This window comes from Callithrix jacchus, chromosome 3 (assembly GCF_049354715.1).
Source record: "Callithrix jacchus isolate 240 chromosome 3, calJac240_pri, whole genome shotgun sequence".
NCBI classification, from domain to species: domain Eukaryota; kingdom Metazoa; phylum Chordata; class Mammalia; order Primates; family Cebidae; genus Callithrix; species Callithrix jacchus.
This window is the reverse complement of record NC_133504.1, coordinates 114,121,250-114,243,402: the sequence shown is the minus strand read 5'-3', so window position 1 is coordinate 114,243,402 and position 122,153 is coordinate 114,121,250. Positions and strand designations below refer to the sequence as shown.

The 122,153-nt window shown below is 40.5% G+C and overlaps 1 protein-coding gene, 1 long non-coding RNA gene and 2 other non-coding genes across 4 annotated transcripts; 2 read left to right on the top strand and 2 right to left on the bottom strand.

Annotated features, from left to right (window-relative positions):
• The first annotated feature begins 1,098 nt into the window (after positions 1-1,098).
• On the top strand, positions 1,099-72,039 carry GPAT3 (glycerol-3-phosphate acyltransferase 3). Its single transcript, XM_002745641.6, has 12 exons — positions 1,099-1,745; positions 9,952-10,018; positions 48,525-48,795; positions 53,182-53,256; positions 54,096-54,185; positions 56,576-56,669; positions 60,768-60,883; positions 63,081-63,136; positions 63,638-63,723; positions 64,268-64,396; positions 64,858-64,937; positions 70,814-72,039. The coding sequence occupies exons 1-12, from the start codon at positions 1,605-1,607 to the stop codon at positions 70,911-70,913; spliced, it is 1,305 nt and encodes a 434-aa protein (XP_002745687.1). The 5' UTR covers positions 1,099-1,604; the 3' UTR covers positions 70,914-72,039.
• A 4,445-nt stretch (positions 72,040-76,484) lies between these two features.
• Positions 76,485-76,624, top strand: LOC118152451 (U4 spliceosomal RNA). The gene has a single exon (XR_004741215.1). It is a non-coding gene; the product is annotated as a U4 spliceosomal RNA (small nuclear RNA).
• Positions 76,625-84,297: 7,673 nt separating this feature from the next.
• LOC103791965 (uncharacterized) lies at positions 84,298-89,978 on the bottom strand. The gene is made up of 2 exons (XR_004740808.2): positions 89,841-89,978; positions 84,298-84,378 (listed from the first exon to the last, which is right to left on the bottom strand). It is a non-coding gene; the product is annotated as an uncharacterized LOC103791965 (long non-coding RNA).
• A 10,961-nt stretch (positions 89,979-100,939) lies between these two features.
• Positions 100,940-101,046, bottom strand: LOC118152459 (U6 spliceosomal RNA). The gene has a single exon (XR_004741221.1). It is a non-coding gene; the product is annotated as a U6 spliceosomal RNA (small nuclear RNA).
• Positions 101,047-122,153: the final 21,107 nt, after the last annotated feature.

The window sequence follows — 122,153 nt, the reverse complement described above, 5'->3', positions numbered from 1 at the left end:
CACCTGGGTTTAATTAAACAAGTTATATTTGTTTCTTTTCTTAATGTGGGAAGAGACTTGTGACATCTACCTGGCATTAACTGCAGAAGGCAAAAATCTACATTCTTTACAGAGGGGCTTCTCACTTCCGTGGCTACCCACTTTCTCCACACCCTGGGCAGGGACCATTTTCTCTGCACTATTTGCTATCAACACTGTTTCAATTCAGTTTGCCGGCCCTCCCAGTTTTTCCAGCTTGAAACAACACCTGAAAAGTACCTGTAAGAGATTTTGGTCGAATTCAGAGGCGATTTGGAAACCCTACGTAGGCAGCCTGTTCTTACCTATTGCAGTTCTCAAAATCCCTTCTGTTCATTCTTAAAAATAGTTCAAGTCTCTAAGACAACTGCAATGGAGTAGATAACATACAGGGTTTTGCCCTTTGTTTCTTTAATAAGGGCTGCCGCGGTAGAGGCGAGGAGCCTGAACCCCCAGGAGGCGCTTGTCAGCTTGGTGAATGAAGGCTTGTGCCGGCCAGGCATTTCTGCTACGCCTAAGCGCGGACAGTATTGGCTGAAAGGCAGGGGAAGGTGTGGTTGGAATCTTCCCCCAGCAAGGGAGTGACAGATACTCAGCCGCAGGGTTTCTGTGCCTGGGAGATGGCGGCTGAATGGGTTAGGCGACCCGTGGAGATAGCTTCCTACTCTCGGCATAAGCAAGATTGAGCCCCAAAACTGTAGGCCGTCCGGGAAGGAGGTGTGGGAGCGTGAAGTGGCGCCCACGGCTGCTGGGTGCGCGCTGCATTTTCCAGTCCTTGGACGCCCCTCCCAAGAGGTCGTTTTACACCCACACAAACAAGACCTTCTCAAGCGTCCCAATACGTCAGCAGTTCATTCTGCTGGTGAAGAAAATATTAACATTTTGCAGATGAAAACTCTCCTCCTGAAAGGACCTTTGCTGAGTGCTGGGGGAGGCGGGGCGTCGGGAAGTAGGGAGGCCTCCCAGGAGGCTGCGGCGCTCCGGGTCCAAGTCCTGCCACGGAGCTTCCCCGTTGGGTGACGGAGGAGGCGGGGCGAGGGCAGCGCGCAGAAATAGGGCGCTAGGCGCCCGAGCGCAGCCAGCCTCCAGCACCGCCCGCGGCCCGGTGCCAGCTCAGCTGGCTACCGGTGTGCCAAAGTGCGGTGCTCCCGCAGGGATCCTGGCTCGGGAAGGGCCTCCGTGAGTCATCTGCTGAGTTGTCGCAATCGCCACCCAGAGGAAATCAGGCACCGGCTGGGGCGCGTTCCTGGCTGTGCCCGCGCGCTCTACCCGCGCTGCGGTGTCCCTCCGCTCCACCAGAGCTCCGGCCTCTCGCTAGCGCTTCCTAGGTCTGCGGCGGCTTCAGCCCAGACCAGGGCCGCCAGCGGAGAAAGAGTTAACCCGCAGGGGCGAGGAGGAGCCCTGGGAGGAAGGAAGGATTTTGCCGTAATCCTGAAAGTTTTTTTCCTTCCTCTCTTCCCCTCTGCGAGGTGAGTGCCGAGCTCAGCGCTCTGTTCCCAGAGCTCCCGCGGGACTACCTGAGGACAGGGACTGCTGTGGCGCTCGGCCCTCCACTGCGGACCTCTGCTGAGTGGGTGCGCCGAGCCATGGAGGGAGCAGAGCTGGCCGGGAAGATTCTTTCCACCTGGCTGACGCTGGTTCTAGGCTTCATCCTTCTGCCTTCGGTCTTCGGAGTGTCTCTGGGCATCTCCGAGATCTATATGAAGATCCTGGTCAAAACTTTAGAGGTGAGTGCCGGGAGGGATGCGGCCAGCCACACACCACTAGGGGCTGAGAACGCGGGGGTCCAGTTCTCAAGGTCGGTGGTCGCGGGTCAGGGGTGTGTGTGCGCGCCTGTGCATGCGCGCGTGAATTTCGGTTCCTTGTCCGCAGTAGTGGAAAAAGCAGCATCTCGGCTTTCGCGGAGCTAGAGGGATCTAGGCTGAAACCACTGGACCACCCTGTTGTTCCTCTGGTTGAAGGCAAAAAATCACTCCACTCTCGGAGCATCATTATTATTTTACTGATTAGAATAACAATGCAACCAACTTTTTGTATCAGGATTTGCTTGTATCCATTATGCGGTGCTGTTGCAGTGTCACCCTCTAGTTTTTACAGCCCCAGGTTTCAGAGGTCCTTTTGTGTACTCAGGCATCCTGTTGAGAAAGTCATCATGTTCTTTATGCCCAAGATAAGAGACCAATTGCTGGATGGCAGAAAGAAATCTGATTTTATTTTAGTGGAGTCGTGGAAATTTTATCTAACCAACAGTACTTGAACTGCCATTGAAAAAGTATATATTCTTTGACTTCAGGTCTCCCTACACTCCTGTTTCCAAATTCTGCAAAGAAAAATGTTAGATGGAAGTGGGCCTAGCAGAGAACAACTGGAGCTTACTCTTAGGGTTTTATTAAGTGTCAAAAGGCTGGGTAGGGTGGGGGGGGCAAGAGCTATCCCCCTTTTACAGACAGAGAAACTGAAAGCCAGAGTTCAGTCGTTTGTTTGAATTAAGTGTTACAAACAGGAGTATTTAAAAGAATTTTTAATAATATATATATATATATATTTTTTTTTACATAAGAGACAGGGTTTTGCTATCTTGGCCAGGCTGGTCCTGAACTCCTGCCCTCAAGCAATCTTCTTGCCTTCCCCTCCCAAAGTGCTGATTACAGGTGTGAGCCCCATGCCTGGCCTGAAACAGGCGTCTTAACTGAGAGGGAGGCCCTGCAGCCTAGTGGTTAGGAGTAGAGACCCTGCATACAGGTTTGCTTAGATTTGGCACCAAAATTGCAGCTCTGTTTCTTAAAATGTGACCTATCGGAGGTCATCTACTCTTGTGCCTCATTTTCTTCATCTATAAAATAGGAGTAACAATAACTCCTATTTCCAGAGGGTAGTCCAAGTGAGTTAAAATGTGTCAAGCACCTTAGAAGGCTGTCTGCACCTGCTATATGAATGTTTGCTGCTATTCAAAGAATAATATGATTACTGAGATTCTAGCATTCACAGTGCCTTCTAGTAAGTTTGATTCTCATTTTTGTGACCTTATTTTCTCTCTGCCCTCAGGACATGGCTTTATCTGCTCTTCTACCTCAGCTAATTGGGTGGTTCCCAGGTATACATCTCTAACTCACTGGACACTGTCTTGGACCTGCTAACCTCCTCTATTGCCCTAGACCCTTGTTTGTGGCTGTTCCTTTGCGTGGTCTTTGAAGTTATATGTGATTCTTCATCCTCAGCCCTCATGTTTTTAAAATTATATTGTTTCTACTTGGGAGCTATTTTTTTTTTTTGAGACAGGGCCTTGCTCTGCCACCCAGGCTGGAGAGCAGTGGCACCATCTTGGCTCACTGAAACTTCCACCTCCTGCCTCAGCCTCCCATATAGCTGGGACTACGGGCGCATACCACCACACTCGGCTAAGTTTTGTATTTGTAGTAGAGATGGGGTTTCACCATGTTGGCCAGGCTGGTCTTGAACTCCTGACCTCGTGATCTGCCTGCCTCAGCCTCCCAAAGTGCTGGGATTATAGGCATGAGCCGCTGCACCCAGCTATTTCTCAGTTTTAAACTCTTCTGACTTTACATTCTGAGCTTGGTCACATTATGCTGTGAATTTCTTAGCTGCCTCCTTCTATTAGACCTTCTTCAGAATCCTCTCCCATAGACGATGATCCTCTTTAACTGGTGTTCCCTCTTTCTCTGCACTCTGAAATGATTGAAATGTTCTCCCATGCAGCAATGTCTTTTGGAATTTATACCCTGTGTGAGATTGGTATAAAGGTAAATCACACCCACTGGCTTCCAGGGGCTCACTCCGGTCTGTTTTGCTTTAGTAACTCAAGGAACAGCTAAGGAGGGAGGCCAGCTAGTTACTCTCAGCTGGCAAATTATTGTAACTGATAGGATGATCTCTAGTCCAGGATCTGACTTTCAGTTTGACAGGGCCACAGGTTTTAATTTTTGTCCTTCTGGACAACTCTAGAGCTGAACTTCTTGTCAGTCAAACTGTCAAGAATGCCAGTTTTCTAATTCTGGTGGGAGAAACAAGATAGCTTGGAAACCAGGTAGGTGGCACATAAGGAACCACCCTGTCTGCTGAGACTAAGTTATTAGGTCAGAGAGATGCTTGCTGTACTTGGAATTTGAATATAGATTCACTGTGTGAGCCAGCTCTGATTTGTTGGTTGCGGCTGCCTGGAACTCTTATGTTTGGGAGCATCTGAACTCATCAGGAAAGAGAACTATGATCTCATAGTGATTTCTGCTTTAGGTGCAGGAGAAGGAAACAGTAACCCAGTATCTTCCATCCTTAACTAGAACAATGTTAGATGTTTCAAAGACATTTTTTTAGACTCGGGTTAATATGGTGGATTGTTTTTCTCAACTATAGAACTAATTCCTCAAAGTTATGCTGATGTTTAGTATTAGAACATCTTCAGTGCTGGACAAATACCCTGCCTTTCTGTAGATTCCATTCAAGGCCCAGCCCTTGTATCACTTCTTGGTAAATACTAATTGATTTAGCTGTTTCTTTCTTTACATTTCATTCCCAAGAATATTCTTTGGGCTCTGATCATAATTGTATATTTCTCAAGTTTCTTTGGTTATAATTTATGTATCATTTAAAAAGATCATTTAGTTTTGTCCATGATATGTTTATTTTGTCAAGTTTTACTGTCAATGGGTGACTTGCTCATGACCACAAACTCAAATTCTAGAAGTTGGAATGAGTGTAGGGTACCTTCTAAATTGGTGATTTTGGTAATTGTTATTTGTTAACTCACTGAGCTTTATGCTCTTCTCTGACCCCTTCTTAACTCACTGGTTCAAGTAATAATCATTTATTGAGTGCTTACTTCATACTTTCTTCTGCATTGCTGAGTATCTCTAGGTGTATGCCTAAGTTACTGATACACCAAGATACTTGAGGGTGAGCCTTGAATACTTAGCTTAGAATAAGTTTAGTGGTTCTCCAAGCCAGTGATTTTCAAGGGATATATAATAATTTGTTGGGTATGTATGTTAATATTATGCTTTATATTTAATAAAATTGTTTTAGGAATACAAATTATGAAAAGTAAAACTTGGCTGGATCACGCCTGTAATCCCAGCACTTTGGGAAGCTGAGGCAGGCAGATCACCTGAGATCAGGAATTTGAGACCGGCCTGGCCAACATGGTGAAACCCTGTCTCTACTAAAAATACAAAAATTAGCTGAGCGTGGTGGTGCGCACCTGTAATCACAGCTACTCAGGAGGCTGAGGCAGGAGAATCGCTTGAACCCGGGAGGCAGAAGCTACAGTGAGCCGAGATCACGCCACTGCACTCCAACCTGGGCGACAGAGAAAGACTCAGTCTCAAAAAAATAAAAAAAGTTAGACTTAAAGCCATTTCTTTTTGGTGAATTTTGGACAGCTGCCTTTTTCCCTCTAAGAGGATTTGGAAATTCAGGTGGAAAGAGAACTTGATTCATAAGTGTCTTTCTACTTTCCCCATAGGGCAGAGAGTGAGGGTTGTTAGAAGCCACTTTGTACTTTAGGACCCTTTTGCTGACAGAGCTGTCTCTTTTGTGATGCCTTGAGGCAGATGTGTTCTGAGATACCCCTGGAAGAGATTCAGAACCTCAAGAAGAGATATTCTGTCTTTGTATTTGGGTTGGTCTGATTGACTAGAGAAGCTGGCATGGTGAAAGAGAAATAGCAATTTATAGGGAGGAGCATTGACAGAATGGAAAAAACTGGCCATTTTGGTGGTCTAAAATGTAGACCATAGGGAGGAGGAGGTGACTTTGTGGCCTATTGTGCTGGAGGCAGCAGCTTCATTGCTTCCTTCAGCCTTTATAGCCACCCTTGATATTGTCCTTGTTTTATTTTTATTTTATTTCTTTTTATGTGAGACAGAGCCTTGCTGTGTCACCCAGCCTGGAATGCAGTGGCACAATCAGCTCACTGCAACCTCCCCCTCCTAGATTCAAGCAATACTCCTGCCTCAGCCTCCTGAGTAGCTGGGATTACAGGCACGGGCCACCATGGCTGGCTAAGTTTTGTATTTTCTTACAGATGGGGTTTCACTGTGTTGGCCAGGCTGGTCTCCAAGTCTTGCCCTCAAGTGATCTGCCCGCCTCGGCCTCCCAAAGTGTTGAGATTACTGGCATGAGCCACCATGCCTGGCCTTGTCCCTGTTTTAGAGATGATGAAATGGATGCCCCAAGACGTTAAAGTCTCTTGTCTGAGATGGTTACTAAAGTCAGGAATTGGCAGAACTGCAATTCAAATGTGTATCTATCTAGCTGCAAGGCACAGGCATGTTTTTACGTTCACTGGAGAGTTAACCTATGGAAGAAAAGGGTTTTCTAGTGCAAATTCCCTCAGGCATTAAATGTCTGCTTCTTCAACCTTAACATTTGCGTATCTTTTTTTTTTTTTTGAGGCAGGGTCTCCCTGTCACCCATCCTGGAGTGCAGTGGCATGATCACAGGTCACTGGAGCCTTGACCTCCTGGGCTCAAACAATCCTCCCGCCTCAGCCTCCTGAGCAGCTGGGACCACAGATGTGTACCACCAGGCCCAGCTAGTTTTAAACATATATTTTGTAGAGACAAGGTTTCACACTGATGCCCAGGTTGGTCTCTAACTCCTGGGCTCAAGTGATCTTCTTGCCTTGGCCTCACAAAGTATTGGGATTATAGGCATGAGCCACTGTGCCTGGCCTAAAATTTGCTTGTCTTAACACAGTGATTGTGCTATGTAGGATAGGTCTTTAGAGCTATCATTTCAGGAGAAATGCGTTCTGAAACTTGTCTGGTGCCAAAACATGGAGTGCATTTGAGCACATCATGGTATTTGAGGAATGTCACTGTATTAGTTTGCTAGAGTTACCATAACAAAGTACCACAGTCTGGTGGCCTAAACAAAAGAAATTTATTTTCTCAGTTCTGGAAGGTACAGGTTCAAGATCTAGGTGTCGGCAGGTTTAGCGTAATTCTGAGGACTCTCTCCTAGGCTTGCATGTGGCTATCTTCTAGTAAGAAGGTGTAGTGTCCTCACAAGGCCCTTTCTGTGCTCTCATCCTATGTGTCTATTTGTGTGTCCAAGTTTTCTCTTCTTACAAGGACATCAGTCAGATAGGATTAGGGCCCACCCTAAGGGCTTTATTTTAACTTAGTCACCCATTAAAGACCCTGTCTGCAAATATAGTCACATTCTGAGGTTCTAGGGGTTAGAGCTTCAATATATGAATTTTGGAGGGACATAGTTCAGCCCACAACAGGCACAGAATACCAGCATTTTTTATTACGTGAGCATGGAATAATAGTTCTAATCTAGGTAACTACCATTTGTATAAAATATAAACTCACCCACCCACAAGGAAAAAAGGTGAGTCTGAGATTAACCATGATTGATTGTTTACAAAATTTTATTTTAATCATATCTTGGGTGGATTACTTACAAATAATAATAGGCCCTAAAGCTTTAAATAAGAAACTATGGAAACAAACAGTTACCTCAGTTGAGCAAAGCTGAGTGGTATTAGTCCAGAGTTTGAGAACTCCTGCACTAAATCTGCAAAAGATAGCAGGATGCAATCAGATCAAGACTGAGTCTTATTATTTAGTCACTTGTCACTGGAAGCTGGAAAGATTGGCCTCTATTTATAGGCTGTTCTCTAAGTGCAAATGGCATGTTCTTGTTTGGCTCTGTGGGTTGTTTTGCAGGGGTTCTGACGTAGTCAGATATCACGCGTTATTTCCTGACCTCCATGTACCTGTTAGGTTATTTATTCTCTGTCAGTTATGTTCTTATTTGTTTGAAAAAAATTTTAACCTCTCCAGTCAACAAACTCTTTTGAGTCTAGTAATAACTAAGGTTTTTGACTTGGCATATTAATAAATCTGTCTCTGGGCCAGGTGTGCTGGGTCATACCTGTAATCCTAGCACTTTGGGAGACTGAGGAGGGTGAATTACCTGAGGTCAGGAGTAGCCAGGCATGGTGGTAGATGCCTGTTGTCCCAGCTACTTGGGAGGCTGAGGCAGGAGAATTGCTTGAACCCAGGAGGCAGAGGTTGCAGTGAGCCAAGATCACACCATTGTACTCCAGCCTGGGCAACAAGAGCAAAACTACCTCTCAAAAAAAAAAAATAAATAAAATAAAAAAATAAAAATAAATAAATTTGTCTCTGGCTGAACATGGTGGCTCATACCTGTAATCCCAGCACTTTGGGAGGCTGAGGCCAGTGGATTGTTTGAGCTCAGGAGTTTGAGTACAGTCTTGTTGACAAGGTGAAACCTGGTTTGTACCAAAAATCCTAAAATTAGCTGGGAGTGGTGATGTGGGCCTATGATCCCAGCTACTCAGGAGGCTGAGGTAGGAGGATTGCTTGAGGCCAGGAGGTCAAGGCTGCAGCAAGACCCTGTCTCCAAAAAAAAAAAAAAAAAATTGGCCTCTGCCTCTTCAAGGATACTTATATTCAATTATAATTATTACAATACTTTTTACCTCATATTTTGCTCTTTTTCCCTCATCCTAAATTAGTCAGTTTAGACATTGATAACTTTTGAAATTGTAATCCTCTAGATATCATATTAATTGCTTCTTTTCTTTTCTTTTTTTTAAATTTTTAAATTCTTTTTTAAAGACGGGGTTTCATCATGTTGGTCAAGCTGGTCTTAAACTCCCGACCTCAGGTGATCTGCCAGCCTTGGCCTCCAAAGTGCTTGGATTACAGGAGTGAGCCACCATGCCCGGCCTACTTGCTTATTTTCTAAGGAGAATAAGAGCCCTTGGGAATCTCTAGAATGATGACTTGAAAAGTTCACTAATAGTTTTCGAACTATGATGTTAATAATAAATAATTTGGGAAATGTGTAAAACCCGTATAGAGAAAAGAAAACATATCACATTTGGGTTCATTTCTTTATACTCCTAGGTACATTCAAAACAAAGTGAGAGTTGTTTTCAAGTTCTTAAATTTCCTCAAATCTGTAGATCTTCATAATCATAACATTTTCCCTATGCATCGTCATAAGTAACCATGTGGACAGATGATTTTCTGTAGTTAATGATTTCTTTTTCCTTCTTTTTGAGACACAGTCTCACTCTGTCGCCCAGGCCCGAGTGCAGGGGCCCTATCTCCACTCACTGCAACCTCTGCCTCCCAGGTTCAAGCAATTCTGCTTCAGCCTGCAGAGTAGCTAGGATTGTAGGCATGGATTACCATGCCTGGCTAATTTGTGTAGTTTTTAGTAGAGATGGGGTTTCGCCATGTTGGCCAGGCTAGTCTTGAACTCCTGACCTCAAGTGATCCGCCCGCCTTGGCATCCCAAAGTTCTGGGATTACAGGCGTGAGCCAATTGTGTTCTAGTTAATGATTTCATCGAGTCCTTTCCAGCTTTCCAAGTCTGTGCTGCCTCTTACTGCAGGCTTATTTCTGATGCATCTTTGAGTGTGCCTTAGTCCTGAATGTCTAATTTGTTGTGAAAATAATCATTACACTTTATGTCCTACAGTTAGGCCCTTACATGTGTCATCTCGTTTAATGTGATAGCAACCCTATGGGATAGGATCTATTATCCTGATTTTCCAATGAGGAAATGAAGGCCTATAGAGAAGAAGTAATTTCAAACCAGATGTTCTTGATGCCATAACCTGTACTCATGCCCCCATGCTTCACAGCCTTTTCAAGGAGTAATTTATTAAGAGACTGATGCGTGTGAGGTAGTTGAGAAAGGGTAAATATTGTCCTTTCCACATTTTATTAGGGTAGTATCAGTAACTGATAGAAAAGTATACTTGGGACTTGGAACACTGCTACATCAGCGATTCACTGGGGTATCTCTTTAGTTCAGATACTGCCAGAGCTTAATGTGTAATTTCACTTCTGTATAATCATGGTTGAAGTACTTTATGTTGTGTTTGTGGGACAGTTTAAATTAATGTTTCTTGTTTTTGAACAGTGGGCCACGATACGAATTGAAAAAGGAGCCCCAAAGGAGTTGACTCTTAAAAATTCTGCTTCTGTTGGTGAGTCTTCCTTTTCACAATGATTGTTACTGTATTCAAATTGGGTAGGTTTACATGTGATTCTCAGTGTATGTTCCTCAAAATACTCTTTTCTGCTGAAGGCTAATTGGTAATACACTAAATGAAACATAATTTTCTTGCAAAATAAGTTTAGGAATCATCACCGACTATACTTTCCTTTTGGAGAGTACTATTGCATACTAATAAAGGCTCAGAAAAGTCCTGCAATAAAGAAGCATGCTTGACCAGGTGCAGTGGCCCACGCCTGCAATCCCCGCACTTTGGGTGGCTGAGGCAGGCAGATTGCTTGGGCTTAGGAGTTCAAGACCAGCTTGGTCAACATGGCGAAATCCCGTCTCTACAGAAAATGCAAAAATTACCTGGACATGGTGGTTCAGGTGGGGCTAAGGTGGGAGTATCACTTGAACCCTGGAAGTTGAGACTGCAGTGAGCCATGATCATGCCACTGCACTCTGGCCTGGGCAATACAGTGAGACCCTATTTATAAAATAAAAGTCAAACTATTAAACACTTCATTAGAGGGAATTTATCTTCTGGAAGCTTTTCTAAAAGGAATTGTAGAAATTGTATTGTATAATGAGTTTTGGAAATAACAAAATATTAGACTGAAAACATTTGAGCATTTTTGTATAATTGGATTATGATTTTCTTTCTTTTCATTTTCTGAGATGGAGTCTCAGCTTACTGCAATCTCCACCTCCTGAGTTCAAGCGATTCTTCCTCAGCTTCCTGAATAGTTGGGATTACAGGTGTGTGCCACCATGCCTGGCTAATTTTTGTATTTTTAGTAGAGGGGGTTTTCGCCATGTTGACCAGGCTGGTCTGGAACTTCTGACCTTGTGATTTGCCCGCCTCAGCCTCCCAAAGTGCTGAGATTACAGGCATGAGTCACCGTGCCCGGCCACAGAGTGTTTCAATTTGGTAGGTGATGAGATTAAAAAAAAAATCACTAGATGAGAATGTCCAGTAGCAGCATGGATTTAGTTTTTTTTTTTTTTTTTTTTTTTAGCAAATGAAAACTTTTTGAGTATTTATACTTTTTTGATTACTATTTTTATTATAATTTTTGTCAAATGTCTGCTTTTCGTGTTTTTGATGTTTGTCTTTTCCATGGTGTCTCCAGGAAAGAATGGAAGTGAACAGGAGGAGAAAATATAAATCATAATATTTTAGAGTAAGGCTGATAACTGTAAAATTTGTCATGTTTAATGCAGAGTGTCTACCATTCCTTTTAGCCTGTGAAATTAGAAATTGACTCTCATAGTTATTGAACATCTGCAACACGTAGGGTTGACAAAGGATCCAAAGTTGATTAAATCATGGTCCCTGTGGGGAGAAAGGCATCAGACAGACCACTGTCATAAATACTGAAATAGGTGCATAAGCAAAGGACAGTGTGAGATCTAATTTCAGCTCTGATATGTACTACTTTCATCTCTGCTAATGTCACAGCTGTGCATGGTATGCAACTCTGCTCCTCTCCTGACTTTGTGCTTAGGTATCCAGGGGTACTTAATACCTGTGGGTATTAAGTAAGGAAGGGGTGTGTGCCCTGTTGCTACATACTAGTATATGGAGTCATTGGAGAAGCAGGGTCACAATCCTAGACAGACTAATAAGAGGGTGATGATGAAATATTTAGTACTTGTGTGCTTGGCTAGTGCAGGTTTTGGCCTTGGGAGCACCACATCTCTGTTCCAGCCAAAGTTTAGGCAAGGGTCACAGGCAGGCCAAGGACCCTAGGGGTGTGGGTACAAGTTTGAGATGTCTCTGAATGATACAGTCCTGAAAACAGATTTTGAGGAGCTGAGAGGGAGAGTTAGGCTTATTTTCTGCACTGAAAAACTTCCTTCTGCTGCTCTTTCAATTAGTGAAACACATTTTTTTTTGAAATGCATTTCAAGTCTCCCTTCCCAGTTGAATCCCTCTTTCACTGTATTTCTTCTGTGCTTTTTTTATTGAATAAGCCAGCTGAAAGCTGAGCCTAGGCAAATTATTATCTTTGTGGTTAAGTAATTCTCTTCTGTCTTTAGCCATAGTCTGCTGTGTCTTTTATTTAAAAGCTGTTTAATTTATTGAGCTTCAGATATGATTATGCATAAATCTCGTTAAGAAGCTCCATTATTGTACCTTCACCTTCCTCTTTTTCTTCTTTTGTTTGTTTTGTTTTGAGATGGGGTCTGGCTATATTGTGCCAAATTCCTGGCCTCAAGCAAGGTCTTCCTGCCTCAGCCTCCCAAAGTGCTAGGATTACAGCCATGAGCCATAGTGCCTGGCCATGCCTTACTCTTCTAAGCTTAAGGACTTTTCCTCATTGTTAACACAATGATAAAGGTAAATCTTTTTCCCCATTTCAGGTAACTCTGTTATTCTGAGCACTGAACTTCAGTGGAGAATATAGAGTTACCCTTTTACTCTAGTTTTGTCCTCTGAAAGCAGTAGTGCTAGAGCCACAGCATAGGTTAGGACAAGAAAATACAAGAAAAATGGCTCGTTTGCTTCTTTTTATCAGCTGTGCTTTTGTCACTCAAGCCATAGAACAAATGCATGTCCTTGGACCCTGGGACTTGGTCTGACTGGATATTAGCAATTTTTATTTTAGGCTGTTGTAAATATACAAAGGATTGTTTGACTTTTTTTTTCTTTCCAAATTCTTTGGGAAAGAAGATTGTTTGACATTTAAGAGGCATCAGCCTTACTTTTGGGCATCTGATTTCCAGGGATTATGATGCTGTTAGGTTTAAATTGGTTCGTAGTTTTGATAGTAATTGTGATTAATACTAGTAATTATGTAATTTTAGTGACTCAAGAAGAATTCTACTCTAATTGCCTTATGACACTAGGACATTTTAAATGATTACCAAGCAAAGTCAGCAAGCCTGAATAAAGGCCTGCATTTACCTGGGAGTGAGTCATAAACACGACAGATATGTAGAGGCGGAGGCTTGTCCTTTTGGCATTATTCCCTTAGAGGTTTGATGCTGGCATGACTCAGCATTGTTGGCCACAAAGTGCACGCAGCCATCGCAAGTCCTGCACCATGCCCTGCTCCAATAGCACCGCACATGAAGTCTATGATCTCATGGCCGGCTGTTGATTTAGCCCTGTGCTAAATTTCTCTCAGCTTTGTATCTCATGTCCCCAAGTCTCTGCCCCTTTGTCCACCTAAACACTCAAAACGGAAAAGGTGCTAAGGTGAAACTTCTGTTGCTATGCCTATTCAGAGAGAATTCAGGTTGCCTAATGTGGCCCTCTAATTTTACTTTGGGAATTTTTTTCTGTGAAGCAATTGAGTAGGCAGTTGAAATCCTGTGTATATTGGTTACATGAACATTAATAACATCTTATACATTCACAGAAAATATGGGATCATATTTTGTGACAGAAGTTTGAGAACTATAAAGTCAGGTGGGGCCATGCATGCCTATAGTCCCAGTTACTTGGGAAGCTGAAGTGGGAGGATCTCGAGTTTGAGCCTAGCCAGGGCAAAATAGTGAGACCCATTAAAAAAAAAAAGAAATTTGAGGTGTATTTTTATATACTTATTTTGTCTTGGGCAGGCTATTTTTGATAGTTTAAATTAGCTAACTCGATTTAATGGTGTAAACTCTGTGAATACAAACCAGTATGTGTTGCCCTCAAGAATATGAAGTACAATGCATTTAATGGGGTTATCTTATTGATAAAATACAGAAACTTGTCTAGCTACTTGTAGAGAGCAATAGAATCCAGTTATGTGGTTGGAAGGATTATAGATTGAGGCTTTCTTTTTTATTTTGCATGTGTGTGTATATATGTAATTATGTGTTAGTATATGAAATATATATTATTATTATTATTTTTGAGACGGAGTTTCGCTCTTGTTACCCAGGCTGGAGTGCAATGGCACAATCTCGGCTCACCACAACCTCCGCCTCCTGGGTTCAGGCAATTCTCCTGCCTCAACCTCCTGAGTAGCTGGGATTACAGGCACGCGCCACCATGCCCAGCTAATTTTTTTTTTTGTATTTTTAGTGGAGACAGGGTTTTACCATGTTGCCCAGGATGGTCTCGATCTCTTGACCTCGTGATCCACCCACCTTGGCCTCCCAAAGTATTAATTATTTTTATGATGAGGTCTCACTCTGTCACCCAGGCTAGAGTTCAGTGGTGTAATCTTGGCTCACTGCAACCTCTGCCTTCTGAGTTCCAGCAATTCTCCTGCCTCAGCCTCTTGCGTAGCTGAGATTACAGGGGTATACCACCATGCCCAGCTAATTTTTATATATATTTATTATTGTTATTATTGTTACTATTTGAGATGGAGTCTGGCTCTGTTGCCCAGGCTGAAGTGCAGTGGTGTGATTTTTAGTTAACTGCAACCTTCACCTCCCAGGTTCAAGCGATTCTCCTGCCTCAGCCTCCTAAGTATCTGGGATTACAGGCATGGAGCACCATGCCTGGCTAATTTTTGTATTTTTAGTGGAGATAGGGCTTCACCATGTTGGCCAGGCTGGTCTGAAACTCCTAACCTCAAATGATCTGTTTGCCTCGGCCTCCCAAAGTGTTGGGAGCCACCATGCCCAGCCCATTTTTTATTTTTAAATAGAGATGAGGTCTTACTATGTTGCCCAGAATGGTCTTGAACTCCTGGGCTTAAGTAATCCTCCTGCCTCAACAGGTGCTTGGATTATAGGTGCGAACCACTGTCAGAGTTTTTCTTCTTTATTAAAAAATATATTTTAAATAATTAAGAAAATATAGAGATAGGGTTTCATCATGTTGCTCTGGCTGGTCTTGAACTCCTGGGCTCAAGCAATCCATCTGCATCTGCCTCCCAAAGAGCTGGGATGACAGCCATGAGCCCCCACACCCAGCTGAGTTTTTCTTTAGCCTGGCCAAATGTCTCCCTGCTTGCATTGGTCTATCCCTGTTTATGAATATGGTGTCTGATGGTGATGATGATAATTTTCAAACATACACAAAAGTAGAGAAAATAGTAAATGAGCCCCATATCAGCAGATTCAGCATTTGTCAAGATTTTGCCATGCTTGATTCACTTATCAACCCTCTCCTTTTTTTGCTAAAGTTTTAAAATTTAAATACAAAATCTCATGTCTTTTAACGCATATTTAAAGGGCTTTTTCAAACAACCGCTATGCTATTATCCCTTTAACAAACAATAATTTCTTAATATCATGTAATATATTATTCATATTTAGATTTCCCTAACAGTTTCAAAATGTTATTATTATTGATTTGTTTGAATTGAGTTTCAGTCATGGTTCACAAAAACATTTATATTTTAATTTTTACAGTGTTTTAAGTTGGAAATGTGGAGGTTTTTGTGGATGTAGGGGTGCAGTTTTATTTCTTGGAATAAAAATTACTTAATAGCAAGTGATTCTGATAAAACTCACTAGAATACCATGCATTTTAATCTTTACATCTTAACATAGCTCTGTAGAAGGCTAAAGTTTGATTCTTTTGTTTGTAAACCAACAGGTTAGTCATCTGTATTTTTTTATGTACAATATAATATAAAGTTAGAGGCCGGTATGGTGGCTCACACCTATAGTCCCAGCACTTTGGGAGGCCAAGGCGGGTGGATCATGAGGTCAAGAGATCGAGACCATCCTGGTCAACATGGTGAAACCCCGTCTCTACGAAAAATACAAAAATTATCTGGGCATGATGGTGCACACCTGTAGTCCCAGTTACTTGGGAGGCTAAGGCAGGAGAATTGCTTGAACCCAGGAGGTGGAGGTTGCGGTGAGCCGAGATCATGCCATTGCACTCCAGCCTGGGTAACAAGAGCGAAACTCCGTCTCAAAAAAAAGAAAAGAAAAGAAAATTTACTTCAATCACGTTGGAGAGCAATTTGGCAATACCTAACAAAGTTAAAGACCAGAAAATTATGTGACGATCCCACAGTCGACTTCTCCTAAAATAACAAATGTACCCAGAATCTCAGCATGTTCGTATTAGGTGATATGTTACAAGTGTTTATAACTAATGAAAATGTGGAAACAATCCATCAGGAGGAAAGTTAATATGTGAGCTTCTTTATTTATACTGTGCAGCAGTTAAACTGAAGTAACTGGACTTATATGGAAAGAAAAAGGAGGTGGATTTCAAACCATGTTGAGAGAAAAGAAAATGTACAGCATAATAACATTTATTTAAAATTTAGAATCACGAGTAGACATTTATGTGAATATATGTAGATAAATATATATATGGACATGATATATACTATAGGACAGTAGTTATTTCTTTTTTAAAATTTATATATTTATTTTTTTTATTGTACTTTAAGTTCTGGGGTACATGTGTAGATCTTGCAGGATTGTTGTATAGGTATACATATGCCATGGTGGTTCACGGTCTTCATCCTCCCGTCATCTACATCAGGCATTTCTCCCAATGTTATCCCTCCCCAACCTTCCCACCCACCGCTGTCCCTCCCCTAGTCCCCCATTCCCCAACAGACCACAGTGTGTGATGTTCCCCTCCTTGTACCCAAGCATTCTCATTGTTCAACACCCACCTATGAGTGAGAACATATTGGTGTTTGGTTTTCTGTTCTTGTGTCAGTTTCCTGAGAATTATGGTTTCCAGATTCATCCATATCCCTACAAAGGACGTGAACTATTCCTTTGTTATGGCTGCATAGTATTCCATGGTATATATATGCCACATTTTCTTTATCCAGTCTATCATTGATGGGTATTTGGGTTGGTTCTGGGTCTTTTTTGTTATAAACATGCCACAATAAACATATGTGTGCATGTGTCTTTATAATAGAAAGATTTATAATCCTTTTGGTATATACCCAATAATGGGATTGCTGGGTCAAATGTAATTTCTATTTCTAGATCCTTGAGGAATCACCACACTATCTTCTACAATGGTTGAACTAATTTACACTCCCACCAACAGTGTAAAAGTGTTCCTATTTCTCCATATCCTCTCCAGCATCTGTTGTCTCCAGATTTTTTAATGATTGCCATTCTAACTGTCATGAGATGGTATCTCAATGTGGTTTTGATTTGCATTTCTCTAATGACCAGTGATGCTGAATATTTTTTCATGTTTTTGGCCTCATAAATGTCTTCTTTTGAAAAGTGTCTGTTCATATCCTTTGCCCACTTTTGAATGGGTTTATTTTTTTCTTTAGTTCTTTGCATATTCCAGATATTAGCCCTTTGTTAGATGGGTAGCTTGCAAACATTTCACATTCTGTTGGTTGCTGGTTCACTCTAATGATGTTTCTTTTGCTGTGCAGAAACTCTTAAATTTAGTTAGCTCTCATTTGTCCATTTTGGCTTTTATTGCCATTGCTTTTGGTGTTTTAGTGATGAAGTCCTTGCCTATGTCTATGTCCTGAATGGCATTGCCTAGATTTTCTTCTAGGGTTTTTATGGTGTTAGGTCTTATGTTTAAATCTTTAATTCATCTGGAGTTAATTTTAGCATAAGTTGTAAGGAAGGGGTCCAGTTTCAGCTTTCTCCACATGGCTAGCCAATTTTCCCAACACCATTTATTATGCAGGGAATCTTTTCCCCATTGTTTGTTTTTGTCAGATTTATTAAAGATAATATGGTTGTAGATGTGTGGTTGTAAATGGTTGTTCCTTCTGAAGCCTCTGTTCTGTTCCATTGGTCTATATCTCTGTTTTGGTACCGGTACCATGCTGTTTTGATTACTGTAGCCTTGTAGTATAGTTTGAAGTCAGGTAGTGTGATTCCTCTAGCTTTGTTCTTTTTACTTAAGATTGTTTTGGCTATGAGGGCTCTCTTTTTGTTCCATATGAAGTTTAAATATTTTTTTCCAGTAATGTGAAGAAGGTCAATGGTAGCTTGATGGGGATAGCATTGAATCTATAAATTATTTTGGGCAGTATGGCCATTTTCATGATAATGATTCTTCCTAACCTTGAGCATGGAATGTTTTCCATTTGTTTGTGTCCTCTCTTACTTCCTAGAGCAGTGGTTTGTAGTTCTCCTTGAAGAGGTCCTTTACATCCTTTGTTAGTGGTATTCCTAGGTATTTTATTCTCTTTGTAGCAATCGTGAATGGCAGTTCATTCTAGATTTGGCTCTCTTTAAGTTTGTTATTGGTGTATTGGAATGCTTGTGATTTTTGCACATTGATTTTGTATCCTGAGACTTTGCCGAAGTTGCTTATCATTTTCAGGAGATTTTGGGCTGAGATGATGGGGTCTTCTAAATATACAATCATGTCGTCTGCAAATAGAGACAATTTGACTTCCTCTTTTCCTATTTGAATACCCTCTTTTTCTTTCCTGATTGTTCTTGCTAGAAATTCCAATGCTATATTGACTAGGAGTGGTGAGAGAGGGCATCCTTGTCTAGTGCCAGTTTTCAAAGGGAATGCTTCTAGTTTTTGCCCATTCAGTATAATGTTGGCTGTGGGTGTGTCATAAATAGCTTTTGTTATTTTGAGATATGTTCCATCAATATCTAGTTTATTGAGAATTTTTAGCATAAAGGGCTGTAGAATTTTGTTGAAGGCCTTCTCTGTATCTATTGAGATGAATATGTGGTTTTTGTCTTCTGTTCTGTTTACGTGAGGGATTACATTTAAATTGCTGCCTCAACTTCAGACCTTGTTATTGGTCTATTCAGGGATTCAACATCTTCCTGGTTTAGTCTTGGGAGGGTGTAAGTGTCCAGGAGTTTATCCATTTCTTCCACATTTACTGGTTTATGTGCATAGAGTTGTTAGTAGTAATCTCTGATGATGGTTTGTATTTCTGTGAAATCAGTGGTGATATCCCCTTTATTATTGTTTATTACATCTATTTGATTCTTCTCTCTTTTCTTTTTTATTAGTCTGGCTAGCAGTCTATCTATTTTGTTGCTCTTTTCAAAAAACCAGCTCCTGGATTTACTGATATTTTTTTGAAGAGTTTTTTGTGTCTTTATCTCCTTCAGTTCTGCTCTGATCTTAGTTATTTCTTATCTTCTGCTAGCTTTTGAATTTTTTGATCTTGCTTTTCTAGCTCTTTCAATTTTGATGATAGGGTGTTGATTTTAGATCTTTCTTTGCTTCTCATGTGGGCATTTATTACTATAAATTTCCCTTTAGACACTGCTTTAAATGTGTCCCAGAGATTCGGGTACGTTGTGTCTTTGTTCTCATTGGTTTTGAAGAACATCTTTATTTCTGCCTTCGTTTCTTTGTTTATCCAGTTGTCATTCAGGAGCAACTTGTTCAGTTTCCATGTAGTTGTGTGGTTTTGAGTGAGTTTCTTAATCCCGAGTTCTAATTTGATTTCACTGTGGTCTGAGAGACTGTTTGTTATGATTTCCATTCTTTTGCATTTGCTGATGAGTGATTTACTTCCAATTATGTGGTCAATTTTAGAGTAAGTGTGATGTGGTGCTGAGAAGAATGTATATTCTGTGGATTTGGGGTAGAGAGTTCTGTAGATGTCTATTAGGTTTGCTTGGTCCAGATCTTCATTCAAGTCCTGGATATCCGTGTTGATTTTCTGTCTTGTTGATCTCATATTGACAGTGGAGAGTGTTAAAGTCTCCCACTATTATTGTGTGGGAGTCTAAGTCTCATTGTAGGTCATTAAGAACTTGTTTTATGTATCTGGGTGCTTCTGTATTGGGTGCATATATATTTAGGATAGTTAGCTATTCTTGTTGCATTGATCCTTTTATCATTACGTAATGCCCTTCTTTGTCTCTTTTGATCTTTGTTGTTTTAAAGTCTGTTTTATCAGAGACTAGGATTGCAACCCCTGATTTTTTTTTGCTCTCCATTTGCTTGGTAAATCTTCCATCCCTTTATTTTGAGTCTATGTGTGTCTTTGTACATGAGATGGGTCTCCTGAATACAGCATACTGATGGATCTTGACGTTTTATCCAGTTTGCCAGTCTGTGTCTTTTGATTGGTGCATTTAGGCCACTTACATTTAAGGTTAATATTGTTATGTTTGAATTTGATTCTGCCATTTTGATGCTAGCTGGATGTTTTGCCCGTTAGTCAATGCATTTTCTTCATTGTGTCGATGGTCTTTACCATTTGGTACATTTTTGCAGTGTCTGGTACTGGTTGTTCCTTTCCATGTTTAGTGCTTCTTTCAGGAGCTCTTGTAAGGCAGGTCTGGTGATGACAAAGTCTCTCACCAATTGCTTGTCTGTAAAGGATTTTATTTCTCCTTCACTTATGAAGCTTAGTTTGGCTGGATATGAGATTCTGGGTTGAAAGTTTTTTTCTTTAAGGATGTTGAATATTGGCCCCACTCTCTTCTGGCTTGTAGGGTTCCTGCTGAGAGATCTGCAGTGAGTCTGATGGGCTTCCCTTTGTGGGTGATCTGACCTTTCCCTCTGGCTGCCCTTAGCATTTTCTCCTTCATTTTAACCCTGGTGAATCTGATGATTATGTGCCTTGGGGTTGCTCTTCTTGAGGAGTATCTCTGTGGTGTTCTCTGTATTTCCTGGATTTGAATGTTGACCTGCCTTGCTAGGCTGGGGAATTTCTCCTGGATAATATCCTGAAGAGTGTCTTCCAGCTTGGATTCATTCTCCCGGTCACATTCATGTACACCAATAAAACGTAGATTAGGTCTTTTCATATAATCCCATATTTCTTGGAGGCTTTGTTCATTTCTTTTCACTTTTTTTTCTCTAATCTTGCCTTCTCATTTTATTTCATTGAGTTGATCTTCAATCTCTGATATCCTTTCTTCTGCTTGACTGATTCGGCTATTGAAACTTTTGTATGCTTCACAAAGTTCTTGTGCTGTGTTTTTCAGCTCCATCAAGTCATTTATATTCTTCCCTAAGCTGGTTATTCTAGTTAGCATTTTGTCTAGCCTTTTTTCAAGGTTTTTTGTTTCTTTGCATTGGGTTAGAACATGTTGCTTTAGGTCGGAGATGTTTGTCTGAAGTCTGCTTCTGTCAATTCATCTCCACCTCCATTCTGTTTTGTTGCCTTGCTGGTATGATCCCTTGGAGGAGGAGAGGCATTCTGATCTTTGATGATTTCATCCTTTTTGTGCTGGATTCTTACCATCTTCGTGATCTTTGAAGTTGGTGATTTTGGATGGTGTCTCTGAGTGGACATCCTTTCTGTTGATGTTGAAGCTATTTCTTTCTGTTTTTCAGTTTTCCTTCTAACAGTCAGTCCCTTTTGCTGTAGGATTGCTGGAGGTCCACTCCAGATCTTGCTTGCCTGGGGATCACCCGCAGGGGCTGCAGCATAGCAAGGATTGCTAACTGATCTTTCTTCTGGTAGCTTTGTCCCAGAGGGGTACCCACCAGTTGTCAGGCAGAGCTCTCCTGAATGTGGCATCTTTTTGGTTATTCAGGGTTCAGGGAGTCATTTGAGGAGGTGTTCTGGCTTGTAGGGTTCCCTTGTCTGCCTGCAGGGGTGCTGCTGGGTTGCCACGGGGTCAATCCAGCTGCTAGTGTAAGCTTCCTCTGGCTTTTGTTTACACAGGTAAGATCAGCTATGGCAGACACCCTTCCCCTCACTGAGCTCAATTGTCCTGGGTTGAGCTCAAACTGCTGTTCTGGATGCCAAACTCTTGAGAGAGAGGGCTTCAGTTTGCCGGTCTTTGTGGGGGTGGGACCTGCCAAGCCATATCACCTGTCTCTCTGCTTTTAGCTCCCCCTCTTTCTGGGGAGCAGGGAGTTCCGTCTGGCAGGCATGCTTTGCGCTGGTCCAAGACATCCGACCAGATCTGTGCTGACAACCTGCAGCGTGGCAGGCCGGAGCTGCCACTCAGATCTGTGCTAGTGACTCATGGCCCTTTTTAGCCTGTCGGGGATCTCCTTGTCTATGGGTTGCAAGGGTGATGTGGATGCGCAGTATCTGAACTGAAGTACTGAGGGGAAGAGTCCCTGATCCTTTGTCCAGTTGCACTTCCCGGTTGTGGCAGTGTCCCACCCTGCCTCAGTTTGCCCTTCTTGGGCTACACCCACTGTCCCACCAGTCCCATTGAAATGAACCTGGTACCTGGGTTGGAAATGTGGGGATCATTCGTCTTCTGCATTGCTCTAGCTGAGAACTGCACTCCGGAGCTGTTCCTATTTGGCCATCTTGGTGAAAATCCCTTAAATTTATTTTTTATTAAAACTTTTTTTTTTTTGGTCTGTTTTTTGGTAGAGCGTGCTCTTGCTGTGTTGCCCAGGCTGATGTCAAACTCCTGGTCAAAGTGATCCTCCTCTCTTGGCTTCCTAAAGTGCCGGGATTATCACCCTTGTCTGGGAGTGGTTATCTTTTGGAGGGAGGGCAACAGGTGGTGAGGAAGGGCTGTAACTGTATCTGTAATCTTTTTTTTCTTTAAAATAAATCTGGGCTGGGGCCTGGCACAGTGGCTCATGCCTGTAATCCTCACACTTTGGAAGGCTGAGGTGGGCAGATTACCGTAGGTCAGGAGTTTGAGACCAGCCTGACCAACATGGAGAAACCCCATTGTTACTGAAAATACAAAATTAGGTGGGCATGGTGGCACATGCCTGTCATCCCAGCTACTAGGGAGGCTGAGGCAGAAGAATTGCTTGAACCTGGGGGCAGAGGTTGTGGAGAGCCAAGATCGGGCCATTGCATTCCAGCCTGGGTAACAAGAGCAAAACTCTGTCTCAAACATACACACACACATTCACACACATACACACACACACACCCACCTCGGCTGCGAGTGGTGGCTCATGCCTGTAATCCCGGTACTTTGGAAGACTGAGATGGTGGGATCGTGAGGTCAAAAGATTGAGACCATCCTGGCCAACATGGTGACACTCTGTCTCTACTAAAAATTCCAAAAATTATCTACGTGTGGTGGCATGCACCTATAGTCCCAGCTACTCGGGAGGCTGAGGCAGGAGAATTGCTTGTACCTAGGAGGTGGAGTTTGCAGTGAGATTGTGCCACTACACTCTAGCCTGGTGACAGAGTGAGACTCAGTCTAAAAATAAAAATACAAATAAAAATGTATATATACCTGAAGCAAGTATGACAATGAGTATCTTTTTTCCTTTGTCAACTCATTTTTTGGGGGTTAAATTTATATTGTAATCATAAAAAATAGAAAACCCCAACCAAATAAAACATCAGTAATCATTCTGACAAGTAGAACTAGTTATATATAAATGGAAGATAGGTACCTTCTTGGGGTGTGATTTGATGGTTATCTGCTCCAAAACACATCTCCGTTCAGCCTGACCAGTGCCTGGAATTTCAGCTGAAACCTATGGAACAAAGGATTTTTTAATAAAAATACATGACCTCTTAGAGCTGGTTTTCTCACCCTCGGCACTACCGATACTTTGGATTGGGTAATTCTTTGTTGTGGGGAGCAGTCCTGTACAATGTGAGATGTTTAGCAGCATCTCTGGCTTCTACCCAGTAGATGACAGACCATAGCACACTCCCATTGTGACAACCAACAACGTGTGCACACTGCAGGTGTGCACTACCAAGGCTGGCTAATTGCGCACTACCCAAGCCTGGGTCTCACTACGTTGTTCAGACTTGTCTCGAAATCCCGGGTTCCAGTAATCCTTTAGGTTGGCCTCCCAAAGTGCTCGGATTAAAGACTAACTGTCTTATTTATTCAGGGAAGTTCTCTTCACCCTTGATAGGAGCAGACAAATGGTAGCTAGTATCTACCATCTTGAAAATCCAGCTTGTCCTTTTAGAAGTATTCCCAAAACCAGCCTCCCCACCCTCTGCATATCTCCTGGTATCTTTTTTTATGGAGACAGGGTTTCACTACATTGGTCAGGCTGGTCTTGAACTCCTGACCTCAAGTGATCCACCTGCCTTGGCCTCCCAAAGTGCTGGGGTTACAGGTGTGAGTCACTGCGCCCAACTCTCTCCTGGTATCTTTATCCCCCAGAGAAAAATCCCAATTAAAACTTCAAAGCTTTTTTATTTTGTTTCTGTATTTTAGGCAAGAACCTATCAATAATAACAATCATAATCACCACCATATGTTGAACATTGGCCCCACTGTGCCAAATTATTTATTATATATGAGGGGGTCTTGTTAATTGTCATTTTACTTGCTGTATATTGCATAGTCGGTCAAAGGCAACTTGAAAAGAATCAGTTTTTCTGTTCTACTCAAAAGTCCCTGTTACCTCTTCCTATTACTCTCTCTTTTTTTGACCTTCTGAAACTTCCTACCACTCTCTTACTATGCCATCCTTACTGGCTCCTGTGGTCCATACCTTCTGATTCTCCCTTTGAGGTTTAAGGTGACTCTTCTACAAATGGAATGAAAGCTCCTTTTTTTTTTTGAGACGGGGTCTTGCTGTTTCACCCAGGCTGGAGTGCAGTGGTGTGATCTCAGCTCACTGTAACCTGTGCCTCCCCAGGTCAAGGGATTCTCCTGCCTCAGCCTCCTGAGTAGCCAGGACTACAGGCATGTGCCACCATGCCCGGCTAATGTTTGTATTTTTAGTAGAAACTGGGTTTTGCCATGTTGGCCAGGCCAGTCTTGAACTCCTGAACTCTGGTGATCTACCCGCCTCGGCCTCCCAAAGTGCTGGGATTAGAGGTGTGAGTCACCATGCTCAACCTCCTTTTTTGAGAGTTGGCTTTGTCACTGTGACACAAGAAGAAATATGTATTGGATTTCTGTCCCCTCCCCCTTTCCTGGCACATAGATCCTAGAACCTTTGGTATTTCTGCAGTGATAAGCAATAGTGTCTTTGTGTATGCTGATGAGATGACTAGTGGCTGGGAGCTCCTCGAAAGCCTCAGGATGGTGGCTGATTGCCAGGTGAGCCAAACATGTGATTAGAGAGTTGGAACTTTCAGCTCCCCTCCACATTGCTCCCCAAAGGGCAGTGATTTAATCGATCATGCGATGTCATGAAGCCTCTATGAAAACTCAAAAAGACAGGGTTTAGAGAACTTCTAGGTTGTTGAACACATCCAGGTGCCTGGTGGGAGGTGCACCCCAGCTTCATGGGAACAGAGGCTTCTGTGCTACGGACCTTCTGCACCTTGTCATCTGTGCAATCTTCATCTGGCTGTTCATTTGTCTACTTTAAAATATCCTTTGTAATAAATCAGCACTAGTAAGTAAAGTGTTACACTGAATTCAGTGAGCCATTCTAGCAAATGACTGAACCTGAGGAAAGGGGCTGTGGGAACCCTCAATTTATAGCTGGTAGATCAGAAGTACCAAAGGCTTGGACTTGCGATTGACACCTGAAGTGGAGGCGGTCTTTTGAACTGAGTCCTTCATTTGTGGGATTTGACTCTAAATCCAGGTATCTAGTGCCAAAATTTAATTGAATTATGGGACATCTAGCTGGTGTTGGAGAATTATTTGGCGTGGGAGAAAACCCACACATCCGGGGTCACAAGAATGTTCTGTGTTGTGGTGAGAGTATAGCAGAAGAAAAGTCAATTTGTTTTTTTCTTATTAAATAGTCACTTACCACGACACTCATAACAGTTCATCCTCAAGTCATCAATGAAATTTTTGAAGTAACAAATCTATTAAGAATATTTAGCATTACAGGCCGGGTGTGGTGGCTCATGCCTGTAATCCCAGCACTTTGGTAGGCTGAGGTGGGCGGATCACGAGATCAGGAGATTGAGACCATCCTGGCCAACATGGTGAAACCCTGTCTCTACTAAAATACAAAAAATTAGCTGGGCGTGGTGGTGCACACCTTTAGTCCCAGCTACTTGGGAGGCTGAGGCAGGAGAATCACTTGAACCCAGGAGGCAGAGGTTGTGGTGAGCTGAGATCATGCCACTGCACTCCAGCCTGGCGACGGAGAGATACTCCGTCTCAAAAAAAAAAAAAAGATTATTTAACATTCCAATCAAAGATACCATACATAAATGACAAACCACAAGGCTGACATTTTAAGTGAATTGATGGTTCATTTGACAGTGGAGTTTTATGAATGCATCCCTGTTGTGGGATTTCTTGTTTAATCAAATTAACTGTTTCCAAATCAACAGAGATAATGTGGGTTGCCAGCCAAGATGTGGGTCAATAGTGTGTTGAGTGGGTTGTTAGGATGGTAGTTGTTGGCTAGTCATGGCGGCTCATGCCTGTAATCCCAGCACTTTGGGAGGCCAAGGCTGGTGGATCACAAGATCAGGAGTTCAAGAACAGCCTGGCCAACATAGTAAAACCTCATCTCTACTAAAAATACAAAAATTAGCCAGGTATGGTGATGTGCGCCTGTAATCCCAGCTACTCAGGAGGCTGAGGCAGGAGAATTGCTTGAACCTGGGAGGCTGAGGTTGCAGTGAGCTGAGATCTCACCACTGCACTCCAGTCTGGGTGACAGAGTGACTTTGTCTCAAAAAAAAAAAAAAAAAAAGATGTTAGTTGTTAAAATGGAACTCTGCTGAGACCATTCTGGCCAACATGGTGAAACTTCATCTTAACTAAAATACAGAAAAATAGGCATGGTGGCACACAGTTGTAATCCCAGCTACTGGGGAGACTGAGGCATAGGCATGAGAATCGCTTCAGCCCATGAGGTGGAGGTTGCAGTGAGTTGAGACTGCACCACTGCACCCCAACCTGGGTGACACAGTGAGACTCCAACTCAGAAAAAAAGAAAAAAGGAAAAAAAAAAACCACTAAAAAAAAAAAGGAACTTTGCCTGTTAGTCTCTCTCTTTTTTTTTTTTGGCTGTTATTCTCAACAGTTTTTTTTTTTTTTTCAGTGCTAACTAACAACAGGTTAGTGTCCACAGCTCCACCCCACCTCCATTTATGCATCAAAATTCACAGTTAATTATGTGGTTAATACTTATATTTGGGGTTAAAATTTCCCTATTTTATGATCAGCATTGATTATTTTGTAAGTTTTTGGAGAACTACTGGAATATGTAATGAAAAAAGAAATAGATTTCCTCATTTACCTTTCCCAAAAAAATGTTAATTTACTTCTTCTAGCTTAGTTTTTGTCTTAGTCCACTCAGGCTGCTGTAACAAAATACCATAGAGTGGGTGGCTTCTAAACAACAGACATGGAGTTTTCACAGTTCTGGAGGCTGGAAAGCCCAAGCCAAGGCCCAGCTTCTGGTTTGTACAGGGCTGTCCTTTTGCTGAAACCTCACATGATGGGAGGAGTGGGGATCTTTTTAGGACCTTTCTTTTTTTTTTTTTTTTTTTTTTTTTTGAGACGTAGTCTTGCTCTGTTGCCCAGACTGGAGCACAATGGCATGATTTTCGCTCACTGCAACCTCCACCTCCCAAGTTCAGGCGATTCTCCTGCCTCAGCCTCCTGGGTAACTGGGACTACCAGCTCATGCCACTACTCCCGGCTAGTTTTTTGTATTTGTAACAGACGGGGTTTCACCATGTTGGCCAGGATGGTCTCCATCTCTTGACCTCATGATCTGCCTGCTTTGACTTCCCAAAGTGTAGGGATTACAGGCATGAGCCATGGTACCCGGCAGGACCTTTTTATAAGGGCACTAGTCCCATTCATAAGGGCTTCACCCTCATGATCTATTTACCTCTCAGAGATCCCAGCTCCAAACACTCTCACATTGGGGATTAGGTTTCAACACATTAGTGTTGGGAGATGCAAACATTTAGTCTATGGCAGTACTTTTAACTTGGTTTTGATAACTGAGGGATGCTAGCAGAAAATTACTCAGTTATAAAAAAGGGGAGGGGTGCAAACTATTCTATTACGGACGTGAAACCATGTAGAAATGGGAATATTGAAGGTACCCTTATATGTAAAGCTTTTGATTCTATTATAATTCCAAATAACAGGGCCAGCAGATCCATTCTGCCTGTTTGCTTGCCATCATCCTGGTAGACATCACTGGTTGATGAAGTCTGTCTCTAACTCAGGGGTCTCCAGTATTGTGACTTCCCTGGGCCACAATGGAAGGAGAAGCATTGTTTTGGGCCACACATAAAATACACTAACACTAACAACAGCTGATGAACTTTAAAAAATTGCAAAAAAAAAATTCATAATGTTATGAGAAAGTTTATAAATTTGTGTTGGACCACATTCAAAGTGTCCACATGCAGCCCACAGGACATGGGTTGGACAAGCTTGCCCTAAACCATGATATGGCCTCAGAACTCCTCTTTCATGCAATCCAGCAGACGGCTACTCATGTCTCACTGTTTTGGAGTTGGCCTTTGCACCACCTCTGAGAATAGATAGGGGTTTTCACGCTGTGTACCAGAGAGGATCACTAACAGAGGTGGGAAACATGCTGAGTAGCTGGGTTTTTGCATGTATTTGGTTTTACTGTTTGAGATAGTATTGATGAATTTGACATAATGTAAAGGGCAGTGAAGTTGATTGGATGCTATTAAGAGTTTTAAACAATGTAGAAAACTGGAATAGAATTTAACATCATCTTGGCCAGGTGTGGTAGCACATGCCTATGATCCCAGCACTTTGGGAGGCTGAGATGGGTGGATCACCAGAGGTCAGGAGTTTGAGAGCAGCCTGGCCTACATGGTGAAATCCCCTCTCTACTAAAAATACAAAAATTTAGCCAGGCATGATAGTGCATGCCTGTAATCCCAGCTACTAGAGAGGCTGAAGCAGGAGAATTGCTTGAACTGGGGAGGCGGAGGTTGCAGTGAGCCCAGATCATGCCACTGCACTCCAGCCTGGGGGACAGATCCAGACTCCGTCTTAAAAAAAAAGAAAAGTCATCTTGGTAGTTTTGATGAATGAGCCATTAGAGAGTGGGACTGCTTTTAAGATTGTTTACCCAAAGTTGATGCTCTAAAGTGGGCTTAACAAAAACTAGGCTGGGTTATGTGATAAAGGCTTGCTACAGAATGGCGAAGGCAGAAGTTTAGACAACTGGACAGTGAAAAACAAGGCAAGACACAGAACCTAAAACAATGCCACAGTCCATAACAGAACCAGCATGTTGAACTACACGGCCATGACTGAACCCCTTCCCCTGGTTTCTGCCATGAACAATGCTTGCTGAGTGTCTTCTGTGTGCCTAGGTTATATGCTGAACTATGTGACACTGGGCACGCACTCAAGTAATGCTTAGCCTAGTTGAGGAGATACCACTAATATCCATGTGGTAATTGAGAACCAGGCCGTGTTTGTTATTAAATTCTGCAAACATATAAACATAATTACATTTAACATATAAGCATAATTAATTTGAGGAAGAAAATTCGTACATGCAGTATGAAAGGAGATCATTTTTGATGGGGGATATTAGAATATGTTTTTTGGTGGATATGTTGGTGCTGAGCCGGTCATGTGGAGATGGATTGGGATTACATAAAGTGAGAAGACTGTCTGAACTGGAGTGATGAGGGAATAGCTTAAGTAGCAGTGGGAATGTATTTAATTTATAGAAGGGACACAATGTAGAAATAAGGTTGTCAGAAGGCAAGATTAGGTTTTGGAGCTCCTAAAAGCAGTTTGGATTTCATATAAAAGCCTAGATAAGCCCAGGTTTACTGTTGATATTAAGGGTGATAAGGAGGAAATTCTGAAGCCTGAAAAATGTTAAAATAAATAAGAAATTAGCAGGTGTGGGCTGCCTGGGCACCATACCAGAGAAGCTTGAAGGCAAGGCCTGCCCACCCCAGGGAGAAACACTGAGGCTCAAACTGGTGAAAAGCAGGCTACATCGCAGATTGTAAATGAGTAAATGACATCTTTGAAGGCTGATTATTGAATTTAGAGAAAAACCAAGGGATGACTCATATTAAGTTGGTTAACTAAGTTGGAAAGAGGAAGAAACCCATGTTTTCTCAAATTCTTAAGAGATGGAACAAAAAGATTGGCTTAAATGGAAATAAAAGAATTATATATAAGAAAAAACTTCCTGTTAAAGAAAATCTATAAAAATTTTAAATATCTGTTTATTTTTAAATCCTCTTTAGAGATTGCCTATCTCTGTAACCGTGGGACTATCTCATGTGGATTACCTACTCTACAGGCAAAGAAAGCAGTAAAATTTCTTTTCTTTCTTTCTTTTTTTTTTTTTTGAGACAGTCTTGCTCTGTTGCTCAGGCTGGAGTGCAGTGGCCCAATAATCTGCTCACTGCAAGCTCCACTCCCAGGTTCAAGTGATTCTTCTGCCTCAGCCTCCTGAGTAGCTGGGATTACAGGCACATGCCACCACACCCAGCTAATGTTTTATATTTTAGTAGAGTTGGGGTTTCACTGTGTTGCCCAGGCTGGTTGTCAACTTCTGAGTTCTGGCAAATCCATCCATCTTGGCCTCCCAAAGTGCTGGGATTACAGGCGTGAGCCATCATGCTTGGCATCTCATTTCTTACTTATTTTTGTTTTTTGTTTCTTAAAAAAAATTTTTTTTTGTATTTAAGTGATGTCACAGCCATATGTACCTGCTTATTTTGCCTGAGAAATAGGAGTGAACACTGAAGCATGAGGATGCAGGGGATACTGAGGACAGATTTTGTGGGATATTTTGGCTCCTTTTACCTTTAAGTATCTGGGAAAATGCACTCTATGCAGAGGATAGCAACTTGGAGGAATAGTGGTGATACACTTTGGATGTGTGTCCTTGCCCAAATCTCATGTTGAAATATGATCCCCAGTGCTGAAGGTGGGGCCTGGAGGGAGGTGATTAGATCACAAGAGTGGGTTCTTATGAGTGGTTTAGCAATATCTCTGTGGTACTGTCCTCATGACAGTGAATGAGTTCTTACAATGTAAGATGTGGTTATTTAAGTGTGTGGCACCTCCCCTCCCTCTCTCTATCTTGCTCCTGCTCTGGCCATGTGATGTGCCTGTCCCCACTTTTGCCTTCTGCTATGATTGTAAGTTTCCTGAGGCCTCCCGAGGAGTAGATGCTGTCATACTTCCTGTACAGCCTGCAGACCCATGAGCCAATTAAACCTCTTTTCTTGTAAATTACCCAGTCTATGGTATTTCTTTATAGCAATGTGAGAACAGACTAATACAACTAGTATTTGTAAATAGTTATAAAAAGTTTTATAGAAAGTTTATAAAAAGTTAATATATTTTGGAGACAGTTTATACACATAGCAAATGACACCCTTATTCAAGTTATTAGAGAAAACAGCACTATGGGGGGTGATTTCTAGTATCCTTTTGCAACCAGCAGTATACTCTTGGTTTAAGGGGAGAGAAACTGATAATGAATTTCAGTGGCCATCATTTTGATAAAACAAAAACAAAACAGAATTTTGTTAAAAAAAGGAGATTAATGCCAGAAAGAGATTACAGGCTTTGGCTATGTGTAATCAATAACATGCTTGGTAGAATATGTAAAGTACTTAAAGTCTTTGCAAGATAAGCATGTCTTTTTTTTTTCAAGGTTTGCAGCTTTTTATTTATTAAGTTGGTATCTGTCAGTGTATCATTCATATCCCTTATAGAGAAATTTCATTATATAAATGCAAATAGTTCCATTTACGTGTAGTTCCTAACCTTTGCTGCTAAAAAAGGATGCTGAAGTAAATATATCTGTAACATGAAGTCTTAGCAATAGGATTGCTCTGTCAGAGAACATGTGTGATTTGGATTGGTAGTGTCAAACTGCTCTCCATAATGCCCTCTGTTGTGGAGGCTAGTGGGGCCATGAGTTCCCACTAGGAGTGTAGGCAATTGCCTGTCTTCCCATAGCTTCACCGATGTTGTAAATATGTCTAACTTTTGGATTTGTGCCAGTCTGAAAGACAGGAAGGGGAGACTCAGTTTAGCCTTAATTAGCATTTCTCTGATAAAGAATGTGCATTTGTACATGTTTTTATATTTAAGGGCCAGTTGCATTAATTATTCTGGGAATTATCTACTCATGTTTTTTGACCATTATTCTATCAGGCTATTCTGTTTCTTTGTTTTATAGGACCTTCTCATATGTTAAAATTAGTAGTGGGTGTGGTGGTTCATGCCCATAATCGTAGCACTTTGGGAGGCTGAGGAGGGAAGACAGCTAGAGCCTAGGAATTCAAGACCAGCCTGGACAATGTAGCAAGACCTTATCTCTACAAAATCTTAAAAAATTAGCCAGGTATGGTTGGTACATCCCTGTGGTCCCAGCTACTTGGGAGGCTGAGGTGGGAGGATCACATGAGCTCAGGTGGTTGTGGCTACAGTGAGCTGCAGTCACACCACTGAACTCTAGCCTGGGCAACAGAGCAAGACTCTGTCTCAAAAAAAGAAAAAAAAAAGGATTAGCTTTTATCTGTGGTGAAAGACAAATATTTGTTTCAGTTTGCAATTTGTGTTTTTACCTGTGCTTATCATACTTGTTACTGTGCAGACATTTTTTATTTTTATGTAGTCTAATTTATCAATATTTTCTTTTTCTAACATCTGGATTTTGAGATTTTAGTAGAAAGATTTTTTTTTCCTCTGCCAAGTTTTAACAGAATTCCCCAAAGTTTTCTTTGATTACTTTTAGGGTTTTATTTTTTTTATTTTTATTTTTTTTTTAAAGATGGTGTTTCACCATGATGGCCACGCTGGTCTTGAACTGGTGACCTCAGATGATCCACCAACCTTGGCCTCTCAAAGTGCTAGGATTACAGGCATGAGCCACCGTGCCCGGCCTAGTGTTTTATTTTTTTATGTTAAAATCTTTGATTCATTTATTCTCATGTGTTTTTCCAGATGTCTATCTAGTTGTCTCAATACTCTATGAAAAAATCCTCGAACCAACTGATTTGAGATGCTTATTTAATAATTTACAGAATTCCATTATACATATTTTTATTTTTTTGAGACGGAGTTTTGCTCTTGTTATCCAGGCTGGAGTACAATGGCGCGATCTCGAGTCACCACAACCTCCGCCTCCTGGGTTCAGGCAATTCTACTGTCTCAGCCTCCTGAGTAGCTGGGATTATAGGCACGTGCCACTATGCCCAGCTAATTTTTTGTATTTTTTAGTAGAGACGGAGTTTCACCATGTTGACCAGGATGGTCTCGATCTCTTGACCTCGTGATCCACCCACCTCGGCCTCCCAAAGTGCTGGGATTACAGGCTTGAGCCACGGCGCCTGGCCACATATTTTTATTTTTTTGAGATGGAGTCTCACTGTGTTGCCCAGACTGGAGTGCAGTGGCATGATCTCAGCTCGCTGCAACCTCTGCCTCCCAGGTTCAAGTGATTCTCCTGCCTCAGCCTCCCAGGTGGCTGGGATTACAAGTGCCCACCACTGTGCCTAGATAATTTTTGTATTTTTAGTAGAGATGGGTTTCACCGTGTTGACCAGACTGGTCTTGAATTCCTGACCTCAGGTGATGATCCTCCCATCTTGGCCTCCCAAACTGCTGGAATTACAGGTGAGCCACCATGCCCGGGCTCCAGTTTATACATGTGGATCTCTTTCTGAGCTATTTTATTTCATTTGTGTACTTGTCTTCTCATGCACTGTTATCATATTATTTTAATTATTGATTTTTTTTTAGACAGAATCTCTCTCTGTTGCCTAGGCTGGAGTGCAGTGGTGAAATCTCAGCCTACCACAACCTCCACCTCCCAGGCTCAAATGATTCTGCTGCCTCAGTCTCCTGAGAGGCTGGGATTACAGGAACCTGCCATCATGTCCCACGAATTTTTGTAGAGATGGGGTTTCACTATGTTGGCCAGGCTGGTCTTGAGCTCCTGACCTCAGGTGATCCACCTGCCTCGGCCTCCCAAAGTACTGGGATTATAGGCATGAGCCACCGTACCCAGCCAGTAGTTGTTTTAGTGTCTGGTAGGAATAGTTGTTCTTACTTTTAATATTTATTTATTTATTTTTAAATTAAATGATTAATTTTATTTTTTTAATAGAGACAGGGTTTTACCAGGTTAGCCAGGCTGATCTGGAAGTCCTGACCTTAAGTGATCCACCTGCCTCAGCATCCCAAAGTGCTGAGATTACAGGTGTAAGCCACCACAACCAGCCTCCTATTTATTCTTGTTTACTTATTTTTCCATATCATTTTGAGATTCAGCTTTCTATGATACAAGGAAATACAATGGCTCATTTTTATTGGAATTGTATTCAATTCATACATTTATTGACAAAGGTTTGACATTATCTATGTTGGGTCTTACTTTCTGAGGATATTATATCTTTCCATTTCTTTAGGTTTTCTTTATCTTCTCCCTATTTGTTAGGTTTTCTTTTGTATCCTTAAGTGATGTCTTAAAAATTTCCTTAGATAGATATGGTACATTTCCTCTTAGCTTTATATTTTAGTTGCTATTATAAATAGGCCATGTTCTTCAATTATATGTTCTAAATAATTGTTGTTCATGTATAGGAAAACTTTCTATTTTAGTAAGATAGAAGGATATAAAATTAAGAATTCTCATACTGTACATGGTTTTTCAGGAATTTCCTTTTGTTCAGCTATGTAATTATTTTATCTTCAGATATTGATAGGCTTACCATTTCTTATTCAACTTTGGTTGACATTTTACTTCTTTCCCAGTTTGTAGTTCATTTTTTCCCTCTTGTCTGGTTGTGCTGGCTGATGCTCCCTGCAGGGCTGAACAGTAGTGGTACTGGTTGGCATTCCTATGTGGATGGTCTTCAGTGCCTCCAGGGTCTTCCCAATAAGGATCATGTAGGCTTTGATCTATTTTTCCATCTCATGTTAAATGGCTGTTGATTCTTGTTTTATTATTTTAAGTTAAGAATGAATGTTGAAATTTTCATGCTTTTAAAGCATGTCTGATGCTGAAGGTATATTCCCCCGTTAGATCCATTGTGGTGAATTTTGTTAATCACTTTGAAAATATTTGAATTATCTTTGCATTTATGGAATAAACATTACCTGATCATAAAATGATGCTTGAAGTTGTCTGCTGAAATTGAAGTTAGGATTTTTACAGTTGATTCTTATACTCGTGATGAGTGTGTTACTTACCTGTCTTCCTTCATTTCTCCCTCCCTTGTCAGTTTAAGTGTTTGGTAGAATTCCTTAAAAAAAAGAGGTCTGGGCCAAAAGCAGGAGCTTATACCTGTAATCCCAGCACTTTGGGAGTTTGAGGGAGTGGATCACTGAGCTTGGGAGTTCAAGACCAGCCTGGGCAGCATGGCAAAATCCTGTCTATTAAAAAAAAAAAAAAAGAAAGAAAGAAAGAAAAAAAAAGCCTTGGTCTGGTGCTTATTGGTTGGCTAGGGGTGGGTAGATAAGTATTTTTTTGTGCCCTGCAATGTTATTTCTTTTTTTCTTTTCTTTTTTCTTTTTTTTTTTTTTTGAGACGGAGTTTCGCTGTTGTTACCCAGACTGGAGTGCAATGGCATGATCTCGGCTCACCGCAACCTTTGCCTTCTGGGTTCAAGCAATTCTCCTGCCTCAGTCTCCTGAGTAGCTGGGACTACAGGCGCGCACCACCATGCCCAGCTACTTTTTGTATTTTAAGTAGAGATGGGGTTTCACCTTGTTGACCAGGATGGTCTCAATCTCTTGACCTCGTGATCCACCCTCCTTGGCCTCCTAAAGTGCTGGGATTATAGGCGTGAGCCACCGTGCCCGGCCCCTGCAACGTTATTTCATCTGTGCAAATGATTCTCTTTAGTGTGTTCATCTCTTCGTGTCAGTAAAGCTTTGAACATTTTTATTTTATAGAAAGTTATCCATTTGCACAGCTTTTTTTTTTTTAATTGTACTTTAAGTTCTGGGGTACATGTGCAGAATGGCAGGTTTGTTACATAGATATATATGTGCCATGGTGGTTTGCAGCATCCATCACCCTGTCATCTGTATTAGGTATTTCTCCTAATGCTATCCCTCCCCTAGCCTCCCACCCCTCAACAGTCCCCAGTGTGTGATGTTCCCCTCCCTGTGTTCATGTGTTCTGATTGTTCAACTCCCACTTATGAGTGAGAACATGTGGTGTTTGGTTTTCTGTTCTTGTGTTAGCTTGCTGAGAATAATGGTCTCCAGCTTCATCCATGTTCCTGCAAATGACATGAACCCATCCTTTTCTTTTTCTTTTTCTGGGATGGAGTTTCACTCTTGTTACCCAGGCTGGAATGCAATGGCGTGATCTTGGCTCACCGCAACCTCTGCCTCCTGGGTTCAGGCAATTCTCCTGCCTCAGCCTCCTGAGTAGCTGGGATTACAGGCACGCACCACCGTGCCCAGCTAATTTTTTGTATTTTTAGTAGAGATGGGGTTTCACCTTGTTGACCAGGATGGTCTCGATCTCTTGACCTTGTGATCCACCCACCTTGGCCTCCCAAAGTGCTGGGATTACAGGCGTGAGCCACCGCGCCCGGCCGAACCCATCCTTTTCTATGGCTTCATAGTATTCCATGGTGTCTATGTGCCACATTTTCTTTATTCAGTCTATCATTGATGGACATTTGGGTTGGTTCCAAGTCTTTGCTATTGTGAACAGTGCTTTAGTAAACATGTGTGCATGTGTCTTTATAATAGAATTATTTATAATTCTTTGGGTATATACCCAGTAATGTTGCCCAGATTTTTATTAAAGTTATTTGCATAGGACTTAGTGTAGAATTCTTTCTTATGATTTTTATGATTTTCTGTTTTTTCTTCTTTGCACATTTTTATTTTGTATTATATGTGGGCTTTCTCTTCTGCCCTTATTTTATTTTTCTTAATTGGATTAAATAGTGGGGTATACAGGTGCTTAAAGTAAACTTTACCCTTTTTCATATTAAAAAAAGTTGATTATAACTTGTAAGTTTAAATTTGTTAACCCAGGCCCCATTACTAGGGACAGCAGGAGTAGTTTCATAACTCTGAATGCTTTTTAAAAATTTAAAAATAGGCAACTGTGATTGAGTCATCATGATTGAGTAGTGCTTAGGAAAACCAAGGGAGATGCATTTATTTTGAGCACATTTCATGTATGTTAAAGGTCATGATAGTTGTGCCAAATTCTTTCCCTTTTCGTTTTATGAACCTATTGTATGATATATCATAATCTATTTCTTCTAAGGCAGGGTTGTTGCTACCAGAAAACCTATGAAACTTTTATGTAGTGTGTTTTTTTCATTTGTATTCACATTTTTTTCTCTTTGAGACGGAGTTTTGCTCTTGTCACCCAGGCTGGAATGCAATGGTGTGGTCTTGGCTTACCACAACCTCTGTCTCCCAGGTTCAAGGCTGCCTCAGCCTCCTGAGTAGGTAGGATTACAGGTGCCTGCTACCATGCCTGGCTAATTTTTGTATTTTTAATAGAGATGGGTTTTTCACCATGTTGGCTAGGCTGGTGTTGAGCTCCTGACAGGCGATCTATCTGCCTTGGCTTCCAAAGGGCTGGGATTACAGGTGTGAGCCACTGTGCCCGGCCTGTATTCACATTTTTCATTTGTCATCCTCCTCAATTCTCCCATTTCCAATAATTGAGAAACTTAAAACCTTAAAATAACAACAAACTTCCTAACAAGGAGCAACCCCTGTTACTAGTACATTGCTAATGTAACCATTAAATAGATAAAATACTACTCATAATAAGTGAAATTAAGTGGAAAGATGTTATTGTGTGTCATAAGTTGGTTCTCTCATCTTAAGTATTTCTCCTAAATCGGCTTCATTCATAAGGTGAATAGTTTAATATAGATCTGTTGTTTGTATCAACAAAATGATAATGTGATTCAGAGGAAGGGACAAGTCCAGGTCTTCTGGGAGCTTAAAGCTTACACAATGTGGAGCCCTTCTTTAATAAGGAATACAAAGTGACACATGCAAAAGTAAGTATAGGGCCTTGGAAGGCGCCTATGTAAGTTTGGACCCTGAAGTTTAACCTTACTGGCTTCACAGTCGATCTGTCTTTTGCTTAAAAACCTTGAACTCAAACCTGGAGTAATGACTGAGGATATAGCAGGACTGCTTGGCTCTTTGGACCAAAAAAGAGAGGCCATTTTCTATAAACCGTGTCTGGCTGACAGTCCAGGTTAATAAAGATGTAGAAATGGTAGAAGGTGTGAGAATATATCTAACAACAATAACAAATCAAGGGTGATTATCCTTTCTAAGCCTTGACAAATCTGTAAGATGTGCAGGGAAGCTACTTCAGCCTTGGAGAGACCTTGAAGAGTGATGATACTGGCAGGATACCTGTGTACTGATGTTACAGAGTCTTAATGGAGGGCAGAATGGTGGACTGTTGTCCTTGGACAACATGGACCTGGCTGAACTACAGAAATGGTGGACCACTGGGTGGACTGCTGCCCACGGGACGGTTTTGTTTGTTTGTTTGTCTGGCTTATTGTAGGATGGTCCAGAGATTGGAAATGAGAGGAAATTAGGTGGGTTCCAAGCTGTAAAACTTCTTGCCTCAGTTAAAAAAAAAAAAAGGATGAATTGAGTCACAACTTTCTGGGAAAAATGGTCATGTGTAAGTGAATTATAAGTGGATCTCTAGATGAATGTTAGATGAGGGTCGTATATAGATTTTCTTGTATCATTTAAGTTTCCTTTCTTCCCTCAAAGGTAGGAGAAATGCTAGGAAGAACTGCTACTCACGGCTTTCTATTTAGCAAGGAAGAACTAGGGGTGATGTGGTATTGATGGGAAAGATCTTACATATTTGCGGTTTGTCAGTGGGCAGGTATTGGACAGCGTGATGTGAAACTTGAAGCATTAAGATATGAGGAAGCACTTGGTTTTGTAGTCACTGACTTGGTTGCAAATCCTGGCTCAGTTCCTTCTTCTCTGTAGCTCCAGGCAAGTTACTCAACCCCTCTGAATGTTAATTTCCTCATGTATAAATTGGAGAAAATATGTAATACCTCATAGGATTGTGAAGACTACAAAGTGTGGGTGTCAAGGGTTTTACATACAGGCTGGCATCAGGAAACGGTCAATGTCCGCTGCCTTCTAGTTTAGGAAGGAAGATTTAAAAATATACATAGAAAGATAGGTAGGATTGGCTAGAGCCTTTAATTAAAGTTAGAGCTAGAAATTTGGGAGAACTCTTTTATATTTTTATTTATTTATTTTTTTGAGACTGAGTCTTGCTTAGTCACTTAGGCTGGAATGCAGTGGTATGATCTTGGCTCATTGCAACCTCCATCTCCCAGGTTCAAGTGATTCTCCTGCATCAGCCTCCTGAGTAGCTGGCACTGCAGACACGCAGCACTGTGCCCAGCTAATTTTTATATTTTCAGTACAGATGGACTTTCACTATGTTGACCAGGGTGGTCTTGAAATCCTGACCTCAAGTGATCTGTCTGCCTTGGCCTCCCAAAGTGTTGGGATTACAGGCATGTATCACCACTCTTGGCCTGAAAGAACTCTTAGAGGTAACCTTTTTTTCTGATTAAAAATACTGACATATAATTTACATGTGTTTCAGCGCACATGTTAAGTGTTCAGATACGTGATTTTTTAACATATTTGTAGACTTATATGATTACCCCAATCGAGCTAAAGAACACATCCATGATCTCAAAATTCTCCCTGCTTAGTATCTGCCCTTCATCTCTCAGTCCCAGTGGTACCCTCTCTTCTGGTTTCTGTCATCATCTTTTTTTCCTGTTTTTGACATTTACATTAATGAAATCATACGTTATGTATTCTTTGTGTCAGTTTTGTTCTCATTCTGTATAATATTTGTGAGATTTCTCCATGCTGTTGCATGAATCATTGGATTAAAAAAAATTGCTATGGAGTATTTCTTTATACAATACCAATAGTTTGTTTATTTATTATAATGTTGTTTGATAATTGGGTTAGTTCCAGTTTTTAACCATTAAAAATAAAGCTGCTGTAATCATTGTACAGACATTCTTATCACAGTCCGTGCCATAGGGTAAACAAGTATTTGTTGAACTCTATTAGAAACTGCTACATGGTATTCTAAAATGTTTGTACACTCAGCAGCAATGTTTGAGAGTTCCAACTGGTCCCTAGTGTCTCCAGTACTTGGTATTTTTGACCTTTTGAAATTTTAGTCATTCTTGTGTGTGTGTAGTGGTATCTCATTATAGTGTTAAAAATCACATCTTAAGTATTTTTCTTAAATTAATATATATACTTTATTGAAAAATTAGGCATTGCAGAAGTATAAATAAGAAAGTTAAAAATGAGCTATATGAAATGCTTATTAATCAGAAAAGGCCTTAATATTTTTATGTATTTCCTTATAGTTTTCCCCCATTCATATATATATGTACACACACACACACACACACACACACACACACACAGATAGTTTTTTTGAAATGAAGTCTACCTCTTTCATCCAGGCTAGAGTGCAGTGGTACCATCTCAGCTCACTGCAATCTCCACCTCCCAGGTTCAAACAATTCTCCTGTGTCAGCCTCCCAAGTAGTTGTGAGTACAGGTGTGTGCCACCACACCGACTAATTTTTATGTCTTTAGAAGAGGCAAGGTTTTACTATGTTGGCCAGGCTGGTCTCAGACTCCTGACCTCAAGTGTTCCGTATCCCCCAGTCTCCTGAAATGCTGTGATTACACATGTGAGACACTGCACCTGGCTTCATACATATATGTTTGAATTAAATTAATAACAATAAAAAATTTAAAAAGTGTTTGGGAAGGGAAGCAGTGATAAGCAGGATCACAAAGGAGTCAATGTGAAGTGAACTTAGCTAAGTGGCCTAACTTATGTCCTGGAAATCCTAACTTGACTAAAGGCTCAGAGAATGGTTTGGACTTGGTATATCTAGAACTTAGCCTTGCAGCATTACAGGTACATTGTTGTGAAAAAAGGTGACAAAAAGTGACTGGAAATTTGTGCAGTTAGGTGACTATGTTGTTGATACAGTTATTAACATATGAACATATGTAGTGATTAACGAACTGTAGGAGGACAAGATGGAGATCAGATCAGTTGTATGGTTCTGGGATCTGTCCTTGGTACTGGCTTCTTAAGATGGTATTACAATCTTTTTTTTTGAGGCGGAGTCTCACTCTGTCACCCAGGTTTGAGGGCAGTGGTGCCATTTCAGCTCACTGCAACCCCCACCTCCCAGGTACAAGCGATTCTCCTGCCTCAGCCTCCCAAGCAGCTGAGACTATAGGTACCTACCACCACACCTGGCCAATCTTTTGTATTTTTAGTAGACACAGGGTTTTACTTTGTTAGCCAGGATGGTCTCAATCTCCTGACCTCGTGATTCACCCATCTCAGCCTCCCAAAGTGCTGGGATTACAGGAGTGAGCCACCGTAGTTGGCCTTTTATTTTTTTTTTTTGAGATGGAGTCTTGCTCTGTCTTCCAGGCTGGAGCGCAGTGGCATGATCTTGGTTTGGTTCACTGTAACCTCCACTTCCTGTGTTCAAGCGATTCTGTGCCTCGGCCTCCTGAGTAGCTGGAACTACAGGTACATGCCACATGCCTGGCTAATTTTTGTATTTTTAGTAGAGATGGAGTTTCATATGACCTGGTCCACATGCCTGACCTCAAGTGATCCACCTGCCTCAGCCTCCCAAAGTGCTAGGATTACAGGCATGAGCCACCGCACCTGGCCATAATGATCTTTTTAGTCTTTACATCTAGGTGATTGCTTGAGCATGGTCCCCCCCTCTTCCTTGACACTGAATATTTCTGTTCTTTAATCCCAGTAGCACTGGTCCATCTCATTCCCCAACATATACATAGAGTTGGTCATTATACTATCTTATTGTGGTCTCTTCTTTTTTTTTTTTTTTTTTGAGACGGAGTTTCGCTCTTGTTACCCAGGCTGGAGTGCAATGGCGGGATCTCGGCTCACCGCAACCTCCGCCTCCTGGGTTCAGGCAATTCTCCTGCCTCAGCCTCCTGAGTAGCTGGGATTACAGGCACGTGCCACCATGCCCAGCTAATTTTTTGTATCTTTAGTAGAGACGGGGTTTCACTGTGTTGACCAGGATGGTCTCGATCTCTTGACCTTGTGGTCCACCTGCCTCGGCCTCCCAAAGTGCTGGGATTACAGGCTTGACCCACCGCGCCCGGCCTGTGGTCTCTTCTTTAATCACACTAATCACATTTATGGGTCAGGAAGGAAGTTGGGGATGGTGGGGAAGGATCTAGGCCTGGCTTCTTTGCCAAGGACCTGAGCCCCTCTGAGGAGCTTCTCATGACAGGAAAAGGACACTGCCACCAATAAATAGTGTTGGAACAGGTAAGCTCCTCCCTGCCCAATTCAAAAATAATAACACACACTACACACACAGACAGGAGTGTGAAGTAATAAGTGTAAGACTTCATGCATTTTCCAAAATGAACTTGTCTGTAGACCTCTCATCTAGGTCGAGAAACTGAACATTACCAGTACCCCAGAATATTCCCCCAAGACCGCCTTTCAGTCTCTATGGGATTTAGGAGTATATTTTTGTCAATTCTGAACTAGTTTTAATTTAAAATTTTCCTATAGAAACAGTGTTAAGAGAGATATTCTATTTCATGCTATTACTGCTATGTGATCACCTGTGTTTTTGAGTGAGTGAGGCTTATGACTGCGTAGGGTTCTTGCTCACACAGACCATTTCAAACATGGCTCCCATGAGAGTGTTTTGAAGGCTGATTGTCTGACATTTGGAACACAGGCTATTTGTAGGTTAAGGGTCTACTTCTGTATATAAGCTACTATATCTTCTTTGGTCTGCAGTAGACCCTGATTTTCTTAACTGCTTGCTTAGGAAGTTTGCTTTACAACTGGAGAACAGAAAAACTAGTGTGATTTATAAATGGACTGTTATTCTAAGAGTTCACTCCACTAATTTAGAGTTAATTATGTTTGAGATGGTTTCAACTTCTGCCTTCATTTCCACAGGCCTTTCATATCTGGTATAATTTATGTACAAGTGACTTGCTAAAGGCACAGGGGCACAGGGCAGCTTGTGCAATTAATCTCTTGCATGAGATAGAGAGACAGTTGTAATTTTATCTTCATCAGAGCACCGACTGTTTTGGCTTGGTGAAAGCATTTGGTGTAAGAACAAAGTTCAAACGTTTATGGCTTTATTCTTTTAAAGCTGACTTCTGAAGTAAAAGGAATTTCTTTTTCGAATTAGAGTTTTACCATTTTAAGAACTGTGGGCTGCTTTAAAGGACAAGGATTAACTTATTAAAAATAATGGGATTGCTTTAATGATAGCAAAACTTATATAAGAATTGAATCTGTGTTAGCTAATCTGCTATGTGTTTATAGCTATGAATTTTGAAGACTTTTGATCTACTCACGAATATTTCTTGGTGCCAAAACAAATATTTCCTCTCTTCCTTTCTAATCTGTAATTTGAGGCCTGACATACAGTGAGTGTTCCCTATATGTTGATTGAATTGAATATTTTTTCCTGTCAGAGCTTATATTTAGGTAAATTGGATCTGTATCTCAGATGAAAGTACTCAGGAGAAAGTAACATGTTTTCAGTCATGCTCCTTTTGACACTGAATTTTGTAATAGTCCCATTTTCAGATATTGTGTGCCTAATATTACAGCACTCATAAGCTGGTACCTGCTCTTCTACAGTATATATTTTCATCTTAGGGACAACTGTCAGTTCCATGTAGTGTTTTGCATTTTGGTTATATCACGTGTACCTGCCACCTCATTTAATAAATACAACATTGCAGAAACAGTGCAATTCTCCTAGGTATCCTTTCCTGATCCCTTACTCTGCTACTCCTTGGAACTATAACTCTGACTTTCATGCTTATCTTGATTCATATTTTCATACTTCCCTTACATATGTATATATGCTTCATACATAGTATTTATTGTTTTGCGTTATTCAAACTATAAAAATGTTGTCTTCCACATATCATTTTGTGTTCATTCTGTCTTTTGCTCATTCTGATGGTTTCAGAATTATGTAAATTGGTAACTGTTCTAGCTAATTTTTTCTGACTCTTGTATTCACATCATATGCCTATCAGTTTATCTAGTCTCTCCTTAATGGACTTTAGATGGTTTCCACTATTTTGCTAAAGCTAACAATGTGGCAGTCTTCTTGTATATGTCTCCTTGTACACAGTTTTATAAGAATCTCTCTGGAGAATAAGAGAAAAAACTCGTTAAGGTGGAATGCCAAATAATAAATGTGGAATGATTGAAGGAGTGAGAAAATATTATTTTATTTATTTTTTTTAATTTTTTTTTTCTTTTGAGACAGTCTTGCTCTGTTGCCCAGGCTGGAATGCAGTGGTATGATCTTGGCTCATTGTAATCTCTGCCTCCCCCGATTCAAGCTATTCTTATGCCTTAGCTTCCCAAGTAGCTGGGATTACAGGTGTGCACCACCATGCCCAGCTAATTTTTTTTGTATTTTTAGTAGAGAAGGGGTTTTGGATGTTGACCATGCTGGTCTGAAACTCCTGACCTCAAGTGAGCCACCTGTCTCTGCCTCCCAAAGTGCTGGGAATACAAGTGTGAACCACTGCACCCAACAGAGTGAGAAAATAACATTTAAAAGACACATAGTACTTACTTGTTAAGGCCAATAGATGGTAATACTGTGGGTGAAAGCTGGAATATACAAAGTTTGATATCCTAAATATCCATGGGGAACAGGTTATTTATATAGTCTCAAAGTATCTCTCCTTTATAGATGCTTTTAGGTAGTAAGTACTTATAAAGAGAAAAAATATTAATGTTTCATAAAGAAACCTGGAAGCTCCACTTTAAACCAAGTGATCCAAGTCACACATCACCGGTCATGACCAACTGTCTCCGATAAGATGCACTGAGAACACAACATTCCTTATATTGTATTACTTCTGAAAGTATACAGTCTGCGTCTAATCATGAAGAAACGTTAGACAAATCCAAATTAAGAGCTGCTCTACTAAATAAATGACTCATACTTTTAAGAAATGTCGGGCCAGGTGCAGTGGCTCACACCTGTAATCCCAGCACTTTGGGAGGCTGAGGTGGGTGGATCATGAGTTCAAGAGATTGAGATTGTCAACATGGTGAAACCCCGTCTCTACTAAAAATACAAAAAATTAGCTGGGCATGGTGGCGCGTGCCTGTAATCCCAGCTATTCAGGAGGCTGAGGGAGGAGAATTGCCTGAACCCAGGAGGCGGAGGTTGCGGTGAGCCGAGATTGTGCCACTGCACTCCAGCCTGGGTAACAAGAGCGAAACTCCGTCTCAAAAAAAAAAAAAAAAAAAAAGAAATATCAATATCTTGAAAGACAAAGGAATGCTGAGGAACTTTTCCACATTTAAGGAAATTAAAAAGACTTGACATGTAGTAAATGTAAGGTACAATCCTGGACCAGAAAAAAAAATTGCTATAAAGGATATTAGTGAGACAATTGTCAAAATTTGAATAAAGTCTTGTAGATTAGATGCTCATATTGCATTGATATCAACCTCCTTCATTTTGATAATTATAATTTGGCTAAGTAAGTGAATCTCTGTGTCCCAAGGAAACATATGCTGAAGTATTTGGGGGTAATGGGTATGATGTTTATTACATATTCTAAGTGGCTTGGAAAAATTTTATATATATATAAAGATAGAACAATAAAGCAAATGTGGCAAGATGTTGGCAATTAGTGAACCTGGGAGAAGTGACCTATTGTTGCAACTTCTCTGTACATTTGAAATTATATTTTAAAAGATCTTCCTGAGTTATACCTGGGCGTGTCATTGCTGGGTCATAGGCTCTGAATGTTTTTGGATTTACTAGATAGTGCCAAGTGGTTTTCTAGTATGGTTGTTCCACATCTTGACCAGTACTTCATATTATCAGATTAAACATCTTTATCAGGCTTATGAGTATGAAAGAGTATCTCATTGTGGCTTTTTTTTTTTTTTCCTGAGACAGGGTCTTGCTCTGTCGCCCAGGCTGGAATGCAGTGGCATAATGTCAGCTCACTGCAACCTCTGTTTCCTGGGTTTAAGCAGTTTAACGGTCTCAGCCTCCCCAGTAGCTGAGATTACAGGTGCCTGCCACCATGCTCAGCTAATTTTTTGTATTTTTAGTAGAGACAGGGTTTCACCATGTTGGGCATGCTGGTCTCCAACTCCTGACCTCAAGTGATCTGCTTGCCTTGGCCTCCCAGAGTGCTGGGATTACAGGTTATGAGCCACCACCCCCAGCCTCATTGTGGTTTTAGTTTGCATTTCTTTGATTATAGTGAGGCAGAACGTCTTTTAAATATTTCATCAATAAGGATACTCTTTTATGAATTGCTTGCTATATTCTTAACCATTTTTAAAACAGAGTTCTTTGACTTTTTTTTTTTTTTGAGACGGAGTTTCGCTGTTGTTACCCAGACTGGAGTGCAATGGCACGATCTCGGCTCACCGCAACCTCCGTCTCCTGGGTTCAAGCAGTTCTCCTGCCTCAGCCTCCCGAGTAGCTGGGACTACAGGCGCGTACCACTAGGCCCAGCTAATTTTTGTATTTTTAGTAGAGATGGGGTTTCACCTTGTTGACCAGGATGGTCTCGATCTCTTGACCTTGTGATCCACCTGCCTCGGCCTCCCAAAGTGCTGGGATTATAGGTGTGAGCCACTGCGGCCGGCCTGACATTTTTAAATTAATTTTTTGTATGTCTAATATATTCTGGAAATTAATCCTTTGGGAAATTAATCCTTTGTCAGCTAGATACATTGCAGTTACCTATATACTTTTGAAAGATGCTTAATTAAAGTTTAAAATTGAGTTATGTTTTATTTAAGTTACATAAAATAAACTAGGTAAGAAGGCAGAGGAGATATTGTACAAGTGTGTAGGGGCTGGAGGGCTGGCATTGTTCACAGATCTCTTTTCTCTTGGCTCAGTCAAATAATATGGGGCAACTTGAACTTGTATTTTTATCTCTGGCCCCTCTGAAAAAGGTTATTTTTAGGAAGGCTGTCTATTGTCCCCAGTGTATTTCATTCAGAAATTTGCTGAATAATGTATTCTTCCCTCCTGCTGTAGACTTAAAAAGAAATAACGAAACTCTTGCACTGCTAAATACTGGCCAGTACTTGGATTGAGTAACCTGTTTTGAGTGGTATTGCAGTGCCTGTAGAGCAAGAGGGTAATTCAGTAGGGACATTATCTTGGTTCATCCTCTAATACTAATTAAACCTTTTTTGGAGATGATAAAAAAAAAAGGTTAAACCACTTAGACTTGACTTCTGAAAAGGAGAACCTAATTAACATTCAGGAACTTACTTTTAGCCTGGGTGACAAGAGCGACACTCCCTCTCAAAAAAAAAAGAACTTACTTTTTCCCTACCCTTCTCTCCCCTTCCCTCCTCCCCTCCCCTCCACTCCTCTCTCTTTCCCTTCCCTTTCCTCCTCCAGGGCATAGGTAATATAGCACTGTCCTTTTTCCTTATTGATTTCCTAGTAAACTGGAAAATGAAGGGATCAGAAAAGATCTTCTTTCAGGAAATTTAACACCTTAATCTCTATCTCAGAATAAAAGGTTTTTCTTTGTAGCCTAATGTCAGAAGTAAACTTTTGTGATAACCCCAAAGTTTGCCCGCTTTGACCTCCCAAAGTGCTGGGAAAATGAATGATCACATGACTGTATATATAGCTACTCTTTATTCTTTGAAGACATTCTCATTTTTTGTATTTAATAGTTAGAATTGAATGATAGTAGTCATTTTTCAATTCATAAAAATTTATGCTGCTTTAAAAATGATTGAGTTATTTTCTTGATGGGAAATACAATAATAGTATAGAGAGGACAATCTAATTCTGTTGTATAGAAATAGCTACTTAATGTTTTCATTTTGACATTTTTTTCTATGCATATGTGTTTCATAGAGTTAAACTATAGTTTTAGTCTTTTTTTGATTAACATTATAGTATTTATTAATGGATGCATTTTATATCATTGTCTTGATTAATTATAACGAAGACTGCTACAGTGAACACTCTTGCTTACATTTCTAATTATTTTCTGATGACAGATTCCTAGAATTGGAATTATTGATCATTAGCAAAACTGTCTTCAGTGTTTTCATGCCAAACCAACTTTGACAAAGTTGCTACTACTTCCATACTTGTACAAGTTGAAATTGAGAGTACTTGTGTCATTTCAAGAGTCATTGAATAAAATGCTGCTGATTTGATAATGTAAATAGGCCTTTGCCTAATACACATTTCTTTTTTTACTAGTGAAAATTTATATTATATTAACTATTAATATTTATGTTGTTGTGAATTTTGCTTACTTTTATGGAGGAGGCGGCGATTTTCCTATAAATAATTTTTTTATATTAAAAAAATCAACTTTTTGCTATTTATGGAGAATCTTTTGCCATTTTGCTTGCTTTTTGTCAGGGAGAAAAGAAGTCTTTGTTTTTACACAGTCTAGAGCTATACTTGGGGAGAATTGTGTGTGTGTGTGTGAGTTCTTTGGCTAATGGTACACAGGGAAGAAATCCAAGCAAGGGGATTATGGAGGATCAAAACTCCCCTATATAATTAATAAAGATTATAGGGTAGAGGCCATTTCATGCAGACACAGTGATTTCACCTCTTTTCCCACTGCAATTGTTTGTCTCTTACTTCTGACGATGACTGATGTCACCCATTAAACTTACTGACTTGTTTGCCGTATTTAAATTCTACAGTTAAAGCTGCCCCTTCGGTTAATTCTTCTGTCCTATGGCATTTTCTCATGTCCTGATGCTTTCTTTTAAGGTATTATCCAAAGAGATGAGTCACCCATGGAAAAAGGGCTCTCTGGTCTACGAGGAAGGGACTTTGAGCTGTCTGACGTGTTTTATTTCTCCAAGAAGGGATTGGAAGCCATTGTGGAAGATGAAGTGACCCAGAGGTTTTCCTCAGAGGAGCTAGTGTCATGGAATCTCCTCACAAGAACCAATGTAAATTTCCACTACATCAGTCTGCGGCTCACTATGGTGTGGGTGCTGGGTGTCATAGTGCGCTATTGTGTCCTACTGCCTCTGAGGTAAGTCATGTGCCTGATAATTTGATGATAAGCTTGGCTCAGCTTTCTTTCTTTTTTTTTTTTTTTTGTAGTTTTAGTAGAGATGGGGTTTCACCTTGTTAGCCAGGATGGTCTCGATCTCCTGACCTCGTGATCTGCCCACCTTGGCCTCCCAAAGTGCTGGGATTACAGGAGTGAGCCACTGCACCCGGCCTCAGATTTCTTTTTGAGCCATGTACATGATGGCTATACATAGTGTTTCGTGGTGCTGATTCCACCCATTCCCACGTACGAAACGCCACCAAACATGACCTCTGCGGGAGTGTATTAAGTGTCCATTTTCCTTTGACAATTTTTCCCCCAATGAAGTTGTGTATTCAGAATCCAATGTATATCTTAGAATCTGGATCAACTTTGCTATTAGAGTTCGCGTTAACTTCAGGATGGAGAGGAAAAAGAAGTTAAGAAGAGGAAGAGAGAGATGATCAATAGTTTGATATTCACTAGAGTATCAACCAAACTGTAAGAGTGAGCCAGAACCCACTGACTTTCCTTGCCAGTCCATAGCAGTTAATAATTGCATAAGAGAGAAAAAATTCTTGATTATGGTTACATGAGGGAGAGACCCATTTGAAGTGTGAGTTTGTTCCATCCAATTTGTTGTGATCATGGACTTCTCTTATTAAAGGGTCCCCACCTGGGTCACCTGGATCCCCTTCTGCTTCTGAGCTTGAGTACCACCTGGTGAGGAGGCAATGTTAAGCCTAGTTTACTAAAAGCACATGTGGAATGTGAGTAGAAGGCACTGCATGGTGGGATGAAGCTGCAAGTGTCCACGATCTGATTAGCATGGTGGTGGAGGTAGTAGGCATGTATACCAGCCACATTATTGTTGATCATCTTGCTTCATTTTCCTGGACATGGCCCTGGCATCCTCTCAGCAGAGCTTTCCAGGCAGTGGCTACCTGCCAACTAAACTTGGCAAATGAGTTGAAATCTCTATATCACCCCCAGGGTGGCCTATGCTTGCCTCATTCAGATTTATTACCAGGGAAAGCATTGCTTAACTATAGGCAAATGCAGATTTCTAAGAAATTATTTCTGGGTTTTTTTTTGGCCCATATTGCTAGTTCAGACATTGGGGCATAGTATGTCTTTTGGGAATCATTTCAGCTGTGATAATGAAGCAAAATTAAAGGTTTCACATACACTTCTTGAACCTTAAACTAGCACCCCCAAAGTGGGGTTCATGTACTCTGGGAGTATGCAAGACTATCCACTGGCAGGCAGGAAGGAAATATTAGAGCTTTTATTTATTAAAAGCTTCTGTTCTAACTGGTTCTAACCTCTGCCTCCTGAGTTCAAGCTATTCTTATGCTTCAGCCTCCTGAATAGCCAGAATTACAGGCATATGCCTCTGCGCCTGGCTAATATTTATTTATTTATTTATTTAGAGATGGGGTTTCACCATGTTGGCCAGGATGGTCTCGATCTCCTGATCTCAAGTGATCTGCCTGCCTTGGCCTCCCAAAGTGTTGGGATTACAGGCATGAGCCACCGTGCCTGGCCCAATTTTTGTATTTTTAATAAAGATGGGGTTTCACCATGTCAGCCAGGCTGGTCTCAAACTACTGACCTCAAGAGATCTGCCTGCCTTGGCCTCCCAAAGTGCTGAGATTACAGGCATGAGCCACAGTGCCTGGCCTGAACTGCACACTTTAATGGGGTGAATTGTATGGCAATTCACAGACTGTGGCTGAAAACTTATGTATGAGAAATTGTCTCACTTAAACTGGGAAACACAATGTTCTGGCCTGTTAATCTAGCAAATAAATAGTTTTGGTGGTTTTAAACCCAATTGTTAAACATGTTAACATGAAACTCCTTCTGATTTAATGGGCACGAACAAGTGATTCTCATTGGGGCGAGATGGCAAAACATTATTTTAAAAGTATTGCATAACTGATGATGAGATTAAATAATAATTTAGTTATTGCATCAGTAACTGACAAGAAAAAAGAACCTGACCTTCAAATTGCTATGTCAAATCTTTTTTTTTTTTTTTTTTTGAGACAGAGTTTCACTCTTGTTGCCCAGGCTGGAGTGTAATGGCATGATCTCAGCTCACTGCAACGTCCACCTCCTAGGTTCAAGCAATTCTCCTGCCTCAGCCTCCAGAATAGCTAGGATTACAGGCATGCATCACCACACCTGGCTAGTTTTGTATTTTTAGTAGAGACAGGGTTTCTCCATGTTGGTCAGGCTGCTTTCAAACTCCTGACCTCAGGTGATCTGCCTGCCTGGGTCTCCCAAAGTACTGGGATTACAGGCATGAGCCACCATCTATGTCAAATCTTTAACAAGATTTAACACCTTATTTAACAAGGTATTTGTAGGAAAGCATATTCAAAAAGCTTTCTTCTCACTCAAAATAGTAATAGTATTAATTATATTTATTAACTATACTAATATATCATGGTATTAACTTATAATTATAAAATTAATAATGTATTTATTAATGTATTACTATATTCTATTTTGGGTGAGGACAAATTACAACATTAATATAATTTCAAAATACTATATTTTAAAATAAAAATATTTATATATTTTTTACGTTCTTTATGTTTCCAGATGTTTTATAATGTACATTATATTAGCACAGAATATGCATATTATTCTTATTGGAGTACATGTTCAGATGTGTTATTGATGAAGTATTTCTCCAACTGGGTTGAGACTGCTGCCTTAAGCTATTTCTTTTTGTTTGTTTGTTTGTTTGTTTGTTTGTTTGAGATAGAGTCTTGCTTTGTTGCCCAGGCTGGAGTGTGGTGGCATAATCTTGGCTCACTGCAACCTCTGTCTTCTGGGTTCAATGATTCTCATTACAGGGGTGTGCTACCACACCTAGTTAATTTTTGTGTTTTTAGTAGAGACAGAGTTTCACCATGTTGGCCAGGCTGGTCTCGAACTCCTGACCTCAAGTGATCCACTTATCTCGGCCTCCCAAAGTGCTGCAATTACAGGTGTTAGCCATCACATATTTCTTTTGTTTTAAATAATACTAAAGTGCTATGTTAAATAATAACAATCTCCTGAAAGACAAAATAATATAATGTTTAGGAAAATGAATTCTGGAGCCAGACTCCCTGGGTTCACATGCTGGCTCTGCTGCTTACCCTCTGTGTAACTTTGGGTAAGTTATTTAACCTTTCTGTGCTCCAATTTTTTCAGCTGTTGGATGGGATGATGATAATATTATGCCTCATAGAGTTTTTGGGATGATTAAATGTGTTAAGTGTAAAAAGTACTTAGAATATTACCTGGCATAGTGTTAGCTGTTGCTTTATCATCATTTAATGTAAAACCTGGGATTGGTTAGGACAAAGGATTTTGTTCTCCAGATATCTGATCAGGAGGTAAAGATAGCTACATGTCAGCAGTAAACGCGCTTGACCCTGGAGAGGGTTACTGTTCCCGACCCTTGACCTTAGGCAGCCACTGTAGCTTCTCCAAACCCACAGGGTCCTTTCGATACAGCATTGGTGGTCTCCTTCAGTCTGCTTACTGAATACTCTTCAGTAATGCTCTTCAGGGAACTGGAAGACATAGATAGGCCTCTGGTTTGATTTGAGAGAGCAATGAGATAATCTAGTTTCTGCTTTCTCCATTTGACAAAGTAAAATGGTTTAAAAAATCTTATTAGTAAAATGTGATTAAACTATTGATTTTTCCTGTCTTTTAACTAAATCCTATTTATTTTGAAAGATTCGAAGTCCTAACCTTTCCTTTTTGAATAATTCTATTTACATTTCTAGAAATTACTATTTTCGTTTTGAAGTCATTGGAACACATATTAAAAGCACTTTTCAAAAAGAAGGCAATGTCTATATGGAGATTAGAGCTACTGCCGGTCACCTTGTTTGCTCACTTCTGTGTTATCCTGAACCATGCAAAAGGACAACAGTTAGATTTGCATTAGAAGATGTCTACGTGTTGATATATTTTGGTGTTCTTATTAGGAAAGCACCTTTAAATATATTCCCTTCACTAGCCCATTTAAGCCTTTGATGATTAAATAGATTTGATAGTTTTGTGAAAATTTTCAGGCCTTTTCTATGCGTATATAGACTTGTTACACATGTGCTTGTTGTTATTTTGCAGATGGCATCATATTCTGTATGTTATTCTGAAACTTACTTTGCTTTTTGCCTCTTAAAATGTATCGTGGAACATTCTTCCATGTTAGAAGCTATATAGATTTACCCAATTATTTTAGTGGCTGTATCATATTCCATCATGTGGATACTCTACAACTTATTTACAATTTTATTATTTATGAGCTTTTTGGTAACTTTCCTATTGTGTCAAACTTTTATATGACCTTTTTTTTCTTTTCTTTTTCAGGGTTACCTTGGCTTTCATTGGGATCAGTTTGCTGGTTATAGGAACTACACTGGTTGGGCAACTGCCAGATAGCAGGTAAAATGTTTCCTTCCATCCAGCCATAAATAGGACTATCTTTTTTCTTACCCGTGTCCACAAAGAGAATATTTGTTTGATTCCTATGTATTGTATTGTATTAATATTTTTTTTTTTTGAGATGGAGTCTCACACTGTCACCTGGGCTGGAGTGTAGTGGCGTGATCTTGGCTCACTGCAACCTCTGCCTCCTGGGTTCAAGAGATTCTCCTGCTTCAGCCTCCCGGGTAGCTGGGATTACAGGCGCCCACCAGTAGGCCCAGCTAAATTTTTGTATTTTTAGTAGAGATGAAGTTTCGCCATATTGGCCAGGAGTCACCCACCTTGGCCTCCCAAAGTGCTGGGATTACAGGTGTGAGCCACTGTGCCCGGCTGTATTGCATTAAATTTATATTCTTGACTCATTTATAAGAATCCTCCTTGCTTACTTCATCTTCATAGTTTTTCTTTGATTTTCTCTCATACTTCCATATTAATTGAAAGAAGTTTTTTCAAAGGAGAATTGAAGAGAAGAAAGAAAATGAACTGAGGGAACTAAGAGAGTCTTATATATTGGGAGGCTCATAAGTCCAAGATCAAAGAAACTTCAGTTTGTCTTGTTCAGGAATTTGTCATAATAGCCTAAAGGTTTTGAGCTACTTTTCATTAGAGTTACGTCCAGTTCTTTTGGCAGACTTTTGTGAGTCTAAATGTGCCAGTGAGACTATAACAATTGAACTGTGCTGGTTTCACAGAATAGAATGCAGTATGCTGTTGTGAAAAAGCACATTAAAACTTTTATTATATTGTTTCTTCAGAGTGCCCAGAATGGCACAATAAAATGTTTCTTTTTTCTTCAGCCTCAAAAACTGGCTGAGTGAACTGGTCCACCTGACTTGCTGCCGGATCTGTGTTCGAGCCCTCTCTGGTACCATTCATTATCATAACAAGTGAGTATCTGCTGCCTCTGTGCCTGTCTTTTTCTATGTCAATTCAGCATGAGATTGACAAGGAAGCATTAGAAGTGGGCGGGAGGAAGTGAGTAGAGTCAGAGTACTTCCAATGTGTTCATCCCTGCTTCTCAGGATGGCATAGGCATAATGCACAAAAACACTAAACAGTAGTCTGTTTGCAGAAAGAATATAATAATAAATATGTAGTTGTTTGTGCTCAATAATTGGGCATTTATGGTGTTCAGGCCAGACCCTATGTTTCTTATAGCTCATCCCTGTGAGAGAGACACTGTTAACCCATTTTATAGAAGAAGAAATGTAAGCTTTGGGATTCGTTGTTCAGGGTCACAGTGAATAAGCAACGGAATCAGGTTTTAAGCCAGGTCTGTCTGATTTTAAAAACAATGAAGTTGACAGGCCTATAGTCTGGTTGGGCAACTGCCAGATAGCAGGTAAAATGTTTCCTTCCATCCAGCCATAAATAGGACTATCTTTTTTCTTACCCGTGTCCACAAAGAGAATATTTGTTTGATTCCTATGTATTGTATTTGTTTGATTCCTATGTACATAGCACTAGACATGGAGTCTGGAAATGTGGTCTCTAGTCTTAGTCCTGCTACTTCTAAAATTCCATAATTGAGCTTTTCTTTACCAGAATTGCAGAGAATGAAGGTAGCAAAGGAAAGTCATCAGCTAGTGAAAATGATTTTGATTGCATTTGAACTACTTTTCTGTTATCTCAATTTTTTTAGATTTAACATCATTGCTTTAAAAGTTCTAGGCCAGGCTTCTGTTTTTTACTGATTTGGTTTTTCTTTCTCATTTGTAGAAGAGAAACATTTTGTCATTTGACTTTACAATGTGGTACCAACATAAAAGGCCCTTAAATATTTTAAATTACCTGATGTTGAAATTGGACTATGAGTTTTAAAATGAAGAGTAAAAGAAAACACTGGCAGAGGTGTAATCAGAAGAAACACCTATAGAAAGGTGTACTTAGGCCAGGTGCAGTGGCTCATGCCTGTAATCCCAGCACTTTGGTAGGCCAAGGCAGGTGGATCACGAGGTCAGGAGTTCGAGTCCAGCCTGGCCAACATGGTGAAACCCCAACTCTACTAAAAATACAAAAATTAGCTGAGTGTGGTGGCGGGCACCTGTAATTCCAGCTACTCAGGAGGCTGAGGCAGGAGAACCTAGGAGGAGGAGGTTGCAGAGATATCACGCCATTGTACTCTATCCTGGGTGACAGAGCAAGACTCTGTCTCAAAGAAAAGAAAAGAAAAGAAAAGGTGCACTTATTACATAGAGAGGAGTTCCTAACTTCTTACAGAATTGCTTCTAATTTTAAAGAAAGTATGTTAAATAATTGTGTATTTGGTTCTCTTTCTTTTCTGTATAGGCCCAAACAAAACTACTTTGCTTTATTGGTGTCAAATAATGTTTTAACTCTAGGGTAGAGATCAACAAACTGAACTGGTAGCCTATAGGCCAAATCTGGCCCACCATCTGTTTTCTGTAAATAATGTTTTATTGGAATACAGCCATGCTCATTCATAGCCATGGCTGCTTCTGTGTCACAACAGCAGAGCCAAGGAATTGTGACAGGCATTGCCTGGCTTGCAAAGCTTAAAATATTTACTGTCTGGCCCTTGATAAAAAAAGCTTGCCAACCTCTGCTCTGGAGGATAGGAGGGAGGAAAGTATGGTGAATTTTCACCGCAGATTATCATGAAGCCACTAAAAGTAAGGTGTACGAAGATCAAAATAATATGAAAATACTTGGGGTTAAAAAAGTGAAAGCTATGTATTATCAATGGAAAATCATGGTCCCCTTACCACACTCTCATCATACTACCTAGGGATCACCTTTTAAAGATGTGCCCATGTACCTCCAAACTTAATTTTAAAAATATACTTTAAAAAGACTGGGCTTGGTGACTCGTGCCTGTGGTCCCAGCACTTTGGGAGGCCAAGGTGGGGGGCAGATCACTTGAGGTCAGGGGTTCGAGACCAGCCTGACTAATATGGCAAAACCCCGTCTCAACTAAAAACGTAAAAATTATCTAGGCCTGGTGGCATGTGCCTGTAATCCCAGCTACTTGGGAGGCTGAGGCAGGAGAATTGCTTGAACCCCCAGAGGCAGAGTTTGCAGTGAGCCAATATTGTGCCACTGCACCTCCAGACTGGGCAACAGAGTGAGACTCTGTCTCAAAAATAATAATAAAAATAATAATAAATGTGCATATATATGTGTGTAAGTGTATATATATGTGTGTGTGTGTGTGTGTGTGTGTGTACTTAAAAAAATAGGATGAGTCTTTACATGCTGTTCTGTAAAATCGTGGCATTTTAGAAGACTTGGAATTTTCCATTGTTTGTAATTGCAGGCAGTACAGACCCCAGAAGGGAGGCATTTGTGTTGCCAACCATACTTCCCCAATTGATGTTTTAATCTTGACGACAGATGGATGTTATGCTATGGTAAGAGCAGCTCACTGCTATTTCAAGTAGTTGCATGTTTTATGGATTTTGCTCACACTTTTTATTTTGGCACAAATTAGTAAGTTAGTTTTATGTTAGAAATTTGACTGTATTACACTATTGTGGCTCTATAGGTTATGTAGTATATTTACATGACGAATGTATAGTGCAAGAAAAGGAAGGAAAACGGCCGTTATATTTAAGATGGTAAAAAATTAACTTATTGAAATGCAGACATTTTTAGCTTGTTAGGGCTTTGTCAAGTTTATTCCATTTTGCTGGTAAAATCCCTGCCGGTGTTTAATAATGTTTGCAACATTACATTCTTTCTCTTTACGGTTGTACATATCCCCTAGCCAGTCAATTAGTTCTTTCTTCCTTCAGGGACTTATAGGCAATTAAAGGAAATCTGGCTCTTTGATGAGGATCTAGCAAGAAAGGCAAATATTTATATCAGGTTTTCTTTCTCAGTCCTTGCCTGTAGCCCAAAAGAAAAGAAAATGAAACAAAACCAAGAACAAACTAAAATGCCCACTTTAAATCTGTATACCTCAAAACAGCCTTTCATGGGGATGGATACGGGAATCATATACTGGCATTTTTTTTTTGTTTCAAATCTATGTTTTCTGATTGCCTTGCAAATTGATCAAGACTTCCTGCATATCCTTTTTGTGTCAGGTAAATTTTGCAGGATAATTGAAACCGCATGGTGGTTAAATATGCCTTCAGTTGGTGTTTGGAAGAGAATGCCTGAACAATGGTCCTGGGGGATTGCCTTTTCATATTTTCATGGTGGTGGGTTGGGCTTCAGGGAGAGTAGATGGGTTTTATTTCATTTGTCAGTTCCAGGGATTGATAGTGGTTGTCTGGTGTGTTTTTCTGAGAAGGCATTTGAAGGGAGCCATTCTTGATTAAATGTCTGCTGCAAGTAGGAGAGTGGAGAGTACTGGCACATGTGCAGGTATTTGACTATGCATGGGTTACATGATCATTGAGGGGATTTTGAAGGCCTTTGCAAAAATTTCTACTCATTGCCATTCTTTAATCTGTCTAAAATATGTGGTCAGATATATAACTCTTGGGCTGTACGTTCTAACACATTATTAAATTTCTCTAAATAATGAAGCTGTTTTTGGATTTAAGAAAGTCTTAGCCATCTTTATGAAGAGACTTAGGGAATTAGTAGTTCTTAATCTTTTCTTAGGTTAGGAATTAGTTGATAGTTATGTGCCTTTTTAAAGAAAAAACTAACATATATCTGCATCATACAAACAAAATTTTATATATAATTTCAGATGTTTATGGGTCTCCCTAAAATCCATCCAAGGACCCTCATGTTAACAGCCTTGATAGATGCCCCCACCCCAGCACAGTTCTCAGATGTAATAATCCTTGTATTTATGGGGGCAAACACTTTCATTCATTATATTTGACCTTCCCTGTGAGCCAATCACATTAGGACTGAGATTTTATTATAGATGAGGAAACAGAGGCTTAAGCAATCAATCTGCCTGTCTAAGTTGATTTTGTGCTGCCAAACAGAATACCACAGACTGTAGTTTATAATGAACAGAAACTTATTGGCTTACAGTTCTGGAGCCTGGGAAGTCCAATATCAAGGTGCCAGCATCTGGCCATCCTCCTCTTGCTGACTCATCACATGGTGGAAGGCAGAAGGGCCAACAGCCCAAGAAAGCACACCTACTCCCAGAGCCCATTTTATAAGGGCATTAATCCATTGATGAGGAGAGCACCCTCATGACCCCAGTATCTCCTGTTATGCCCACTTCCCAAAACTGTTGCAAACCAGAACACTGCCTAGTCATGGTTTTATGTTTAAGAAATCATATTCCTCCTGTATCCTGGTCAACAAAGAGTTGAGTATAACTTATTTGTGACCAAGGACCTCAGAACTTTGTTGGTATTTTTCTTACTTTGGAATCATTTATAACTGCAATTATAATATATAACCCAAAGTTTAGAAAAGCATAGTAACTGCAAACTGTTCAGTGGGTTGAGTGCAGAAACCTAAAGCTGATTCAATATAAATGGGAGGTGGTGCAAAGCAGATGTGGCAGGCCTCTTTTGACTAAACATAAACTCTGTATTCAAAGAACATTAAAGATCTCTTCTCAGTGACTCTCCTTTTATTAAAAGAAATGTATTGTTTAATTGACAAATATTGTATGTGTTTAGAATATACACAGATGTTTTGATAAATGTATACATTGTAGAATAGCTAAATCAAGTTAATCAACATATTCATTACTCAGTGACTTTTCTAGCCTTTTTTTCCCTTCTAGACAAAGACCTCTACTTTGTTAAATTTAGAAATATTTTAAGCTTACAGAAAAGTTGTAATAATAAGAAAATCACATTAGAGCACCCTTATGCCCTTTATCCACATTTACCTATTGGTAACATTGTGCCTCATTTGCTTTGTCATTTGCTGTCTCAGATACTGGGAAAAGCTCTCTTGTTCTGTCTCTCTTTATAAAAGTGTGGGTTAAATATTTGTATTTTTAATGTATTTATATTTAATTTTTTTTTTTGAGATAGCATCTCAATCTGTTGCTGAGGCCAGAGTGCAGTGGCATGATCTTGACTCACTGCAACCTCTACCTCCCAGGTTCAAGTGATTCTCCTGCCTCAGCCTCCCTAGTACAAGGGATTACAGGTGCCCATGACTGTACCCAGCTAATTTTTGTATTTTTAGTGGAGACGGGGTTTCTCCATTTTGGCCAGGCTGACCAGCTTCTGACCTCAGGTGGTCTGCCTGGCCTCCCAAAGTGGGATTACAGGTGTGAGCCATTGTGCCCGGCCTTTTTTTTTTTTTGGAGACATAGTCTCACTGTGTTGCCTAGGCTGAAATGCAGTGGTTTGATCTCAGCTCACTGCAACCTCTGCCTCCCGGGTTCAGCGATTCTCCTGCCTCAGTCTCCCAAGTAGCTGGAACTACAGGCATGTGCCACCACACCTGGCTAATTTTTTTTTGTATTTTTAGTAGAGATGGGGTTTTACTGTTTTCACCAGGCTGGTCTCAAACTCCAGACCTCAAGTAATCCACCTGCTGTGGCTTCCCAAAGTGCTGGTATTACAGGTGTGAGCCACCGTGTCCACCCTATATTTAATATTTATTTCTAATATTTACATTGGAAATCTGAATCTGTACCAATACATCCAACTCTTAAAGTTCTTTCTTGCTTTTCTTCAATTCATATTTGTTTATCCCTTTTTCATAGTGAAATTCTATTTTCCAACAATATCAATATATTTACTCATTTCCTCCATTCTGTAATGCATCTAAAATTATTTCAGAATTGCTTCACTACTACAAAGAAAAGGTAGTAAAAAGAGTTAGGATGTTTTGCATTTCTTACAACGCCATCCAAGATGGAGGGTATATGGTCAGATACTGTCTTTGCAAGTTTCTTGGATATTTCTCCCTTCCTTTAATGTTGTTCTTTTATTCATTTAAAATACAATTGGGTTCATTTGCTTCAGTTTGCTTTAGTTTGTCATTCACTCCTTACTGATGTAATTTTATTTCATTTTTTTGAATATGTAGCATATCAACATGCTTCCAAATGTCAAAATTAAAGAGAAAAGGTATACTCATTGACGTGCCACTCCCTTCCATGCTCATTCTATCCCATTCCTTCCTATTCTATCTCATTCCTTCCTACTCTAATAGGTTCATTGGCTTTGTTTATCCTTTCTGTATTTCTTTTTGTAGAGATAAACCAGTTGTAAGTGAATTATTCCCCCTTAAGTCTTACACAAAAGGTAGCGTATTGTATTTTTCTTTTGGCTTTTTCATTTAACAATATCTCCTGGAAATCACTCTTTATCAGTCATAGAGATCAATCTTGCTCTGTTCCCAGCTGCATAGTACTCCATTATTTGTATGTACCATTGTCTATTAATCTAATTTATTGTATTTGACCTTTCAGACTCTTTGATCAACTACAAACTTCAGTCAGTAGAAGAAGGCCAATCTTATCTTTGAGCAGAGAATAGAAATTTGTTGGTACTTAAAAAACTTCATCTGGACAACTGTGCCTTTACATTTCTCTTCTTTTCTTATGGTACTTCTAGGTTGGCCAGGTTCATGGTGGCTTGATGGGAATTATTCAGAGAGCTATGGTCAAGGCTTGTCCTCATGTCTGGTTTGAACGCTCAGAAATGAAGGATCGACACCTGGTTACTAAGAGGTAAGCAGTCAAATTACTCAGCAATCACTGGAGTAGCATAAAACGAGCAGCACTGAGTCTCAAAACGAAAATGGAGCTCTGTTTGCAGTTGGATTTTTTTCTGGGAAATCACCTGTCTTAGCCAGATTTTAAAAATATATAATTCTGTAGTCATGGTGGGGTGTGTGATGGGATTAGAAGGCCAATGTGTTTATATTGCTGTGACTTACATATAGGCCAGTCACTGAATTTGCAGTTAAAAATTATCACCTTTATTTATTTATTTATTTATTTTGAGACGGAGTTTTGCTCTTGTTACCCAGGCTGGAGTGCAATGGCACGATCTCGGCTCACCGCAACCTCCGCCTCCTAGGTTTGGGCAATTCTCCTGCCTCAGCCTCCTGAGTAGCTGGGATTACAGGCACGTGCCATCATGCCCAGCTAATTTTTTATATTTTTAGTAGAGACGGGGTTTCACCATGTTGACCAGGATGGTCTCGATCTCTTGACCTCGTGATCCACCTGCCTCGGCCTCCCAAAGTGCTGGGATTACAGGCTTGAGCCACCGCGCCCGGCCCAAATTATCACCTTTAAATTAGATATGTTCTCACTAGAGTATGAGCAATTAAAAAAATGAATTAGATATGTTTACTTTACCTCAATTTAAAAAAAAATATACAAAAAGGAAAAAAATTACCACCTTGAAGGTTAAATAATTGATAACCACTTGCTAAATAAATAGATGATTAGTTAAGTGTTGCTGGATGATTGTTCTTACTTAAATCCAGCTAGAAGCTGGGCATAGGGTCTGACATCTATAATTTCAGAACTTTGGGAGGCCAAGGTGGGATAATGGCTTGAGCCCAGGAGTCTGAGACCAGCCTGGGCGACAGAGTGAGACCTCACCTCTACAAAAAATAAATAAAATTAGCTGAATTTGGTGGCACATGCCTGTGGTCCCAGCTACTTAGGAGGAAGGATCCCTTGAGACCACAAGGTTGAGGCTGCAGTGAGCTGAGATTACACTACTGCCCTTCAGGCAACAGGGGGAGACCTTGTCTTTAAATAAAAAAAAAAAAAAAAAAAAGTCCAGCTAGAGACAGCAAAATGGGAGAAGGAACGTCTGGGTTTTGGGGTAGAGATTAGCTGTTAGAAACCTTGGTTAGGAAACAGCTTTTGGCCTGAGGCCTTTAACTGGAGGCACATTGATTGTTGCTTCTATAAACACAAAGGTGGTCCATTACTCTTAAGAGTATAATGAAAAGTACTTGCTGAAGTTAGAAAAAGGATTCTCTATCTTTTGAGATCATTTGGAAGGGGGATACTCTGACAGCTGTAATCTGGCTACCTCAGCCCTTACCAGGTTGGGAGAGAAGAGTTGGGAATATAGGGTTGGCTGCAGGGAGGACAGGACCTAAGCCTGGAAGAACGTCAGTCCTTCCTAGCTTCATGGTGTGCATTTAATACGAAAGTTCAACCTGAAACACTTAAGGGTTGTCTTGTACTTAATGGCCATAATGCATTTAGGTTCAGCAACCCAATATTCCCATTTTTCAGATGAGGAAACCTAAGTACATGGAGAAGAGCACAAAGTTCATGACATGTAGGCTCCAGAGTTCATGTCACATGACTGTCTAGTATTTTAAGAGTAGGTGAAGACACTGAAAGTTACTTACTTTGGTCCAGGCATGGTGAGGCTTTGGTCCAGGCACAGTTGCTCACACCTGTAATCCCAGCACTTGGGGAGGTTGAGGCAGGTAGATTGCTTGAGCTCAGGAGTTTGAGACCAGCCTGGGCAACATGGTGAAATGCCATCTCTACAAAAAATACAGAAACTTAATTGGGCATGGTGGTGCACATCTGGGGTCCCAGCTACTTGGGAGGATGAGGAGGGAGGATTGCTTGAGCTCAGGGATGGAGGTTGCAGTAAGCTGAGATTGTGCCACTGCACTCCAGCCTGGATGACAGAGTGAGACCCCATCTCAAAAAAAAAAAAGGGAAAATCACTTACTTTGAAATTAGAGAAATTATAATGGTGCAGATCTTCTTATGCTTTTTAAGAAAGGAAACAACTCAGATTTATTTCTTTTACCTATATCTCAATTCTTTTCTCCTTATCACTTCACAGTTGTGCCAGTAAAGTACAAAGAATATCAAAAAGGACATCCACTTCTCTCTTTGTAAAGGTGGAATTTTGATCCTTTATATTTTTTCACAGACTAAAAGAACATATTGCTGATAAGAAGAAATTACCCATATTAATTTTTCCTGAAGGTAAGAATTGGACTGCCTTCTGAGCCATAGTTGATAACAATAAACCACCAAAAGTGTGTAATAGAATTGGCCATCTTAGCCCAGACTCTTCTCTAATAGGAATGAGATAGCATTCTCTGAGCTATTAATTCCTTGCTTTCTTTTGAGATTTGATGGAAATCATGTTACCTTTTTAATTCAATAGTCATTTCTGGGTAATGAACTCAAAGCGGAATTGTCCATGGCTTTAAGAGTTGCATGTATTGAAATTGTCACCTGTTGAGAAGAAGTTGTACCCATAGGCCCACAGAGTGTTCAGTAGAAAAGTAAACGTTTGTTAAACCTTTGTAGTTGGAACTATGAGATTACTACTTTTGCAATGGTTGGTTTGTGATATGGTAGTACAATGCCTGTAATTTTGATATTTTAAATTACTTTATATCAAAATAATTCCTTTTAAAATTTATTTTAAAAATGACTGCCTTTAAAAATATTCACACTCCTACTCTCATTCCCTGGCAGGAACCTGCATCAACAATACTTCAGTCATGATGTTTAAAAAGGGGAGTTTTGAAATTGGAGGAACCATACATCCAGTTGCAATTAAGGTAAAACATACAATAATAATAATAATAACAATAAAGATATTGGATTGGTAACTTTATTTTGGTAGCATTTTGGATTTAAAATTTGCAAAAATGAGGAGCACTCATATAATGTTTTCGGATGCACCAGTCCTATGCACTTTGCCTCCTCTGCTTTCTCATGTGCTCTCTCTCTCTATCTGTAGGATGTCTTCTGGGGGACTCTGTGCCACGTGTTGTATTTGCTCATAGCGTTAAGTGAAACAATTGCTGTCCCTGCTTTAATCAGCCTTCTAGTTAAGTGTGGAGACAGATATTTAATAGTCACATAAATAACTCTTGTTGCTCAGCTCTGTGGTTCTATTTAGAAAAACAGTCAGCTCTAGTCAGATGTATTAGCTAGCTTGGTTTACTTTTTTTTCTTGATAAATTCTATCAAGTGAGGTAACTTCCTTTTTTCTTGGAGTCTGATAAAAATGTTTGGCCTACCACCTTAAAAACATTAGGCACGGATGAGAAACCACCCTTAGTTAATAACTGGGATGTATTTTCTTTTCTCGTCTCTCAGTATAACCCTCAGTTTGGTGATGCATTTTGGAACAGTAGTAAGTACAACATGGTCAGCTACCTGCTTCGAATGATGACCAGCTGGGCCATCGTCTGTGACGTGTGGTACATGCCCCCCATGACCAGAGAGGTATTCCTTAGCTTATACTTTATCTAATCAGGTAAAGGCAAGGAGACCTTCACCTGAAAACCTCGGTGTCTCCCTTCTCCACGTCATGCTTTTCTGCTTTCTCAGCAACTGAGTCATTTTTTAAATAATGTATTTAGCTCACTTTAAATCAGACCATTTTATATTTAGAGCCTCTTTTTCATAATAGTTTTACAATTGCTGTTGGTTTATTGAACCTATGGATATTATCTTGGGTAAGACTAATAAAGAGTGATAAATATATGCACATGGGAAAAAATTAAACAATACAGCACTGCATTTTCTTGATAGAACAAATGATATTTGCTATGGTTGACTAAGAATAGAAAGCATTTGAGCAGAAGCATGAATCTTGTATTTTAAAACAAATATAAATAATTATGAGATGGTATTAAAAACTCAATACCCAAGCTGTCCTTTTAATTTTTTTTTTTTTTAACCAGGTAGGAGAAGATGCAGTCCAGTTTGCTAACAGGGTTAAGTCTGCTATTGCTAGACAAGGAGGCCTGACCGAACTTCCCTGGTAAGAGATCTTTCAGAAGTACTATCGCTGTTTTTTTGTTTTGAGACAATGCCTCACTCTCTTACCCAGGCTGGAGTGCAGTGGCACAATCATAGTTCACTGTGTCCTTGTCCGCCTGGGCTCAAGGGATCCTCCCACCTCAGCTTCCCGAGCAGCTGGGACTACAGGTGCTTGCCACCATGCCCAGCTATTTAAAAATTTTTTTGTAGAGATGGGGTGTCCCTGTGTTGCACAGGCTGGTCTCAAACTCCTGGGCTTGAACTCTTGCCTCAGCCTCCCAAAGTGTTGGGATTATAGTGATGAGCCACTGTGCCTAGACTTTTTTTTTAATTAAAAAAAATCTCTGCTAATAATGCCATTTATCATTCTAGTTAGTTATAGGTTTAGCTGAAAGTAATAGTGGTTTATACATAACCATGGCTTAAGTAAGATAGAAGTTCATTTCTCACGTAAACATAACCAGTCATGCTGGTAACAGCTCAGTCTGTATTGCTTTACTCTCCTTCATTTGTGTTTCTCTTATGCTCCAAGATGGCTGTTCCAGCTCTACTCAGTGTGTATAGCAAATGGCTATGAGGAAGGAGTTTTAAAAAGGACACACCCATCTCTAAGAGCACAAGCTGAAAATTATATATTCTACTTTTACTTGTATCCATTGGCTAATACTCAAGTCGTATGATAACACTTAGCTGCAAAGGAAGCTGGGGAATGTAGTCTTTGTTCTGGATGGCCATAGCCTATCTCACATTTGGGGTTATTTTTCTGAAGAAGAAAGGGAGAACAGATTTGGGAATGGGGTGGGTATTGGGAGGCAAGGGGCTACTTAAAGGCTCATTCATATTTAACTCTAGCTGTATTATAAGAAAACTGAACAACTTGAAAGAAGTCGTGAAATTTTAATTATGGATCACTTTAGTTTTGGTTTTGGCTTTAGTTTTGTTTGTCTGAGGAAGACTGAATGTAGGTGAGTGTATTAGTCTGCTCGAGCTGCCAGACAAAATACCGTAGTCTCCTGTGGATAATGGGGGATCTGTTCCAAGAGCTCTAGTAAATTCCTGAAAGCATGGATAGTACAAATCCTATATAGACTATGCTTTTTTCTATATGTATATAGCTATAATAAAGCTTAATTTATAAATTAGTCATAGTAGGAGATTAACAACAATAACAACTAATAGAACAATTATAATAATGCACTGACTAATAAAAGTTGTGCAAATGTGGTTTCTCTCTTTCTCAAAATAGCTTAATATTTTCAGACCATGGTTCACTGTGGGTAACTGAAACCATGGAAAGCAAAACCTTGGATAAGGGGAGAGGTAGTGTACCACAGACTGGGTGGCTTAAACAACAGAAATTCATTTTCCCACGGCTCTAAAGGCTGGAAGTTTGAGATCAGCATGATCAGTTTTTGGTGAGGTTTCTCCTCTTGTGTTGCAGATAGGTGCATTCTCCTGTGTGCTTACATGATCTTTTTTTTGTGCAGGCATGAAGAGAGAGGGTGCAAGTTCTCTAGTGTTTCTTTTTATAAGGGCACTAATCCCATCATGAGTGCCCCACCCTCATGACTTCATCTAACCGTAATTACCTCCCACAGGATCCATCTCCAAATACCACCACGTTGCTAGTTGGGGCTTTAACATATGAATTTTGGGGGGGACAATAATATTTAGTCTATATCAGTGAAGGTTAACTATATTTACACTATAATGGGAGATTGAATTCTTTTTTTTTATTTTTTCTTTTTTTTTTGAGATAGAGTCTGCTCTGGCACCCAGGCTGGAGTGCAGTGGCATGTTCTGGGCTCACTGCAACCTCCCAGGTTTAAGCAATTTTCCTGCCTCAGCCTTCCAAGTAGCTGAGACTACAGGTGTGCACCACGATGTCCAGCAAAATTTTTTTTTTTTTTTTTTTTTTTTTTAGTAGAGATGACGTTTCACTGTCTTGGCCAGGCTGCTCTTGAACTCCTGACTTCAGCCTGCCAGAGTGCTAGGATTACAGATGTGAGCCACCAAGCCTGGCTGGGAGATTGGATTCTTATTTATATACAGGATGTTAAATTAGCAGGCTGTCACAAAACAGTCTATACTTACAGTCTTATAAAGTTAATAAAATCCCTGCTGTCTTTCTTGGTGTTTCGAAAACACTTTGCATGAAGAATTTATTTGAGGCAATTGTAGCAATGTTTCTAGGAGCAGGATTTGGCCAACTGATTTAGGCTTCAGTCAGGAAACCAAGTACCCTCCTGAACCAGCACAGATGGTTTAAGGTGTCAGCCTCTAGAAAAAGGGCTGGCTGGATATTATACAGTAAGCATTTACTTCACATCATTGATAGATTCTTGTAGGTTGTGATAAAGCACAATGATTTATAGTAGGTTCTGGAATAAATAACATCATTTTGCTCAATGTTATTGCTTTATAATGTTGATGAGAAAAATATTAGGTTTTGTTTAAAGTTGCAGTTTCTAAGAAGCTATCAACAGTGTTCAGGGAGGATTGACTACTTCATCATGCAAGGGTGGTGAATATCACTACAATTTTTATCCATTCACATAGTGTGAATACAACTAGTTGCATCCAGGTAAACCAGTTTCTGATATCCATTATGCTAATTAACAAGCCATTAATTTCTACAGTGAAAACTCATTTCTAAAATTTCTTATGTGGCTGGGCACCGTGGCTCATGCCTGTATTCCCAGCATTTTAGGAGGTGGAGGTGGGCGGATCATGAGGTCAGGAGATCGAGACAGTCTTGGCCAACATGGTGAAACCCTGTCTCTACTAAAAATACAAAAATTAGCGGGGTGTGGTGGTACATGCCTATAGTCCTAGCTACTTGGGTGGCTGAGACAGGAGAATAGCTTGAATCTGGGAGGCGGAGGTTGCAGTAAGGCAAGATCCCACCACTGCATTCTAGCCTGGGCGATGGAGAGAAACTCTGTCTCAAAAAAAAAAAAAAAATTGTTATGCAGGGGCTGGGCACAGTGGCTCATGGCTGTAATCCCAGCACTTGGGAGGCTGAAGTTGGTGGATCACTTGAGTTTAAGAGTTCGAGACCAGCCTGGGCAACATGGTGAAGCCCCGTCTCTACAAAAAGAATACAAAAATTAGCTGGGTGTTGTAGTGTGCACCTGTAGTCTCAGCTACTCCAGAGGTTGAAGTATGAGAATCCTTGAAACCAGGAGGTCGAGGCTGCAGTAAGCCGAGATTATGCCACTGCGCTGCAGCCTGGGTGACAGAGCAAGACCCTGTCTCAAAAATTAAATAAATAAAAAAAATAAAATTTGTTATGCTAATTAACAAAGCTTGGGAAATCAATGAGCAATAAAGATAAAGATAGCTGAAGCCATTCGTGGCACCTGTGAAAGGCAGCCTTCTGATTAAATGCTGGCTGACTACTGTGGAGTATGAATTCTTGACCAACAAGGTCTATGACTTGAATTCCATACACCTTGGAGTATGAAACTGACTAGCCTTAAGGTATAGGTTAAGACTAAACATTTGTATCACACTATCTACACTGGAATATATTAAACAAAATGACAGACATCATAACATCATAAAACTATATAAAACTACCTTGGTCCACAAATGTCCTAGCAACCTACAGTTTTAAGTGCAATGGGTTCCTTTTCCTTATTCATTTTTCAAAAACTCTTTACTCACCCTTTATCTTACCTGACACCCAGATTTCCTGCTCCTACTCTGAAGTCAGTGTCTGTAGTCTCAGACACAGAGGAAGGGAAAAAAGCTTTGAGAGACAAAAAACCTAGAGGAGTCAGCCAAGTACAGACTTTCCATCAGATTGGCTGAATAAAATGATCCTCAGAATTGCCACTTTCCTTTTATCAGGCCATAAGCAATTGTACAATAAAAATCACTTTTAATTACCTAGCCTCTTAAAAAAAAAAGAAAGTGGCCTCATGGCCCTTCTAGATATATTTGTCATGTACTTATTGGATATGAATTAACATATCTAGATTGCTTTTTTCATAGATTGAGCGAAAATATAATTTTATGATCTTAAGCTGGCTCTTATATATGGTTACTGCCTTCCTTAAGAACTAAGATCTACTGCCATTGCAAAGGGGAGTTGGGTAAAACTTTCAAGTCTCTAGGGGTAGCAAGTCACAGTTTAGGTGATTAGCACAGCATGAGGTTTACTGGGTGCTTGGGAACTGTACAAACTGTACAAAAATGTAAAAAAAAAGTTTAAAAATGGTGTCAGATCGCTCAAGACTTAAATTTTTGCCTGTTTTGGGCTTGGATCTCGTGAAAGGAGAAAAGCCTTTCTTATCTCTCCCTCCTTTCCTTAGTTCTCACTGTTCAGAATTCAGGTAAGTGCTGTTAATAGAAGAAGCTCATTTGGATAAAAGAGGCTTATGTGGACAATTCTGTGGACCTAACAACAATTTATAATCTTGTTTCTTGAAAACCTTCCACAACTGACCCCCTGGATTATCTGTGGATCACAGTCCATTTTTAAGTTGAGGACTGATTGCTGTGTCTCAGATTTGACTCTAGAAGCCAGAACATTGCAGTGGTCTCAGGCAGGTGTCTCTATGGAGGTCAAGTTCTGTCCTCATGTCATTGAGTTCACTGGCTAACCTATGATCATCCATCATCATCAGAAAGCATTTGGTAAACATGCATGCTTGACTGGGTTAAAATTAAACAGTCACAGTATAAAGTAAGCAAGTTCTCAGCTCATGCTCTCCTTGGAGTTAAAATCTAAAACATTAGATTAATAGGCAGATAGTGACCTCTGATAGTCCAGTCTACTCCCAGCAACTCCAGTTTGTTATTTCTTGGGGTGTAATCCAAAGAAGGAAAAGCATACAGAGTTCTTATACCCAGGCAGGCATGTGTTTTCCTACTCTGGAGAGAGTTCAAAGATATACAGGCTCTGAATGAAGGAATACTGCTTACATAGGCACGCACTTCTCATTGAATGCAATTTATGATTTTGTTGTTTGTTTTATTCTGAGTCTGTTTATGGAATATAAAAGATTATAGATACTGGAAATATGTTTTGAATGAAAATACAACTTGTTAAACATAGATAAGGTTAGATTAGAAAAATGATTTTTTAAAAATGATTATTTATCTTTAAGAAATTTACCCACACATATACAGTACCCTTACCATTTCTTCTGCATATATTTTCAGTTTTCCTATGGTTTTCCAGTAAGACATAGGTAGATAAATACCAGTATTTTGTTTTCCTGAGGGAACAAAATAGAGAAATAATCCATTTTAATAATCTTTGTTTCAATCCAAATATATACATATATATTTTTTGAGATGGAGTTTCACTGTTGTTGCCCAGGCTGTAGTGCAATGACGTGGTTTTGGCTCATTGTAACTTCTGCCTCCCAGGTTCAAGCAATTCTCCTGCCTCAGCCTCCCAAGTAGCTGGGATTACAAGCATGTGCCACTATGCCCAGCTAATTCTGTATTTTTAGTAGAGATGAGGTTTCACCATATTGGCCAGGCTGGTCTTGAACTCCTGATCTCAGGCAATTCACCCACCTTGGCCTCCCAAAGTGCTAGGATTACAGATGTGAGCCACTGCGCCTGGCCAATCCAAATATTTAATACAGCACCCCTTAACTTCTGAAGAGAAACTGAGTTGGAGATATTGTTACTTATTTTAACCAAACATCAGAGAGATTGTTCCTTTAATGTACGTTTAGCAAGTGGTAGGGCAGAGACTGAAACCTGGGTCTTCCTGTTTCCAAATCCAGTATTCTTTCTCTTATTTCATCCCAGCTGCTTCAGTGTCATGGCATCATGCTGCATGTGACTATTAGGTTAACTCTTTGAAATCACCGCTGTAAAGTATCTTTTATGTATTTGTCTTTCTGTTTGCAGGGATGGAGGGCTAAAGAGAGCAAAGGTGAAGGACACCTTCAAGGAAGAGCAGCAGAAAAATTATAGCAAGATGATTGTGGGCAATGGATCTCTCAACTGAGTGGACGGATGACAGCCTGTAGATATACCTGGCTTTCTAGAACTAGCCGTTAGAAATGGAATGGCTTTATTTTTTTGTTTTGTTTTATTGTTTTGTTTTTATTATTGTTAATCTTTTCTACAGAATGATTGTCTCTACCTCTTTATGCCAGAGGCAGAACCTACAGGTGCCCTTTTTGACTTTTGTTATTGTTATAACATTAGCCCCATGGATTATAAGGTGGTTTACTGAGTTAAAACAGATTCTGCTTTTATAAAATCATAGCGTCACTGTTGACTGAATGAAATATTTGTACAGGAAAAAGTGTGTGTAAGGTGTGTTTGGAACTCATCGATAGGGTAATTCTCAAAAAATGCCCAAACTTTCTTTCTCTACTTAGCCTTGCCACTTTCCTCAGTCACTTAACTGGTGAGATTACACATCAGTGCAAGATGACCATTATGGTTATGGTCTACTTACTGTCAGGCAGAAAGGAAAAATGGAGGATTATATTTAGGAAAAGGGATAACTCTGTGGCCACCTGCTCCGAAAGTCAAAAGGAAGTGTAAATTAGTGTTATAAGCGTGTTGGAAGAGAATACTATTCAGTAAGCGTTGCCAAAGAAAAGTGAGTCAAAATTAATGTGTGTGTGCATTTATATGTAGGCAGCTCATAGACACATTTTAGCCAGCAACTGACAACAAAGCGCTTACTTTTCCTCGTTTGAATGCTGTAGATCTGTACCTAGTTCTCTCCCATATACTGATTTGTTTGTTTTTGTAACCAAACACATTTTCAGATAGAAAGAGCCTTAAAAAAAAAATCACATCGAGTATCTTAAGTATGAATGAATGAGAGTGTGTGGAGCTGCCCCTCACCCTCCACCCGTTTGTGGTTTATTCCCAAATTTTCCCAGTCTCTTCAACAGAAAAAATGACTGATGTTATAATTACCTTTTGGAAACTGAGCCTTAATTTTTTTTTTTAGAGGGGGAAATAAGTTTTTCCCAACTCACACAGCATAAGCAATGTTTGACAGCAATATGATGCCGCTGTAAACTCCTGAGAGTATTATATCTGTTCTGGTAACTGTATACAGAACGTGAAACTGTCTTCTTGTGACTGTAAATAAATTCTATATTTCTAAAGGCATGTTGCATTATTTCCCCCCTCCCTCCTCCCTTTTCTGGTTTTGAGTAAGTTAAATTCATTCTTATTACAGACAGGGGTTGTTTGATTTTCATTTCAGTGGCATAGTTAGATTTTATTGGACTGGAACAAATGGGAAACAAGAACATGAGCCATGGACTCCCCTACCTCCCCCTGCTTAAATCTTGTTTTTTTAGCCGAGTTATTTGGACTCTGGCCCTGTGAACTCCACCTTGAGCAAAGTCACAGACTACAGTTATTTTGCAGGTGAATTCAAGCAATTATATCTAACTATCTAGGTAGGCCTGGCATAGCACTATCAGTGTATACTCTTCTTATCTAGCTAGCTAGTTGGATTTCATTCCAAAAGGAAACTTGCAAACAGGTTACTCTCCTGGTCATTCACCCCTCTGTTCTCACTCTCCTCACTTTCCCTTTGTTGTTTGTTTAAATTTTGCCCCACAAACTCTTATTTGGAGTGATCTTGACTGAAATTTAGCAAATCCAAATATGTATGTTGGGTGACTTTTTGTCTTATTTATTTTTCTCAGAAAAAGGAGGGCCTTTAAAAAAATTTTTTTAAATGTTAATTGTGGCTTGAACTAATAAATCTATTTCATTAGCCCAGTTCTCAGAAAAGTGTATCTTTCCAAGAGCACTGTAAAAATGCCAGTGCCTGGGCCTTGCTCTGATTTGGTCTTCAGCAGTGTGCAGGCCCGCTCTGCCCCGCTGGCCTCAGCCTTTCTCTTTCATCATTGTTCACCTCACCTTCATCCACCTTCTTCCCTTGTCCCCGAACCTAAAAAAACCAAAAAACAAACACAGAATGCTATCATGTATTCGCTAGATAACCTAATAGTGTCTCAGTCAGAGCTTTTCTCTCGTAGGTCTGAATCACACAAGTAGTTTCCAGGTTGCTTAAGGAACTGCCATGTTGTTGAAGCCATGTTTTTGGGAAGCTGTTATTGCTCAGATTTAGCATATGCTCCTTAGAACTCCTTTTACGTTTGCTTTCCCTAATATTATTCTATACCCACTTCAGAGATATTGTGTCCAGAATTTAGTATTCCTGAGTCTTCCGTAATTATAAGGCAATATGAAGGGAAGGCAGAATTTGGTAGAAAAATCTCATTGGGTAAGTAAGAACTTTCATCTAACCCTTGCATATGTTCATGAATTGAGCCTTGAGGTTGCCCTGTTTTTATTTCAATTGTTTGTTATGCGGTCATATTTATAGACAGCAGCTTCTAGGAATGCCAAGGGTTTCTAAAATACCATGCCACATACTGAGATTGGATGAGCAGCCATGTGTGAAACAGTAAATATACTCAGAGCGCAGGGGAAATAGTTTCGGGTGCCACTCTGGGGCAAAGAACAGTCTCAGCGGAAGTTTCCTTGTGTCAACAGACTTTCCAAGGTGTAGTTACCTTTGTCTTGGTGATTTGCATGATCTCAGTGCATATGTTGCAGTTTGCACATTCTGTTGATATTTTAACTTACATGATAAGGATTGTTGATTTCTCGTGATTACAAATAATGCATTGTAGTCATGAGGACTGCCTCTTGGTCAAAGCTTCTCTCAGGTTTTTTTTTTTTTTTCCTTAAATGTGGCTTCATGATAGAAAAGGGTAGATTATGATGGGAGGATAGGCCAGGGGTGGAGGTGGAGTGGAGGGAAGTGGGGAAGGGTGTTGTGGGGAGGAGGATGGGGGCAAGGCTGGGATCTGGGATTGATACTGCTAGGGGCCCTAATAAGTATCTTCACAAAAGCTGTGTGTTTGCTTTTGTTTTTTAACACCTGTTTCTAGTGGATTGATACAACATATGATTTAAAAAAAAATAATGGTTAAGTTAATGGGATAGAGAGTCATGAAACATTTTCTTTTTTTTTTTCTTTCTTTCTTTTTTTTTTTTTTTGAGATAAAGTCTCACTCTGTTGTCCAGGCTGGAGTGCAATGGCACAATCTCAGCTCACCGCAACCTCTACCTCCTGGGTTCACGTGATTCTCCTGCCTCAGCCTCCTGAGTAGCTGGGATTACATGTGCTACCATGCCTGGCTAATTTTTGTATTTTTAGTAGAGATGGAGTTTTGCTGTGTTGGCCAGTATGGTCTCGAATCCCTGACCTCAGGTGATCCACTCGCCTCAGCCTCCCAAAGTGCTGGGATTATAGGCTGCCCTGAGCCACCATGGCTGCCCAATCTTTTTTTTTTAAAATTACACTTTCCTTTTGTAATGCTCAGCAAATATTTGTTATTATTACTACTGCTGTAAGCAAGAATTGGTGATTGACTCATAATGTCTTCTACTGGCCATATGTCTTCATTAGCTCAGTTCATGTTCATACCCCTTTTTATAGGTGATAGATTGTAACTTCTCAATCCTATGTCTTCTCCTTCAGAGTTAGCCCTTGTTTCTAAATAAAATAATTTCAGTTATCCACAACACTGTCTTGCAGATGTATTTTTCAAAATTGGGCTGTCTAGGGAAAGGGCTTTCCTTTGATTTTGTTGCTTTCTTTCCTCTTGTATAGTAGCTGTGCCCAAAACGTAAGGAAAATCAAGAAATTGTAAAATATCAGGCTATTCATATTAAATGTAAAACATAAAGTAATATTTAAATTAATTTGTGGCTTGTAAAAACTTTGGAAGCTTATATAATGAACTAATGGCACATAATTTCTGAATTTTAATTAGACTCTGTTGGTATTTGAAACATCAGCCTCAGCATACCTATTTTTAAATTATTATTGATACATAATTGTATATATTTATGACGTACAGTGTGGTATTTTGATAAATGAGTACAGTGTGTAGTGATCAAGTCAAGACAATTAGCAAATCCATCACTTTAAACATTTACCATTTCTTTATATTGGAAACATTCAAAATCTTGTCTTTCAGCTATTGAAAATATACAATAGGCCAGGCATGGTGGCTCACATCTGTAATACTAGTACTTTGGGAGGCTGAGGCAGGCTGATCACCGGAGATCAGAAGTTTGAGAGCAGCCTGACCCACATGGTGAAACCCCATCTCTACTAAAAATACATAAATTAGCTGGGCATGGTGGTATGCACCTGCAATCCTAGCTACTCGGGAAGCCGAGGCAGGAGAATCATTTGAACCCAGGAGGTGGTGGAGGTTGCGGTGAGCAGAGATCACACCACTGCACTCCAGCCTGGGCGACCAAGTGAGACTCCGTCTCAAAAAAATACACACACACACACACACACACACACTAAATTGTTAACTATAGTGCCTCTACAATGCTATATAGAACACTAGAATTTATTTCACTTATCTGGCTGTAATTGTGTAACTTTGAACCAATCTCTACCTATACTCCCCTCCCTCCTACCCTTCTCAGCCTCTAGTAATCACTATTCTACTCTCTACTTCTATGAGATCAACTTTTTTAGCGTCCACATATGAGTGAGAACGTGTGGTATTTTAATTTCACTAACCATTAGTGTCCTCCAGCCTCAGCCATGTTGCTGTGAATGACAGGATATCATTCTTATATATTTATTTATTTTTGTTGTAGATTTCATTCTTTTTATGGCAGAATAGTATTCCATTGTATATATATGCCACATTTTCTTTATCCATTCATCTGTTGATAGACACAGATTGATTCCATATCTTGGCTACTATAAACAGTGCGGTAATAAACATGGCAATGCAGATATCTCTTTCACATTTTGATTTTCTTTCCCATGGATAAATACTCAGTACTGGGATTAGGGCATCATATGGTAGTTCTATTTTTAGTTATTGAGGAATATCCATACTGTTTCCTATAAAAGCTGTACTAATTTAGGTCTTTACCAACAGTGTATAAGAGTCCCCCTTTCTCTGCACCTTTGCTAGCAGTTATTACTTTTTGTCTTTTTGATAGTAGCCATTCTAACTGAGGTGAGATGCTATCTCATTGTGGATTTGATTTCCATTTCCTTGATGATTAATTGAGCATTTTTTTTGGTAAACTTTACCATTTGCCTATCTTCTTTTGAGAGATGTCTATTCAGATCATTTGCCCATTTAAAAATCAGATTATTATTATTATTATTATTATTTTGCTATTGAGTTTTTTTACTTCCCTGTATGTTCAGGATGTTAATCTCTTGTCAATGGTTGGGTGCAGCGGCTCTCACCTGGAATCCCAGCATTTTGAGAGGTGGAGGTGAGAGAATAGCTTGAGCCTAGGAATTTGAGATCAGCCTAGGCAACACAGTGAGACCCCGTCTCTACAAAAAAAAAAAAAATTTTTTTTTTTTTTTAATCAACTGGGCATGGTGGTGCATGGTTGTAGTTCTAGCTACTTGTAAGGCCGAAGCAGAAGGATCACTTGAGCTTAGAAGTTTGAGGCTGCAATGAGCTATGATCACTCCAGTCTAGCCTGGGTAACAGAGTGAGACGCTGTTCAAAAAAAAAAAATTCCTAGCTTTGCACAGTGGCAGTATCGTAGCCAATGAGATTTATCGAAGGTGTGATTATTGCTAATTAAAACTTTTCACAATAACTTGCTGTGATGACTTGCAGTATAGTTAGCACTGGTCATTTTTGACAGTCTCTACGGAGACTGATAACAAAACAAACAAACAAAAAAATTCCTGTCAGATGATTAGTCTGCAAAAAATCTTCTCCCATGCTGCAGGTTGTCTCTTTAATGCATTTATTGTTTTCTGTGCTGTGCAAAAGCATTTTGGTTATATATGGTTCCATTTGTTTATTTTTTCTTTTGTTTCCTGTGCTTTTAAAATCTAATTCATAAATTTTTTGCTCAGATCAATGTACTGAAGCATATCCCCTGTTTTCTTCTAGGAGTTTAATAGTTTTGGATGTTTAAAGAAGACCAACGTCCTCAAGCATTCCCCCTGTTTTCTTCTAGTAATTTTATTGTTTTCAGTTTTTCATTTAAGACTTTAATCTGTGTTGAGTTGACTTTTGTACTAGGGATCTGGTCTCATTTTTCTATGGATATCTGGTTTTTCTAGTACCATTTATTGAAGATACTGTCCTTTTCTCATTGTTTTTGGCATTTTTGTAAAAAATTAGTTGGCCTTAACTACATGGATTTTTTTCTGCATTGTCTATTCTGTTCCATTGGTCTATTTTTTTTTATGCCAGTATCATGTTGTTTTGATTAATACAGTTTGGTAGCATATTTTGAAGTCAGGTAGTGTGATGCCTATAGACTTGTTCTTTTTGCTCAAAAATCATATGGTTTTTGGTTTTCATTTTGTTGATCCATCACATTTATGGATTTGCATATATTGAGGCATCTTTGCATTCACAGGATTAAATCCAACTTGATCATGGTGTATATATTTTATGTACCATTGAATTTGGTTTGCTAGTATTTTGTTGAGGATTTTTACATCTTTGTTCATCAGAGATTTTGGCCTGTAATTTTCTATTTTTTGTTGTGACTTTTGTTTTATTATCAGAGCAATGCTGGCCTCATACAATGAGCTTGGAAGAATTCTCTCCCTTTCCATTTTTTTCAAATAGTTTGAGAAGTACTGATACTAGTTCTTCTTTAATAATTTTTTAGAATTCAGCAGTGAAGTCATTTGGGCTTGGACTTTTTCTTTGTTGGGATATTGGGAAATGTTTTAATACTGGTTCAATCTGATTGCTTGTAATTATTCTGTTCAGGTTTTTCATTTCTTCTTGGTTTAGTCTCAGCAGGTTGTATGTGTCCAGAAATTTATCCATTTCTGTTAGGTTTTCCAATTTGTTAGCATAGAGTTGTTCATAATAGTCTCTAATGATCCTTTGTACTTCTGTGCTATCAGTTGTAATGTCTTTATTCACTTCTGATTTTATTTACTTGGGTTTTTTTCTCTTTTTTCTTAGTCTAGCTGTTCACTTTCAAATTTTGTTTATTGTTTTGAAAAAGCAACTCTTTGTTTCATCTATTTTTGTACTTTTTTGAGTCTCATTTCATTTATATTTGCTCTGATACTATTATTTATTTTCTTCTGCTGCTTTTGGATTTGGTTAATTCTTGCTTTTCTAATTCCTTGGGGTACGTTGCTATTTATTTGAAATCTGTCTACTTTATGGATTATGTGTTTACTGATGTAAGCTTTGCTCTTAATACTGCTTTTGCTATATCCTATAGATTTTGGGTGTTGTGTTTCCACTTTTATTTGTTTAAAGAAATTTTAAAATTTTCTCTTTAATTTCATCATTCACGCATTGGTCATTTAGGTTCATGTTGTTTAATTTCCATATATTTGTATAGCTTCTAAAGTTCCTCTTGTTTGACTTTTAGTTTTATTCCATTGTGGTCTGAAAAGATACTAGATGAGATTTTGGCTTTTAAAAATTTGTTGGGACTTGTTTTGTGGCCTTATGTATGGTCAATCATAGAGACTGTTCCATGTGGCTGATGAGAAGAATGTTTATTATACAGCTGTTGAATGAAATGTTGTTAATGTTTGTTAAGTCTTTGGTTTATGTTATGTTTAAATTTGATGTTTCTTTGTTGATTTTTTGCCTAGATGATATCTTCAATGCTGAGAATGGGGTCTTGAAATCCCCTCTATTATTTTATTGGAGTCTATCTCTCCTTTTAGATCTAATAATATTTGCTTTATATATCTGGGTACGCCCGTGTTGGGTGCATATACAGTTACAATTGTTAATATCCTGTTGCTAAATTTATCCCTTTATCAGTAAATATTAACCTTTCTTCCTTTTTTAATATATTTTTTTTTTACTTAATGCATAATTTTATCAGATACAACTGTAGCTACTCCTGTCCACTTTTGGTTTCTGTATGGATTATCTTTTTCTATCTTTTTGAATTTTGTTTATGTGTATTTTACAGGTGACGTGAGTATATAGTTGAGTGTAGGCAGTATATAGTTAGATCATTTTAAAAAATGCATTCAACCAGTGTGTATCTTTTGATTGGGGATTTAATCTGTTTAAATTCAAGATTATTATGAAGACCTTATTCCTGTTACTTTGTTGTTTTCTAATTGATTTGTATAGCCCCTGTTCTTTTCTTTCTCTCTTATCATTTATCTTTGAAGTGTGGTGGTTTTCTGTGGTTATAAGATTTGATTTGTTTCTCTTTTTCCTTTGTATATCTGGTGTATCAGTGAGTTTTATGCTTTCATGTTCTTTCATGTGTTTTCATGATGGTAGTTATTGTTCTTTTGCTTCCAGATGTAGAACTCCCTTAAGCATTTACTTTAAGGCAAGCCTAGTGTTGATAAATTCCCTCAGTTTTTGCTTGCCTAGGAAAGGCTTCGTGGACTTCATTTTTCAAGGATAGCTTTCCTGGGTATAGTATTCTTAGCTGGCATTTTTTTTTTCTTAATGTACTTTAACTGTATTACCTCATTCTTTTTGTCCTGCAAGGTTTCTGCTGATAAATGTGCTATTAGTCTAATGGAAATTTCCTTATATGTAACTTGACATTTTTCTCTCGCTGTTTTTAGAATTCTCTTTGTCTTTGACTTTTGACAATTTGACTATATGTGCCTTGCAGAGGACCTTTTAGGGTTGAATCTAATTGGGAATCTTAGTTCCTCAGATCTGGTGGTCTGTATCCCTCTCAAGACCTTGGAAGTTTTCAGCTGTTAATTCATGAAATAGATTTTCTATGTATTTTTGCATCTCTTCTTGCTATAGTTGGGATATTTGTCTCCCCCAAATTTCATGCTTTATGATGTCCACAAGTTCTGTAGTCTTTCCTCATTCTGTTTCGTTCTTTTGTTTTTGTTGTTGTCTGCCTGGGTTATATCAAAAGACCTGTCTTCAAGTTCAGAAATTCTTCTGCTTGCTCAGGTCTTTTGTTGAAGGTCTCCATTGTATTTTTTATTTCATTCATTGAATTCTTAAGCTTCAAGATTTCTGTTTGTTTCTTTTATTCTATCAATCTCTTTGTTAAATTTCTTATTTGGATCATAAAATATTTTCCTGATTTTGTTGAATTGTCTATATGTATCTTGCATTTGATTGTAGAAGATTGGTCAGGGTGGTGGGAGAAGATATAGGGAAAGATGCAAGCCTTCTTGAAAGGTCAGAAGGTCTTGCAAAAGCTTCAGGAGAGAATAAAGCTGAAGGCAGCTAATTCTCTTACTGGAAGGCTAAGGGCAAGAAGTAGGTAACAAGGGAGTGCAAATAAATCTATCTAGATAAGTTTATTTACTTATGTGATCCAGAGACCGACCTTTGATCATCCAGGTACAAGACTGCTCCCTGCAAGGGGGTACGACAAATGTTAATTACCCACAAATTGTGTTGTTTCTAGGCCTTTGACATTATACCAGTACTGAATAAATATAAGCAGCTCTGGCTTATCAGGACTGCTCACTCTGCAACAGTCCTCTAGTGGCTCTCATGCAAAATACCTGTGTCTGAGTGCTCCTTTCATCCGTTGCTCTGCCAGAGTCTTTGGGACAGACTTATTGGCATCTCACCAAGTTTTCTTAAACTCATTATTCTGATTTTTTTTTTTTTTTGGTGTCTTGTAAATATGTTTTTTGGAGGGGGTGCTGGTATTGGAGAATTATTATGTTCCTTTAGAGGTGTGATGCTTCCTGTCATTTTCATTTTCTTGTGTCTCTATGTTGATACCTGTGTATCTGGCAAAACAATTGCCTCTTCCAATTTTGTGGAGTACCTTTAGTAGAGAGAGTCATTTCTGTAGGTGAGTCATATGGTGTCAGTGGGTAAGTTGAGTTGGCATTGTTTCTGGGTGGACACAGTAGTTAGTTAATCTGTTAAGATTCTTTGGCTATAATCCATGTTAATGATCTTTGTGAGCACCTCAGTGGCCTAGGCTGTGAGAATCTATGGTGGCAGTGGTGCATCTTTGCTGGGGTTGGGACTATTGAGCTTTTTCTCTGGCCAGAGGCATGAGTGTGTGTGGGTTGGTTGGTTTGGTGAGTGGCTTGCTGGGGGTGAATTTTCCATGCAGTTTCTCGGGCCACGAGTGCAGGGACACAGATGCTTGGCAGACCTGGGGGTGGGTCCACCAGGAGTATTTCTGCTGGAGTTCACCTTGTTGCTTCTCCAGCTGGGACATGGGTGTGCAGTGGTTCTGTGGCTTGACTTAGGGGCAGGTTTGTCAGCCTGTTTCTTTGGTGGGGAGTGCCAAGAAGGGGGACTTTCTGGGGGAAGGTCCATTGGACTATTTAGTTCAGCCAGCCAAGGGTTGGCTTTCCCACTGTGTCATGGCTGTTCCTGGTCCCGTGCTCTAAGCAGACAGGGTTGTGGTATTGCAGCCACCTGTCTGGACTTGGTAAAATAATGGCAGAGACTCAAGGCTGGAGACATGCAGTGGCTACTGGGCCCCAGAGCAGGATGGACTCTAGCAGTGGTTTCAATTTCAAGATGGCACAGTGCTGTAGTAGCTTGGCTCACAGGGGTTCATTGGGGTGGGGAGTGTGTACACCTTGTATTCCTACTCTGGAGTAATGAAGCTATGTTAATTCCAAGCAGCTCCCCAAACTGGGCTAAAAGCTTTTGAAGACTGTGGGATTCTCCTATACTACAGGAATCTGCAGTGGCAGTTCGGGCAGGTAGGGGCCTTCTACTTACCTTTTCCCCATTAGGGGAAGTCCTTTCTGGGTCTGAGCCAATCTTAATGGGAGAGATGGGGTGGCAGGGCCAGGGTGCCTTGCTCCTCTCTCTTTGCTGCCATCCTGGGCTTCTGTGCTCCACAAGGCTTTCACCAGTCCCTTTCTACACTCCAATGCTATCCCTCAGACACTACAGTTGGATTTTAGCTGTTTATTGGTTGTTTTCTGTTGGGAGGGAGGGATAAATGCCAGGCAATTGTAGTCAGCCATCTTGTTAGTGTCCTTTATTTCTCTTTAGGTTTTTATTTTTAATCCCCAGTCCTACCCCACTTTTTTTTTTTTTTAAGATGGAGTCTCCATCTGTCACCCAGGCTGGAGGGCAGTGGCATGATCTTGGCTCATTGCAATCTCTGCCTCCTAGGTTCAGGCAATTCTCCTGCCTCAGCCTCCTGAGTAGCTGGGATTATGGGCATGCACCGCCACCCCCAGATAATTTTTGTATTTTTAGTACAGACAGGGTTTTCCATGTTGGCCAGACTGGTCTTGAACTCCTGACCTTAGGTGATCCACCCACCTTAGCCTCCCAAAGTGCTGGGACTACAGGCGTGAGCCACTGCACCCAGCTTTATTTCTCATTTTTAAGTTATATCTAATTTTTTTTTCATATGTGATTACTCTCATATAGTTTTGAAGTATCTTATGCTTATTGATTTTATATTTCTAAGTCATTCATTACTTTTTATTGCCAAGTAGTTTTAAATCTTTAATGGAAAGTTATTTTTCCCTTTCACTTAGCAGTAAGATTTGACACAGGCAATTTACCTTGCTACATCTGGAGTGGGGGTGGATGATTTCTACTTTACTCTTACACAGAAGTTGTAGTCCTTTGATATCTCACCTTCGAAGGAAGACTCTAATTAGACTTCCCATCTTGGACAGGCCTTCAATTTTGTGTTTTGTCCTTTAGGCCCTTGAGGCTCTAGAAACCAAAACTTGAGGTTGCCTGGTTCAGCCAATGCCTGCAAAGGAAATGACAATGGCCGGGCTTTCTGTTCTGCTTACTTCTCTGGGAACCGGTCTTCCTTTAGTCCTTGACTTGAGTAGTCCTAACTTTCTTGCTAGTTACAGAAAAATTCAAAATCAGTTTCTTTTATCATATAGGAAGTGAGTACTTGTTCCTAAAAATATAAGTTCTAGAAAGAGACAACTTTAAATTTAGAAAGAAGTTTCTCTGAGTGTTTTACTCTAGATTAAAGTCGTATTTTAATATAAAAAGAAAAACCTCTCCCTTAGAATCATTATTATTGATTTGTAAATTAAATGTTTTGCTGAAAGGTTTTGTAAGATAAAGCAATTTATAGGAGGTCTGGATTAACACACATGTGTAAGATTTTGGTGTTGGTGGAGAATACGAAAACCCAACAGCAGGAAGTTAGCTGAAAGAAGCTACCAGGTTAGTGGTGTTCTTGGCATCGTGGGTGGGTGGTGAGTTTTCAGGCTGTGCATATTACAGCCTAGGCTGAGGATCCCATCAAGGATTTTGATGGCCCTCCATGGTCATAAATTCCTGTTATGAGCACTTCCTGCTGTTATGAGAAGTATATAGTAATTCAGGCTACTTGCTGGCTCTTGGTTCTATGTCTGGAAAAGATGTCTGGGAGAACGCTGAGAATAAAAAATGTATACTCTGTCTTGGTGACCTAAAACATTTCAGATCCCTTTGCTCTCTAAGTTGTGATTGGGCAGTGGATATCAGAAAGAGCAGAACCAGTAAGTCTCCTCTCAAGGTGAAATATATATATTTCTTATAAAAACAGGTGAATTTAAACTTTTTTGAGAACCTTTGAAAATTGTATGCCTTGGCTTAGTTATGCTATACCCTTGGTGATCACACAAATCAATTAGGGATCACAGGTTAGAGTTGGGTACATTTTCAAATCATTGTTTCTCTAGCTTTATGAAGGAAAACACCTGAATTTGGTGCTTACAATTCCTACATAGTTCTGCGTCTGAGGATACAACAATGACAAAGAAAGACAAAAACCCTGGGCTATGGAAATCCACTGAAGCAGGTGGAAAATAAAAACAGAATCAAGAAACCTGCTTGGATGAAAACGTCATAGGGGATTTAGAGTCGCTTTGAACTTTTTTCGTATAAGTTTGGTATAGTAAATGCCTAAGCATTCTTTTGAAAGAGTTTACAGAAAAGTATACTTCCCTTACAACTAAAGTGTGTGTCGAGGGGATCGAGCTCTGTGACTAGGAGCTGGGAGTGAAGCTGGCATCTATGGAATGCACACATGACACTGCTCATGTGCTGAGTCACTTGTGGGGTTGACCTTGGTTCAAAGCCTGTTTTTCATTGCAACCATTCTTTGATAAAGGCAGCCCTGATGTCTGTTGCTAAATCAGGCACAAGTGAACCTGTTGAACTTCCTAACTTGAAGGAATTTTCAGTGCTGATTGTAAGGCAGGTTCTAAACTGTTCCTGCAGAACCAGAATTTTTTTTTTAGGATAGGCAGAGAAATGACTTTGGAAATCCTGTTCTATCCAGCCAGTTCTGCAAATATTTGGTTAACCAATGGAGTGATGAACGAAATACCATAGCTTCACCTAGTAAATTCATTGGTCTAATAGCTCTCTTTGGTAACTGCTTCTGTTTGACAGTTATCCTCTTTAGACATTTACACATATTTTATAAAACACTTACTATAATTCAGGCTCTGTTAGTCCTGAGGCTCTTTGCTGCCCAAGACAGGAACTTGCCATTCAGGATCTTAGAAGAATCTGGAAGTGAAGACAAACACCACTAACCACAAGAGGAAGTGGAAGGCCCTGTTTCTCAGCCCAGGAACAAAGTGCTATGGGAGTGTGGAGAAGTGATTAATGTTGGGCGGAAGGGTATGTAGAAGGGAGGACATGAGTGTGCCTTGGAGAATGAGTAAGTGCTCTCCAGTGAAGTCAGGAAACGTGCAGGTGATTCCTTGTTTTGTACATGTACTGTCCTCCCCAGGCTCCATACCTTGGAGAAAAAAAAAGAAAAGACATACCAGAGGGTTGTTCATAATCCTAGAGGTTTTTGACTCCAAAATGCCCCCTGTACTTATTTTGGAGCCATTTATCACTTTCCCAGCATCACCACTGTAGCCCAAGCCATCATCGTCTCTTACCTGGGCTATAGTAACTCTTCTAATGGATCTCCCTGTCTCTTCTCTTGTTTCCCAAATAGTTTATTTGGTAAACAGAAGCTAGTGTGATAATTTCAACTCATACATTGAATCATTTATTTGTGGTGCCCTTTTTATTGTACTTTAGATTTGCCCCGTGACTGAAGCACAGTACTCTGGGTGCTTGATTAAGGTGGTGATATGGTTTGGAGCTGTGTTCCCCTACCCCAAATCTCATATTCAATTGTAATCCTCAGTGTTGGAGGTGAGGCCTGGTGGGAGGTGACTGGATCTTGGGGGTGGATTGCTCATGAATGGTTTAGTGCCATCCTCTCGGTGCTGTTCTCATGATGGTGAGTTCTCACAAGATCTGGTGGTTTAAAATTGTGTGGGACCTCCCCCCTCCCTCTTTTCCTCTTGCCCCAGCCACATGATGTCTGTGTTTCCCTTTCACCTTCCACCATGATGGCAAATTTCCTGAGGTTTCCCTAGAAGCAGAAGCTGCTATGCTTACTGTACAGCTGCAGACCCACAAGCCAATTAAACCTCTTTTCTTTATAAATTACCCAGTCTCAGGCATTTCTTTGTAGCAGTGCAAGAATGGACTAATACAGGTGGTGTATTAGTTTCTTAGGGCTGCCATAACAAAACCACAGGCCAAGTGGTTTAAACAACAGAAATTTATTTTCTCCCAGTTCTGGAGTCCAAGATCAAGGTGTAGGCAGGTTTTGGTTTCTCTATCCTTGGCTTGCAGATGGCTATCTTCTCACTGTGTCCTCCTACGGTTGTCCCCCAGTCTGTGTGTTTTCTGTGTCGTAATCTTCTTTTCTTACAAGGACACCAATCGTATTGGATTAGGGTCCACACATATGACCTCGTTCTACCTTAATTGCCATCTTAAAAGATCTGTCTCCAAACAGTGGCAGTTAGAGGTACTGGGAGTTGGGACCTCAGCATACAAATTTTGGGGAGTACACAATCCAGCACGTAATAGGTGGTATCTGCTGGGCTTTTCCATGGTAAACTTACTCTTTTCTCCTTCATTAGTTAATGAGTCATTTGGAGAGAGATACTTTGAAACTACACAAGTATCTGATATGGTTTGGCTGTGTCCACACCCAAATCTAATCTTGAATTGTAGCTCCTATAATTTCCACGTGTTGTGGGAGAGACCTGGTGGGAGATAATTTAATCATGGAGGTAATTGCTCCGATACTGGTCTCATGGTAGTGAGTCTTATGAGATCTGATGGTTTTATAAAGGGTTTCCTCTCTCACTTTGCTCTCATTGTCTCTTGCCTGTCACCATGTGAGATGTGATTGCTCCTCCTTGCCTTCTGCCATGATTGTGAGTCCTTGCCAGCCATGTGGAACTGTGAGTTAATCAAACCTGTTTCCTTTATAAATCACCCAGTCTCAGGTATGTCTTTATCAGCAGCATGAGAATGGACTAATACAATATCCCATTCCTCATCAAGCTTTCAATTTATTCATTTGCTTATTTAGAATACTATGAACTCATGGTTTCCTATTCATTTGATGAATTAAAATCCGTTATTATTCATTTTGATGTTAAATTTGTCCCAGATTTGGCCAAGGAGCCCACTACAAGCCTGCTTTTATGTCCTTTTGACATATCCCCATCATTTCAGGCCCTTCCTTTCAGGCACAGTATGTTCCAGGCTTATCTTGAACTTTCCCTGTCCCAGCCCCCAAATTAATCATCTCTTCAGAAACCCCTGATTTCTTTTAGTGGAGAATTTGGAAGCCAAGATTTAGGATGCTAGATGTGTACATTGCTTTGGGGTATTGTCACTTCCAGACCCTATTGGTGGATAGAGCTAGAAAATATATATATGTGTATACACACACACACACACACACACTCACTTATATCTATGTTTGTTTTTGTCTATGACCTATCATCTATATGTCATCTATGTCAACCTACCTATCATAATTATCTCTAATCTATCATCTATATCTATTTATAATCTGTATATCTCTGTATAACTCTGTCACTCTACATATTCGATATCTATCACTCTATTAGCTGTCATTCTCTATCTATCTATCTATCTATCTTTCTCTCTCTCTCAAAAACCGTAAGTTCTCTCAAACACCTCCATTTCCAATCCAATATTACAGGTTCATTTTAGTTTTCTCCCTCTTTTATTTGTGAGTCCCCTCTCAAACAGCGAGAAGCCTGTTCTCTATCTGTGATATATTTACTTATTTGTAACCAGTCTCAATGGCTTCGCACTCTCCCTATATAGATTCCCTCCTCACCTCACTTCGTGTCTACTTTATGCAGGACCACTCCCTTCCAGGAAGGCCTTTCTTACCCTGCACAGGAGGGGCCACTCCTTCATGTGGATCCTCCTATTACTGCTCTAGGCTTGACTCCCCACATCAGGATGTCCCCTCCCAATGAATATGTCCTTCTCAGGCTCTGTCACCTCACCTGTTTAGGTTCCAATGCCCTGCACTGGGCAGCCTTCCTCTGAGAATGTTCTCCCCATGCCCAGGCTCCACAGTGCACAGAACCTGCACTGGGTCATCAGTGCTTCCCATCACCAATGTGGAGGCCCACCTTGCTCTGCCCACCTATGGCTTTAGGACTGAAATATTCAAGGAAGGGAAACCTCCCAAGTAGCTGAGATTACAAGCATGTGATACCACACCCAGCTAATTTTGTATTTTTAGTAGAGGGAACGTTTCATCATTTTGGCCAGGCTGGTCTTGAACTCTTAACCTCAGGTGATCTGCCTGCCTCAGCCTCCCAAAGTGCTGGGATTACAGGCATGAGCCACCACACCTAGTTGAGATCTGATGGTTTTATAAGGGGCTTTGCTCTGCACTTCTCCTTGTTGCCACCCTGTGAAGCTGCCACCATGCTTTCCCTTCCACCATGAATCTAAGTTTCCTGAAGCTCCCCCAGCCTGCAGAACTGTAAATGAATTAAACCTCTTTCCTTTATAAATTACCCAGTTTTGGGTATTTCTTCATAGCAGTGTGAGAGCAGAACTGATACACTGCACGAATTTCAATTTGGCTTTAATAAACAAAGAATGTTATTCTTTGTTTGGCGATGCCTTCAAGTTTAATTTTGAAATTGGAGGTCTGATATTACCATGAAACAAAGTTGTCCCACCTTATTTCATTAATGTAAGGGCTAAGTGTTACCTTTTATCTTCCATATGTTCTTTCCTTTTGTTGCTATATTATTGGGCAAGCATCTTCTCCTTCCACAGAGGTTGGCACATGCCCCTATGCTAGCTGCTTAGAGAACTTCTTCTGGCTCAAGTATTGACACATGGACTAAGAGTGTCAGAGTCCTTTTGAGAGAGCAATAAGGACACAGAGAGATAGGTTCTTAGATTGCAACAGGTAAGAACTATACAGATCCAGAGATCATGGGAGTCATCTTTGCTGCCACAAGGAAAGTACCTTCTGAGAATGAAGCCAGCACAGAGGAAGTGGAGAAAAAGAAGAGAGATCCAACCTGATGATACAGCTTGATATCCTTCATTCATCAGTGTTTAAGCCAGAAAACCCTTTGACTTTCCAGATACAATAGTTAATACAGTCTTCAATGTTTTCCCCATACTTCAGCTAAAGCGAATTGGGTTTGCAACTAGAGTTAATTGAATTTACAGCTATAGTGAGTTGCAAGTGAAATAGTTCTAAAACAAATGGTTTTATAAATGTATATGTATAGTATATATGTGAGTATATCTATACATACCTTTGTGTGTATGTCTACACACACACATATTCTTTTTTTAACTATAGGAGTTTTTCTCCAATGAAATCTTACATAATACTTTGATTAAATCAGTGATCAGGTTCCGAAGGCTCAGAGCCCCATTCCCTTGGTCTCCTTCTGCTTCTTTTTTTTTTTTTTTTTGTGACAGGGTCTTGCTCCTTGCTCTGTCGCCCAGGCTGGAGTGATATTGACTCATTGCAACCCCTCATGTTCAAGTGATTTTCCTGCCTCACTTTCCCAAGTAGCTGGAATTACAGGCACCCTCCACCATACCCGGCTAATTTTGTTTTTTGTTTTTTGGTTTTTTTTTTAGACAGTCTTGCTCTGTCGACCAGGCTGGAGTGCAGTAGCACATTCTCGGCTCACTGCAACCTTTGACTCCCTGGTTCAAGTGATTCTCCTGCCTCAGCCTCCCAAGTAGCTGGGATTACAGGTACATGCCACCAAACCCAGCTAATTTTTGTATTTTTAGTAGAGACGGGGTTTCACTATGTTGGCCAGGATGGTCTCTATCTCCTGACCTCATGATCCGCCCACCTCGGTTTCCCAAAGTGCTGGGATTACAGGCGTGAGCCACTGCACCTGGCCTAATTTTGTATTTTTAGTAGAGATGGGATTCCACCATGTTGGCCAGGCTGGTCTCAAAGGCCTGCCTCATCCTTCTGCCTCTATTGATACTCTCGAATGCACCTTGTTAAACCCTGAGGCTCTGCGAAGCAAACACTAAAACATCCTTAGAGCAAGAAATATGTTACTTTAAGAGATTCTTCCCTTCTCTATTGTAGGACCTAATTTTAATGATTTAAATATAAAATATTCACAATAGACTCTGTTGAATATTTATTGAATCTAAATGTCTATCAAGCTAAATTAAATGTTAATTAACCCAGACACTAGCTATGATAGGCAATGGTGCACAGAAGCCTTTGGAAGTTTCCCACCTGCTACTACACTCATGTCTGTTGGGTGTTTCCCAGACAACAGAGGCCTCAGAAGTGCATGAGTTCTTCAAGGAGCTGTACAGCACACATTCTTTGGTCAGTGCCAGGAAAGCCAGCCAGGGAGAGTATTGCAAACTTATAAAAACTGGAGGAAGACTTTCCAGATGTCCTCCTTTCCAATTTATGAGTGAGATAGAAAAAAACAGAGCATTTGAGGCTGTGAATATCTCTCACTGCCTCCATATTCAACGCTAAACACACACATTTTTTCAGTGTTGTAGTAGTTAATTTTGGCATGGAACACACCACTCTGAAATCTGAACATAAAAGGGAAAGTTAACTCTAACAGAATTATGAAGGGATTTGTAAATACCGGTAGTCAGAGGTTCTGCTGCAGTCCCTCTTTCAGCGGGAGGTGAGCAGGCGAAAATTCTAGCAGTGCATTTCTTCTGTGAAAATACACTGCTGTCAGGAGGCAATACTGCTTCACAGAAAGCTATTCCTAGAATTCAGGAGCTTGTGTAAACCACGTCAGCCTTCAATAAAACAGGAAGTAACACATTTCCTCATTCTCTCCAGGAAAGAGAATCAGTCTGTGTAGAAAAGCATTTTGGTTGTTTCTTTAACCTTGTTTTCTCTGGATCCTCTTTCCTTTTGTTTATAGTGTGGCTCGAGCGTATGTATATCTGGCCCCCGTTACCTATGCTCAGTTCATCTGGGTTTGCTATTTTAGACACTGTGTGGAGGTAGTTTTGGATAAAAGTCATGGGTTTGGGCAGCACAAGTCACTCAACTAACAAAGGCATAATCATCACTGAGGTGACGTCCAGATTAGACTCTTTTTTTTAGTGTAGCCTTCCTTTCCAAGTAGATCTGTGAATTCTTATCAGATTTGCTCTGGAGCAAGAAGCATTTCTTTTCTAGTACTGATATTATTTCCTTCTAAAGTGGTCTCATCATCATTAAAGGAAAATTCAGTTTTCTAAACATAAGCCTAAGTCTTAGGCCAGAAGTTCAATTTCTAACAAAGTAAACAATGTCCTCTTAGAAGCTTTTCTTTGTAGTGGGAAATTGCAAAGCATTGCTACATGGTTGCACATTTACATTTCTTTCTTTCTCTACACTTTGTGATAAATTCCAATTCCGAGGATCTTTTTCTGCTTTTGTCACATTATATTTATGGATGAAATTAGGAGAGTGGATCTGCTGGCCACCGTTCAAAACATTTCACAGATAAATCTGTTCTGTAGCCCATCTTCCTTAATGAAAGCTTCAGGGATATTCATTCATTCATTTAATCAGTGCTCACTGAAGTACAGAGCCTTTCCCAACAGCCTGCTGTCTGGGCAGGAATGAATGTTGTTTTTCCATGTTGGGTGCCTCGCCTGTCTGTCTGATGGCCTGTCTTGGGCAACCTCAGATTGTCTACTGATGTGGCCTTGGGGCAGGATCTGTTATTTGCAGACCTTTCTCTAGTCTTGGGCTAGATGTCGCTAGCCTTTTGAGGTAGGGGGGTAAGCCAGGGCCATAACTGGTGAGTCAGGCTGGCTCCTGAGGCTGGCTACAGGTGTTCCTCAAGAGGGGTGGCAGGTGGGTGGGGCACAGCTTCGGCCTGGTGCATGCATGTGTCTCAGATTGGCAGATGGCTGGTAAAAGTGGTTGGCATTTCGAGAACACTGAGTTCAAATAAGGACACGTTTTGTTACTTTTTGCTTATCATCCATGATTGGGCTTTCTATGATATTAAAGCTAGTAGATTCATGTAATTTCCTGTAAGAGAAAGGACCTTCACCTATCTGCTGCTTTAACAGGTGGATCTGTTTAGGCCACTCAGCTGGGCATACTATGAAGTGCCAGGTACACTTCTATTCCCCTTTTTAGTCCCCAAATTAGGTGTAATTGTCATGGTTTACTCTGTGTACCAGGAACTCTCATCTTGCAAGGTAGGAATCATTGTCCTCATTTTCAAATGAGGAAAAGTGAGATCCACAGAGCCTGAGGGTCTTCCCAGCCAAGGCTTGCCTAAGTTGTGAGAGATGGAGCCACACGTGGTATACACTTAAGTTATATCTCTTGTAAGTATTTCACTGCTCTGGCTTTCACACTGGCTGCCATGCCTCATCATTTGCCCTCCTTAACTCTCGCAGTCAGCCACAGAGTTCTCCTTGCTCCTCCTGTTCTGTTGACATGGGACCTCCTTAGGTTTTCCTGTCTCATTTTCTCTCCACCAGCTTGGCTTTTTTGTCCTCTCTCCTGCTCTGTGTACATAATTGGATTTTTTTTCTTTAAAATATCTCTCGAATTTTATTCTCCCTGCCATCCCTATTCAGGTAGCAATCAGATCTTTTCATCTCTTGCTAGATCATAACAGTGTTAGAACTAATATTCTTTACGTCTGAAGCCACAGTTATATTCAGCTTCCTAACACACCCCTTTCATCATGTCACTATTCCTTATTAGATACTAAGTGAAATGTAATCTCTTAGCCTGCAATTCTAGGCACTCTACAAATCTAGTTCGAAATTGTTGAAATTTCTATTTATCCCCTTTCCTCTAGGTAGATGTGTATACTTGATGTTTCTAAAACATCTTATGAGGCCTAGCATGGTGGCTCACACCTGTAATCTTAGCACTTTGGGAGGCCGAGGCGGGTGAATCACTTGAGGTCAGGAGTTCGAGACCAGCCTGGCCTGTAGGGTCCAGCCCTACAGGGTTCTGTGAGCCCCTCCTGGCTGGTGTGAAGACGAGAAATTGTACAAATAAAAGGCCAAGACATAGAGATAGAGAAAAGAGAGTTTGGGCCCAGGGGTCCACTGCTACCCAAATCGTGGAGACCAGCAGTGGCCCCAAATGCCTGGACACTCACTTTTATTGAGTTGCAAATCTAGGGGCAGAGAGAGTAGGGCGTAAGTAGGGTGTGGCCTTGGTGGTTGGTGACTAGGGGCAGGGTAAAATAGGGCGTGGCATACAGGTGTGGGCTCAGGAATTTCTGGCTCCCAAAGTGAGGTAAGGAGCATGATGCATCAGCACTTTTTCCATACTTATCAAGAAAGAACTAAAACATTAAGATTTATATTACTACTACTGATGATCTTTTCTAAGAAAAAAGGAACCAGGTGCAGAAGCAGGACATGAGAGTAGACATGGAACGTGACGGCTGATGCACAGCATCACATAGAGACAGTTAAGACCATGGATGTTTGCGGGTCTCTGCCTGACAGCCATCAGGCCTTACCACAAGAGCTTGGAGAAGTGGAGCTTTCTCCTAACTCCTCCGGAGAAGGAGACATCTCAGTCATCTTGGACGTCTCCTTCCCCAGCTGGCTAATCAGCAGGCGCTTTCACAGTGTGGGTGCTGCCGCACAGCTGAGGTGCCCTCCAGTAACCCTTATGTGGGCGTGACAGAGGGCCTAGGGCATCTTGCCTTAGTGTCATTCATTTCACAATGTCACCCCAGGTTCACACTTCCGACCTGAGAGGCATTACTAAAAGAATTAAGATTTCCTATGAATAACTAAGGTCACATATGAGTAACTAATAACTACTATGGTTATATTTCTAGTTACTTTCTTCTTCATTATTTATATGGAAATAGGCTGAGGCCTTTTGCTCCTGCCTCGGTGCTTATTGGATCTCCCCCCTACACTGGCCAACATGGTAAAACTCTGATGCTACTAAAAATACAAAAGTTAGCCAGGCGTGGTGGCTGGTGCCTTTAGTTCCAGTTACTCAGGATACGGACACAGGAGAATGGCTTGAACCCAGGAGGCGGAGGTTGAAGTGAGCTGAGATTGTGCCACTACACTCCAGACTGGGTGACACAGTGAGACTCTGTCTCAAAAATAAGTAAGTAAGTAAATAAATAAATAAATAAAACATCTTATGGCTGAGACCATTTACTCTCTCCAAATTCACTCTCTTCCTCTGTCTTAGTAACAGGATGCTCCATTTATTCAAGATGTTAGCACACCCAACTGGAAACTATTTCCCAGGCTCTGTTGCAACCAGGTATAGGAATGGGACTTAGTTCTTGTCAAAAGGACATGAATCCAAGTCTAAGGTAGGACTTCTGGGTAGTATCTATAAAAGGTATTTCTCTTTCTAGCAGTCTGGTTTTGGAATGTAACGGTTAGTAGCCATCTTGGCCCTTGAGAAGAGGCCACACTCTGTTCTTAGACTAGAAAACTGGAAGGTGTCTTAATCCTCCGTGCTTTTGTGGATTTGTATTATCAGCTCTGGCTTCAAAATTATTTGAGCCATCATTTGAACCTCATCCCAACTGATACACATGCTTCATGGAGGAGATAGCATTGAGATCATCCTCGAGGGAAGAATGGGATTTAGACGGGCAGGAAGAGTAGGGAGATATCGCAGGCAGGGGGATAAAATAAAAATAAAACCCATCACATTTACAGAGTACTTTACGGCTTATAGAGTGCATTCACGTCTGCTATTTTATTTGTTCCTCATAGTAACTGGATATATTATAAGCAAATATTATCTTCGTTTTACAGAGTAGAACTGTGGAGTCCAAAGACAGACAAATGATTAAATGGGAAGGACATTGGATTTGTAGTCAGACGGTCTGGGTTTGAGGTTCTTACTGTGATGGACACACTTTAAGGTGGTTCCCATGATTCTTCTCCCAGTGTTTATGTTTTTATATAATCCTCTTCTCTTGCATGTAGGTAGACCCGTGAATTACTTCTAATCAGTAGACTATAGCAAAGGTGAGGAGATGCTGCTCTCATAACTTCATTACGTTATATACCACTCCAGAGCCTCCTGCTCCCTCACCACCTCTACCATCTCCATTGCTGATTTTGAGGAACAAAGCTGTCATGAATCTTACGCTGCAAGGAACTTAATGCTGCCAAGAACCTTTTGAGTGGGAAAATGGATTCTTCTCCAGGCAAGCCTCCAGATGAGACCTTAGCCCAAGCCAACACCTTGCCTACAGCCTTATGAGACTCTGAAGCAGACAACCCAGCTAAACCATGTCCAGACTCCTGGCTTAGACTGTGTGTTATTTTGTTACTCAGTTCATGGTAATTTGCTACGTAGAAATAGATAGCTAATAGACGATCTCCTAGTTGTGTGGCCTCGAGTTAATAGCATACCCACCTTGTCATGGCAGAGGTGATTAACTGTTCACCATAAAGTTATGCTTCCTCTTCCACAGAACTTATCACTGGGAAGCAGCCACCCTGTGAGAGCCTACATTTCATAATACCCTTGCATCTGGGTGAAGGCATTGGCTGTTCCCACCAATGGGACATGAATGAAAGTCATTTGGGTCACTTCCAGCATGAGGTTGTTAAAAAGCAGGTGTGCTTTCTCCAGCCCTTCTGCCTGTCTGCCAGCTTGAGACAGCAGACAGAAGCAGTCAGGGCTCGATGACCTCATGGAGGAAACTGCACACTGACCAGGAACACCCTCAGTACACAGTCATATGAGCAGGAAATAACCCTTGTGTTAAACGCTAACTGTTTTGTTTATTGTAGAAACTACTGTTTCCCTAATGTAGTGTTAATTTTCTTATCTATAAAATGGGGATAAAGTTGTGACATGAATGAAATAATTTATTTGAAACACTTATCAAATTGTAAACTTTTCTTTCCTCAAATTGTAAATGCTTATCCTAATATAAGATGTTAATAGTGTCTTCACAAAACCCCTGTCATGTAACTAGAGAAGGAATCATTCCTTCATTTTATAGGTGATACAACTACATGAAATAGCAATGTGGCTGGTTTAAGGTAACTCTGAATTAGTGACAGGGGTAGGACTATCCCTCTTGATTCCCTGCCCAATATTCTTCCACACTTCCGTAACATTACACAAGGGTTCTGGGGAGTGGAAGGTGTGCAGAGACAGGGGGAGTTGCACAAAGACACATTTCTTTAAATATATGCAGATGAATGCAGTAATTTCAAAGGTGGCCTTGTGGAGTTGAACCAAAAGCCTCTCTTTGCAGACGCTGTATGCTTAGTTGTCAGTACATGGAAAAGAAACACAGCTTCACCTTACATATGTTTTAGTTAAATTACAAGATTGAGGTATGTTTACTTTGAGGTGATTGCTGAAATACCTTCCTTGTGTGTAATGGAATTTTCTCCTTTTGGTGACGCCAAGGACAGTTCATTTAGCTGCATATGTTGCCAGTGAAATTTCCCACATGCTTCCATGAAACATTTGTCTTCTCCAGATGGCCTGTGTAAAGCCCAGTTGTTCTTCCAAATAAATTTATAGTTACAACAAATGTGTTATCTCTCTAGACTAGCTGAGAGTACTTTTTTGGAAAAAGAAATGATCTCCTACAATTCAAAGAGGGATAGAGTAGAGTGGGCATGAAACTCTATTCTAAGGCTGAAATTTGGTAGGATCTGAGTTTTAAAAATTAATCGGTAGATGTGTGCTTTCATTCCCCTCCAGCCTTAAAATCTGTGTGGTTTTAAGTTCCCTTGATAAAAGAATCCCAAACAAAAGAATTCCCTGGAAGATAGTCTCATATTTTTAGCCTCTTGCTTTGCAGGCTTTTCCCCCCAATAATGCCTCACTTTTAAAATTAAAAATTCAAACATTTAGTATTCAATATTTAATATATGAAAAGAACACTTGCAACATATATACAAGTTAAGAATATTAATAAATTGACATCTGTGGAACCACTGATCAACTCAAGAGCCAGAACAATAACCATGCCTTTGTATCCATCTGCTCAGTTCCTTACTTCTCCCATCATTTCCCTCCCCTGACTTTTAAAAATTATTATGAACTGATTATAACTATTTATAAAAAGGTTTGAAAACCTTGGTAGAAGAATGTGCAATGTGACTTCAGATTGGTAATAATAATAATCCTCAACCTTATACTGAAGGCTTTTAAGTCTATGATTTTCTTTCTTCTTTTTTTCTGAGACAGGGTCTGTGTCACCCAGGCTGGAGTGCAGTGGTGCAATTGCAGCTCACTGCAGTCTCAACTTCCTTGGCTCAAGTGATTCTCCCACTTCAGCCTCCCAAGTAGCTGAGACTACAGGCATGTGTCATCATAATTTTTGTATTTTTTGTAGAGATAGGGTTTCATCATGTTGGCCAGGCTGGTCTTGAACTCCTGACCTCAAGTAATCCACTTGCCTTGGCCTTCTAAGTGCTGGGATTACAGGTGTGAGCCACTGAGCCTGGTGTTATGTTTCAAGTCTGTGAAATTCACAATATCCCTGAGCCTATTTGTGCACATATTTTATTCTTTTTCATATTGAAAATGGAGGCCCACACTGAACTGATAACAGAAGAGGCTAGAACTAGAAGCTTCAGACCGTAAGTCCTGTAATCTTTGCAGTATACGACATTGCTGATGAGTGAGTAGTTATCAAGCAGATTTCAAAGGATGAGTCATTGTTTCTTACCTGACAGAAACATCACTGCAGGAAGCAGCAGCAGCAGCAGCAGCAGCGGCAGCAGCGGAATATAGTAGTTTGTATCATTAGCAGACCAAGGCAGGGCCAGGTATTGTATCTTGTTTTTCCTTGTATTTCCAGCCCATGGCGTGGTGTCTGACACATAGTAGGTCTATGTTAGGAGTTTGAGTTCTGGCCTTAAACACGATTGGGCTGAAAATCAGTGTTCCATTTAGTAGCTACGTGACACTGGGCCAGTAAATTGGCCTCTGTAAGCCCCACTTACTCATTTGTGAAATGAGCCTAAAGACGGCGGAAGGACAAGAAGCCCTTCTGTCCTAGCCCACTTGCTAATATGGTGCAGCTGAAGAAGGGCTTGAGTGGTAGTGTGGCAGGTCCAGCCAGCATGTCCCCTTGCCCATCCATCCCCCCGCACATGAAGCTGCACAGAAGAGTTCCCTACAGGGGCATGAAATTGACTAGAGAAGTTGGGGTGGGGATGCCTTGCAGTCAGAATGAGGAGGACCCAGGCTGTCTTGCTAGGGCACGGTGACCAAAGCAAAAGGAGACAAGGATAAGATATGTCTGCATGCAGTGGTGACTGAGTCTTGGGAATCAAAGAAAGAGGGGATGAATTGTGTCAGCCACAAAACCAGCATGAGAGGAGATGGATCAAGGAGGGCTAGCTGACGATTCCTACCGAGCCCAGGGCAGTAGAAGTAACAGCTTAGTTGGGAGACGGATACTCAGAATGACAAGGGATGCTGCGTGTTGTGTGTTATTCTGAATTATGTTCAAGGTGATGTGGCTATGGGAATATGACAGAGGGAATAAGCAGCTCCAAAGAGATGACGATATGTGCTGGGTGTTAAAGAAGCTCATGCTATGGAAAAGTGGGAGGCAGTCATTCAGAGGAGAAGGAACATGTTCAGACTCCAAGAGAAGTCAACAGCACAAAACATATGGCAGGCAGTGAGAATCCCAGATGTCCAGAAGGTCAGATACAAGTGAGAGAAAGGCAGGACAAGAGGCGGGACAGCGATGTGGAGGCCGGTCTGCAGAGTGCATGTGTCTCTTTTTGGTAGAATGATTTTGGGCACATATCCAGTAATGGGATTGCTGGGCTGAATGGTAGTTCTAAATTATCTGAAAATCTCTAAATTGCTTTCCACATTGGCTGAACTATTTTATTTTATTTTTGAGACAGAGTCTCACTCTGTCACCCAAGCTGGACAGAGTGCAATCTCAGCTCACTGCAATCTCCGCCTCCTGGGTTCAAGTGATTCTCCTGCTTCAGCCTCCTGAGTAGCTGGGATTACTGGTGCCCGCCATCATGCCCAGCTAATTTTTGTGTTTTTAGTACAGACAGGGTTTCACCAGGTTGGCCAGGCTGGTCTTGAACTCCTATTCTGTTGCGATCCACCCACCTCAGACTCCCAAAGTGCTGGGATTATAGGCGTGAGTCACCACGCCCGGCCTGGACTAATGTATATTCTCACCAACAGAGCAGCATGAGCGTTCTTTTTTCCTTGCAGCCTTGCCAGCATCTGTTATTGTTTTTTTAAAATAATATTATCTTTTTAATAATATATTACCTTTTTAATAGCCATACTGACTGGTGGGAGATGGTATCTCATTGTGGTTTAGTGAGATGGTGGTTAGTGTTGATGAGCATTTTTTTCATATGATTGTTGGCTGCATGTATGTCTTCTTTTGAGAATTGCCTGTTCATGTCCTTTGCCCCCTTTTTTATGTGGTTATTTATAGAACAGTGATTGAAATATATCGGGAGGCCAAGGTGGGTGGATCACTTGAGCCCAGGAGTTCCAGACCAGCCTGGGCAACGTAGGGAGACCTTGTCTCTACAAAATAAAAAATTATCAGCCTAGGCAACATGGTGAAACCTTTGCTGTGCTGTGTATTCATAGACTAGCCCAGTAAAGCTCAGAAAAATATTTTTCAATGCATAATATAAAATAAATAGGATCACAAAAGAAACCAATTATATTGAAATACAGTATTAAAAGAGAAAATTTGTAGCAGATGTTCTAAGCAACATGTTAAACTCTATAGGTAGGTCTAATAATTTGTGATTGGAAAATAATGACGAGTGTATATATTTTATGATATCTGCAGCAACTACAAAGTATTACAAAAATAACTATAATATTGGTTGGTTAAGTCACAGGTGCTGCCTAATACCGTAATACTTGGTTCATTGCCTAAATTCTTTGTTTTGTTTTTGTTTTTTAAGGGCTAGTCGGCTGAGGGTGTAATCTCAGCACTTTGGGAGGCTGAAGTGGGCAGATCATGTGAGACCAAGAGTTTGGGACCAGCCTGGCCAATGTGGTGAAACCCCATCTCTACTAAAAATACAAAAAATTAGCCGGGTGTGGTGGTGCACACCTGTAGTCCCAGCTACTTGGGAGGCTGAGGCAGGAGAATTGCTTGAACCTGGGAGGTGAAGGTTGCAGTGAGTCAAGGTTGCCTGGGTGGCAGAGTGAGACTCCGTCTGAAAAAAAACCAAAAGAAGAAATAAAGGCTAGTCAAGGGAGGCAGTGGGATTGGAGAAGAAACAAATAAATGTGTAACTAGCTGTGATCAATTAGTTGTAAACACTTGGTCCAGGATGTTGCCTAAATTATTTTTTTTTTTTGAGACAGAGTTTTGCTCTTGTTGCCCTGGTTGCCTTTGTAGTGGTGCCATCTCGGCTCACTGCAACCTCTGCCTCCTGGGTTCGAGCGAGTCTCCTGCCTTGGCCTCCAGAGTAGCTGGGATTACAGGTGTGCGCCACCACACAGAACTATTTTTTTTTTCTTTTGTATTTTTTTGTAGAGACAAAGTTTCATCATGTTGGCCAGGCTGGTCTCGAACTCCTGATCTCAGGTGATCCATCCCTGCCTCGGCCTCTCAAAGTGCTAGGATTACAGGTGTGGGACACTGCATCTGGCTGTAAATTCTTAATTGAAACAAATTTTAAATTTCAGTTAGAGGTTAGTGAAAATAAAGATGTAACTTTTTCCCCCAAGTTGATGGATCCTTTGAATTCTGTGGTCCTTAGGCCTTAGAGAATTAAGTAGGTATTATTAAATACCTATGCCAGATCAAGCAGAAATTCTTACTAATGAGGGAAGAATGCCTCTTTCCTCTCCTGATTTCCATGAGGAGAGACTGCCTTCCCCTTGACGCAGCTGGCTTCTATCCTTGATTGTGTTCTTAACTATAAATAAGGTTAAGATGGGTGCCTCTGTTAGGATTCGTCTGCAAGGGGAAGAGACCTATCATGACAGTGGATTAAACAAGGTAAAGTTTATGCCCCACTCACCGAATGTGAAGGTACACAGTGCAGGGTGGGATAGCAATTCTGCCTCATGGTGTCGATCTGTCTGCACTGTACAGGATGTCTGTCAATCTAGGTTCCCCAGTCAAGGGTTGGTCCAATGACCTACTCTAGGCCAATCAGATGCTCTCTCTGAAATTGGCACCTGGAGTGAAGTGTCCATAAGGACTGAACCTGGACTGAACTCGTTGCCTACGTGGAAGGCATCTTGAAGAGAGAGCCTGTTCATATTTCCTGCTACCCAGATCCTGAGAGCTGCCATTTCTATCCTACCTGAAGCCTGATTCTACGCTTTTTTTAAACTTTCTCTTTCCCTCCCTTCCTCCCTTCCTCCCTTCCTTCCCTCCCTCCCTCTCTCTCTCTTTTTTAAAACGGGGTCTCACTCTGTTGCCCAGGCTGGAGTGCAGAGGTGCATTGAAGAGAGAACCTGTTCATAAGCTCCTGCTACCCAAATCCTCAAAGCTGCCGTTTCTATCCTCCCTGAAGCTTGATCCTTTCCTTTCCTCCCTCCTCTCTTCTTTCTTTCTGTTTCTCTCCTTCCTTCCTTCCCTCCCTCTCTCTCTCTTTCTTTCTTTTTCTCTCCTTCCTTCTTTTTTTCCTTCCTTCCTTCTTTCCTTCCTTTCTTTTTGCTTTTTTAAAAAGCCCTGCTAGAAAGCAAGGCCTCAAAAAATTAGTTTAAAACTCAGAGTTGTTCCTCTCCATGGAAATCTTTAGTAAAAGGCAAAAGATTTATAAAAATATGGAATGCTTCATGAATTCGCGTGTCATCCTTGTGCAGGGGCCATGCTAATCTTCTCTGTATCGTTCCAATTTTAGTATATGTGCTGCCAAAGCAAGCACTCGTTCTTCTTTCTTTCCTCTCTCTCTCTCTCTCTGTCTAAACAGTCTTGCTCTGTCATCCAGGCTGGAGCTCAGTGGTGCGATCTACACCCCAGATCTCCTGGGCTCAAGCCATCATCTTGCCTCAGCCTCCGCAGTTGCTGGGACCACAGGTGCCACCATGCCCAGCTAATTTTTTGTTTTTCCTTTTGTAGAGGTAGGCTCTTGCTATTACCCAAGCTGGTTTTGAACTCTTGAACTCAAGCAATCCACCCACCTATGCCTCCAAAAGTGCTGGGATAACAGGTGTGAGCCACCGCTCCTAGCCCTTTCTTTTTTATGCTATGAATTACTACACATCCTTCTATTACTTTCTAGTTTAAATCAGCCGGAGTTAATTTTTGTTCCTTAAAGTTAAATAACCCGAACAGAATCAGAGGCAGTAAAGCGTTGTTCACTGTCCCTTTTGTTGTGGGCAGTTTCCATATTCTATGCAGGTATTTCTGCACATATACTAATTTGTGGGAAAAAACAACTTTTTAGACAGAAGACAAGCTAGAACTTGCCTGAACAGTTAATAAAAATGAGGAAAACCTGACTGAGATGACCAGAAAAAGTGAATAGAACAAGGAGAGAAAAAGACAAATGAGAGGTGGCTGGAAATATGTTAACTGGACGAGAGCCCTGTTTAGGGTTGTAGACCAGGGTGAGTTTGATCCGTGTATGGCCAGAGTTTAGGAAGAACTCTGCTGGGGGCAGAAATAGATCCAGAACTTCGTTGTCTGCCTCTGTACCAAGTAGAGGAGAGGGTGTGCTAGGATGAGTTGGATACCAGTGATCCTGGGCCCTCTAACCATATGGTTTGGTTCCGTGTCCCTGCCCAAATCTCATGTTGAGTTGTAATCCCCAGTGTTGGAGGTGGGGCCTCGTGGGAGGTCATTGGAACATGGGGGTGGATTTCCTCTGGGTGCTGCTCTCATGATAGGGAATGAGTTCCTATGAGATCTGGTTGTTTAAAAGTGTGTAGCACCTCCCTCACTATCTTCCTCCTGGTCTGGCCGTATAAGACGTGCCTGCTTCCCCTCTGCCTTTCACCATGATTGTAAGTTTCCTAAGACCTTCCCAGTCTTGCTTCCTGTACAGCCTGCAGAGCCATGAGCCAATGAAACCTCTTTATAAATTACCCACTCTCAGGTATTTCTTTACAGCAATGCAGGAACAGACAAATATACTGACGGCTTTTCTACCAACCCAAGAGGGCTGGCATGTGAGACTGTTTTCTGTATCTTCCATTGTTTATCAAGACATGGATTGTGTCTTGATAAATGATTGCACTTATTTTATAGTAATTCTCTGTATTGACATAATTTTGACGTTCTCATTTGTTTATTCATTCAATAAATATTTATTGAGTGCCTACATAAATATTTACTGAGTGTTGGTCATTTTTGTTGGTGCTAAGTACATAGTGATACAAAATATAGTTCTTCTGTCATGGAGACAGATAATGTGGAGAAGGGGACAAAAATGAACAATTGAATAGAAATATATGATTACAGAACATGCCAAGTGCTCAAAAGGACAATTGCTGGCTTTGAATAGAATGTGACATGTGATGGGGTTTTACTACCAAAGGAAAGACAAGAGGGAAGAACTTTTCTTCGTAAAGAAAGTTCACGAAGCTTATTATGATGCTAGGAGACTTGTGTTTTACCCAAGAGGCCTTTTCCTTCCATTTTCATGAGCTCACCTTAAAACGTAATTCAAAGAATCTGTAAGATGTGTATCGGTTTTGACTTTATGTGTTGTAGGTTGTATCTGGAAACTGAAGGCAAGCTTTGAGGAGACTTCTTGGCCCAGCTGATGGACCTTAAACCTGGTTGAGAGACAGGGACATGAACTTGTGACCTTAAGTTGTCAATCGGGAAAACAAAAATAATGTAAAGTTCTGTTTGCCCTTGAAGATGGGGAAGGTAATCAGGTTAATGTAATGAATTTACAATGGGGGTTTGTTGATCTCAGCTGTCCTGGAGCATTTTTATTTGACTAAATTTCCTGAACCTGTTGCTGGTTGATTTGTTATCCTGTAAGAAATGACCGGACATCATCTTTCACATTTATTCAGTGTTTTGGTGATTTGGCCATTCACTGAAGACCATTATGTGGGTGATACTCTGAAGGCTACATTGTAACTACCAGAGTGCAATTTGGAATAATCTAGAATGGAAGGATTTTGCATCCCAATAGAAGCTACGATTCTTTACATAGGACACGAGAGTCCTTTGAAAGAATGCCTTTGGCGCCATCTTGTGGTCAGCATTATGAATGCATTGAATTCAATTCATCCTCAACTTGCCAGGAGACTGTTTACAAAGTTCGTGAGGGCCTTGGGGCTGTTGGACTTGAATACATATAGAACCAATGTCACAAAGGGAGGTTACATTATCTATAGTGGCAAAGACCTGGTATATCAGTCAGGTCTTTTTCAGCTTCAGGTGACAGAAACCTATTTCAAACTGGCTTTGGCAAGAAGAGGGGTTTCTCACAGAAGAAGGAATTGCTGTAGGAACCAGGGCCTTTGGTTTTATTCTATCTTGCTGCAAGGAAGATTGTTATCAGAAATCCAGATTTTGAATAATTTTCCACATTATGAGTCAGCTAGCTACTAGCAGAAGCATCTCAAGGAAGGACTCTGCCTGACTGGGTCTCATGCCAAGCCTTGTATCAAGCATGTGTTCTGGGGAATGGGACCCCATGAACAGCCAGCTTGAGTTGAGTGCTTGTCCTCGATGGTTGGGGGGTGGAGACGAAGGGACAGAATATGTTACCTTAGGAGGGGAGTGGGAAGGCTTGCTGGGCAAATGAGCAAACTAAAGAGAGCAAAGCCCAGCCTACTACATTCTGCTATTCAGACACCAGAACACACCCATACCCTTCTCCCCAGGCGGGCAATTCCCAAAGTGCCTAAATTCTGTAACTTTCCTGAGTATGACACAGTACAAACTCATCTTCTCCCCAAGGGGAGTGAAAGATACATTGAGTTGATGTGTTCAACACCACGTCTAGGATTTCTGGATGATGTGCATTCCTCTTAGGTTCAGATGTAGTGTATACTCTAGGTCCAATAATCTATTTCCATTAAGAAAAAAACTTGACCACAAAGCCAGTCATTTAAATTAATCTGTTTCAGATTCACTGAACATAAATTTTAAGATTTCCAAAAGAGACAAATCCTGTGTCTTATTTTATTGAGTCTAACACTTGAAAGCTGTTTATTCATTTAATTCAGTATTTTGGGTAAGTTTATATGAGCCCCTAATATTTGTCAGGTTTCATTTGACGTGCTAGGAATATGTCCCTCATTTATCTGAACTTAAAGACTGCAAATAACTAAGCAGTAAGGGGCTGTAATTGCAGTATAAATTGCATATATGTTCTATGTGTACCCTTTTTACACAAGTGGTATTTATGAAAAAATTGAAACCACAGAAACAAGGGAGTCTCATTGACACAGAGAATAGAGATAAATAGAACCTCAAAGAGTTCGAGTTATTACTAGGATCAACTTTAAGTTGGAAGATACTTGGCAATGGTTTGTCAAAAACGATGGAAACATTTTCTTCCTTTTTCTGGTTTATGTGGCCTTTTGTTCTAGCAAATTTTGGTTTGTGCACTTGAGAGCCTATTACTTGTGAAGCAGAGTATTTGAATCAATTTGCTTTCTTCATTAATTGATTGTCCTACTGGCATTTCTAATTTAAAGCACATTGAATGACATCATAAGACAAACACCTAGCTTAATGATTAGATGGAAGGCTGGTTAGTGCTTCAGAGCATGAGTTTTGGCATAAGAGTCACCAAGGTTTAGTCTTGGCTTCATTCTTATTGGCTGTGTGATCTTCAGCAAGACTTTTAGCCTTTCTTAGTTTCCTAATTTAAGTAGTGAGGTAATACTAGTACTCAACTCGTAAGGTCATTGTGAGTGTTAAATAAATATGTCACAGTATTAGCATATAGTAAGGGCTACATAAATGTTGAAAGAATAATTAGAAAAGAACAAGCCTTTCTTAAGTGCCTGTTATAAGTAGGTTCTACCTGGCTAAAATCCATTTATTAGTGTCATAGAGACTTGATTATTGTTCATATAATTGATCGTTGTTTGTTTATATAACTGATTACTGCTCTCTTAATTGGGAACCAGTGTCACTCAAAAGAGGGTTGAGAGTATGCAAATTTAAAAAGGTGTTGTTTTTACTTATGTTCAACGGTGGTATGAGAGAGTCACTGGACTAGCAAAACTCTCTTACAGTTTTGACATGGGATGGAGTGTGTGGTGGTGGGAACTTTTCTCCTCATTGCTGAGGTTTTATTCGTTGTGGAGGGAGCTCCACTAGTGTAGGATTTCTGGATGATGTGTGTTCCTCTTAGGTTCAGACATAGTGTCCACTCTAGGTCCCTTACTTGGCCTTTTTATGCCCCTGCCTTTCTCCTTTCTGGAGGATAAGTCACTATCTGGTGAATGTGGAAGGAATAACTGTGACCAAATGGCTCGACCTCTTCCCTTTTTCTCTTGGGAGGAGCCTGTCTTCTGGAAGTTTGCATTCCACTCTGATCCTCCTTTTCGTAAGTGTACCAGGCAGTCCCTATTTTTCAGAGGCTTGCTCCAATCCAGTGCTACTTGGGATTCAGAAAATAAGCATTGTTGCAGTGCAGTGGCTCACGCCTGTAATCCCAGCACTTTGGGAAGCTGAGGCAGATGGATTGCTTGAGCTCAGAAGTTTGAGACCATCCTGGGCAAAATGGTGAAACCCTGTCTCTACGAAAAATACGAAAAGTAGCCAGTCTTATAACCTTGTCTCAAATAAATAAATAAAGAAATAAAAATTTAAAAAGACAAGCAGTTTAATTCTTGAGTGTGTTGTGATCCACTTGCCTGGAGACATGGCCACATTCTTCAATATTAACACTGTTATATCCACTCTCCTATCTGCCTTATTATTTGGTCAGATTTCTGGATTGCCTCACAACATTTGTGGGAAAGATGCGATGAGGATGTCATTTACTAAGCCTGTTGAAATCCCAACAGTCCTGTTAACACCCAAATTGTGCACATTTGCTGGGGACTTTCTAAGAGGCTGAGTGGAATACACTTCAGAATTATCTAGGCTGGGTACGATGGCTGACACCTGTAATCCCCGCACTTTGGGAGGCCGAGGAGGATGGATCACCTGAGATCAGGAGTTCGAGACCAGCCTGACCAACAAGATGAAAACCCATCTCTACTAAAAACAGAAAAAATTAGCCAGGCATGGTGGCAGGTGCCTGTAGTGCCAGCTACTGAGGAGGTTGACACAGGAGAATTGCTTGAATCCGCAACGCAGAGGTTGCAGTGAGCTGAGATCACACCACTGCACTCCAGCCTGGGTGATGGAAAGAGACTCTGTCTCAAAAAAACAAAAAAGAATTATCTATTGAAGGGCAAGGGAGCTGGGGTGTCTACCCAGCAACTCCTGTCCCTCACTGGCCAAGGGTGGCTTAATTCCCTGGTACTTTTAGCTTGCCCATTTTGTAGCTAGCAAAGTCCTCAATTGGAGAAATGCAGATGTTCCATGTGGGAAACCAAGAGTAAGGTGAGAACAATCTACTGAAGCTCCAGATGACTCTCAGTGTGTCCCAGGGAATGGATGGGACACCCACAGTGCATGCGATAGGGTTGTCTGTAAATTCCCAGTGCCTATGCGAGTGGCCTTGCTCTGTGATTCCACAGCTGTTTCCTTAGTAAAATCCACCATTGGATGGGTTTATTCTTTCACCTCAGCTGTAAGCTCTATGTGGGCAGGGACCAGATCCATGTTGTTCACTGTGGTATTCCCAACCCTAGGTGATCAGTAAATATTTGTTAAATGTAGCCAGGTGCAGTGGCTCACGCCTCTAATCCCAGCACTTTGGGAGGCCAAGGCAGGAGAATCACTTGAGATCAGGAGTTCAAGATCAGCCTCACCAACATGGTGAAATCCTGTCTCTACAAAAAAAAAAAAAAAAAAAAAAAAAAAAAAACTTGCTGGGTGTGGTGGCACATGCATGTAATCTGAGCTACTCAGGAGGCTGAGGTGGGAGAATCGCTTGAACCCAGGAGGCAGATGTTGTAGTGAGCCAAGATCATGCCACTGCACACCAGCCTGGGGAACAGAGTGAGACTCCATCTCAAAAAGAAATTTGTTGAATGAATTCTGTGGTTAGGAATGAATAAATGGTCACAGAGAAAAAAATGATGTACAATTATTATTAAAGCTAGTTTTGGTGTTTTGTAAGAAAGTACATTTGCTGTACAAAGAATAGTACTGTTGAACCCATTTAACACAGGGACACGAAGTGCATGGTTTGGACCCACCTGTTAGCTTTGAAAGAAACTTGCCTTTTACAGCTTTATGGTCCTAGAAAAAGTAGGGAGATCAGTTTTTTCCTTTTTTTAACAAAAGCCGTTAGCAAGGAATAGTTTTCATGAAGGTAAAGCAGAATAAGAAGTTTATTATATTTGAGGTATTTTAAATACGCTCTGTTTGTGAAGTTACTTGTCAAAGTTTCTCAACAGGAGAGAGATGGATTCCAGGGCTGAGGCTACGATGATGTAATGTGACAACATTGCCAGTAGGTGGTGCTGTTTCACATAGCATTAGAAGCTTTATGGATTTGGATTCTGTAGAGTTCACATTATTCTCAAAATGAATTAGATTAGTTTCTGAACGATTGATAGGATTTTTAACATCAGACAGGCAATAGGGGAGAAAGGGCTAAAATCAGTCACCTCACTCTATAAGCAAAAAAAAGGGAGATTAAAAATCTGTAATTCATACAACTGCAGCCAATATGGGAAGAAATAATAACACAGAAAAAATGGCTAATTCCAAATTGATTATATGCACCAGCGTAGCCTGGATAATCCCAGTTTTGAAAGACTATTCTGGATAGGCACATATGCTGAGAAAAATTCAGATATAATGGATAGCGGATAGTTTTTGTTGAGAGTCAAGAGTTGCTTGGATAGATAGCTTTAAGATGAACTGGGAACTACTGGGCTTAACTTTGTGAATTACCACGTATGAAATACAATGATGCTCACAAATTACTATATTTAAAAACAGCTCACAAAGTAATTCTCACACTCTGATATTTATAACTTGACAAACTGCAGAGCTGTCTTAATATTTCAATTGAATCTAATAAACACTTATTGGGGGTCTACTGTGTACCAGGCAGTCTGCCAAGCACTGGGAATCCACAAATTTTAGTAAGACAGAGCCCTCCCTCCAATGTTAGCCTTTAGCCAGGGGTTTTTAGGCCTTATGGAGACACTGCTTCTTTTTTATCACAGCCAAAGAACTCAGTCCAAGAGCTGTGATGCAAGGAGAGAAGCTCCCTACCTCCATGAGCTTCTCTGTAGCAAGGTCTCTGCTTTTCCAATACGAAGACCTCGTTTAGTCTGGAGGCATCCAAGAAGTAAGAACTGCCAACACTCTGATGATTCCTCTTGCGTCACACCTTTCGATGCAGAGGGAAAAACTGCGGCGATTTTAGATGTTTATCAGAATCTAGTTAATAGATTTTTAAAAATTATCATCCATCATACCTAAATGTCATACTAATATGCTTTTCCAGGATGCCTGAAGAAGGCTCAAAGACACAGTGAAATGTTCAAAATCACATTCTAGGACTAGCCTAGAATATTCTAGTCTTCTAGCAGGTTCTAAAATGGCAGCCATGGTGCCAGGACACTAACATGATTGCCCTAGATTTACCCCTTCTTCTCCCTCCAGAAACATTCGAGATGACAAAAGTTTTCCCATGCAGCAGCAGAAAGCTATCCAATTACTTTCTGGAGGAGTGAAATCTTTTAGAAGACACGAGCAACAAAGATTTTGAAGTGGGGTCATAGAACAAGGATGTCTTTGGAAAAACAGTCCTGGTTTGGATCTAACTTACAGTTTGAGCCCTGTGATTTTGGGGAATTCACTAAGTCTTGGCTTTCTTGCTTAAAGGCAGGAATTATCATTCCCAGCTCTTAAGATTGTTGCAAAGTTTGAAATGGGATAAATGATGGGAAAGCACCTATAATAATTCCTGGCATGGTGGGCATCCTAGAAAATATTAGGATTCTCCCTTCCTTCTTTGGAGGGGGTATAGGTCATCAGTTATGTGATCATCAAATATTGCTCATTAGTTATGTGATTATTAAACCACATATAAGCATGTTTAGTATCCAAGTCATGTAATCAAAATAAACCTGTCATCTCCTCCTGGCGTGCTACGAATGACCCTCATTTTGATAGCAATGTCAATATGCTCTTTGATGGTAAAGTCGTGAATAACTACGATCATGAGGGCTAATTCTGAAAGCATTCATAGGCAAATCCAAAGCAGAAAGAGGCTATTTATATTTTTCCTTTGTTTTCTTATAAGAGGTGTTCCTGAAAGCGGGAAGAAACTGATTAAATGACGCATCATTTTGATGCATTCCAGAGCCTTCCCTTTGTTTACCATGTGATTCTCAGCCTGCCAGCTCAAGTGAAGTGAGGAACAGTTTCTCTTCATGTGCCACGCACAATATGGGAGCATGGCGGCTTTTGCTGCTGATGAAAATATTATGGTCTCAGTTCTCTGTAATCAATTTACTGCTTTATGGACCCAAAGTCCTCCAGAGAATTTAATAAATTCACATAATGTTTCTAAGTGCTGTATTGTGCATTTGGAGCGCTGATTTAGCTGACGAATGTGAAAAATTCATGTAGCTAGACAACTCCCTAGCGATTAGACATGTGTGGAAGCTAAAGGGAACACGTTGCTCCAGAGAAGGTCAGCATTAACATACAGCCCAGAAGCTTCTCTTGACTGGCCGCAGGTCCCTTCAGCTCTGTTGGATAACACCATCTGACCAAACATTTATTTGGGGGGTAGGAGGTTTACTCATTTCTAGTGGGGCTGTACTTTTGATTCTCTGAAAGCCTGCTCTGGTCTAGACAGAGTGAAGAATGACAAAGTTAAAGGTGATAGTGTAATGTGTGACTAGGATGGCACCTACAGGTTTAGAGGATGAAATGCTCACTAAATTATGCATATTTGAGCCTGAGGGATGTTAGAGGTTTCCAAGGGAGCATTTTGTGGGACAGCAGCACAGTCACTTGTTTAAAACCAGTTCCATCTAGGCCAGGCGCAGTGGCTCACGCTTGTTAATCCCAGCACTTTAGGAGGCCGAGGTGGGAGGATCACGAGGTCATGAGTTTGAGACCACCCTGGCCAACATGGTGAAACCCTGTCTCTACTAAATGTACAAAAATTAGCTGGGTGTGGTGGCAGATGCCTGTAATCTCAGCTACTTAGGAGGCTGAGGCAGGAGGATCGCTTGAACCTAGGAAGTGGAGGTTGCAGTGAGCTGAGATTGTACCACTGCACTCCAGCCTGAGTAAGAGAGTGAGTCTCTGTCTCAAAGAAAAGAAAATTAAATTAAAAAAAAACCAAAAGCATTTCCATCTAAAGTTATATTGACTCTTTCTGCACATCTCTCTTCCATTCTAATTTCTTTCCAAATGTAAACAGATTTACCAAAAATAATTATTAAACCACTTTATTATTCAGAATAATCTATCTTTACTAACGTACATACGAGCATTCTGCATTGTGATAACCGATCTGTTACACTGTCCTAACGTGGACAGCTTCATCTGAAGACTTGAAGTCTTCAGCTTTGTTTAAAGACTTGAAGTCAGCTGAGCCCAGAAAGTCCAGAAAGAGCAGCTCTAGCTGCATTAATGGAGATTCTCTACAGATGCAAATTTCTCCCACAAAAGTTGGCTTTGCAGCAGTATTTCAAAATATGTCAAATAAATAAGTTTTGGGGCTGGGCGTGGTCTCTCATGCCTATAATCCCAGCACTTTGGGAGGCTGAGATGGGCAGATCACTTGAGGTCAGGAGTTTGAGACCAGCCTGGCCAACATGGTGAAACCCATTCTCTACTAAAATACAAAAAATTAACTGAGCATGGTGACATGTGCCTGTGATCCCAGCTACTTGGGAGACTGAGGCAGGAGAATCACTTGAACCTTGGAGGGAGAGGTTGTAGTGAGCTGAAATCATGCCATTGCACTCCAGCCTGGGTGACAGAATCTGAGATTCCATCTCTCTCTCTCTCTCTGTGTATGTATATATATATGTGTGTGTGTGTGTATGTGCATGTATGTCTGTATATGTATATGTGTGTGTGTAAACTATTTTGATTTTCTTCAGGGTCTGCTATCTGTCATGTGATGATATATACCAGGTTCCAGTTGGAAAATTATTGCATGAGTTATTTTAATTTCTAAAGGCTTTTTAGTGAACTGTGGCCTGGATGATACCGTGAAGCACAATGCAGTGATACTATAAACAATATGCTTAATTGTGAAGCTTCCTGCATCCTCTTAACAACAAATGATAAGAAATGGAATGATTGGAGGTTTAGTGAAGGTCTGTTTTAACAGGAGGGTATTTGCTAATGAACTTGCTTTCTAGAAGTTCAACTTTCTCCATGGGGAATGGCACCCAGTGCCAAATCTAACTGTATTATATTCCACCAACTATCCTGAGACAGAGGAGCTGAGACGTCTGTGCCCGGCAGACAAGATTCCACATTATTACTGAAATGACAAACCATTGAGGCCAACCTGCTTGTGAGGTTGTGATTTTATTTTTGCCACTATTTTGCTGCTGTCATTCCTGATAAGTATGTCTCCACACTGGTCAGGTCGAATTTGCTGTCAATTGAAATACATAAAATGCATATCTCTGTATGTATATATATTTTTCATTTTCTAAAATGAACATCATAAAAACAGAAATGTGACCTCCAAAGGCAGTATACAGACTCCAAATATTGTACAACAGCTTCATTCTTTTATTAGATTTTCTGTGTTTTCTTCCCCTGCCCAGTTGCTGGATAAAATCCATACAAATGAAATACTGGCTCACTCAGTAAATAATAATGAAAAGGTAAATTCATTTTACAGAGAAGCCAGTGCATGTAAGACATCATCTTGAATGACTGTGATTTTCTTGAACTGATCACCAGGCTATTATAGTCTCTCAAAAATAGTATCTGGTTTTTAGGTTGTCCAACGGTGCCTACGACCTCTCCTTAACCCTTTGGCTCTTAAGAAACATTGATTTTTTTTTTTTTTAAAACATGTGCAACAGTATGCTGCTAAAATGACACAGGTACAATTTTTTTTTTTTTTTTTTTTGAGATGGAGTCTTACTCCATCATTTGTCCACTTACTGCCAGACTGGAGTGCAATGGCACGATCTCAGCTCGCTGCAACCTCTGCCTCCCAGGCTCAAGTGATTCTTCTGCCTCAGCCTCCCGAGTAGCTGGGACTACAGGTGTGTGCTGCCATGCCTGTGTAATTTTTTTGTATTTTTAGTAGAGATGGGGTTTCATCATTGTCCAGGCTGGTCTCAAACTCCTGACCTTGTGATCCGCCCTCCTTGGCTTCCCAAAGTGCTGGGATTACAGGAATGAGCCACCACTCTTGGCCAACACAGGTACAATTTAGTTCACATTAACTTGGAGTTCTAAAAGCTGAAGCACACACTGAAAATCTGGCCTCTTTCTGCCATCATCTGATCCCCTCCTCTTGTATCTTTTGATAGTTGTGATGTAACTATAAAATTCTTTAAAAGAGCGTAGAAAAGAAATATGTTTAGGGATAAAATCTTGTTTTCTTTTTAAGTTTGTTGTATAGCTTATAATATCTCCAAATCTGCTGTATTAGGTTCCATGTTGGGTTTTGGAAAAGGCTAAATGTTTATGTAAGATATTTTTTGTTTTTTTCCTGAGTGGGAGGCTGATTTTTTTTTTTTTTTGGAGACAGAGTCTCGATTTGTTGCCAGGTGCCAGGCTGGAGTGCAGTGGTTGATCTCCATTTACTGCAACCTCCGCCTCCTAGGTTCAAGCAATTCTCCTGACTCTTTTTAAGGAGACTTTTAAGGAGGTATACATATGCCAGAGAGGACCAACTTCCTGGTTTGTCCCAAACTGAGGATGTTCCCAGGACATGAAGCTTTCAGTGCCCAACCTGGGAAAGTCCCTGGCAAACCAGGATAAGTGGGTCACTCTAGAAGATGGATTTTCTTTGGACTTTGTTTCTGAATGAATTAAAGGTAAAATTCAACTCAACTTTTTTTTTTTTTTTTTTTGAGGACATAAACATCCTTTAAGAACAGAAGATCAGAAAAACAAATCTCTTCTTGGAGAATTTTCTGCTTGGACTAACTGGTGAATCACGTCCTCAGACAGCTGCAGGTCAAGGTGACCCCAGCTAAGAGCTACTGGAGCCCTTACGCACGCTGAGAGGATCAAAGGAAGGAACGGCCCCTTCCAAGTGAAGTCAGTGGTGCTCTGGCATTTCTTTTCAAATTAAAAATAAAATACCCTTTTAGCTGGGCATGGTAGCTGTGCCTGTGGTCCCACCTACTCAGGAGACTGAGGTGGAAGGATGGCTTGAGCCTGGGAGTCTGAGAATGCAGTGAGCCAAGATTCGGCCACTGCATTCCAGGCTGGACTACAGAGTGAGACTGTCTCAAAAAAATTAATACAAAAATGCCTAAAGCTCAGCAATGCTATGCAAATAGCTTAGTGTTTCTTTTGGCTGTAAGAAGATAAAAATATGCGAGTGAGCCCTTAGTCAGAAGTCATTTGTCCACTGCATTCAAGGTGAATCTTGGGCTTCACTGAAAGCTTTAGTGTGCTCTATTGAAAACTTTCAAGATGAAAATACATCGGCATCTCGAATATATTTGTCTTCAGTACCAAGATGTGAGGAAACACGTCTGTAACATGTGAGAATATGTCCAGATTCAAGTAGCTTTGAATGCAAGGAAAGAGAACTGTTAGTTTGACTGGACAGGCATCTGATGTGATGAGAATCCAGAACGGTAGAGTTCATGTCTTTCATTTATTTATTTATTTGATGGTGTCTCGCTCTGTCACCCAGGCTGTGCAGTGGTGTGATCTCAGCTCACTGCAACGTCCGCCTTCCAGTTTCAAGCAATTCTTGTGCCTCAGTCTCCCAAGTAGCTGGGACTACAGGCATATGCCACCATGCCTGGCTAATTTTTTTGTATTTTTAGTAGAGATGGGGTTTCACCACGTTGGCCAGGTTGGTCTTGAACTGGCCTCAGGTGATCTGTTGGCCTCAGCCTCCCAAAGTGCTAGGATTACAGGCGTGAGCCACTGTGTCCAGTCTGCGCATGTCTTTAGACAGGTGGCCTTGGGAATCAAACCGTGGAGTCCCTTGGTTTAATTTCAGGACAGGCAGGCCCTGGTGTTGTTACTAACAGGAGAGAGAATGGCTCGGTGCAGAACCTTTATCCTGGTTTTTGTCACAAAGGGGTAAAAAGCTGGCAATGCCTAATAAATAGAGATTAAGAGCAGAGTCAGGCTGTCTTAATTGGAATCCTTTTCCCACTACTCTCTAATTGTGTAATCTGGGGCAATCTACTTCCTCCCTCTAAAATCCTGTCTTCTTATCTGTAATCCAGGGCACAATTCCTACACTATAGTTTAGTCATTGGGATTAAATAAGATAATGTAAAACAATTTAGCATAATTCCTGGTACAGGTGCCTAATACATAGTAGCTACGCATATTATCATTATCAATAATAGGACAGGCATTTCATTCGATTGCTGTGATGGATTAACATGTGTGAGTTCTTTCTCTTGTCAGTTTATGTAATCATTTTTCCCCCTGAACTAAAACCATACTTTTATTGATATGTACTATAATTATAAGAGCCATTTTCTAGTGGATGCATAGATTTAAGGGATAAAATATCCATTTGATAATCTCTTAGGATTAAAATTTGACCTATGTTAAAAAAGGCTGATCCAGGATTTCTTCAGAAGTAACAGGTTTATCATTTTTCTGGTAGGTGGCGGGTTTTCTCTGGGATGTAGCATTCCTCTCCTCTGCGGGCACAGATACACCTGTGCCATCTGCTCTCCTGGGCTGAGAACCAGGATGGAAAGTGGGAGGCCTGCTCACTGCACTTGGGATGAGAGCCATGGATAGCTGTCCGGACACATGAAAGTATGATTGACAATGGGAGCAGCTGAAACAGAATCACCCTTGTCCACAAACCCACACTGCCTGATTTGTTTAGTTCTTTCCTCTTCAGCAGCCATTCCACTGACTTTTCTGCACTAGGTAAAGTCATCCTGGTGTCGGGGATTAATCCTCCTCAAGGGCTCTAGTAGCGATGAGAGCATGAAGCAGATACATCTAAGGCTAAGTCGGTGCTCAAGGAGAAGAAAGACACATTTGAAGTACGTTCCCTGGGCGGCAAAGGAAATTTATGTCATGTTCCCTTTATTAGGAAGCTAGAAATATACACAAGTCAGACAATAAATGTGCTGAATTCCCCCTTATATGGGTGAATTCTGCTGCTAAGACCATTCTTCTAGTTTCAAAGATAACTAACAATTGTTCAGTCTTTTTAAAATTACAACTTCTGACTGGGCTGAGTTTGACTCTTCTCTGTAAGAAGGCAAATATTTATGCTTGCCTCCTTCCAGAAAACAACACTGAGCAGTTAATAGTAAATCAAGTGTCCCGGACAAGCCATGTGAACATCAGTAGGGTTTGCAGCCGGGGTTCAAGAAGTCTATTTGCATAAGGTGCTGGGAAGCCTCATGAGTGAGGACTCGCCTTAAGTGAGGTGGGAACCAGGCCTCGGGAGCCTAATCCTCAAAGGAAGCTCAAGTAAGCTGTTAGGAGGAACATGCCTTGAACATATTCTGGCCCAAACCCCAGATGGATAAACAAAACAAAACAAAGAGCTAGAAAAAAGCTGACAAGGTTTCTATTCCAACAGCATTCACTATGGACCATCCTACTGGAGGGGAGGCCAGGAGCTGGGGAAATGCTCAATATGTACAGTTGACATGTGGGTACAGTTGACATGTGGGTACAGTTGAGTTGTGGTTAGTTTTGAAGAGAGCAGTTTAGAATTCACATCGACAGAATAAATGTAGGTTGGATTCCTTGGGAAGTAGTCAGCCCCATCGCAGCTCAACTTCTTCTGCCCAGTCCTTCCCCAGTAGGCATTAATCCCAAAAGGCTAAGTCTTCTGCCCAGTCCTTCCCCAGTAGGCATTAATCCCAAAAGGCTAAGTCTTTGTCCACAAACCCCAAGGTTAATGCTTTTGGGATTAACACCTACTGGGGAAGAATTGGGCAGAAGGAGAAGTTGAACTGTGATGTGGCTGACCTCCCAGAGCTTTGCAGCTGGCACAGCTTCTTGGTAGTTGTCCCCACCTGGGGCTCGGAGGCTGGATTTTTTTTTTTATTGCATTTTAGGTTTTGGGGTACATGTGAAGAACATGCAAGATAGTTGCATAGGTACACATGTGGCTGTGTGATTTGTTGCCCTCCTCCCCTTCACCCATATCTGGCATTTCTCCCCATGCTATCTCTCCCCAACTGCCCCCCTGCTATCCCTCCCCTATTCCCCCCAATAGACCCCAGTGTGTAGTGCTCCCTTCCCTGTGTCCATGTGTTCTTATTGTTTATCACCCACCTATGAGTGAGAACATGCAATATTTCATTTTCTGCCCTTGTGTCAGTTTGCTGAGAATGATGTTCTCTAGGTTCATCCATGTCCCTACAAAGGACACAAACTCATCGTTTTTAATGGCTGCATAATATTCCATGGTGTATATGTGCCACATTTTCCCAGTCCAGTCTATCGTCGATGGGCATTTGGGTTGGTTCCAGGTCTTTGCTATTGTAAACAGTGCTGCAATGAACATTCGTGTGCATGTGTCCTTATAGTAGAATGATTTATAGTCCTTTGGATATATACCCAGTAATGGGATTGCTGGGTCAAATGGAATTTCTGTTTCTAGGTCCTTGAGGAATCGCCACACTGTCTTCCACAATGGTTGAATTAATTTACACTCCCACCAACAGTGTAAAAGTGTTCCTATTTCTCCACATCCTCTCCAGCATCTGTTGTCTTCAGATTTTTTAATGATCGCCATTCTAACTGGTGTGAGATGGTATCTCAATGTAGTTTTGATTTGCATTTCTCTGATGACCAGTGATGATGAGCATTTTTTCATATCTTTGTTGGCCTCATGTATGTCTTCTTTTGTAAAGTGTCTATTCATATCCTTTGCCCATTTTTGAATGGGCTTGTTTGTGTTTTTCTTGTAAATCTGTTTTAGTTCTTTGTAGATTCTCGATATCAGCCCTTTGTCAGATGGGTAAACTGCAAAAATTTTTTTCCCATTCTGTTGGTTGCCAATTCACTCTAGTGACTGTTTCTTTTGCCGTGCAGAAGCTGTGGAGTTTGATTGGGTCCCATTTGTCTATTTTGGCTTTTGTTGCCAATACTTTTGGTGTTTTGGTCATGAAGTCCTTGCCTACTCCTATGTCCTGAATGGTTTTGCCTAGATTTTCTTCTAGGGTTTTCATGGTGTTAGGTCTTATGTTTAAGTCTTTAATCTATCTGGAGTTAATTTTAGTTTAAGGTGTCAGGAAGGGGTCCAGTTTCTGCTTTCTGCACATGGCTAGCCAGTTTTCCCAACACCATTTATTAAACATGGAATCCTTCCCCCATTGAATGTTTTTGTCAGGTTTATCCAAGATTCTATGGTTGCAGATATGTTGTGTTGCCTCCGATGCTTCTATTCTGTTACATTGGTCTATATCTCTGTTTTGGTACCAGTACCATGCTGTTTTGATTACTGCAGCCTTGTAGTATAGTTTAAAGTCCAGGAGTGTGACGCCTCCTGCTGTGTTCTTTTTACTTAGAATTGACTTGGCTCTGCGGGCTCTCTTTTGGTTCCATATGAAGTTTAAGGTGGTTTTTTCCAATGAAGAAGGTCATTGGTAGCTTGATGGGGATAGCGTTGAATCTGTAAATTACTTTGGGCAGTATAGCCATTTTCATGATATTGATTCTTCCTAACCATGAACATGGAATATTTCTCCATCTGTTTGTGTCCTCTCTTATTTCGTTGAGCAGTGGTTTGTAGTTCTCCTTGAAAAAGTCCTTTAAGTTCCTTGTTAGTTGTATTCCTAGGTATTTTATTCTCTTTGTAGCAATTGTAAATGGCAGTTCATTCTTGATTTGACTCTCTTTAAGTCTGTTATTGGTGTATAGGAATGCTTGTGATTTCTGCACATTGATTTTGTATCTGAGACTTTGCTGAAGTTGCTTATCAGTTTCAGGAGATTTTGGGCTGAGACAATGGGGTCTTCTAGATATACTATCATGTCATGTGCAAATAGAGACAATTTGGCTTCCTCCTTTTCTATTTGAATACACTTTATTTCTTTTTCTTGCCTGATTGCTCTAGCTAGAACTTCCAGTACTATATTGAATAGGAGTGGTGAGAGAGGGTATCCTTGTCTAGTGCCCGATTTCAAAGGGAATGCTTCCAATTTTTGCCCATTCAGTATGCTATTGGCTGTTGGTTTTTCATAAATAGCTTTTATTATTTTGAGATACATTCCATCAATACCGAGTTTATTGAGGGTTTTTAGCATAAAGCGCTGTTGAATTTTGTCAAAGGCCTTCTCTGCATCAGTTGAGATAATCATGTGGTTTCTGTTTTTGGTTCTGTTTATGTGGTGAATTATGTTTATAGACTTGCGTATGTTGAACCAGCCTTGCATTCCTGGAGTGAATCCTACTTGATCATGGTGGATAAGCTTTTTGATGTGCTGTTGTAATCAGCTTGCCAGTATGTTATTGAAGATTTTGGCGTCTATGTTCATCATAGATATTGGCCTGAAGTTTTCTCTTCTTGTTGAGTCTCTGCTGGGTTTTGGTATCAGGATGATGTTGGTCTCATAAAATGATTTCGGAAGGATTCCCTCTTTTTGGATTATTTGGAATAGTTTCAGAAGGAATGGTAACAGTTCCTCTTTGTGTTTCTGGTAGAATTTGGCTGTGAACCCATCTGGAAATGGGTTTTTTTTGTGTGGTAGGCTCTTAATTGCTGCCTCAACTTCAGACCTGGTTATTGGTTTATTCATAGTTTTGACTTCTTCCTGGTTTAGGCTTGGGAGGATGCAAGTGTCCAGGAATTTATCCATTTCTTCCAGGTTTACTAGTTTATGTGCATAGAGTTCTTTGTAATATTCTGTGATGATGGTTTGAATTTCTGTGGAATCTCTGGTGATTTCCCCTTTATCGTTTTTTATTGCATCTATTTGGTTATTCTCTCTTTTCTTTTTTATTAATCTGGCTAGTGGTCTGTCTATTTTGTTGATCTTTTCAAAAAACCAGCTCCTGGATTTATTGAGTTTTTCAAGGGTTTTTTGCATCTCTATCTCCTTCAGTTCTGCTCTGATCTTAGTTATTTCTTGTCTTCTGCTAGGTTTTGAGTTTTTTTGATCTTGCTCCTCTAGCTCTTTCAATTTTGACGATAGGGTGTCAATTTTGGATCTCTCCACTCTTCTCATGTGGGCACTTATTGCTATATATTTTCCTCTAGAGACTGCTTTAAATGTGTCCCAGAGATTCTGGTATGTTGTGTGTTCATTCTCATTGGTTTCAAAGAACTTCTTTATTTCTGCCTTCATCTCATTGTTTATCCAGTCAACATTCAAGAGCCAGTTGTTCAGTTTCCATGAAGCTGTGCGGTTCTGAGTTAGTTTCTGAATTCTGAGTCCTAACTTGATTGCGCTATGGTTTGAGAGACTGTTTGTTATGATTTCAGTTCTTTTGCATTTGCTGAGGAGTGATTTACTTCTAATTATGTGGTCAATTTTAGAGTAGGTGTGATGTGGTGCTGAGAAGAATGTATATTCTGTGGATTTAGGGTAGAGGGTTCTGTAAATGTCTATCAGGTTTGTTTGTTCCAGGTCTGAGTTCAAGTCCTGGATATCCTTGTTAATTTTCTGTCTGGTTTATCTGTCTACTATTGACAGTGGAGTGTTAAAGTCTCCCACTATTATTGTGTGGGAGTCTAAGTCTCTTTGTAAGTCATTAAGAACTTGCCTTATATATCTGGGTGCTACTGTATTGGGTCCATATATATTTAGGATCGTTAGCTCTTCTTGTTGTATCGATCCTTTTACCATTATGTAATGTCCCTCTTTGTCTTTTTTGATCTTTGTAGCTTTAAAGTCTATTTTATCAGAGATGGGAATTGCAACTCCTGCTCTTTTTTGCTCTCCATTTGCTTGGTAAATCTTCCTCCAACCCTTCATTTTGAGCCTTTGTGTGTCCATGCATGTGAGATGGGTTTCCTGGGTATAGCATGCTGATGGGTTTTGGCTTTTTATCCAATTTGCCAGTCTGTGTCTTTTGATTGGTGCATTTAGCCCATTTACATTTAGGGTTAATATTGTTATGTGTGAATTTGATACTGCCATTTTGATTCTAGCTGGCTGTTTTGCTCATTAGTTGATGCAGATTCTTCATTATGTTGATGCTCTTTAGCATTCGGTGTGTTTTTCAGGTGGCTGGTACTGGTTGTTCCTTTCTATGTGTAGTGCCTCTTTTAGGACCTCTTGTAAAGCAGGCCTGGTGGTGACAAAATCTCTGAGTACTTGCTTTTTCATGAAGGATTTTATTTTTCCTTCACTCATGAATCTCAGTTTGGCTGTATATGAAATTGTGGGTTGAAAGTTCTTTTCTTTAAGGATGTTGAATATTGGTCCCCACTCTCTTCTGGCTTGTAGGGTTTCTGCAGAGAGATCTGCTGTGAGTCTGATGGGCTTCCCTTTGTGGGTAACCCGACCTTTCTTTTTGGCTGCCCGTAGCATTTTCTCCTTCATTTCAACCCTGGTGAATCTGACGATTATGTGCCTTGGGGTTGCTCTTCTTGAGGAATATCTTTGTGGTGTTCTCTGGATTTCCTGGATTTGAATATTGGCCTGCCTTGCTAGGGTGGGGAAGTTTTCCTGGATAATATCCTGAAGAGTGTTTTCCAGCTTGGATTCATTCTCTTCGTCACATTCAGGTACACCTATCAAACGTAGATTAGGTCTCTTCACATAGTCCCACATTTCTTGGAGACTTTGTTCATTCCTTTTTGCACTTTTTTTCTCTAATGTTGCCTTCTCATTTTATTTCATTGAGTTGATCTTCGACCTCTGATATCCTTTCTTCTGCTCGGTCAATTTGACCGTTGAAACTTGTGCATGCTTCGCAAAGTTCTCGTGTTGTGTTTTTTCAGCTCCATCGATTCACTCATATTCCTCTCTAAGTTGTCCATTCTTGTTATCATTTCCTCAAATCTTTTTTTAAGGTGCTTAGTTTCTTTGCATTGAGTTAGAACATGTTCTTTTAGCTCACAGAAGTTTCTCATTATCCACCTTCTGAATTCTGATTTTGTCATTTCATCACACTCATTCTCCATCCAGCTTTGTTCTCTTGCTGGTGAGGAGTTGTAATCCCTTGTAGGAGGCGAGGTGTTCTGGTTTCGGGTGTTTTCCTCCTTTTTGCATTGGTTTCTTCCCATCTTTGTGGATTTATCCACCTGTTGTCTGTGTAGTTGCTGATTTTCCAATTGGGTCTCTGAGTGGACATCCAGATTGTTGATGATGAAGGTATTTCTGTTTCTTAGTTTTCCTTCTAACAGTCTGGCCCCACTGCTGTAGGACTGCTGAGGTCCACTCCAGGCCCTGCTTGCCTGGGGAACACCTGCAGCAGCTACAGAACAATAAGGGTTGCTACCAGTTTCTTCTTCTGCTATTTTTGTCCTAGAATGATGCCCACCAAATGTCAGTCTAATCAGTCCTTTGTGAGGTGACTATTTGGATATACGGGGGTCAGGGAACTGCTTGAGGAGATAGTCTGTAATTTATAGGAGCTCAAGTGTTGAGCTGTGAGCTCTGTTGTTCATTCAGAGCTGCTAGGCAGGTCCGTTTAAGTCTGCTGCAGCAGAACTCATAAAACCCCCATTTTTTCCCCAGGTGCTCTGTCCCTGGGAGTTAGGGCTTTATTTATGAGTCTCTGTTGCACTGTCCTACCCAGCAAGGAGGCAGCCTTGTCACTGCCTGCTTGCAGAGGCTTTGGTGAGCTGCTCTGGGGTTCGCCCTGCTGCTGTGGGCTCTGCCCTGCTGCCATGGGTATTTC

Excerpts from the sequence above, each read along its gene's own strand:
- GPAT3 (XM_002745641.6), top strand. The coding sequence starts at position 1,605 with ATGGAGGGAGCAGAGCTGGCCGGGAAGATTCTTTCCACCTGGCTGACG. Across the intron at positions 63,137-63,637 it reads CATATTAATTTTTCCTGAAG|GAACCTGCATCAACAATACT; the intron begins GTAAGAATTGGA and ends ATTCCCTGGCAG. Across the intron at positions 64,938-70,813 it reads GGCCTGACCGAACTTCCCTG|GGATGGAGGGCTAAAGAGAG; the intron begins GTAAGAGATCTT and ends TTCTGTTTGCAG.